Source organism: Pelophylax lessonae, assembly GCF_965119305.1.
Source record: "Pelophylax lessonae genome assembly, chromosome: 2".
In the NCBI taxonomy this organism is placed as follows: domain Eukaryota; kingdom Metazoa; phylum Chordata; class Amphibia; order Anura; family Ranidae; genus Pelophylax; species Pelophylax lessonae.
The window spans coordinates 41,871,365-42,015,543 of NC_138769.1; the positions used below are offsets into that span (position 1 = coordinate 41,871,365).

Sequence of the window (144,179 nt, forward strand, 5' to 3'; positions counted from 1 at the left end):
AGAGTGAGAGAAATACAGTAATTCTAGCCCTAGACCTCCTCTGTAACTCTAAATTGGTAACCTGTAGAAATGTTTAAAGCGTCGCCTATGGAGATTTTTAAGTACCAATGTTTGTCACCATTCCACGAGCGTGCAGAATTTTGAAGCATGACACGTTGGGTATCTATTTACTTGGCATAACATTCAGTGGTGTATTTAGGTTTTGTGCTGCCCTAGGCCTGACTAATCTCGTGCACCCCCTAATTTAACTATGACCCACCCCTTCCTGTCAAGACCACACCCCTTCCTGTTTAAGACCCGCCCTGTCGTCTGTAAACCACGCCCATTCCTGTATGTAAAATAAAATTCACCAAAAAAGAACTGGCTCTTTAACTGGAATTTCAGTAGCGCAGGGATGGTGATGACCTCCCACTATAACACACTGCCAAGTGCCAATACAATGTGATTACTCAAAATAACTGGATCTGATAAGATGCATAAATATGAGATAAATAAAATCCCATCCATAAGAGTCCATAAAGTCCATTAATAAAGTGCATAGAGCATTTCAAGGTGCATTCATGAGGAGTCCAAAGTGCAATCATGCAGGATCATTGGTGTGAATTATAGGACCACCCTTGCTTGCCACCACCTTCAGTGCCAGGACAGGTGGTGGCAAGCAAGGGTGGTCCTATAATTCACACCATTGATCATGCATGATTGCACTTTGGACTCCTCATGAATGCACCTTGAAATGCTCTATGCACTTTATTAATGGACTTTATGGACTCTTATGGATGTGATTTTATGTGATTTTATTTATCTCATATTTATGCATCTTATCAGATCCAGTTATTTTGAGTAATGTGGAGCTTGTGGCGGTGGGAGGCAGCATGGGACAGGTCAGGGAGGGGCTTTTTTGTGTGGGGGGGCTGCAAAAAATCCCTAGAACAGCCATCGGCCTGGGCCTTGTCGGCCTAGGCCAAGATACAGGCAGCGTAGTAATAGTTAGAGCATACTTTGAAGTACATTTTTTTTTTTTTTTTTTTTAGTTTTATTTTTTTTTTACATTTTTTTTACAGTACTTTCACAGAATGTAAACTGTTTAATGATTTTTCATTGATTTCAGCATGCATGAAACACTTGATGAAATCACAATGCAACATCATTAAACAGTTCACATTCTGTTAAAATGTACTGCAATCAATGCACAGCTGCAGCACAGTTAAGTTATTTTTACAGTACCTGCTGCTCCGCTCCTGGCTCCTGCTGTCCTGGCCTGGGGGTTCCCGGGTTCTCCTCTGCTCTGTGGACTCCATCCCCTGCTGTCTCTCTCCTCTCGTCCAAAACTGTGTGCAGGGCAGCCCAGGGCAGGGATGTGCAGGGATGGCGGCCGCGCGGAGGAGGGTGGGCGGAGAATTTACCGGCAGCATCTATGGGGGTGGCACTGTCCCTCCCCTCCCCTCCCTCCCCCCTGGCAAAGTACGCCGCCGTTGCCGCCGTCGCCACCCTTCAGCAGCTGAAGTGAAAGGCGAGCCGCAAGTGAAAAGTCTGTTTTTTTCTTCAAGCCGCCGGCCGCCTGGGGCTTGTGTGCGACGGGCGGCGGAGGGCGGAAGGATACAGAACGTTGCCGGTACCCGGCCGGGACTCGGGAGGACGGGTTGGGGGGGGTTTCGTCCGGGGGGGGGCGGCTTTTTTGCCGCCCCCCCGCAAAGTGCCGCCCTAGGCCTGGGCCTTGTCGGCCTAGGCCTAGATACAGCACTGATAACATTATCTTTCACATTATAAAAAGAAAATTGGGCTAATTTTTACTGTTTTCTTATTTTTTAATTTAAAAAGTATATTTTTTCCCAAATAGGGTGTGACTTAAAGTATTGCAATAATCTCCATTTTATTCTCTAGGGTCTCTGTTAAAAAAAATATATAATGTTTGGGGGTTCTAAGCAATTTTCTAGCAAAAAATAAGAATTTTAACTTTAAACAACAAGTGCCAGAAATAGGCCTGGTCCTTAAGTGGTTAAGGCGTAATGTAATTTAAATCTACAGACGTGCCCTAATGTTAAGTGAATTTTGACATGTGCCCTTATGTTAAGTGAATATTTATGATAAAACTATTTTAATTGCTTGGTGCCATGCCAGCGTCTGTCTGTGGGAAACTGTCCGGACAGAAAAGAGCAAATACATTGTGGACCTTATGTTGCAAATGCTTCAAGTCCAACTCCAGCCAAAAATGCTTGGACAGAGTGGGAAGGAATAGAACCTGTCAGTTTGCATTCATATGGAGAACATTTTCTCTTACTTCCTGTTGGGACACAAAGTGATTGGAATTCCCTCCATTGACAGATTAAATACGTTTTTATTTTAGGAAAATTGTGAAACATTAGAAACTTGGTTGGGTTATTTATTAGTCCTGGGTCCCTGCCTAGGGGACAACTACTGCCCTCACTTTTTCTTCCACTGTCACAGGTTGTCAAAGGGACAGAAAGTGAGGTCATATCTCTCCAACTCCATTAGGGTCATAGACAGCAAAAATTTTGCCATGTCTACTCAAAGCTTAAAAAAAAGAGGTTTATCTGGAGTTAGGCTTTACATGGGACCTCTTGACAGACATGGGAGTAAGTCACACATGTGCAAGTCACAAGCAAGTCTTAAGTCTTAACCTTCAAGTCTCAAGAAAGTCCCAAGTTACTGTGGCGAAAAGCAAGCAAGTCAAGTCGAGTCCCTGCTAGAAGTCAAGCAAGTCATTTATTTTGGTCAAGTCACAAATCAAGTCAAAATGCTGATCTAGCCCAATTTTCACCTTTAAATCAGTTAAAAGTCAGTGGTCAGCAAAGGTTTTGTTTTATTTTCAACATTAACAAAACTGCTTAGTGCTTTTTTCTTGGCATATTAAAGAAACACTTTGATTGCCCAAACAGCTCAAAATCCTTCGTCCGGTCATGTTTCAACACCACAGTCACTAAAAACATGTGTAGCAAGGTTTCCAGGCCTGTGGCCTGATGTGGGTCTGCCATTAGTACTGGAATCCTCTCCAGCCCATGTGAGCTGTGACCCTGGGTGCGACAACTGAAGCAGTGACAACTCCGGCATCTTTGTTTGTGGTTTTTATTGGAATAAAGGGGATGGGAGAAGGGAATGAGTGGGATACTCCTTGAGGCTTAAACTAATTACAATTGGGACTTTACTTCTGAAATGCTCGTTGGCGCTTCCTTGACGCCAGCCGGCGCCAACCAACGCTCACTGACACTGAGAGCACTCTGTAGAACAGAAGAAGTGCTGAATCCTCGACTTATAGTCTAAAGATCCAAGACTGAGAACTGCAGAACTCTTGACACGGTTGTACTGTGAAAGTCACTGAATACATTCCCCCGCCTGGCACAGCTTGAGGTAATATATAGTAGAACTCTAGCTTACACTTTAACTGGCATGCTCTGTGCAATTCAGGGCCCAAACTGCATGTGCCCCCTTTGACCTTGAACTCTTCAGGGTCCACTGACTATGTACCCCTCTGTAGCTTCAGGGTCCTCAACCTATAGGTACTCCCTTTACAACTAGCTGACACTGGATCCCAGAACCTCTTCCGCAGTGGTCCCCTCTAACACTTCTGGCGAACCCCAGGGGCAATCCTCAGTACTCACGACCTGTGTAGGCTTTTCTGGGACTGGACCCCTCTCTCTCTCTCTGCAGGCTCTCGGCACACCGGATCCCCTCAGCTCAACTCAGCACTCTTTGGACACTCAAGCGACACCCCGAGACATCCGCCTCCCTCAGACAGGAGGAGAGACAGCCGCACTCTCCTTGCTGGGACTCTGCTCCCGCCAAAGACACCGTGCCACGCACTTCCCCCCCAAACTTATACCCACTCCCAGAATCCTTTGCAGCATAATCTGCCTTCTGGGGTAGTTACAAGCTTGGATGTGTCCCCTGATTGGGCTTCCCACACTGTCCTATGAGAATCCTCTCACAGGAGCCAGTGGGGATACTTCACCCCTCAGCAGGCACATCTGGAAGCCCTGACAACCTAGCTAAATAAATCACAGCCCTGCTGTTAGGCAGACAAGGCACACTATACATTTACCTAGCACCTACCTGTAGGGTGCTACAAATGTTAAGTATTTCCATTGTTAAACAGCCAGTGACCTAAAAATCAGAACACACTGAGGTGTTTTAAGTGACTGTGGTGTCAGAAACATAACAGGCACATTCATTTTGCTTTGGCACATCTTGAGAAAATGCAAATATTTAATAACTTAAAAAAGTAAAGTCATTTCGAGTCATATGTCTAAAGTCAAAGTCAAGTCTCAAGTCATGAATACCAAGTCAAAGTCAAGTCGAGTCTTTTATTAATTTTAGTTAAGCAAGTCTCAAGTCCTCAAACTGGTGACTTAAGTCAAGTCATGTAACTCAAGTCCCCCACCTCTGCCTCTTGATGCACAAACTTGCTCTGTGTCAAAGCACTACAGCTAGAGGGTCAACATGACAATCAGGCAGGTATCTTCTTCAGAAAGGGAACAGCAATGGCACCGCTTATATTAATCTTGGGACTAAGTTCTTTCAGGGGGCTTACACAAACCACGAAGCTTGGAGGTAGTGGGGATGTCAAGCACAATGTGACTGCAATGCAGAGACAGCCTAGTTACCAGTGTATATAAACACTTAAGGTTAACTACCCATAAAGGCATAGCCTCCCTGCTTGGGTCCAGACTGGCCAAGCCACATTCCGCCTCTCAAAAGAGACTCTGTCAGCACCTCCCAGCCCTGCAGCACTAAACAATGCAGTCATATCCTATGAGTATCCCCAGTTGGGTTTCTGCCCACTGGGCTTGTTGTATATTGCTGAACACTACATCTTCAATACATGTTCTGTTCCTGCAAGTAGACTGTGTGTGTTTACTGCTGCCGCACTGTGCTGTACCCACCTACAAGTTTTTGGACCTGGATGGACCCACGTGATTTACAGCTTTTCATGGACAGCGGGCCGAAATCCCACACTTGTCCCACTGGTTCCAAAGTACAGACACCTTACAGGTCCCACATAATAATCCACAGGCATAGATAGGAATATCCAGTTCTTCTACTACAGAAGAGGCCTCCAGGTACTGTGCTTACAGGTCTAATTCTCCTGATGTCACCACCCGTATCTGAGGCCAATGTAACACGGGTGCCCAGTTTATGGCTGGTGCACAGGAGTAACCATTCTGATCACCAACTCGCCACAACTGACCACAACTCCCCCCCCCCCCCCCAGTATTCAAAAAGAAGGGGATAGAAAAAAGTGGGGGTTTGCGGGCCGGTGGGAGGAGAAGGATCACATCAAAACCAACATATTCAAAAAATAAACATTTTATTTAATTTATGTTCAAGTTAAAAAAACATGAGCTATCATGCACATGTGAATACAATACATATATCAAGAATTAAAAACAATTCATCAGAGTCATTGAATAGAAATACAACCCATAAGGGAAAACCAAAGCCTGTATGGGTAAGATGGTAGGTCTCAGGTGGAGGGCGGTCAATGTAGGTCCCCAGCAAGCCCTAGGCTCAGGTGGAGGGCGGTCAATGTAGGTCCCCAGCAAGCCCTAGGCTCAGGTGGAGGGCGGTCAATGTAGGTCCCCAGCAAGCCCTAGACTCAGGTGGAGGGTGGTCAGTGTAGGTCCCCAGCACGCCCTAGGCTCAGGTGGAGGGCGGTCAATGTAGGTCCCCAGCAAGCCCTAGGCTCAGGTGGAGGGCGGTCAATGTAGGTCCCCAGCAAGCCCTAGGCTCAGGTGGCGGGCGGTCAATGTAGGTCCCCAGCAAGCCCTAGGCTCAGGTGGAGGGCGGTCAATGTAGGTCCCCAGAAAGCCCTAGGCTCAGGTGGAGGGCGGTCAATGTAGGTCCCCAGCAAGCCCTAGGCTCAGGTGGAGGGCGGTCAATGTAGGTACCCAGCAAGCCCTAGGCTCAGGTGGAGGGCGGTCAATGTAGGTCCCCAGCAAGCCCTAGGCTCAGGTGGAGGGCGGTCAATGTAGGTCCCCAGCAAGCCCTAGGCTTGCTGGGGACCTACATTGACCGCCCTCCACCTGAGCCTAGGGCTTGCTGGGGACCTACATTGACCGCCCTCCACATGAGACCTACCATCTTTCCCATAGAGGCTTTGGTTTTCCCTTATGGGTTGTATTTCTATTCAATGACTCTGATGAATTGTTTTTAATTCTTGATATATGTATTGTATTCACATGTGCATGATAGCTCATGTTTTTTAACTTGAACATAAATTAAATAAAAAAAGTTTATTTTTTGAATATGTTGGTTTTGATGTGATCCTTCTCCTCCCACCGGCCCGCAAAGCCCCACATTTTTCTATCCCCTTCTTTTTGTCTACTATCCAGGGGTATGGACCTTACTACACGGTACCTTTTTTTGCCCCCCCCCCCCCCCCCGGTATTGGCTGAGCTTTGGTGTAAAATCATTTCTGTTATAGTCCAGCACATTGTAGGACATTACTGTGGTGCCTGACTGCTTGCAACCTTTAATCAATTGCTTCCAGCTCACAGGCGGCCAACTTACACTGAACTTTAGATAAAGGCGAAAGTTGCAAGAACATTGGTACAATACTCCCTAGCACAATCCATATACAGTAGATGGTACATTGGCATTTCAAATAATTGGTAGTATGAAGTTCCCGAAAAGGGTTATTATGCAAACCCAGCTCAAGAACTCACAGTTCATTTGTATTTTGTTCACAGTGTAGTACCCTCCTAGGTAGGTGCTAGTGAGAGAGTATAGTTTTTGGCTCTGTCTGCCTGTCAGAGGAGCAGTAGGCAAATCTATATTGCTTTATGTCTAGCAGAGAGCAGGATCTGTGAGTGAGGTCTGCTCAGTGTGCTCAGTATGTGATTCATTGAGTCTAGAGGAGTGTTTCACACTGGTCCAATAGGGAGGCATGTTGGATAGTGGGAGGAAACCTGACCAATGGATACATGTAGGCTTTGATACAGTCCTTGTGATTGGAAGAGACAGGCTGTCTCGGTGCATTATGGGATAATGTAAAAAGCAAGGAGCACATGTGCTGCGGGGTCTTTGGCTGGTGAGCAGAGTCCCAAAGGGAGGGTGGCGGCTGCCTCCTCCTCTGTAGAAGTGACATGTGGCATCAGGAGGTCGTTCTGAGGACCAGAGGAACGGAGCTGAACCCAGAGGTCCAGGAAAGCTGACTGAGGGGGGGACACTGGAGACCCTAGAATACTGTATCATGAGTACAGGGGATGGTGTCTAGGGGCCTGACCTGAGGGGGACCACCCTGGAGTAGGATAGTCAGAGGACGGGTGTCAGTGGTCAAGAAAGAGGATACTAGGAGAGTGCCCTGAAGAGAATTTAGTTCATCAATCATCTAGATCAGGGGTGGGGAACCTCCGGCCCGCGGGCCGCATGCGGCCTGCACCATCCTTCTGGCCGGCCCGCACAATCGTTGCGATCCGCCCCCCCTGTGCCGCTGTGTCAGAAGGAGCCGATGGCTCCGTTCTGACACTGTGAATCTCCGAAAAGGGTGGACCCGAGGTGCAGAGCAGTGCGCCTCGAGCCCGCCCATTTGTGTGACAATAGCGAATGAAAATTCGCTACTGTCTCACGGATACGCCTCCTCCTCGGCCAATGTCATTGGCCAAGGAGGAGGCGGGAGGCGGGACGCGGGAGGACTCGAAGAGACGAAGAGAGGAAGCCGCCCGCCGCTACAACAGGTAAGTCAAGTGCACTGGGGCTTGGCACGCTGTTCACTCTGCATTGTGGTCAATCCCTCCGCATTGAAAGGGAGCATGCTCTGGTCACTCCGCATTGAAAGGGGGCACGCTGTGGTCACTCCGCATTGAAAGGGGGGCACGCTGTGGTCACTCTGCATTGAAAGGGGGGCACACTGTGGTCACTCCGCATTGAAAGGGGGCACGCTGTGGTCACTCCGCATTGAAAGGGGGCACGCTGTGGTCACTCCGCATTGAAAGGGGGCACGCTGTGGTCACTCCGCATTGAAAGGGGGCACGCTCTGGGCACTCCGCATTGAAAAGGGGCACACTGTGGGCACTCCGCATTGAAAGGGGGCACGCTCTGGACACTCCACATTGAAAGGGGGCACGCTCTGGGCACTCCGCATTGAAAAGGGGCACGCTCTGGGCACTCCGCATTGAAAAGGGGGCAAGCTCTGGGCACTCCGCATTAAAAGGGGGCACGCTCTGGCAACTCCGCATTGAAAGGGGGCACGCTCTGGGCACTCCGCATTGAAAGGGAGCACTCCGCATTGAAAGGGGGCACGCTCTGGGCACTCCGCATTGAAAAGGGGCACGCTCTGGGCACTCCGCATTGAAAGGGGGCACGCTCTGGGCACTCCGCATTGAAAGGGGGCACGCTCTGGGCACTCCGCATTGAAAGGGGGCACGCTGTGGGCACTCTGCATTGAAAGGGGGCACGCTGTGGTCACTCCGCATTGAAAGGGGGCACGATGTGGTCACTCCGCATTGAAAGGGGGCACGCTGTGGTCACTCTGCATTGAAAGGGGGGCACGCTGTGGTCAGTCTGCATTGAAAGGGGGCATGCTGTGGTCACTCTGCATTGAAAGGGGGGCACGCTGTGGTCAGTCTGCATTGAAAGGGGGCACACTATACCTTGATTACTGAAGGCCCCTTTCACACTTTTGTGACCTCAAAGTCACCCAATTTTTGACAGCGTTTTTTGCCGCAAAGCGGCAATTACATTACATTTTGCCTATTACATTTATGCATACATTTTGTACGGCCCCCGAATGATGTTACAAAAATCCAAATGGCCCTTGGCAGAAAAAAGGTTCCCCACCCCTGATCTAGATAGAGACTTAACCCAAATTCACCTAGTGGCAGGGTGAATCGGCAGCCTGGCTGCATCATCAGACACATCTTGTGAATAGTTAATCTGGAGTATCCCCTTCTCCCATCCCTATTTAAAATAAAATACCAAAAACAACTACAAACCCCTGGACTAATCACTGTGTGTATTAAAATGTGAATACCAGAGTTGCTAACTGTAACCCAGGGGCACCAGAAAGTGTGTTATCCAGAAGTCCTCAAGGGGGCAGTGCTAAACCAGCAACAGGTGTCAAGAGGGGGCTGAGGTGCTCAATCATACCATGTCATAGCTGCTTCCGTGCAAAAAAGGCCTCAGGTCCCTGCTATGAGGATTCTTCGGAGGTGCTCTCCCTGTTGCTACACCTCTACATGTTGTTCATTCTCTTCTATGTAAAACCCTTTCTCTTCCCCTAAGTCCCTACACCTCTACATCTTCGTTCTTTCCTCTGCAAAAACCCTCTCTCTTCCCCTGCTATCTCGGTTTCATTTTACTTTTTCCCAATTGGGCAGGAGAAACCCGAAGGTAATCTCCTGTTACCTGTTGTATGGATCTAGTGTCACAGAAAAAAGATTTGTGAAGATTAGAACAGACCCTGTGGGTTTAGCCAACAGTTTACCTAATAAAGTGGGAGTAAACCCCCTTGGTTGATTTTTTACCTACAGGCAAGCCCTTTTATAGGTACAGTAAATATCTACTGAATGTGTGCTGTTTAGGAGATATTTACTTCTGAAGCTGCCGGTGACATCACCGGCGCATGTGCTCTGAAGAAACGGCATACCCATGGGGTTCCTTCAGAGCCCTGTGCCGTGAACAGCGGCTCCTAAGAGCATGCGCGCGAGTGACATCATCGTGGGTCTTCCAATGAAAGGGCCGGAGCCCGCCAACCCGGTAGGAAGACCGGGTGAAGATGAAAGCACTGTTAGCCGTGACAGCGTGCCACTGGAGGCTTTGTTTTAAGATAGGTTTCACATAATGTGCTAGTAGGCAATGCATACTAGCACTTTTATAACTTTGCACTGCTACTGCTTTAATTCTTCAAGTTCCACCTAACTGAGGGCATGGCAGGGATTGGTCCTTTGCCTACATACATTGTGCTACAAAGTATCCCTCTTTCTCATCTTACAAAGTTGGGAATAGATACAAAGTGTTCAGCAAAACAGGTGCACAGCAAAAATATGGAAATACATATAGGAAATGTTTAATAATAAACAGCGTCCGAAATCTAAGGCTAATATGGATGTATTTGGACTGATGTCAGACTTGGATAGCGTTCTGACACGCCGAGCACCTGTTCTTTTTTTTTTTCCAGCATGGACATCTGCTCTATGACTGCGAATGAACTATTGTACCTTGACGTGTCGATACAAAGCACACACCAGAAACGCCAACCACTCACTTTCCGATTAATAGCCCAGTCAGTGCTAAGTGCATGCTCTGGTGAATTGAAGTGTATCTAAAGTCATAAAGTTCTCTTTTCATTTTGGATAGAGAACTGAAAAGTTTAAATCCCCTTCACATTTCCATCTGTGTCTAAATGGAGAGACTTCTTTTCACTTCTTGTCCTGTGTACAGGCCTAGAAAGGGGGATAGGCAGAAGATGCGGCAGCCTTGGGTTCCTTTTTAGAAGGAGCACAGAAAAAGCAGGACCTGCACCCCATGCCACTGAAGTAGTTCACAGCTCACAGGGGGGAACACTTTGGCCTTTAAAGAGGAGCTCTAGGCTCCTTCAGAAAAAAATGTAAACTCAGCAGCTACAAATAATGTACCTGCTGGCTTTTAATATTAGGGCATTTATCTGTCCACAAATCCAGCAGTGTCCACAACCGAGCTGATTTTTCATTCGGCTCTCGGGTGCTCTAAGGGAAAGCAGCAATGAAGCTGGTTCCCCGCTGTGCATGGGTGAAATGCGCTGCACTTTGTGAATGGCCCGGCTGTGGGGGAAGGAGGAGGGGGGCTGAACTCAGCTGAAAGTGGTACCTGTCAAGTACCCGCTTCCCCCCCACCCCTGAAAGGTGCCAAAGGTGGCAGCAGAAGACGGGGGGGGGGGGAGGCAGACAAGCAGAGCTTCCCCTTTTGGATAGAGCTCTACTTTGTAAGGTTCTGGCACTCTCAGTGCCTCCTATCACATCATTTCCGGGTGCTTTCCATCTACCTAGATAGATGAAGCACATATAGGTGTGTTTCCCTTTAAGAGTGCTGACATCATCACTGAGCGCCGGACTGAACAGCTATTTAAATCACCAGCTCTCACTCACATGTGTTCATTCAACCTGCTGTGTGCTTAGATGTGCCTTGATGCTAACCTGTCTTGAAGCTCTCATGCTTGCAAGCATACCTCGCTGTCGGAACCACGCTGCGCTGATCCCTGTATCCCGCTACCGGATCATCCGCTCTTGTCGAACCTCTCCTCTGCTACATTGCTACTAGTGATAAGTACCCCACAGGGGAAACCTCAATAACCTTCATACTAAAGCTTACACTGTCTAGCTCTGCATACTAAGGACTGTTACTACATCTGCACTATCTAGATTGCTAGCTCTTGAGCCTACTATCATCTGCTCTTGCACTGGGTTAGTCTCTTCTGTATGTCATCTGCTATCCTATCATCAGGGAGAAAACAGGCGCCACACTGAGTGTAGTATATCAGGATCATACGTTTAATAGACACAGTGAACAGGTACTCACAAGCGGTGTAATAAAAACAACATGGCAGTATTGCAAAGTGGAATGATGATCCCAATGTCCGGATTCAGGATGGCACAAGCGGTCTCGAAGCCCTGGGCAGTAGCGAATGGAAGATCGATACTTCCCATACACTAGGGACACAGCACCGGCCGTTCTGACGTCACTTCCGGGATGCGTACTGGCGCCGGCGACGCGTTGTCGGAGCATGCGCTCCTTCCTCAGGCCGATAAAGCGCCATTTTGGACAAGGGCTTAAATGGGCAGAGCGGCAGAGCCAGCTGGGTCCTAAAGGTGCCATAATTCTTGCTCAAAAGAAACCCTCTATAACACTGGACTGGGGCTAGATGCATTAGGAACATACAACCAAAGCAGTAGTCAACAAAAATGCAATGATCAACCTTGGTCAAATTACACTTACATAAGAATATATTTAAATTAATTCAGAAAAAAATTCAGAAAAAAATTCAGAAAAAAATTAAATTAATTCAGAAAAAAATTAAAAAAATTAATTCAGAAAAAAAATTAAAAAAAAAAAAAAAAAAAAATTATTAATTCAGAAAAAAATTAAAAAAATTATTAATTCAGAAAAAAATTAAAAAAATTAAAAAAAAAAAAAAAAAAAACATATATATAAAATTATATCGCTATTCATTTTATAACGCTATTCATTTTATAAAAACCACCATATTTAAAACCACCGTAAATGTCTGAAAATTATCTAAAAAATTGTTTAAAAAATTGTTAAAAAGCCATCAGCCAATATGACCATCCACTGATATATCCCATTAAATTATTCTGACTCCATATGTGACTATTAGGAAAGGGACTATCAAAAAGGAGTGTTATAAATGTACAAGAGTATTATGGATAAGATGAAGGGGCATATCTTTCAGATGTCTAATCCAAAAAAATATATTTTTATATATTTTTATATATCCAATTGGATAGGGTCAAATGAGAGAATTGGTCTCAACTTCCTCATTCAAACCCCCCGGCACTAAAGTATCCAGGGTATAAATCCAGTAGGCCTCTCTTTGACATAGTCTCTTAAAACGTTCTGCTGACGACAAAGTAGCAGGTATAGACTCAATAATCCACACCCTGAGGCCGACCGACAGGTGTTCATGGTGCAGCAGGAAGTGGCGTGGGACACTGTGCTTGTCATCACCAGCCTCCACAAACCTGCGATGTTCACCGAATCTCTTCCTCAGGGTGCGGATTGTCCTTCCTACATAAAAGAGCCCACATGGGCATGTAAGGCAATAAACAACAAATTCAGTGGAACAGTTGTAGAACTGTGTCAATGAATACGTTTTTCCCTTTACCTGAAACATTTTTTGTCCATGGGTGACATGTTTACAAGTCAAACACAACTTCTTGCGGCATTGGAACATCCCAATAAGTGGGATCAAGCAAGGTCTCTCTAAAGATGATATAAGAGGATACTTCAACTTGCTGGGTGCCACCATGCTCTTGATGTTCCTGGCTCTTCTATAAGTAACCTTTGGTTTGGGGGGTAAATTCTCCCTCAGATTGGGGTCCTCCAGTAGAATTGGCCAATGTTTGACCAGAATTTTCTCCATTTTTTTAAACTTAGTGTGAAATTGAGTCACAAATCTGGGGATGGCAACCTCTGCGTCAGATTTTTCCTTTTTAATACTTTCATGGCCGGCCAGATAGATGTTATGGGCATGGTTCAGAAGGGGTTCCGGAAAGGCCTTATCAGTAAATTTTTTCTTTAGTTGGGCACTCTGTTCTAAGTAGTCATTATTATTGGTGCAGTTTCTCCTCAATCTGCAGAACTGGCTCTTGGGGATGTTGTTTATCCACCTTGGGTGGTGGCAACTCTTAAAATGTAGGAAGGAGTTTCCCGCTGTGGGCTTCGTGTAATTTTTTGCTTCTATCCTTCCTTCACGATGGTATAAGAGTAAATCCAAGAAGGCCAGCTCTGCAGAATGGTGAACTGAAGTAAAGGATAAATTAAACACATTGCTATTACAGTGACTGACAAATTCAAGTAGTAGGGACTCAGAGCCATCCCAGACGACAATAATGTCGTCTATATATCTACCGTAAAAGACAACGTGAGAGGCATACGGATTGTTTTTCCAAATGTGTTTGTCCTCCCACATCCCCATGGTTAGATTGGCATAGCTGGGGGCAAAATTAGCCCCCATAGCAGTGCCATTTATTTGTACATAAAAGTCTCCATCGAACAAAAAATAATTGTGGGTAAGGCAAAATCTGGTTGCCTCCACAATGAACCGAGCCTGAGACGAGTTGATGGTAGGATGATCCATAAGGTACTGGGTGACTGCTTGTAGGCCTACAGAGTGTGGAATGGACGTATACAGAGAATCCACATCAAGGGAAACCCACATATATGTGGATTCCCAACTATACGGTGCCAATAGCTCCAACAAATGGACCCCATCCCGAATATACGATGGAAGATTCTGAGCCAAAGGCTGCAGAAACTGATCTACATATTGGGAAAAAGGGTTGGTGACGCTGTCCATTGCTGCAACTATCGGCCTGCCGGGCGGATTCTGTAGATTCTTATGTACTTTTGCTATCCTATCATCTACTACCATACATGATTGCTAACCTATCTGCATCCCATCTGTTACTATCTCATTCTCAAGAACATTTCTCTCAAGTGTCTGTCACCTATCGTCTCTACTCAACCTGTCTCTTCAGCCTATCACCTCTATACTTCTATATACATAGATCACTCCAGGAACTTCTTATTGAGTGTGTGTATTTACTTGCTGAATTGAGATCATCCACACATGATGAGTCTTTGGGAGTTGGGATTGGTGTCTCAGCGTTTCTCTACATGACTACTGAAGTGGAATATTTCTGCAGCTGTAAATCCACATCATACATAAAACGCAGGAGCGTTACACACTTTAACCTTGGGTGCTAAAGGACCTTGTCCCGTCAATGTCCCATCAATGCTTGGAGACATAACAAGATGTGAGAGGCAATCCCTCCAGAGTAAGAACCAGAAGAAGTGTCTCCATTGGAATATTTCCCTTCTATTCTTATTCTGATGAGAACTCAAATTTTTGGATTCTCCCCAACTTTCAATCCCCCTGACACCCGCAGCTTCCACCAAAGCTGATATTTTATTTTTGCATGGCTATTTGTAAGCAGGTTAAAATAGGCAGTTAGGAGCTGTCCAGCTGCTCCTGCCTTTTCCAGTTCTTTGGTCTTTTGGTGGGTTCTTCTCTGGGTCCGACCCACTAATCCTGTGATATATAAATATTTGACAGTGGTCCGGGACAGAAGGTTCCCCCAAGAGGTTTCCCCCAGAGAAGATGTTCGCCCCTGAGAGAGATCCCGTGAAGAGGCTACAATGAATCAAAAGAAGAGAACCGAGAGGTTCAGGGCCCACATTAGGTCTGATGGCCATAAGGGAATGAGACAGAGAACATTACACTTGAGGAGCAGAAGGATGTCGCTCATCTCTGCCTGGATGTAAAGTCATCAGAACCTGGCACCTCGAAGACACCAGCTTTAGAAGAATGCCTCTGTTGGACCCTATATTAAACAACCACTACCTTTGCAGGTATGCCGAGGCAGCGCACAGCCTGTACTTAGAGTTAGGGAATGAGGAAAGAATTATGTAATAAAAAATAGGGTAAATCGGCGCTGCCAAAAATTGTATGCCAATCGATAGACTAAATATGTTGCTATTTGAAACCAAATAAATATGGGCAATTGCACTAGACCAATAAATAATTAATACAATAAAAACACACAATAATGTAAATACCAATAATATAAATAGAATTGCAAGTGATATGGTGCAGATCAAAGTGACTAGGTGCTGATTAGAAATACATTAAATATAAGAATAAGAAATAAAATATAGTGCTCCCATATAAATAATTAATGCTTTAAAAATTACCAAGTGAATAATAAAAATATATATATATATATACTTCAATTAAATAGAGGTGTCTAATGTGACTCTCAGAAATTCTAATAGAGTGATCTGGAAAACCAGATATACTAATTCAATAACTTAGGTGATCTATGGTGAGCCGAAAAAAAGAAAAAAAATATATATGTGTATAAATAAATTGATATAAGTGATCCAGTAAAAAAGTCCATATAAATCAATTAATTTCCAAAAAAAGTCTATAAGTGAGGTTATTATGAAAAACTAAATATATAGGTGAAAAAGTTCTTCTTAAAGAAAAGGGTGGGTCCCAGAAGTGGCTCCAAAACGTGGGTGCTGGGTGAGGAAATCAGTGCTCCCCTCTAAATAATTCCCGCACTCACCAGAGGGCGGCACCCCTACAGGGGTAACCAGCGTATAAAACCTTGGGGTGAATCACTCAGCCAAACCGGTTTCAATCTCCACTCCTTTTGGGGTTACTCCTAATTCCACTTTTCCATAGATATGATTACAGGCGATATCTCATCCTATAGGCAATCCCTCCATAGATGGTAAACACAGATGTCCGATGGTATAAGGAAGAAAAACTCTATATAGTGATGTACCGTTTAACACTATTGAGTTTATTTACATAAATTAGAAGTACTCACATTTAAAAGCAATGTACAGTGACCGTAGGTGAGTAGGGACTGCAAACCCCTCGTTTAGCGGTATTTCCGGAGGGAAGAATTATGTCTTTGAATGTTGGACTCCGTTATTGCCTTTGCACTTTTCTAAAGTAAAGCGTTTGAAACATTGTCCCTGCCTGGTCTGAAGTTACTGAAAGGGAGGTAATGCAAGTAACCGGCACACATAGTCCAACGCGTGGGTCTTAAACACATTGGTATATGAAGACATTGGCAGAGATGTATAGTAACTAAGTAGAACTACTTTACTACTGTACTTAAGTATGGAAAGGCGGTATCTGTACTTTCCTGGAGTAGATTTTTTTTCTCCTACTTCCACTTTTACTTCACTACATTTTTTCAATGATTTCAATACTTCTACTCCGATATATTTTTTTTTTGTGCTGCATAGTTACTCGTTACTATTATAAAAATTACCACTGCCAGAACAGTAGATGGCAGGTTTCATTAAGCTCAAAACATGTGTATTATCAGCGCATACAAAAATAAATGCTACTGTATGAATAAATAAAAGCTGCATTTGAAATAATAAAAAACAATATGATGTTCAAACTTTTGACTTCTTTCATTTGAAAGACCGCTGCGTAAATACCGTGTGACATAAAATATAGCAACGATCACCATTTTATTCTCTACTCCAGTGGCGGCTGGTGCTCCATGGGGGGGGGGGGGGGTCATCAGACAGACCACACCATACCCCCCTTGGACCACACCAGCTCACACACCATACCACCCCCCCCCCCCCGGCTCACTCACCCTGGACTGATGTGCAGGGCAGGCGGCGGCTTCCCCTACGTCTCCTCCCTCCTCCTCCTTGGCCAATAGCATGGCCTCTCCTTTCGGCCAATCGGGAAACAGGTTTCAGGACCCGCTTCCTGATTGGCTGGGAGAAAAATCAGTGTGATAATAGCGAATATTCATTCGTTATTGTCACACAACTGCACCCCGAGCCCACCCTTTTTTGAAGCCTATTAGAGCCTCTGGTTGTAATCACGTGCTTCAAAAAATAAAAAAAATCCCATTGGAATCCATGCGTCCGGCGCACTGCATGTAGATTAGGGGGCCGGACGCATGGATAGGGGGGGAGGCCCTGCTCCGCCAATGGACGGGCCGCCACTGCTTTAGTCTAGGGTCTCTGCTAAAAAAAAATATATATATGTATATATATATATATATATATATATATATATATATATATATATATATAACTTTTTTCTATATAGTTTTATATATATATATATATATATATATATATATATATAGTTTTATTTTTATATATATATATATATATATATATATATATATATATATATATATATATGTTTGGGGATCTAAGTAATTCTCTAGCTAAAGATATACAGATTTTAACTTGTAGGCAAAACATGTCAGGAAGAGGTTTAGGCAGGAAGGGGTTATTTTATATCAATGAAAGCTCACAGAAAATGGCGGCGCCGTAGACCGATTGGGAGACAAAACTAAAAAACTAGTCACGGGCTCTAGCGACCAGACCGGCGGAAAGCGGGAGTGCGCGGTGCATTCTGGGGGACGTGGTGCGCTCGATAGAACGAGTCTATTCTGAGGCGCTGTACGGAGCCGCTCGCAGGACTACACTTCCCACAATGCCCCAGAAGACGCCTTGAGCTCTCAGAGTCCATTGATTGGTACAGTGCGGTGACTGTGCAGTGTGAGTGTGCCGATCACCCAGCGGAAGCTCCCTGCGCAGGCTGGACTCCGGATGTAGGTTTGGGGGGAGAGGATTCCTTCTATTCATTCCCTTCCTGTGTTATGGCCCCCCTGTCCTTTTCCTTCTCTGTCCTGTCAGGATTTCAGAGTGACTGTCACTTCCCTTCTTACTATTTAGCTGGCCTTTGTCCCACTGGGGAGATTCCACTCCACTTCCTGTTCTGGAGACACCACAGGAAGTGAGAGGAAATCCCCTGTTAGTTGTCATGGCAACAGATGCCAAGATTTCACCTTCTGTCCCAGCGACGAGGCGTTTTTTAGGTTTTCCCCCTCTGTTTAGTCCCACTGACCGCAGTCATCAGGACAAAATGTGGGGACATGGACATCAGTAAACACCTGACAGGGGGAGTCTAACCCTTCTATCCAAACCTTATACAAAACGCCGGACTTTGGATAGAGTGGGGAGGGATTAGAACCCCTGTCCTTTTTTATTGCTGTCTGTGTCCCCGTTCGGGAGATTCACCCTCTCTATTTGTCCTGTTTTACCGTTATCACCGGGCGTGAAAGGAAACCCCAAATTTTAGCTTGTCACAAAAACAGGAAGAGAGCAGAAATCGTCCAATGGGGACACTAGTTCTGGCCTTCCCTCGCTATGGAGTGATTTCCTCTCACTTCCTGTTTTGGTGACAAGCTAAAATTTGGGGTTTCCTTTCACGCCCGGTGATCGCGGTAAAACAGGACAAATAGAGAGGGTGAATCTTCCATGGCGAACAGGAAGAGAGCAGAAATCGTCTAGTTCTGGCCTTCCCTCGCTATGGAGTGATTTCCTCTCACTTCCTGTTTTGGCTCTGGGACAGGAAGTGAAGGGAAATCTCCCCAGGGGGGACACAGATGGAAAATAAAAAAAGACTTACAGGAGTTATTATGTCCCCTAATGTATCTGCCTTAAAGTTGTAAAGCCTTCGGCCTCCTGTTTGAGCTTCTGCTTTTTCAGACCTTTTTCTTGTGCGTATTTACGTGTATTTTCACGTAATGTATTTGTGCGCACGCGTGCATTTTTTGCGTGAAAACGTATTATCGCGTTTTTTGTTCTGCACAATATGTAAACGGATATTCGTGCCCATGAGGTGTTTGCTTTTTACTGAAGAATGCACGGCACTTGTTTACGCGCCTTTGTGCAATTATTAGGCTGTATTTTAGCTCCGTAAAAAAAAAAAAAAAAAAAAGCTGTACTGAGATATTTCAAGCTGCACTGTGGACGAGGCCTTAAAGTGGTTGTAAAGGCACAAGGTTTTTTACCTTCTGTGTGCAGCACCCCCCTCTTATACTCACCCGAGCCCCCTCTTGATCCAGCAATGTCCATGAGAGCCTTGCCTCTACTGGAAAATCGCACTCCTGATTGGCTATTTGATGCAGCCATAGGTTCCCGCTGCTGTCAATCACAGGCAGTGAGCCCAATCAGGAGACAGAGGGAGGCGGGGCCAAATTTCAGCTCCGTGTGTGAATGGACACACACAGAGCTGCGGCTTGGGTGCCCCCATAGTAAGCTTCTTGCTGTGGGGACAACCGACAGGAGGGAGGAGCCAAGAGCACCGGTGTGCGACCCGAGAAGAGGAGGATCTGTGCAAAACCAACTACAGAGGAGGGAAGGATAACATGTTTGTTTATTTTAATTAAAAATAAATTAAAGCTTAAGACTCCATTCACACTATGTCGGATTCCGACTTCGGGGTGACCTGTGAAGTCGCGTGCAGAGCGACTTGCACGGACTTCATAAAATGAATGTCTATGCAAGTCGCTCAGAGGTCGCCCCGAAGTAGTACAGGACCCTTTTTCTAAGTCGGAGTGACTTGTGTCGCTCCTATTAGAACGGGTCCTGTGCTACACAATGGGAGCGCTACGGACCGCGACTTGTCAGGCTGACCAAGTCGCGGTCCAAGTCGGATCAGTGTGAATGGGCTGTTACAATCACTTGAAGGTTTTTCACTTTAATGTATTCTATGCATTAAGATAAAAAGTCTTCTGTGTGTAGCAGCCCCCCCCCCTAATACTTTCCTGAGCCCATCTCTATCCAGCGATGTCCCTTGGCTGTCCGGGACTCTCTCTACTGATTGGCTGAGACACAGCAGCGGGGCCATTGGCTTACATTGCTGTCAATCAGGAGAGAGAGGGGGCGGGGCAGAACGGCAGCTACATGTCTGAATGGGCACACAGAGCTGCAGCAAGGCTCGGGTGCCCCCATAGCAAGCTGCTTGCTATGGGGGGGGGGGGCACTCGAGAGTAGGGAGGTGCCAAGAGTGCCAGTGTGGGACCCGAGAAGAGGAGGATAGGGGTTACCAATCCTCCTTTCCTTACCTGAGCCCAAACCGATCCAGTGATGTGCAAGTCATTGGACAGATTGATATTAGCGGGAGCAATTGGCTCCCGCTGTTGTCAATCAAAGCCGCTGATGCGGTGGGCGGGGCCGAGTCCCGCTGTCTGTGTCAATGGATGCAACTCGGAAATGAGCACGCACGGGTGCGCCCAGGCAGATCGGCTTTCTGTGGGGGCACCCAATGAAGAGGAGGGGCCTGGAGTGCCGGCAGGAAACCGCCGAAGAGGAGGATCTGGGCTGCTCTGTGCAAAACCATTACACAGAGCAGGTAAGTGTGACATGTTTGTTATTTTTATTAAAAAAATTATAAAAAAAGAAAACACTTTAATCCTGTAGATGGAAACCATGAGATCTTTATTCTGAAGATGATTGCGTTCATAAGTGTCGGTTCACACTATGGGGATCCGACTTCGGTGCGACTTGCACGGACTTCACATAATGGAAGTCAATGCAAGTCGCTCCGATGTCGCCCCAAAGTAGTACAGGAACTATTTTCTAAGTCGGAGCGACTTGAGTTGCTCCTATTAGAACGGTTCCCATAGCACTGAATGGACCGCGACTTGTCAGGGTGACCAGTCGCGGTAGTGTGAACCGGGCCTAAAAGGGCAAAATAGCGCCAGATTCCCGGATCTTAGAGGGGATTTCTTCTCACTTCCTGTTTTGGCTGTCTGCAGGAAATAAAGGGAAATCTCTCCAATGGGACACAGACGGTGTTCTATCAGAATAGAGCTACCTATCAGACTCTGCTACAGGAAGGTGACGTACGGACGAGAACAACTTACTGCGCATGCGCCATGCGTTCCAACATGGCCGCTGTGCGTTCCAATAGGTTTCCTAATGTGACAGAACACGAAGCAGAGGCTGTTATCTTCTTACACCCACGCAAGTCCTGAATTTTATATTTATTTGATTTATTATTGTATTCTAGTAGGTATAGCAAGAAACCTGCAGGTAGAAGGTGGGGACGGCCATCTTGGTACACCCGCACTGCTCAGCGACAAACTGATTATATAGTGAAAAAGACTAATTTTATCGCGGTGAAATAGTCTATTTTAGTATATAAGATGAGTTTACTGCTAAAATAAAGTTAAACTCCAAGACTTGCGTGGGTGTAAGAAGATGTCCTCCGCTGCTCCGTGTTCTGTCACATTAGGAAACCTATTGGAACGCAAAGCGGCCATGTTGGAATGCATAGCGCATGCGCAGTAAGTTGTTCTAGTCCGTACGTCACTTCCGGTTGCAGAACCTGATAGGTAGCGCTATTCTGATAGATAGATAGATAAAACAAGGGCATGGAGATCGGAAGTGGCCCGAAGAGACTGGGGGAGATCAGCAGCACTGAGATGGGGAAGGAAATGGGGAAAGTGGTGTTTTATGAACACATGGAAAATGTTTATGATAACTAAATGTCATCCAGTATACGGTGTTTGGGCATTGAGTGACGGTCTTTTCTTTTCTTTCCTTTTCTGCTCTCTAGAGGCACAGGATGAGTGTATGGGTTCGTGCCGGACTCTTAGGATCCATCATGTATTGTCAGCACAGGAAGCGAAGCGCGTTAGCTGAGATGAAGGGGGACGTCACACAGATGAGCAAATTGAACTCGGATTATGAGCTGAAACTGGTGCAAGTGGTGTTTCGGCACGGGGCCCGGACCCCTCTCAAGCCCATTCCTCACAATCAGCAGGTAAGGAGTGGAGGCCGATTCATATTAACCACTTTACCACCGGAGGATTTTGCTGTCTTACGTCCAGGCCACTTTTTGCGATTAGGCGCCGTGCGACATTTAACTGACAATTGCGCGGTCATGCAACGCTGTACCCAAACGAAATTTACGTACTTTTTTTCCCACAAACAGAGCTTTCTTTTGGTGGTATTTGATCACCTCTGCGATTTTTACTTTTTGCGCTATAAACAAAAAAAGAGCGTAAATTTTGAAAAAATAATATTTTTCACATTTTTTTTTTATGAAATCCCCCCCCAAAATGTAAAAATCAAAATTTTTTATCATTTTTGGCCAATTTGTTTTCTGATACATATTTTTGGTAAAAAAAATCGCAATAAGCGTATTTTGATTGGTTTGCGCAAAAGTTATTGTGTTTACTAACTACGGAAAGATTTATGTCACTTTTTGGTGTTTTTTTTTTTTTAATGAGTAATGGCCGCGATCTGCGATTTTTTTTTTTTTTGCGGGACTGCGACATTGCGGCGGACAGATCGGACCCTTGACTGACATTTTTGACACTTTTGGGGTTACCAGTGACATTTCTACAGTAATCAGTGATATACATATGCACTGTTCTGGCACTTTTCCACTGCAAGTACCGGCTCGGCTCTACTCGGCCCGGTTTGCTTTTCCACTGCGGTACCGCATGGTATAGTGTCGGAACGGTTCGGTACGGTATAGGTTTGCTTTTCCACTAAAGTAGTACTAAGTTAAGTGGGTGGGATAACAACGGGGTGGGTGGGATTCTCTGACCAATCAGTGGCTAGTAGTGACTGCATGCAAAGGATTGTGGGATATGGTACCAGTTTGGTACCTGTTGGAACCACAATCGAGTAGGTACTGTTTTTTTCAGAGCCGTACCGTTCAGTTCCATGCAGTGGAAAAGCAAACCTATACCGTACCGAACCGTTCCGACCCTATACCATGCGGTACCAGCAGTGGAAAAGCACAAAAGCGAGCCGAACCGGTACGGTTCCATGCAGTGGAAAAGCGCCATTACTGTAAAAATGACACTGGCAGGGAAGGGGTTAATTTTATTGGAGAGGGAGGGGTTAATGTATGCCTGGTGCTTACTGACATGTGTGGGGGGAGGGGACTGTGTGACACAGGGACAGATCGCATGTTCAGCTATGCTGAATCCTGTAATCTGTCCCTGTCTCACTTAGGAGATCCGCCCGCTTTGTTTACACAAGCGGGCGAATCTCCAAACTCGATCCCCGGCGATCGGGGGAAGAGCAGCGGCGATCGCCACCGCTCCTCCCCTGGCCCGACTCCCGCTGTGACTGAAAACAGCGGGAGCGAGCCTCCGGCGGCGCGCGAGCGCCGCCCACAAGGGGAGGAGTCCAGCGACGTAGGTCTACGTCGCTGGATGGGAACTAACCACTTTGCCGCAGTACAGTCCCAGTGACTGGTCGGCAAGTGGTTAAAGAGAACCTGTCAGGATATAAATACAGAACCCGGCTGTCTTGTTTTTAAAGGTGTGATGTCAGAGTGATGTCATCTTCACTGTTCTGTTCTTACTGCTGAAGCATTAGCAACCTGACTTCCGGAAGGTTCTACCCCTTAATGATCGGGCCATTTTGTGCTCTTCAGCACTGCGTTATTTTAAATGACTATTGCAACATTTTACCCAAACAAAATTTTTATAAGGGCTCTTTCACACAGTCCGTCCTTCAGGCGGACTCAGTTTATCTCAGCGGGGGATCGATCCGCCGATCCCCCGCTGAGCAGGAGGATGACAGCTGTTCTCCATGCTGTGTGCATGGAGAACAGCTGTCCGTTCTCATCCGATCCGCTGGACGGATGGAGAATAGGGTTTCCATCCATCAAGATTTGACGGATCGGATGCCAGCGGACATGTCTCCTCTGACATCCGATGCCCCATAGAGATGCATTCGGTGACCGTTCAGATCTGCCAAAAAAAACTGACAGGTGGATCTGAACGGTCCGCCTGTTTGAAAAGGGCCTAACTGTTTTCACACAGAGCTTTCTTTTGGTGGTATTTAGGCTCTGTTTCCGCTATTGCGGCTGCGAAGTCGTGCTACTTCTAGCGCGACTTTGTAGTGTAAGTTGTTTGCGGCTTTCAGTGCGACTTGTCCCTCATTATAGAAGGAAGTCGCAGTGAAGTCGGCCCTAAGGTAGTGCACAAACTATTTTTCAAGTCACTGCGACTTGAGTTAGAACGGGCCAAATTGAAATCAATGGCTTTTGACTTGCTGTGCGACTTGACATGTGTCAAGTCGCACAACAAGTCGCAATAGTGGAAACGGAGCCTTGATCACCACTGGGTTTTTATTTATTTATTTATTTATTTATTTTTTGCTATATTATACAAAAAGAAATACGGAAAATTTTGAAAAAAAAATGTGTTTTTCTTCATAAATTTAGGACAAAATGTATTCTGCTACATTTATTTGGTAAAAATAACCCAAATCAGTGTATATTATTTAGTCTGTGTGAAAGTTATATGTATATACAAACTATGTATATACTATACTTATATATACAAACTATTGTCTATGTGTCTGAAGATTGATCAGTCCTGATGTACTGACGCCCCATCTCATTTCTTGAGGCCCTAAAAAGCCAGGACAGTACAAATACCCCCCAAATGACCCCTTTTTGGAAAGTAGACAGTCGCAGGGATCCTCAAACTACGGCCCTCCAGCTGTTGCAGAACTACACATCCCATGAGGCATTGTAAAACTCTGACATTCACAGACATGACTAGGCATGATGGGAATTGTAGTTCCTGAACAACTGGAGGGCCATAGTTTGAAGACCCCCTGGTCCAAAGTATTAAGTAAGAGGAATGGTGAGCTTTTTGAAGTTGTAATTTTATTGTCACAATTTTATTTTAAAAATGAAGAAATTAAATAATTGTTTTTTTTTTTTTTTTTACATACTGTCACCAGTGCAGTACAGCTTCATCATATGACTGGTGTGTTGGTGATCAGGGATACTGACTGGTGACAGTATGGAGAAAATAAATAAAATAATTATTAATTTTTTTTTTTTTTTACAGGAGTAGTATAGTTTCACCATAGGGAATTTTTTTTTTTACACTGTTAATGCTTATGACAGTGATGATCACTGTTATAAGCAATAGTTTTAACTGTCATGTCATGTTAGTTTTACAGCTAATCACATGGTTCAGGGTGCCAGGTACCATGTGATAGCTGCAGGCCAATCACAGCATCACAATAGTAGGCAAGCTTTCATGAATTGAAGCCATTCATGACAGTTTTGCTTACATGTAATCATGTGATCACCATGATTGGTCATAGCAATCCGTGAGCGGCTGAGTACTGAGCCCCGTGATCCCCTGTGTCCACCGGACAGAGCAGTCACAGGATCGCACCAGTGCACATGTGCTGAGTAGAGATGAGCTCAGGCGTGTTCGAGTTGCTATGTGCCCGATCCCGCCAGGAAGCCGACACTGCACTCCACTAATCACAGGCAGTGAGACATTTCCTGGTCTGTGCAGCTGCGGATCGGGAAATGTCTCACTGCCTGTGATTAGCGGAGTGCAGTGTTGGCTTCCTGGTGGAATCGGGCACGTACCGAACACGTCCGAGCTCATCCCTGGTGCTGAGTGATGCACCACTACGTTGCTTAGCTTGGAGCTGCTGCCCACCCACAGTAAATGTACTGTGGGCGGCAAGTGGTTAAAGTCAAATTCTAACTAGTGTTTATATCGCTCCCTCCCCTATGCTGACTAACCTGTGTAAAGGTTTATATTCTTACCTATTTTGGCCGGTCATGTAAACCAGTTGCTCTGCTTCAGCCAGCGAAGGCTACAGGGGAGAGGAGAGAGCTCATGACAACGCCAGGAATGCCTGGCAGCGGTGGCATTACCTATAGGATCCTATGGCCCATCCATTGTCGTCTCTCCCTCCTTTTCCCTGCAGCTGCCACTGGCTGACACAGGGGGCCGGATCATGTAAGATCACCAGAGTGGAGCGGGCTGAAAATAGGTAACTATACACGGCACGTCTTTATTATACACTCAGCACAGGTGTTAGGAGAGGGGGGGAGCATTTTTACAAGTAGTTAGGCTAAAAAAATGAGGTTGAAGGATTATAAGAGGTTCATGAAAGTCAGCCAGCCCCCAGACTGATGTATTCACCCTCCAGTCTGTCACCAACCAAGTAGACCTGTCTCATGGTACAAAGAACAGGGGTTTAGTTGACACACATTTGCAAAGGCATGTGAAAGCTGCAGAGCCACTACACGGCACCCTGTTTTATCTGCATTCCTAACACTTCCTAATTTAGTGTCTCCACGCTGGGAGCACATGGCTGCTAATGGATGGATGGGGGAACAGGTGGGAGGGAGACAGCCCAACCTCCCCCAACCCACCCTCATCCATGACTGGTCTGTTGTCTCAAAACTCAAATAACTAAAGCCTCGTACACACGCAATGATTATCGGCCATCTTTTGTCCAGTGTTGTTGTGTTGGTTGAAATGTGCTCTAGACTGCACACGAATTTTCTCGGCCAACAAAAACCAACTGCAGAAGTGATGTCATGTGCTGGTTTACTTTCCGTGTGTTTTTTCTTCTCTGAGCATGCCCAGTCTTGCTCATCAGATTTTTGTCTGCCGAAATCTGTACTGACTGACGAACAATCAGCCGTTCTGTTGACGGCCAACAAAAATTTTATAGCATGCACACCAGATTTTATTCGGCCGAAAAGTCGGAGTCGGTTGTCGAAAGCATCATACTAACAAGACGAAAATTGGCCGATCGGGCGTTGGCCGAAAATTCACGGCCAACTATCGATGCGTGTGTACGAGGCATAAGTTGTAACGATGGTACAAAATGGAAAGGACCAGCTGAGAAGCATTACACCTCCATCCCCTTGTCGGATGCAGTATAAAGACAGATAGGGATTTTATATATGGGGCATGGCCTGTAAAGCACAATGCCTTTCAATCCCTAATTTCCTATTTGGGACTTTGTGTGAGACAAGCAGGTCATGCTATTGGTCTCCATCCCTGTGTACGGAAAAACTAAGGTCAAATCAGACTGCATCCACCAAAAATATATGGGGCATGGCCTGTAAATACAGGGATGGAGACGCCGGGCACTACTTGCTGGGGTCTCACTTAAAGTCCCATCTAGCCTATTGTGTACAAGTAGTTAGGCTTTACCTGAAATTCTATATTCCTACGTTTACACAGCCACATGGATGTGGAAGGCTTGCTGCATTCGGAGGCATTTAAACTGCACCTCTGGCTTTGGCCGCATACAAACTGGCTGAGTAGCTGTGGCCAGAATTCTGCAGTAACGCCAAACCTGGATGCACACTGTCTGCATCCAGTCCAGGTTTGGTCGCGGCCTCTATGCGCATCTCACCACTCAGTTGAGCATTTACATGCACAGGTTAGCAGTGCTGGCCATTGATCTGTACAGTGTGTGAAGGCAGTATTAAGAACCACAGGCAAGACTGATTCTGATCGGTGGCTGTCCCCATGTGGATGTAGCCTAACCTTTTAAAGTGGACCTGTGCTCAGTCTATGCAGGGCAAATCCACAGGTTCTCTTTCCTGAACCCCTTCCCTTTATTTACCCATCTTCCTTTTGCTCTGCTGCTCACCTATTGGCTGACCGGTACTTTCAGGTATTGGAGCCTGTGACTCCATGTGACAGAGCCTATGCTTGTTGATTGGCCCTATACTGTCACATGGGGGCGAGTGAGAGTACTCAACCCTCTGGTGAGCTTTAGGTGAGGCAAGAATGAGAATAACAGCAATGGTGCCTTTAAAATCAAGTCAAGCATGGCGGTAGAAATCTATACAGATCAAGGCTGTTCAGTTCCAATACAGTCCTCAGCCCATTTACTTCCACTGGAAAGTCAAAAAGCCAAGGGCTGTGCGATTCTAGGACAATATCCCCCCTGGACAATATCCCAATATCCCCCCTGGACAATATCCCCCCTGGACAATATCCCAATATCCCCCCTGGACAATATCCCCCCCTGGACGATATCCCCCCCGGGACGATATCCCCCCCTGGACGATATCCCCCCCCTGGACGATATCCCCCCCCTGGACGATATCCCCCCCCTGGACGATATCCCCCCCCTGGACGATATCCCCCCCCTGGACGATATCCCCCCCCTGGACAATATCCCCCCCCCCCTGGACAATATCCCCCCCCCTGGACAATATCCCCCCCCCCCTGGACGATATCCCCCCCCCCCCTGGACAATATCCCCCCCCCCCTGGACAATATCCCCCCCCCCTGGACAATATCCCCCCCCCCTGGACAATATCCCCCCCCCCTGGACAATACCCCCCCCCCTGGACAATATCCCCCCCCCCTGGACAGTATCCCCCCCCCTGGACAGTATCCCCCCCCCTGGACAGTATCCCCCCCCCCCCCTGGACAATATCCCCCCCCCTGGACAATATCCCCCCCCCCTGGACAATATCCCCCCCCCTGGACAATATCCCCCCCCTGGACAATATCCCCCCCCCCCCTGGACAATATCCCCCCCCCTGGACAATATACCCCCTCTAACCCTATGTTCCGGGGGTATGTTTTCCGGGGGGATATTGTCCTGATATTGGGCTGTGCATAGTCTGAGCCCTTACCCGACACCAGCCACGCTTGTTATTGGAGGAGATACCGCCGCCCACATTAACGAGGTGGCTGTAGCAGCACTTCCACTAAGAAGCTCAGCATGGCTGATTGCAGATAAGGGCTCAGACTACATACACCTCCTGGTTATTCTGTGATATTGCAGATGACAGGTTTTTGGCAATATTTGATTATATCACATATTCACGTCACATCAAAGTATTCTGCCTGCATATAATGCTTGATTTATACTTGAGAATCAATATTATCACAAATCACAATGCCTCTAAATAGCGGTTCTCAGACTTTTGTCTGTGTAGTACGGGGTATACAGTGCAAGGGACCTCACTGTCCTGGAATGGTGTAATTCCTGGAAATCGTAAAAGAGCAGCATCTATCTGAGGCTTCTCAGGGATTTTGCTCTCCGTTCCTTTTAATGTCCCTTTAATTGGCACCAATGTGCTTATGTGATCTTATAGCACCATCTAGTGGTTATAGAGGAGATTGTATTTTTCCTGCAAAAGTCTGAAAGTGTCCTACAAAAAGATACATATTACCAAAAGTATTGGGACGCCTGCCCTTACACGCACATGAACGTTAATGGCATCCCAGTCTTAGTCCGTAGGGTTCAATATTGAGTTGGGCCACCCTTTGCAGTTATAACAGCTTCAACTCTTCTGGGAAGGCTGTCCACAAGGTTTAGGAGTGTCTATGGGAATGTTTGACCATTCTTCCAGACGCGCATTTGTGAGGTCAGGCACTGATGTGGACGAGAAGGCCTGGCTCATAGTCTCCACTCAAATTCATCCCAAAGGTGTTCTATGGGGTTGAGGTCAGGACTCTGTGCAGGCCAGTCAAGTTCCTCCACCCCAAACTCACTCATTCATGTCTTTATGGACCTTGCTTTGTGCACTGGTGGGGAGTTATATTGGAACAGGAAGGGACCATCCCCAAACTCTTCCCACAAAGTTGGGAGCATGAAATTGTCCAAAATGTCTTGGTATGCTGACGCCTTAACAGTTCCCTTCACTGCAACTAAGGGGCAAAGTCCAACCCCTGAAAAACAACCCCACACCATAATCCCCCCTCCACCAAATGATTTGGAGTCCGATTTGTCTGCCGCAGTCCCACTAGAAGTTGCTGATCGACATCATTGCTGGTAAAAAAAAAAAAATATATATATATATATATATATATATATATATATATATATATATATATTATAAATTCTGTAAAAATGTCCCTTAGTTTGTAGACCCTACAACTTTTTGCGCAAATCAATCAATATACACTTATTGGGATTTTTTGTTTTTACCAAAAATATGTAGCAGAATACATATTGGCCTAAATTGATGAAGAAATTGTAATTTTTTACTTTTTTTTTTTTTTTTTTTTTTTTTTTTTTAGATTTGTTTTATAGCAGAAAGGCAGAAAGTAAAACATATATATATATATATATTTTTTTTTTTCAAAGTTATCACCTGTTTTTCCTTAACTCTAAAAAGTAAAAAACGCAGAGATGATTAAATACCACTAAAAGAAAGCTCTGTTTGTGGTAATAAAAATGATGGTTATGTGGTTATAGCGTCGCACGACTGTGCAATTTTCAGTTAAAGTAGCGCAGTGCCGTATCACAAAAAAATGGCCTGGTCGTGAAAGGGGGGGGTAAATCTCCTGGAGCTGAAGTGGTAATAATGAAAGAAATAGCGTTTGTTTTGTGGTGCTCAGATGCAGTTAGGTTCCTTTTTAAGAAAAATGAATTACTTATACTCGGTGTATAAGACAACCCCCCATTTTTGGGGGATTTTGAGGTTCAAAAGTAGTCTTATACGCCAGAAAATACAGTAGTTATTAGTTACAGAGCTGCATTAGTTTTGTGTATTTTTTGGAGTTCTGCTTTAATCTTTTATCAATAAACAGCCGACATCCCTCCCTAAAATCAATGGTTTCTGTGGCCGGTGCCAATGCCAACATTTGACTGAAAAGGCTTTTCTTATTGTTCTCTTTCTAGGTGGAGTGGTCGCCAACTCTCCTTGAGGCTCCCGCACACACTCAGTTTCTTTATACAGTCACAGATCTGGAAGGTGGACCCAAACCTCCTTCACCATTCGAAGAGCGATACCGATCTCACAAGCTCAAGGTAAAGCAATGCTGGGATTTGTAGTTTTTAAAGCTTCAGATAGAGCAGGATATTCCCATAAGTGAGAGGACGTCTCTTCCAACATAGGGAATGTCACTGCAACAGGTGTCTCTATTATTAGATCCCCCTCTATACTTGTTCTGATGACAACTGTGGAATTTTATATTTCCCCATCACCTTCTGCACTGGTGTGATCATCAAAACAAATCTCCCTATCCAAATACAGACCGCAGTAAAAATCTCATCAACACGTTCATACAATGTCTAAAGAAAACCTTTACTGTTCATTACATACATTATTTGAGGTCCAGTGATGTCATCATTGGGTCTCTATTAGACATGTGCGGTTCATTCATCTTTGGGTCTCTATTAGACATGTGCGGTTCATTCATCATTGGGTCTCTGTTAGACATGTGCGGTTCATTCATCATTGGGTCTCTATTAGACATGTGCGGTTCATTCATCATTGGGTCTCTATTAGACATGTGCGGTTCATTCATCATTGGGTCTGTATTAGACATGTGCGGTTCATTCATCATTGGGTCTCTGTTAGACATGTTCGGTTCATTCATCATTGGGTCTCTGTTAGACATGTGCAGTTCATTCATCATTGGGTCTCTATTAGACATGTGCGGTTCATTCATCATTGGGTCTCTATTAGACATGTGCGGTTCATTCATCATTGGGTCTGTATTAGACATGTGCGGTTCATTCATCATTGGGTCTCTGTTAGACATGTTCGGTTCATTCATCATTGGGTCTCTGTTAGACATGTGCGGTTCATTCATCATTGGGTCTCTATTAGACATGTGCGGTTCATTCATCATTGGGTCTCTATTAGACGTGCAGTTCATTCATCATTGGGTCTCTATTAGACATGTGCGGTTCATTCATCATTGGGTCTCTGTTAGACATGTGCGGTTCATTCATCATTGGGTCTCTATTAGACATGTGCGGTTCATTCATCATTGGGTCTCTGTTAGACATGTGCAGTTCATTTCATTCCAAATTGAAATTTGGACAAATTTTTCTTTATTCAGAAATTCAGATGTATGTAGAACTTATGAATTACAATAGTAACAAATTCAAACTAATCCTAAAATTATGAGAAAAAAAAAATTGGATGAAATTTGAACAGTTTTCTAAATCAATTTTTTTTTTTTTTTTAAAACCGTAACAATTTTTATTGAGAAATTGTATGAACAAGAAAAAGGTACAACTATATAATATAGCTTGCATCAAGCATATGGTTACAGTCAAGAACAAAATAAGTGATCAAACATCTTGAAGTACAATATAGCCTTCATACTGCCCAGAGCACAGATACATGTTCATTGAACAGGTAAAGAATTTTGAATCAAATTCTAATAGTTTTAGAATTTCGAATGGTTTTCAAATCAAATTCAAATTTCCGAAGAGAATAACATAGAATAGAACATAAAGGAATAGAATAGAAAATAAAGAATATAATAGAGTAAAACAGAATAGAAAATAAAAGAATAGGAAAAAAAAATAGAGTAGAAACGTGTATAGTAAAATAGAACAAAATAGAATTAAAACTAAAAGAACTAAATTGAATAGAAAATAAAGTAATAGAATTAAAAAATAAAAGAATATAATAGAGTAAAACAGAATAGCAAATAAAAAAAATAGAAAATAAAAGGGAAAGAATAGAAAATAAAAGAATAGAAAGGAATATAGTAAAACAGAACAAAAAAAATAGAAAATAAAGAACAGAATAAAAATAGAAGAGAATAAAATATAATATAATCATCTTCTAAAATTCAAACTTTAAATAAAATAAATTTGACTACAACAGGAAAAAAAATAATAGAATAGTAAAAAGCATAGAATAGAAAAAAAAAATAATAGAATAAAATAGAATATAACTTTCCTCCAAAATTCGAATTTCAAATAGAACAAATTCAAATTCGAACAGAAAAAAAATTATAAAAACTAATAGAATACAACCATTTCCCAAAATTAGAATAGACAATAAAAGAAAAGAATAGGCTAGAATAGAAAACAATAGAATAGAAAATATAACTATATTCTGAAATTCAAATTTCGAATAGAATAAACAATAGAAAAGTATATAACAATATAATTGTTTTCTGAAATCTGAATTTCGAATAGATTAAGTTTGAATAGAATAGAAAATTATGGAATATAATAGAAAAGAAAAGAATAGAACAGAAAATAAAAGAATAGAATGGAATAGAAATAAAATGACCATCTTCCAAAATTCGAATTTCGATTAGAATAAATTCGATTTTGAATGGCACTCGAATGCAGTTTGAATTGATTATAATTATCATAGAGTTGTCATGTGGTGAACTGTTTTTTTTTTTTTTTTTTTTTTTTTTTTTTTTTAGGGTTTGTGTTTTATGAAATAATGTTAAAAAATCTTGATCAGTACCTTTTATTTAATTGGTAGGGGTTAGAAATTCTGCCTGGGTTTTATGGTTATGTATGTCCCCTTTGCTGAAATCTATCTCAAAGAATATCTAAACCCAAGTACAAGCATGTAGTATATTGCACCTTACCACTCCTTAGGTGTGGCGGCTGCATTAGTTTTCTGAGTTTTTATTTTTTTTCTTCACTCCTTTTTCATTAAGTGATTTCTGCCAGTATTCAACTTCCTGTCCTAGAGTGACAACACTTTCTCAATGTATAGTATCTGTAGAGGAGCGGTGTTGTCATTCCAGGGCAGGACTACAGAGCAACCCCCCCCCCAATTATCTCCAGTTCTGAAGGTGAACTGAGTATGGCTGGTAAGACATGATACTGAAAATTGCATATGACAGTATTGGGTTTCAAGCAGGTAAAGTGCATGTGTGTGTACTAGGGCTGCACGATATTGGAAAAAAAGTACATTGCGATTATTTTTTTTCCAACTAATATATATATATATTAGTTGGAAAAAAAATAATCGCAATGTACTTTTTTTCACTATATATTATATATATATATATATATATATATATATATATATATATATATATATATATATATATATATATATATATATATATATATAGTGAGCCATATTGAGAGGAAATCATGGAAGTATTGCAGCAGGGCAGCCTACTTCTGATTGTAATTGCAGATTGCACCATACAGCCAGGGCAGGCCAGGGTTAATGTTATTGTAGGGATTGACAGTGACAGTCAGTGTGTATTAGGCACAGTCGGGACTCAGTGGTGGCAGGAGGTAGAAGAACACAGCCTGACATGACATCCGTCCAGTCCCACATGTACTGACTCGACTCTTCACTCTGAACTGTTACAATACAAGCTTGTATCCAGTTCTTCAGTGTCAGTGTGCTGATTGGTTAGAGGGAGGAGCTGAGCTCCTCACTCTAGGATCATATTACCATCAGCTGGAGAACTAGGCTAGCTGCTGGCAGGCAGACTGAACGTGTGGGACGGATGTTGGCTCTGTTCTGCTACAAAGACTGAGTCATCCCGACTTCCCCCTGCCTAATGCCTATGCCTTACATCGTTATCTTCGGCGATGTGACAATCGTCCACGCCCACAACACGATAGTCGATATCACATCGACTATCGTTCAGCCCTAGTGTGTACTCAGAACAACTGCAAAACTGCAGCTCTTGTGGGATGTTCCCAGTCTGTAGTGGTCAGGACCGACCAAAAGTGGTCCAAGTAAGGAAAGTCGGTAAACCAGCAACATGGCTGGGTGGCCAAGGTTCATTGATGAGCAAAGGCTGGCCTGTGTAGTGCGAGCCAATAGAAGAGCTACTGGAGCTCTTTTTGCTGAAAAAGTGAATGCTGGTTCCCATAGAATGGTGTCAGAACACAGAGCATCGCAGTTTGTTGTGTATGGGGGCTGTGTAGCCGCAGACCGATCGGTGCCAGTGCTTACCGGTGTCTACAGCCAAAAGGGCATGTGAGCATTAGAACTGGACCACAGAGAAGTGGAAGAAGGTGGTCTGATCTTATGAATCCTGTTTTCTTTACCATCATGTGGATGGCCAACGGCCGGGTGTGTGCGTCACTTACCCGGGGAAGAGATGGCAGCAGAATGCAGTATGAGAAGAAAGCAAGCAGTTGGAGGCAGTGTGATTCTTTATCTAGTGGTGTCCATGCCTCGATGGTTCAGGGCAAAATGGGGATCTATACAACATTAGATGGGTGGTCATAGTGTTTTTTTGCACTTATCAAGCATACACAACAAAACGCCTTCCAATAGTACATTTAACAGACCAAATAAGGGAAGTTCATTGTTAGAGTTTACATTAGGGCTGAACGATATTCGATGTAACATCGAATATCGTGCTGTGGGCGTGGGTGATAGTCACATCGCCGGATCAGCCGATATTGGGGACTCACAGTGGTGGTAGAAGAATACAGCCCAACCGTCCCACATGTTAAGTCCGTCCTGCAGCTCTCCTGACTGAGCGGTGAGCAGCGGCACAGGGAACCAATCACACGTGCCTGCACACCTGATTGGTTCGCTGTGCTGCTACTCACGACATGATTGGTTCGCTGTGCCGCGCTCACCACTCAGCCAGGAGAGCTGCAGGACGGACTTAACATGTGGGACGGATGTCGGGCTGTATTCTTCTACCTTCTACCACCACTGTGAGTCCCGATTTCTCTGCCTAAGTTCCACAGCACAGTCACACACTGTCATGATCATCTTATTAACCACTTAAGCCCCGGAAGAATTTACCCCCTTCCTGACCAGGGGGTATTTTGCGATTCGCCACTGCGTGACTTTAAAGCGGAGTTCCACCCAAAAGTGGAACTTCCGCTTTAGGGAGTCCTGACCCCCCGACATGCCACATTTGGCATGTCATTTTTTGGGGGGGGGAGCGGGTACCTAGTTTTGACAGGTACCCGCTCCCACTTCCGCTCGGAGCGCCGCGGCGCCCTGAGCGGAAGTTCTCCTCTCCCCCTCCCTCCCTGCAATCTTCTGGGACACGTCAGAGGTCCCAGAAGATTGCCGGCCAATCACGGCGCGCAGCGCGACTCGCGCATGCGCAGTGGGTACCCGGCTGTGAAGCCGCAAACTGTAACAGCCGGGTGCCCACAGCAGTGATGCCGGCGCCGAGGGAGAGGATCGAGGCTTCCGGCGGCCGCATCGCTGGACCGTTGGACAGGTGAGTAAATGGCTGGAACTCCGCTTTAACGGACAATTGCGCGGTCGTGCGACGCTGTACCTAAACTAATTTGATGTCCTTTTTCTCCCACAAACAGAGCTTTCTTTTGGTGGTATTTGATCACCTGTGCAATTTTTTTGATCATGCGCTATAAACAAAAAAAGAGCGTCAATTTTGCAAAAATAACAATATTTTTCTTTTTTTTTATAGAGACACAGGGTTAAAAAACAGTGGGTCTAACCATTGCCTACAATATCCAAAGCCTTGCCTAGAATTTCATGAAATCTGTCAAATAATGCCGGTACTTATAGGTAGTAGATACAAAGACACACATTAGACCAGCGGGTGGTTCTGGTTCTTGTAGATCTATGACCGCTGGACAGACACCGGCCTGTTTGACAGGGAATGCTGAGATCGTATTCCTTCCACAACTGAGGAGTTTGCAAGGAAAGTGGTGCAATAAGCAGCAGAGGTTAATCATCGTTATTCTGGAACAGATATCAGTGTTGATTGTTTTCCCCCATCTAGCGGTGACCAGAGATGTATAGTAACTAAGTAGAACTACTGTACTTAAGTACCGAAAGGCGGTATCTGTACTTTCCTGGAGTAGAATTTTTTTCTCCTACTTCCACTTTTACTTCACTACATTTTTTCGATGATTTCAATACTTCTACTCTGATATTTATTTATTTTTTTTGTGCTGCATAGTTACTCGTTACTATTATAAAAATTACCACTGCCAGAACAGTAGATGGCAGGTTTCATGAAGCTCAAAACATGTTTATTATCAGCGCATACAAAAATAAAAGCTACTGTATGTATAAATAAAAGCTGCATTTGAAATAATAAAAAACAATATGATGTTCAAACTTTTGACTTCTTTAATAACTACATAACACAGTACTTGTACTTTTACTTTCAGTACTTGAGTAGCAAAATTTTTAAAAAAACTACTTGCAATACTTAAGTACAAAAAATGTTGAATACTTTAGTACTTCTACTCAAGTCACTTTTTGATCGAGCACTTCCACTTCTACTCAAGTCACTTTTTGATCGAGCACTTGTACTTTTACTCAAGTATGGGTTTCGAGTACTTTATGCGGGAAAACGCAAGAAAAGAGGATGTAGAGGAGGGAGAAAGAAAACGAAAAAGGGACGGCTAGAACAAGGGATTTTTAACTTAGCAGGGGTGGAACTGACAACATCTGAAATGAACATACTACAAGAAGGTTTGAAATTTGCCCCTGCCAAATCTTTAGACCATTTTGAAACATTTATAGATCTAGAAAAATTTACACGCAAATTGAACATTAAAAAATTTTTTGCAGAACAACATAAAAAAGGGATAGGAGAAGAAGAAGAACTAGAATACCAACATACCCAACTCCGGAACAAATCAATATTCAACCCCAAATCTAGTACTTACCAATATATCCAAGTTTTTAGGAATATTGTCCAAAAAGAAGTACAAATGCTGAAAAGAAAACCTACTAGAAATACGAAAGAAATCTGGGAAGCTATTAGAAGTTTGGAAAAAAGGAAAAATATTATTATCAGATCAGCTGATAAAGGAGGGGGCTTGGTGATCCTCACCAAAGAGGACTATATCAAAGAATTAGACCGTATTGTAAATGACCAAGAAACATATGTGAAACTATCTGGAAACCCAACTAACAAGTTGAAAGCAAAAATGGTACAGTGGATCAACAAAGGACTAAAAAAAGGCCTCCTCAATAAAAAGGAAGGAAAATATCTGAATATAAAAGCCCCACGCATGCCGGTGATCTACCAAATTCCGAAGATCCATAAGAATCTACAACAGCCACCGGGAAGGCCAATAATTAGTGGCATTGAATCTTTATACGCCAGGATTGGTGAATATTTGGACACATTTTTTCAGCCGATAGCAGCGATTGGAAGATCCTTTTTAAAGGACACCAAGGAAACAATAGTGTCACTAGAAAGTATAAATATCACCGAAAAAACGATACTGGCATCAATTGATGTAGAATCACTTTATACGAATATTAAACAGAAGGATGCATTAAACGCTACAAAATGGGCTTTAGAAAATTACACAAATTTGAAAGACACACAAAGAGAATTCTTATTGGAAGGCCTAAATATGGCAATGTCAAACCATCATTTTTGGTATAAGAATGAGTATTACAACCAAATAAAAGGTGTAGCGATGGGAGCACGTTATGCTCCTAGCGTAGCGAATATATTCTTAGCCAAATGGGAAGAAGAAGAAATCTACTCAAAATTCCCACAACAACTGAGATACTATCGTCGGTATCTGGACGATATCTTGGTTGTGTGGGAAGGATCCCAAGAGTCTCTTGAACAATTTTTTAAAAAAATGAATAAAAATAAATACCAGATAAAATTCACAGGAAACACAGATAAGAATACAATACAATTTTTAGATCTGGAGATATACAAGCACAACGGCACTTTAAATACTAGAACCTTCTTTAAAAAGGTGGACACAAATGGATATATCTCCAAAAGGAGTTGCCACCATCCGGCATGGATACAGGCAATACCCAAGGGACAATTCACCCGGATAAGAAGGAACTGTACAGATCTGAAAGATTACAATATACAGACAGACAAACTAATAGAAAGATTTAAAGAAAAAGGCTATAAAGAGAAAGAATTGAAACAAACCCAGAAGAAAATATCCGAAGTAAAGAGAGAAGATCTTTTGAAGAAGAAAAAGAAGAAAAAAGGAAAATCGAACTTCGAACTGGCTTTCATTACGGGGTTTAATACACAATATAAAGAAGTTGAGAAGTGTATAAAGAGAAATTGGCACATATTATTAAGGGATGACACGTTGAAAACATTACTCCCCAAACACCCTAAATTTATCTACAAAAGGGCTCCGGGATTACGTAATATGCTAGCAAAAAATGTTCCGGATCCACCAAAAAGACAACAAATGTTCTTTGCAAAAAATGGTTTCTATAGATGCAGAAGATGTAAAGCCTGCAGGATAAGCAAATTTAAGAAGAGAATAGAACATAAGTTTTTCTCTTCAGACAACCGAGAGTTTGAGATAAAACAATTTATTACCTGCGACACCAAATTCGTTACATATATGTGCATTTGCCCCTGTGGACTTAAATACATTGGACGCACTACTCGCACTTTAGCAACAAGGATAGGAGAACATGTCGATAATATTAAAAAAGGTTTCAAAAAGCACAGCCTATCCAATCATTTCAGACTATACCACAACCAGGATCCTTCCCTCCTTTGGTTTTGTGGGATTGATAAAATATTCAATCATTGGAGAGGCGCAGACATGCGGAAGAAAATATCACAGAATGAAACCGTCTGGATACATCGGTTAAAAACATTAAAACCCTTGGGGCTAAATGCGGACATAGATCTAAATTGTTTTCTTAATAATTTTTAATAATAGAATTTTTTAGATATTCAGAAATAAATCCATCTCCTTTTATATATATATCCCTTGACATTTTAGCTATTTTAAATAAATTTTAATTTTTAATTAGTAATACTATCCAATACTTTGTACAACATGTTTATATTTATTTATATATTTTAAAACAATTTTAAAAATATTTTTAGAGCCGTCCTATTATAAATATTGGAAAAGATTCCTATATTAGAACCTAATTAATCTTGATTCCTAAAAATTTCCACTAGATGGCGCTATAAATATAAGAAACTAGTCCATACTATGGTTTTAAATAAAGCTAAAAACAAAAAGTTAATTTTAATAATTTTTTAATAAATTTTGATAACTAATAAAGTTTTATACTGTATGTTAATGGATTGTGAGAAATTTAATAGTTTTTTTATGAATTGTTATGAAAATTGTATGATATATGTGAGTGAGGGGAACGTATACGACGGATATGCAGCATAAATCCGAGTACATTGAAATAAAATTTAAAAAATCCCCATATAGACTGCCAGTATTAAAATAAAGGAATAATTGGCAAAAAGTGTTAGTTGAAAATGAACTGTAAACAAGATGTCGATAATATACTGAGTTATAGCCAATCAAAAGAAGGTCCGTGACACTTAAGGAAAGAGATCCCGGGGAACAGTAGCCGCCTGATGACGCACAGATGCGAAATGCATTGTGGTTACTGACAAACCCGGAAGCAAAACATACAGGCATTCGTAGCAGAGGCAGGGACGCTCGCCGACCGCCGCACACAGCACAGTGAGAGGAAAAACTAAGAGGAAGCTGCAGATCCTCGGATACGATTCCCCACTACTGAAAATTTTTTGTGTACTGCCGAATTGCCCAGTGCCAGGAGGGCACAACTAAGAGTAAGGGACCAACTGTATACCTTTTTATTTTCAAATAAAGCATACAATATTTCACTATTGGAGGCTTTCTTTTTATCTTTATGCGGACTTATGGTCCATACATGCCTAATGTAGGAGCAGATATCCATCCCAAAAGATATCGAGGAGAGGTCTGATCCACCCAATTAAAGGGATCACAGGCGTTGGGAGTCATTGTGACTCATTGGAAGCTGGAGCAGATATCCATCCCAAAAGATATCGAGGAGAGGTCTGATCCACCCAATTAAAGGGATCACAGGCGTTGGGAGTCATTGTGACTCATTGGAAGCTGGTAAGAGGCCACGTGTGTCACACCCCACCACCTGAAGCACTTTAAGGAGCATACTTTTTGCACGAATTACAGAGACACTTGTTATACAATTAATATTTTTTCACTGGAGAGCATGAATTTAGTTGCTTATATTTGATGAGTTTTTTATGCACGCACTATTAAGCACTTTTATTTGCTTGTTGCACGGAATATTATATATTTATATAAGTGATTCACTTGTTGCATGTACAATATATTTATTCATCTATTTATTTATATATAATTATTTATACATATATTTATTTATCAATAAGCAACAGAAATATTTTTTAAATTTGAGTTGTGCACTTTAAAATATATCTATTACCTTTAATTATAATAATTCACTAACAAGCACTTTTAATACATATTTAATACACTTGTTACCCTGAACTAGTTTTATTCCAGTAAATATAAAAGATCACCAGCGCCTTTTTCATCTACGTCCCATATTTCATATTGTTTTTACAATTAAAAGGGCAGCAGGTTCAGACATATCTTTAAAAAGGGCCAGGCGCCTTCCTATAATTTGCTATTGATTTATTGGGTACTTATTAAGCACCTATTGAATGGCAGCCGGCTCAAAATCAACTGGAACAATGGATGTTTTTAATCTATTAAAAGAGAGAACCTACAACTCCAGTGAGATCTTTCAACAAAGATCAATTAATGAAGTAAATATGTCACAACATTTTAAACAACTTCAATATAACCTAGAAAGGCAAATCAGGACCTGGTGGGACATTACCACCTTTGATAGGTATATTGAAGAGGATATCACTCCCAGACGATTAAGATGGGATGTGAATCCTAATGATGGAATAGAGGACAAAACCTCTATGGAGGAATGGTTTAAATTCTTTAATAGCAAAGAAAAACAACTAATGGAACTCTTAATAAAGAGAAGGAAAACCAAATTAACCATTATAGAATCAAAGATACAGAGTATTAAAGAAAAATTAGCTCCACTTAATGACACACAAGAGTATAAAGATAAAATTATAATGATGCAAAAACATATAGCACAATATGATATTGAAATAAAAAGGAAAAAAATTAAAAAATATCAGCGGGATATTGAGGACTATAAAAAAGGCTCAGTTTATAAATGGCAAGAGATGATTGGCGCCAATTCTAGGGAATCATCTCCAGAAAGAGAACAGACTAACACTGAAGTAAGATATAATCTTATGAAAGATTTTAGGGTAACACCCCATAGCAACTTACGGAGAGAGGAGATGACCCCCACTATTTGTGAGGATGATGAGGGAGACACTACAGTGAATACTATTCTGGTTCCCACCAGTAATAGATTTTCACCCCTAGGAGATAGAGAAGAATTTTCCACTCCCAGATATGTGGACTACCCAAAAGCAAGGGAAAACCATAATTATGAACGGAGAAATCCGAACTCTACACCTTACGCTCCGCAGCATACTTTCCAACCACCTCAATTCAAACCTGTGAGAGGTAGAGGTAGGGGGAGAGGAAGAGGACGCGGAAGAGGGAGAGGATACAGAAAAAATAATAACTACCAATATGATAACTATAACAATTATCAACAATCCAGAGGAGGAGAAAGACCACCATCTTATAGAAATGACCAAGAATACTACAACTACCCTCCAGAGGGATCAAGACAGGAATCTTCAGGAACATATAGAGAAAGAGAACGACTTCCCTCATATCAAGATTACAGGAATAATCAATATAATTATCCACACCCCTCCGATGGCCAAAAACCAGGACCCTCGGGACAGTATATATACCCACATCCTCAAGATGGACAAAAGCCAGGGCCCTCAGGACAACATAAGCAACAGGGGGAAGAGAGATCCTGGAAAGACAACTACTGGGCCAACATGCGGGAAAACGCAAGAAAAGAGGATGTAGAGGAGGGAGAAAGAAAACGAAAAAGGGACGGCTAGAACAAGGGATTTTTAACTTAGCAGGGGTGGAACTGACAACATCTGAAATGAACATACTACAAGAAGGTTTGAAATTTGCCCCTGCCAAATCTTTAGACCATTTTGAAACATTTATAGATCTAGAAAAATTTACACGCAAATTGAACATTAAAAAATTTTTTGCAGAACAACATAAAAAAGGGATAGGAGAAGAAGAAGAACTAGAATACCAACATACCCAACTCCGGAACAAATCAATATTCAACCCCAAATCTAGTACTTACCAATATATCCAAGTTTTTAGGAATATTGTCCAAAAAGAAGTACAAATGCTGAAAAGAAAACCTACTAGAAATACGAAAGAAATCTGGGAAGCTATTAGAAGTTTGGAAAAAAGGAAAAATATTATTATCAGATCAGCTGATAAAGGAGGGGGCTTGGTGATCCTCACCAAAGAGGACTATATCAAAGAATTAGACCGTATTGTAAATGACCAAGAAACATATGTGAAACTATCTGGAAACCCAACTAACAAGTTGAAAGCAAAAATGGTACAGTGGATCAACAAAGGACTAAAAAAAGGCCTCCTCAATAAAAAGGAAGGAAAATATCTGAATATAAAAGCCCCACGCATGCCGGTGATCTACCAAATTCCGAAGATCCATAAGAATCTACAACAGCCACCGGGAAGGCCAATAATTAGTGGCATTGAATCTTTATACGCCAGGATTGGTGAATATTTGGACACATTTTTTCAGCCGATAGCAGCGATTGGAAGATCCTTTTTAAAGGACACCAAGGAAACAATAGTGTCACTAGAAAGTATAAATATCACCGAAAAAACGATACTGGCATCAATTGATGTAGAATCACTTTATACGAATATTAAACAGAAGGATGCATTAAACGCTACAAAATGGGCTTTAGAAAATTACACAAATTTGAAAGACACACAAAGAGAATTCTTATTGGAAGGCCTAAATATGGCAATGTCAAACCATCATTTTTGGTATAAGAATGAGTATTACAACCAAATAAAAGGTGTAGCGATGGGAGCACGTTATGCTCCTAGCGTAGCGAATATATTCTTAGCCAAATGGGAAGAAGAAGAAATCTACTCAAAATTCCCACAACAACTGAGATACTATCGTCGGTATCTGGACGATATCTTGGTTGTGTGGGAAGGATCCCAAGAGTCTCTTGAACAATTTTTTAAAAAAATGAATAAAAATAAATACCAGATAAAATTCACAGGAAACACAGATAAGAATACAATACAATTTTTAGATCTGGAGATATACAAGCACAACGGCACTTTAAATACTAGAACCTTCTTTAAAAAGGTGGACACAAATGGATATATCTCCAAAAGGAGTTGCCACCATCCGGCATGGATACAGGCAATACCCAAGGGACAATTCACCCGGATAAGAAGGAACTGTACAGATCTGAAAGATTACAATATACAGACAGACAAACTAATAGAAAGATTTAAAGAAAAAGGCTATAAAGAGAAAGAATTGAAACAAACCCAGAAGAAAATATCCGAAGTAAAGAGAGAAGATCTTTTGAAGAAGAAAAAGAAGAAAAAAGGAAAATCGAACTTCGAACTGGCTTTCATTACGGGGTTTAATACACAATATAAAGAAGTTGAGAAGTGTATAAAGAGAAATTGGCACATATTATTAAGGGATGACACGTTGAAAACATTACTCCCCAAACACCCTAAATTTATCTACAAAAGGGCTCCGGGATTACGTAATATGCTAGCAAAAAATGTTCCGGATCCACCAAAAAGACAACAAATGTTCTTTGCAAAAAATGGTTTCTATAGATGCAGAAGATGTAAAGCCTGCAGGATAAGCAAATTTAAGAAGAGAATAGAACATAAGTTTTTCTCTTCAGACAACCGAGAGTTTGAGATAAAACAATTTATTACCTGCGACACCAAATTCGTTACATATATGTGCATTTGCCCCTGTGGACTTAAATACATTGGACGCACTACTCGCACTTTAGCAACAAGGATAGGAGAACATGTCGATAATATTAAAAAAGGTTTCAAAAAGCACAGCCTATCCAATCATTTCAGACTATACCACAACCAGGATCCTTCCCTCCTTTGGTTTTGTGGGATTGATAAAATATTCAATCATTGGAGAGGCGCAGACATGCGGAAGAAAATATCACAGAATGAAACCGTCTGGATACATCGGTTAAAAACATTAAAACCCTTGGGGCTAAATGCGGACATAGATCTAAATTGTTTTCTTAATAATTTTTAATAATAGAATTTTTTAGATATTCAGAAATAAATCCATCTCCTTTTATATATATATCCCTTGACATTTTAGCTATTTTAAATAAATTTTAATTTTTAATTAGTAATACTATCCAATACTTTGTACAACATGTTTATATTTATTTATATATTTTAAAACAATTTTAAAAATATTTTTAGAGCCGTCCTATTATAAATATTGGAAAAGATTCCTATATTAGAACCTAATTAATCTTGATTCCTAAAAATTTCCACTAGATGGCGCTATAAATATAAGAAACTAGTCCATACTATGGTTTTAAATAAAGCTAAAAACAAAAAGTTAATTTTAATAATTTTTTAATAAATTTTGATAACTAATAAAGTTTTATACTGTATGTTAATGGATTGTGAGAAATTTAATAGTTTTTTTATGAATTGTTATGAAAATTGTATGATATATGTGAGTGAGGGGAACGTATACGACGGATATGCAGCATAAATCCGAGTACATTGAAATAAAATTTAAAAAATCCCCATATAGACTGCCAGTATTAAAATAAAGGAATAATTGGCAAAAAGTGTTAGTTGAAAATGAACTGTAAACAAGATGTCGATAATATACTGAGTTATAGCCAATCAAAAGAAGGTCCGTGACACTTAAGGAAAGAGATCCCGGGGAACAGTAGCCGCCTGATGACGCACAGATGCGAAATGCATTGTGGTTACTGACAAACCCGGAAGCAAAACATACAGGCATTCGTAGCAGAGGCAGGGACGCTCGCCGACCGCCGCACACAGCACAGTGAGAGGAAAAACTAAGAGGAAGCTGCAGATCCTCGGATACGATTCCCCACTACTGAAAATTTTTTGTGTACTGCCGAATTGCCCAGTGCCAGGAGGGCACAACTAAGAGTAAGGGACCAACTGTATACCTTTTTATTTTCAAATAAAGCATACAATATTTCACTATTGGAGGCTTTCTTTTTATCTTTATGCGGACTTATGGTCCATACATGCCTAATGTAGGAGCAGATATCCATCCCAAAAGATATCGAGGAGAGGTCTGATCCACCCAATTAAAGGGATCACAGGCGTTGGGAGTCATTGTGACTCATTGGAAGCTGGAGCAGATATCCATCCCAAAAGATATCGAGGAGAGGTCTGATCCACCCAATTAAAGGGATCACAGGCGTTGGGAGTCATTGTGACTCATTGGAAGCTGGTAAGAGGCCACGTGTGTCACACCCCACCACCTGAAGCACTTTAAGGAGCATACTTTTTGCACGAATTACAGAGACACTTGTTATACAATTAATATTTTTTCACTGGAGAGCATGAATTTAGTTGCTTATATTTGATGAGTTTTTTATGCACGCACTATTAAGCACTTTTATTTGCTTGTTGCACGGAATATTATATATTTATATAAGTGATTCACTTGTTGCATGTACAATATATTTATTCATCTATTTATTTATATATAATTATTTATACATATATTTATTTATCAATAAGCAACAGAAATATTTTTTAAATTTGAGTTGTGCACTTTAAAATATATCTATTACCTTTAATTATAATAATTCACTAACAAGCACTTTTAATACATATTTAATACACTTGTTACCCTGAACTAGTTTTATTCCAGTAAATATAAAAGATCACCAGCGCCTTTTTCATCTACGTCCCATATATGCAAAAATAACAATATTTTTCACATTTTTTATATGAAATTCCCAAAAACAAAATATAAAAATCAAAATTTTTTAACATTTTTGGCCAATTTGTTTTATGCTACATATGTTTGGTAAAAAAAATCGCAAAAAGCGTATTTAGATTGGTATGCGCAAAAGTTATCGCGTTTACTAACTAAGATAAAGATTTTTGTCATTTTTGTTGTTTTTTTTTTTTAAACGCGTAATGGCGGTGATCTGCGATTTTTGTTTGCGGGACTGCGACATTGCGGCGGACAGATCGGACCCTTGACTGACATTTTTTACACTTTTGGGGTTACCAGTGACATTACTACAGTAATCAGTGCTATACATATGCACTGTTACTGTAAAATGACACTGGTAGAGCAGGGGTTAACTTTTTTTTGAGAGGGAGGGGTTATGTGTGTCCCTAGGGGCGTGATTCTAACTGTGATTGGCTGTGGCTTGAGCTGTAGCAAAAGTGATCAACGGTCCTACATAGTAGAACCATATGATCACTATTCCTACACAGGGGAGAATGACAGGCGGCTTATTTACATCAGCCGCCTGCCTTTCTCCCGCTGTCACGGATAATCGTGAGTGCCTGGCGGACATCGGGTCCGCGGGGCACACGCGCGGGGGGGTCCGTGACCGCGCAGGAGCGCGCCCGCTCCCCAGAGCCTCACAGGCTAGTGACGTACCGGTACGTCACTTTGCCTGTGAGGGGCTGACCACCGCAGTATATGTACTTGCGGCGGTCGGCAAGTGGTTAACCTGCAGTTCCCTGGAGAGTCCACCCAGTTCCCTACATTACCATTAACCCTGGCCTGCCCTGTATGGTGCAACTGCAATGACATTTAGACATTAACCCTGGCTGGCCCTGTAGTACAATCAGAAGAAGGCTGCTGCACTGAATCCCTACAGTAACATTAACCCTGTATTTTGCCTGGATTGATGGCTCTCTCAATATCGCAATATATATATCGTTGGGAAAAAAAATATTGCAATGTACTTTTTTTTCCAATATCGTGCAGCCCTAGTTTACATACATTTTAGCTACCTGTCCTACTGCCCAATGTCACTGGGACAGGAAGTGAGAGGACATTTTTTCTTCTTTTTTTTTTATAGAGACACAGGGTTAAAAAACAGTGGGTCTAACCATTGCCTACAATATCCAAAGCCTTGCCTAGAATTTCATGAAATCTGTCAAATAATGCCGGTACTTATAGGTAGTAGATACAAAGACACACATTAGACCAGCGGGTGGTTCTGGTTCTTGTAGATCTATGACCGCTGGACAGACACCGGCCTGTTTGACAGGGAATGCTGAGATCGTATTCCTTCCACAACTGAGGAGTTTGCAAGGAAAGTGGTGCAATAAGCAGCAGAGGTTAATCATCGTTATTCTGGAACAGATATCAGTGTTGATTGTTTTCCCCCATCTAGCGGTGACCAGAGATGTATAGTAACTAAGTAGAACTACTGTACTTAAGTACCGAAAGGCGGTATCTGTACTTTCCTGGAGTAGAATTTTTTTCTCCTACTTCCACTTTTACTTCACTACATTTTTTCGATGATTTCAATACTTCTACTCTGATATTTATTTATTTTTTTTGTGCTGCATAGTTACTCGTTACTATTATAAAAATTACCACTGCCAGAACAGTAGATGGCAGGTTTCATGAAGCTCAAAACATGTTTATTATCAGCGCATACAAAAATAAAAGCTACTGTATGTATAAATAAAAGCTGCATTTGAAATAATAAAAAACAATATGATGTTCAAACTTTTGACTTCTTTAATAACTACATAACACAGTACTTGTACTTTTACTTTCAGTACTTGAGTAGCAAAATTTTTAAAAAAACTACTTGCAATACTTAAGTACAAAAAATGTTGAATACTTTAGTACTTCTACTCAAGTCACTTTTTGATCGAGCACTTCCACTTCTACTCAAGTCACTTTTTGATCGAGCACTTGTACTTTTACTCAAGTATGGGTTTCGAGTACTTTATACAACTCTGGTAGTGACCATATTATTATTCATGTTATACATGTGTATCTATTGTTTGTATTACAGGGTGGCACCTTCCCAGGACAACTCACCACAATAGGGATGCAGCAGATGTTCAGCCTTGGCGTCAGGCTCCGTAAGGCCTACATGGAAGATCAAAGTTTCCTGTCGCCGGTATTTAAGCCATCAGAGGTCTAGTGAGTGCTTAAAAAAATATAAACATAAACACCGCATTTATATTATGAATATTCAGATTATCTAATAGGTACTGTTACTATATGAAGATGTTCAGAAAACCACCAATACTATGTGGGGGATTTACTAAAGGCAAATAGATTGTGGACTTTGCAAGATCAGTTGCTCCAGAGCTTAGTAAATGAGGTAAACCATCACTTTGCAAGAATACCTAATCAGGTGCAAAGAACTTAAAAAAAAAAAAAACACTGAATTTTTGCTTGCACATGATTGGATGCTTTTTGTCTCACTCATTGGTAGAACATCTATGACTAAGCCCCAATAGGTGGGACGAAACACGTCAGGGGTGTGATTTATGTAGATGTATAGGCTAAGGCCACTATACTAGATGGGTTGACTGGGAGAGCGGCGTCCACTCTATTTACATGCGTGTCACTTTTCAGATGAACAAATTAAGATCCCCGTCTCCTGAGGATCAAAGGAAGAGTCTCCTCTGCAGCTTAGAGTGGCGCTCCAAGCTCTTCACATAGGTCCCAATCCATATACTTGAATATTCCCCACTGCTGTCTGTCAAGAGGCTGGGAAATTTCCACTCAAAACATGCAGTCTAACCAGAAGCTCTTTTAAATATTCATAATTACCACTACTTGTTATAATACTACACTGTGCAGTTATGTGTGTTGTGATAAATCCTATGTAAAATGATGTCTTGATCATTCAGGGCACCGATAGGGGACCCGGGCACACAGGGCCCGAATAGCAGAATCCATGCGGAGGGACAAACACAGAACAATGTACTGTGTTCCACCTTTTACAACAGCTGAAATATAGGAGAAGGTCACTTCCCAGTGTGGAGGCTCGGATAATCCGAGAATCCCCAGACACTGACCCCCCCACCACCCCCCCCCCCCCAGGGATTATCGGATTGTGGATTATCCGAGCCTCCACGCTGGGAAGTGACCTCCTCCTATATTTCAGCTGTTGTAAAAGGTGGAACTGATTTGAACATAACCACTGAAAATTTTCTGTCCAGTTCTAATACCTATGATTATCAAGTGGGTGGCTATCCTGTTACAAGGTGGCCGAGTGAGACTTTCCAAGCTGCTTTAGTAATTAATATTTCCAGTACCAACGCTATGCTGACTTAGTACTACAGTATCTGAGTCCAGTAGATCTGGTAAGCGTAACACCCATCCTTGGTGGTGGATGTACACATATTGGTGTTTATAAGGACTGGCATTATTACCATCTATAACTACTCTGATCACATTGGAACTAATTACAAACTCTTTGAATTCTTCTGAAAAATATGAACTATACAATTCCCTTTTATTTTTATTTTCCTTTTTTTTGGCATTTTTGCACTGTGCACTTTATATCCATTTGCTATATAGTCTTGTGAGATTACTATTCACTTATTTATTGAGTCTTTGTACTGTGCACTATATACCCATATAGTATACGTTTTTTTTTTTTTTTATATATATATATAATATATGTATGTGTGTGTATTATATATTTTATTTATATATATATAATATATATATATTACACAGTGGGTACGGAAAGTATTCAGACCCCCTTAAATTTTTCACTCTTTGTTATATTGCAGCCATTTGCTAAAATCATTTAAGTTCATTCTTCTTCCTCATGAATGTACACATAGCACCCCATACTGACAGAAAAACACAGAATTGTTGACATTGTTGCAGATTTATTAAAAAAGAAAAACTGAAATATCACATGGTCCTAAGTATTCAGACCCTTTGCTCAGTATTTAGTAGAAGCCCCCTTTGGATCTAATACAGCCAGGAGTCTTTTTGGGAAAGATGCAACAAGTCTTTCACACCTGGATTTGGGGATCCTCTGCCATTCCTCCTTGCAGATCCTCTCCAGTTCTGTCAGGTTGGATGGTAAACGTTGGTGGACAGCCATTTTTAGGTCTCTCCAGAGATGCTCAATTGGGTTTAAGTCAGGGCTCTGGCTGGGCCATTCAAGAACAGTCACGGAGTTGTTGTGAAGCCACTCCTTCGTTATTTTAGCTGTGTGCTTAGGGTCATTGTCTTGTTGGAAGGTAAACCTTCGGCCCAGTCTGAGGTCCAGAGCACTCTGGAGAAGGTTTTTGTCCAGGATATCCCTGTACTTGGCCGCATTCTTCTTTCCCTCGATTGCAACCAGTCGTCCTGTCCCTGCAGCTGAAAAACACCCCCACAGCATGATGCTGCCACCACCATGCTTCACTGTTGGGACTGTATTGGACAAGTGATGAGCAGTGCCTGGTTTTCTCCACACATACCGCTTAGAATTAAGGCCAAAAAGTTCTATTTTGGTCTCATCAGACTAGAGAATCTTATTTCTCACCATCTTGGAGTCCTTCAGGTGTTTTTTAGCAAACTCCATGCGGGCTTTCATGTGTCTTACACTGAGGAGAGGCTTCCGTCGGGCCACTCTGCCATAAAGCCCCGACTGGTGGAGGGCTGCAGTGATGGTTGACTTTCTACAACTTTCTCCCATCTCCCGACTGCATCTCTGGAGCTCAGCCACAGTGATCTTTGGGTTCTTCTTTACCTCTCTCACCAAGGCTCTTCTCCCCCGATAGCTCAGTTTGGCCGGACGGCAAGCTCTAGGAAGGGTTCTGGTCGTCCCAAACGTCTTCCATTTGAGGATTATGGAGGCCACTGTGCTCTTAGGAACCTTAAGTGCAGCAGAAATCTTTTTGTAACCTTGGCCAGATCTGTGCCTTGCCACAATTCTGTCTCTGAGCTCTTCAGGCAGTTCCTTTGACCTCATGATTCTCATTTGCTCTGACATGCATTGTGATCTGGAAGGTCTTATATAGACAGGTGTGTGGCTTTCCTAATCAAGTCCAATCAGTATAATCAAACACAGCTGGACTCAAATGAAGGTGTAGAACCATCTCAAGGATGATCAGAAGAAATGGAAAGAGTTAAATATATGAGTGTCACAGCAAAGGGTCTGAATACTTAGGACCATGTGATATTTCAGTTTTTCTTTTTTAATAAATCTGCAACAATGTCAACAATTCTGTGTTTTTCTGTCAGTATGGGGAGCTATGTGTACATTCATGAGGAAGAAGAATGAACTTAAATGATTTTAGCAAATGGCTGCAATATAACAAAGAGTGAAAAATTTAAGGGGGTCTGAATACTTTCCGTACCCACTGTATATAATATATATGTGTGTGTATGTGTATATATGTGTGTTAGTATACATTATATATATATATATATATATATATATATATATATATATATATATATATAATGTATACTATATGGGTATAAAATGCACAGTACAAAGACTCAATAAATAAATAAGTGAATAGTAATCTCACAAGACTATATAGCAAATGGATATAAAGTGCACAGTGCAAAAATGCCCAAAAAAAGGAAAATAAAATGAAATGTATAGTTCATATATCTCAGAAGAATTCAAAGAGGTTGTAAGAAGTTCCGTTGTGATCAGAGTAGTTATAGATGGTAATGATGCCAGTCCATATAAAACCAATATGTGTACATCCACCACCAAGGACAGGTGTTACGCTTACCAGCTATATATACAAAAAAGGGGGAATTTTGGAATGACTATGACTTCAAAACAAAGTGTCTACTACTTTTATACTCCATGGAATGTTTATATGTTGGTTTTTATTAACCTGGACTTGGGTACCACCTGCCAGCTCTTATGTCTATGGAGTTATTTTATTTTGTAACATAATACGTCTTTACCAATTTGTACAACAATAAATGTTAATGTATATCCCTGCCAGCTTTGTCCTGCCTCTCATTCAAAGTCCCAAACCCTCTTTCATTTTTCCACTTTATATATATATATATATATATATATATATATATATATATATATATATATATATATATATATTTCACATCTGATTTCCCCGTGTGCCCGGGCCCCCCTTGACCCCGCCACAGCGCTGCCCGCTTCCCTCGCCCGCCGGCTACTATGGGTACACAGGGTGATAGAGTGGGGAAGGGGCCAGTAAATATGTAATTTACTGGCCCCTTCGTCTTCTGAATTCTACACAGTGAGCGATTGGTACCAAATGCTCCTGTGTCCATTCAAAATTGAAGCAGAGTAAACTGTGCTTACTCTGCTTCAGTTTATGAATGGACAGAAACCTCTGTTTTCTGTTCATTCATCTTCAATGCTGAGGCTACAGAGAAAGGAATTTCTCTCTGTCTGAAAGGTGAGATCAGCAGATGTGGGTGTTAACATGCCGTGCCCGCGATGCTTCGCCGACGCGGCAAATGTGATCTGACTTGTAGCAATTGGTGGGTGGTAAGCCTGCCAAACACTACACATACAGTCAATGGAGAAACTCTACAAACGGCCAATAACCATGTGCAGTGCACACAGCTGCGACGTGTTTGTAGCCAAAAATGGGGTTAAACAGGCGGTAAGGAGCTATTGCATCGCTTCTTCACTGCTGTCAGCAGCCTCTAGAGTCCGATCTGAGTGTGGATCAGAAGCAAGGGAGATTTAGATACACATTTAAATATACCCTTGGGGTTCCTTTCACACGAACGATCCGATTAGATCCACCTGTCAGTTTTTTAGGCGGATCTGATCGGATCCTCCATGCATCCCTCTGGGGCAGCGAATGTCAGCGGAGACCCGCTGCCATCCGCATCCGATCCTGTCTACGAAATCCGGATGGCTGGAAACCCTGTTTTCCATCCGTCCAGGGGATCGGATTAGAGCGGACAGGCGGTCCATTCTCATCCAATTCCCCATAGAGAGCAGCGGGGCTCTGACTTCTCCCTCTCCACACACAGAGCAGAGAGGAAGCTATCACCTGCCTGCTCAGCGGGGATCAGTGTATCGATCCCCCGCTGAACAGCACGGAGTACGCCGACTGAGCGGACCGTGTGAAAGGAATCTTGTACTTCAGTCAGTGATTTTGATTATGCTGAGATAATGTCATCAGTCTGCTGCAGGCAGGAGGAAGCTTTTGCTCAGTCTCCTTCCCCGCAGTGATTAAACTGCAACATTGTAACTTTATTAGCAAGTCACAAGGGAAGAGGCTGCAGCAGGGCTGATCTGTGCCAGTCAATTGTGAACACAGCCAAGAACTGCACAGATACCAGGACTTACATGATTGTGTCATCTCTGAGCTGGCATCTCAGTCCAGAAAATAGATAGTGACCCTGGGTGATGCCTGACCAAAGATGTCTCTTACCTTTTGGAGAGAAACGCAGATGAAGGCATTGTCAGGAGTGTATTGTGATCTCTGTAAGAGGTAATAACCACCTGGACTCTTTACACTTACACATTACTTATCATTCATGTACTAACAGGAAAAAATATTTCTGATGCTAGGTCCACTTTAACAATTTTAACATTGTCACATGTGGCTGTATTGTGCACTCGAGGGCTGAGCACTAACTTGACCTCTGGTGCCCAACCTTTGGCCCGAGGGCCATATGTGGCCCTTTGATGATTGAAGTGCGGCCCTTGGGCCCCAGCAGTCAGTAGATTGAGAATTGATTTCTAAAGGGTACCTTAATTCTAGTAAATTCCAGTGGTTTAATGCAACATGGTCCCTAGCCTCTGATGGTCTCCTATAGCATGACTTTAGTCTCCAACATTCTAGTAGAATAATCTCTGATCATTTCCTCCAATAAGTCTTCAGTCTGTTACAGTTTTCTGTAGTGTTACATGTAATAAATAATATATGCGGCCCTTTGGAGACATTACGCGTTTGAGGCCCCTTTCCCTTTGCAAGTTGTTAACCACTGAACTAGACTTCTTTCTCCTTCTGTTTCAGTGTCCGGTCCACCAACATAGTGCGTAATCTGGAGTCCACGCGGTGTTTACTAGCCGGTCTCTACCAGCAAAAACAAGAAGGTCAGTACTTTATCACTAGTAGTAATTATTCACATTCAGCTGAAAGTTTTCTGTAATGTTCAAAACATTTCACAGCTTTTCCAATCCACTTCAGTTCTAATGAGTGTTCAGTCGGCTTTACTGGAGTACAAACAGTCCTGGCTGCTATACAGTGTGTAAAAACAACACATGGCTGCAGATCGATTAAAGATCTTAATCCCCAGCAAGTGGCTGGGGATTCAAATTTTACTGCCCCCCTGTATTGGCCCCCTAGGGCAGCTGCCTGAGCTGGCCTATGGCTGTGCCGGTCCTGAGTCCACTCCTGGGAAGACTGTTGCGTTTTCACCTTGATGGTCTTTTTCATGCCTCTTGCAAACCAGTTTTCCCCTCTGTCCAACATGTGCACCTCCCTGTCCTTCTAGTAATGTCTCTTTTGTGTTCTGACCTGTAGAATTTTCCCTCCTATGTTGGTAAATTCACTTCTTGAGAGGTTGTCCTGTCTGCACAATGTGAAGGTCTCTGCATTCCATTCCTTATTACACTGCACATAACAACCTCCACACAAACAAGTGTAGGCCCACAGGATCTCAAGGACTTTTTTTTTATACCTTTTAACCACTGCAATAATGCTGTGCGTATGTCGATAGATGGATATAGAATATAAATATATAAATATATATAATATATATATATATATATATATATATATATATATATATATATATATATATATATATATATATAAATTAGGGATCGACCGATATCGGTTTTTCGTGGCCGATACCGATATTTTGGCCATTGCATATCGGTATGGACCAATATTAGCCGATATTTTCGTACATGTAAAAAAACATTTTTTTTTTTTTCTTGTCAGGTACTGTTGTGGAGGGACCCCAAACCCCTCTTCTGCACTTAAAAGCATTCAAAACGCCAAGTTTGGCTGTTTTGAATGCTGTCTTTTTTTTTTTTTTAAATCTGGCGCCAGTACATGTCATGACCTCACTTCCGGGTTTTTGCATGGAGACCCGATCAGAGCCGAATGCGGCTTTGATCGGGCCTTTGGCAGCCGTGCAGGCTGGTTGCCCGGGTCTCCTCCCGCTCCTTGTAATGATAGCCGAGCAGCTTCTCAGCCACATCGGTTGTCATTACAAGACAGCCGACCGTCGACTATGGATACCGGTACCGGGGTGATGCCTCGAGCTGCAGGCATCACTCCGGTAAAAGCACTTTCCGAAATATCGATAATATCGGCCTCCTTTGTGTATATCGATAATCGGTCGATCAGATATATATATATATATATATATATACAGTCAGGTCCATAAATATTGGGACATCGACACAATTCTTATCTTTTTGGCTATATACACCACCACAATGGATTTGAAATGAAACAAACAATATGTGCTTTAACTGCAGACTTTCAGCTTTAATTTGAGGGTATTTACATCCAAATCAGGTGAAAGGTGTAGGAATTACAACAGTTTGTATATGTGCCTCCCACTTTTTAAGGGACCAAAAGTAATGGGACAATTGGCTGCTCAGCTGTTCCATGGCCAGGTGTGTGTTATTCCCTCATTATCCCATTTACAAGGAGCAGATAACAGGTCCAGAGTTCATTTCAAGTGTGCTATTTGCATTTGAAATCTGTTGCTGTCAACTCTCAATATGAGATCCAAAGAGCTGTCACTATCCGAGAGATAACAAAAACATTAGGTGTGGCCAAATCAACTGTTTGGAACATCCTTAAAAAGAAAGAACGCACCGGTGAGCTCAGCAACACCGGAAGACCACGGAAAACAACTGTGGTGGATGACCGAAGAATTCTTTCCCTGGTGAAGAAAGCACCCTTCACAACAGTTGGCCAGATCAAGAACACTCTCCAGGAGGTAGGTGTATGTGTGTCAAAGTCAACAATCAAGAGAAGACTTCACCAGAGTGAATGCAGAGGGTTCACCACAAGATGTAAACCATTGGTGAGCCTCAAAAACAGGAAGGCCAGATTAGAGTTTGCCAAACAACATCTAAAAAAGCCTTCACAGTTCTGGAACAACATCCTATGGACAGATGAGACCAAGATCAACTTGTACCAGAGTGATGGGAAGAGAAGAGTATGGAGAAGGAAAGGAACTGCTCATGATCCAAAGCATACCACCTCATCAGTGAAGCATGGTGGTGGTAGTGTCATGGCGTGGGCATGTATGGCTGCCAATGGAACTGGTTCTCTTGTATTTATTGATGATGTGACTGCTGACAAAAGCAGCAGGATAAATTCTGAAGTGTTTCGGGCAATATTATCTGCTCATATTCAGCCAAATGCTTCAGAACTCATTGGACGGCGCTTCACAGTGCAGATGGGCAATGACCGAAAGCAACCAAAGAGTTTAAGAAAAGAAGTGGAATCTTATGCAATGGCGAAGTCAGTCATCTGACCTGAATCCGATTGAGCATGCATTTCACTTGCTGAAGACAAAACTGAAGGGAAAATGCCCCAAGAACAAGCTGGAACTGAAGACAGTTGCAGTAGAGGCCTGGCAGAGCATCCCCAGGGATGAAACCCAGCGTCTGGTGATGTCTATGCATTCCAGACTTCAGGCTGTAATTGACTGCAAAGGATTTGCAACCGAGTATTAAAAAGTGGAAGTTTGATTTATGATTGTTAATCTGTCCCATTACTTTTGGTCCCTTAAAAAGTGGGAGGCACATATACAAACTGTTGTAATTACTACACCGTTTACCTGATTTGGATGTAAATACCCTCAAATTTAAAGCTGAAAATCCGCAGTTTCAAATCCATTGTGGTGGTGTATAGAGCCAAAAACATTAGAATTGTCGATGTCCCAATATTTATGGACCTCACTGTGTGTGTGTGTGTGTGTGTGTGTGTGTATATGTATGTATGTATGTATGTATGTGTGTGTGTATATATATATATATATATATATATATAATATAGCCTTGTATTTAAGTGGTTTTGCTAGGATCAAGGTTCTACATCCATGGTCCTGGTATTGTTTTTACAGCAGACAATTCTGTTTGCTGGATTACTTTTACAGACAGTGGAAGGGAGTCGTCATCCCCCCTCCTACCGCCGGCTTTACCGGGCTCACCCATCCGTTTGGGGTGCCTGGTAAGAATGTGACCAGCGGCTTCTGGGCACACAGTGAGAGGAACTGATGATGTTCCTCCAACTGGGACATTAGAAACTAAAAGTGACAATTTTTTTTTTAATCACTTCTGGTTTTGGTTTATTTGTTTACAAGCCATTTCTGGCTTGTGAAGCAACAGATCTAACCGATCTTGGTTTGATCTTTTGCTTTGGAGGACCCCAGATCTCTCCATAAAGAGGTTCTGTCATGGCCCATGCATCACAGGGGATGTTATTCCCTTAGAACCAGTTTCTAAGTGAATAACAAGGAAAATGGATGTTCCTAAGAGGACAGCGAGAACGATTGGTTTGCAAGAGAGGTGAAAGAGGCTATCTATGCCAAAATAGCAAAAGCAGTGCCAGATTTTCAGACTGCAGGGAAGACCTTGGTGAGTTTCAAGCCTTGCCCACCAAAAACACAGGTTCTTGCTGGTAACTGCATAGTTTTTGTTTGTTAGTGGTAGAGTCAGCGTGAAAGAATAATGGCACGCCTACAGCACAACTGGCACTTTTTGGAGAAAGGATTGTTCGTGACAGCACTTTATATTTATATGGACTTTTCTTCACAACTATATGGACTTTATTCACTGCACAATATAGTCATTCAGGCATTTTTAAATGTAATATAGATGTATGGTCTTACATTTGTTTTTTAGTGCATATTCATACATTGGAGGTTTACGTATATTTCAAGCACTTTATTGCACAGTTAAAATATAGCCAATATTTATTGCACGGCATTATTTGGGATTATTAGCATGAAAAAAATGTTACTTTTTTGCACAGGACCCGTCACAATCGTCACGGATGAGGCCAGCAGTGAAATCCTCTACCCAAATTACCAAGGCTGCCATGAGCTCAAACATCGGACAAGGTGCGTTTTGGACAATTTCCTTATTAGCAGGGGGACCATATTGGTGGAATTGCAGGCAAAATGTACTAACATTTATTCAGTTTGTATTTGAGAAATTGCACAAAGTCTTTCTAAACTGTTCTGGGTTTATTATCTGCAACTCCTATGTTATATTACATTTCTACAGCGGTGCTAAAAGCTTCAACAGTCTAGACAGAGGTATTAAAAGGAAACCCCTCATATCTCAGGTAGAAACAATGAAAGAGTCAGTCCACATAAAAATTATAAATTGGTTATAGGTGGTATAAAATATGGGCAGTTTTGGGACTTTAAATGAGACACCGGCAGGTATTGCTCTGCGTCTCCATCCCTGTATATGACACAACTGAAGAAAAAGGGGGACTAAAAAAGGTGTGTGGAAAACAGCCGGCCCCTAGCTTGATATACTCACCTACCAGTCTGCTAACAAACCAAATAAACCTGTCTAACAATGTAGGTTAAAAACAGGGGTTTGGTTAACACACATTTGCAAACACATGTGTAAGCTGCAAGGCCTCTCCACGGCACCCTGTGTATCTTGCAGTCCTAACACTACTCAACCTGAGTGTCTCCACAATGGAAGCACATGAATGCTGATGGATGGGAAACAGGTGGGCTTGGAGATGGCCCGATCCTCCCCCCCAACCTGCTCCCATCCATGACTGGTATTGAAAAACTAAAGGCTGTGTAATAGCCATGGGGTGCAAACTAAAAAATGACCATCTGGGAAGCACACACCTCCATCTCTTTAGTATAGGTAGTAAAGAGTTCAGTTGGTTATAGGTGGTGTCTAGTGGGCTGAGGTACCTGCCAGTTTATTACCACTGGACAGGGACTGACCCTGCGAGTTAAACGTCTCGCCTGGACGCCAATGACCAACAGAGTCACGGCATCCATATTGGTCGACAGCCCCCCCACCCCGGTGGAGAGGGGTTCTTTCAGGAGTTGGCGCCCGCCTGGTTCCGGTATGGTAAGTAGTATGTTCCCCCTCTCCCCCTGTCGGGTTTGTGGTGGACGCGGGCCCTTCTCTGGGATGGTAGGATGGATCTCCCCTCTATCCTATAATAAGTCACAGATCCCCCAATTTGAGTGTGATTTTTGTGAAAAATAACCAGGAGGCTTGGTTTGGGAGCTGACGATCTAAAGTCATTGTAAGACTGTAAGGATGACTGAAGTCAGTGGCAGCACTAAAAGGGCGTTACTATTGAGGTAAAAAGTATCCTACCTGTCAGAGGTACACAGGCTGATGCCTATGCCTGAGTACTGCAGTCCAGATCGCCATTCCTCCAGCTTCCACGGGCTGCACAGCACTGTTTTGTGGCATCTCCCGACGACCCACGGACCGCATGCGGCCCGCCAGGGTCCTGTACCGCCGGCCAGGCTTATCACCATTCAGGGTGAAGTTTGTGGGGCTGATGCACTCCCGCAGGCCGCTAGGCCGAATACAGACATCCCGCAGGCCGCTGCTAGCCGCCGCTATCCTAACAGGCCGCCGCCATTGTCTTGCAGATCGCACGAGGCCGCCATATTGGCGTAGCCTTGTGTCTCCAGCATGGGGGCGGCCATGTTTGAGGTGACCAAACACCTCGTGGAGCCAGGGGGAGGCGCCGGAAGGCGTGTTAAGGGGCGGAGCCACCTCCTTTACCCAGGAAAAAGGGCCAAAGACTTCCTGTCTGTAACAGGACAGCACTGAGCAGGCTGATAGAAAACTTCTGTGCATCAGGGATGAGCCTTGGGGTCTCTCTCTCTCTGTGGGGTCCAAAAAGGCAGGTTACACTGAGGGGCGCTGTTGCGCTGGGGGATTACAAAAAAAAAAAAAAAAAAGTTTTTTACTTTGTCTTTTTTTTTTTTTTTTGTCGCTGGCAAATGTCTTGTATAATCATTGACCCTGCCGCATATGTATCCCCACCTGATCCCCTCAAGGTGGCCGCAGGACCCTCCAGTACCCCACTTGTTTTTAATGCATTATCGGCAGTTTTGGAGTCTTTGGTATCCCGGGTGGAGGTGGCCTGTCAGGACGGGGGTCAAGAAGCGACCCCCGCCTACCCCTATTTTTCATCTGATACTTCAGATACGGATTCGGAGCTGGTCAATGCAGCTGCAGGTCCCTCTTATGGGGCTGTTGTCTCAGGTAATGTCTCCTCAGCAGTGAGGAGAACGTTTCTGCCTCCGCCATAGCACAAGAGTGGTGGATGCACTAGTTGTGTCCGTCCGGGAAACCTTTAGTCTTGAGGTTACACCGGCAGAGGTAGCTGAGACTGAAATTCCTTTTTGGTACTTGTTAGCCTACCAAAAGAGCGAAGGATTTTCCTTTTCCCAAATGGGGTCGTTTGAAACGAACCCCTGCTATTTCCAAACGCATGGCTAGGCGCTATCCCTCTTTAAAGGATAGACGGTACCACCAGTAGTGGACTCACCAATTTCCAAATAAAGCCACCGTTATCCCGTTGGAGGACGCTGCGTCCTTTAGGGATCCGGTGGATCGAAAGAGTGGAAGCGGAATCCCGCGTCATTTTTTCCCCTGATAGGGTCAACCCTTAGGCCAGTGGTTGCCATTTAGTTTGGTTTCAAGAATGGGTTGGCTAAACTCCCCTTTCAAGGGGATCGCTTGTTTGGTTGAGATTATAAAGGATCTCACTGGGGGAGAGAGCACTGTCTCGCCACAGACTGCTAGGATAAAGGACCTCGTAACTAATGAGGACCTTCCTTTTCTGCTCATAAAGAGTTTGTTCGTTCCGCGAGGGCGGGCGATAAGGCGAAACCCTCCAAAGCCCCTTCAGAGGGTTTTCAAAGGGCGCTGGTCGGCTAAACAAAAAGTCCGGCTCAGCCAAGCCTGAAGAATACAGCCTGATGCGCCCCTACCCATCTCTGGGGTGGGGGGGGGGGATGTCTTCACCGGTTTCCGGATCCATGGCTTGCCAGAACCCCGGACTAAGGGGTTGGCGAGGTGATACAGTCAGGATACAGGATCGAGTTTCGATCACTTCCACCGGTGCGATTCTTCCCTTCTAACATTGAACGGTTTCAGGGGTTCTATTCGAACCTGTTCACAATGCCCAGGAAAGAGGGCAAGGTGTGTCCAATTTCTGGACTTGGGGAAAAATGGAGTCCATCCGAACAGTGGTGGCCTCTCTGCATCAGGGGGATTTCCTGGCGTCCATAGACATTTAGGATGCCTATCTTTATATCCCCATCATCGCAGGACATCAGCGTTTTCTTCGCTTTCCCAAAGATCATCCATGGTTCCCACCAGGAGACTGAACTATCTGGGCCTAATGTTGGATACATCCTGGGCAAGAGGGTTTCTCCTTGCAGAGAAACTCCAGAAGGTTCAGTCAACGATTCAGATGTTGCTGTCCGTATATTGGCTGGGACTGATGGTGGCCTTCTTAGAGGCAGTAACGTATACCCAGTCTCATACCCGAATTCTCCTGAAGGAGATTCTTTTCTATGGAATCAGAATTCCGATTCCCTGGACAATCGGATCCGGTTGAGCGAGCGGACCAGGGAGTCTCCGATGCTCAACCAGGGGAAGTCATTCCTTCCGATAGTATCCAGGTTACCAAGAAGGGTATCGGAACTGAGAGCGATCAGATTTTGTCTGATTTACTGGACCGAGCAGCTCTAGAGCAGCTCGATTCGGATCCAATCGCACAATGCCACGGTCGTGACTTATGTCGAGAAAGGGGCACTTAGAGTGTCCTGGTGGCCATCGAAACGACTAGCATCTTTCGTTGGATGGAACGGTTTGTTCCGGATCTCCCCGCAGTGTTCACTCCGGGGGTGGGAAATCGGCAGGCAGATTATTTCAGCCGTCAGATTCTGGATCAAGGGGTATGGCCTCTTCATCCAGAGGTATTTCACTAGCTGTCCCTTCATTGGGGCACCCCGGATGTGGATCTGTTGGCACCTTGGCTCAACAGGAAGGTGCGGAGGTTTGTAGCTCGCACCCGCGATCCTCTAGCGGACGCAGCAGAAACGCTGATCGCCCCGTGGGGGCAGTATCAGCTACGGCATGCCTTCCATCCTCTCAAGTTACTGCGGGAACTTCTTCGCAGGATAGAGGTGGAGGGAATTCCAGTTATTCTGGAAATTCCGGACTGACCTCGTCGAGCCTGGTAAGCCGACTTGGTGAGGCTAGTCGCGGATGCTCCTTGGAGACTTCCTCTCAGGGAGGATTTGCGGTCTCAGGGACTGATCTTCCATCTTGCTTTACAATCGCTGGCTTAATGGCCTGGCCATTGAGACTCAGGTACTGAAGGACAAGGGAGTGTCAGCTTCAGTTATTCCTACCTCTAGTTAAAGCAAGGAAAGCGACTTCCAGCACATGGAAGTCTTATATTGCGTGGTGTGAATCTCTTGGATTTCCCCCACATACCTATTTGGTGACCCGAATCTTGGTCTTTCTGCAACAAGGGGTTGAGCAGAAACTGTCCTTGAGCACTATCAAGGGTCAGGTTTCAGCGTTAGCAATCTTCTTTCAGTAACCTTTGGCTAATCATTCCTTGGTGCGGAATTTCATCCAGGGGGTGCGACATCTGGCTCCGCCAGTGCGCGCACCCTTACCGCCTGGGATCTTAATTTAGTGTTGTCGGTTCTTCAGAAACTTCTCTTTGAAGATATTAGGGAGATTCCCTTGCTTACATTATCCCAGAAGGTGGCCTTCTTGGTAGCCATTACTTCTGCACGCAGGGTGTCAGAACTGGCCGCATTATCTTGTCGTTCCCCATATCTGGTGGTTCATAGGGATAAGGTGGTTCTTCTTCCGAATCCATCCTTCCTTCCTAAAGTGGTTTTCAGAGTTTTCATCTGAATAAAAATATTGTGTTACCTTCCCCGTGTCCTAAGACTAGCCATCCTTGGGAGTTTGCATTACACTCCTTGGATGGGGTTCAGACAATCAGGGTACACTTGACTACTACGAACTTGTTTCGTAAGACGGACTCACTTTTTGTGACCACGGATAGCCCTAGAAGGGGGTTGCCTGTGTCTGCCGCGACCATCTCTAGATGGACCAGTCAGACGGTGGTACAGGCTTATTCTATTAAGGGTCGGAATCCTCCGTTCCCTGTTAAGGCGCACTCTCTACTCGGCGCCTAGTGTTTCCTGGGTCTTCCGCCACCAGGCGTCAGCGATCCAGGTTTTCAAGGCGATGACTTGATCGTCGGTTCATACCTTTACATCATTTTATAAAGTTGAGGTGATGGCATCGTCAGATGCCTCTTTTGGCCGCAAGGTTCTGCAGGCCACAATCTGAGGAAACTGTTGGTCTACCTCAAGGGTTTGTTGGGTTTTTCACTTAGGTCTCATCTTTTTGCTCGATGAGTCCTTGATGCTTCTGGTTGGCTCCGGTTGGGCCTTCTGGATTTTGATTTCTGTTATCCCACCCCTCATTTGTGGTACTGCTTTGGGACGTCCCGAGTTGTTATTAATCAACGAGGACTACGTCTGTCAATGAGCGACAGAGAAAAATGGATTTTTGTAAAATCTTACCGTAAAATCCTTTTCTCTTAAGCTCATTGACAGACGTAGTACCCGCCCCTCTGTTTTTGAGTTGGGTTGGGTTAAATTCTCTAAACACTGCTTTGTGACATAACTGATTTGCTGTAGCAGGAAGTGAGAGGATATACCCTCTGGGACTGCCCCTAGGGTGTGGCCAGAACGTTTTCTTTCCTGTCTAGTCCTACTCCTGTAGAGGGCAGTATAACCCGAGTTGTTATTAATCAACGAGGACTACGTCTGTCAATGAGCTTAAAGAGGAAGTAAAGTCAAAAAAAAAAACCGAGAAAAAAAAAAAGCCCTGTAAAGAGAAAGGCATAATGAGCTAGTATGTATCGCATACTAGCTCATTATGTAGTACTTACCTTAAAACTAAGCCCCCGCCGTGCCGCCACCTCAGCGACAGGACGGCGACATGTCCTGCCGTCCCGCTTCCGGGTTCGCGTCCTCCGGGCATCTGATTGGCCGGAGGCGCGATTACATCACTCCCGCGCATGCGCGCGGGAGCCGCCGTTCACGGCACTGAGCTCTGAAGGAACGGCACGGGTGGCCGTTCCCTCAGAGCGCCTGCGCCGATGACGTCATCGGCAGTTTGCGCTGTAAATATCTCCTAAACGGTGCAAGTTTGGGAGATATTTATAGCACCTATAGGTAAGCCTTAATATAGGCTTACCTATAGGTAAAAGTTATACAAGAGGGTTTACAACCTCTTTAAGAGAAAAGGATTTTACGGTAAGATTTTACAAAAATCCATTTTTTTCATTTTTTTATATGAAATTCCCCAAAAACAATGTAAAAATCAAAATTTTTTAACATTTTAGGCCAATTTGTTTTGTGCTACATATGTTTGGTAAAAAAAATCGCAAAAAACGTATTTTGATTGGTTTGCGCAAAAGTTATTGCGTTTACTAACTAAGGGAAAAATTTTTGTCATTTTTATTGTTGTTTTTTTTTTTTTTTTTTTTTTTTTTTTTTTTGCGGGACTGCGACATTGCGCCGGACAGATCGGACCCTTGACTGACATTTTTGACACTTTTGGGGTTACCAGTGGCATTACTGCAGTAATCAGTGCTATACATATGCGCTGTTACTGTAAAAATTACACTGGCAGGGAAGGGGTTAACTTTATTGGAGAAGGAGGGGTTAAGTGTGTCCCTAGGGGCGTGCTTCTAACTGTGATTGGATGTGGCTTTTCATGTAACAGCAGAGATCAACGGTCCTACATAGCAGGACCGTATGATCAGTGCTTTTACACAGGGGAGAATGACAGGCAGCTTTGTTTACATTAACCGCCTGCCTTTCTCCCGGTGTAACCGACGATCGCGAATGACCGGCGGACATCGGATCCGCCGGTCACTCGCGCGGGGGGGTCCGTCCGTCCGTCCGTCCGTCCGTCCGTGAGCGAGCAGGAGCGCACCTCCAGCGGTGCGGGCTCGCTCCCTAGAGCCTCACAGGCTAGCGACGTAGATCTACGTCACTTTGCCTGTGAGGGGCTGACTGCCGACGTAAATCGTTGTTAGGCAGTCGGCAAGTGGTTAACTGAATTACTGATTTGTGTTGTAACGTTAAAATTACTCAGGGATGATTGCTGTATACCGGGAAAAAATTATTATTTTTTTTTTATTTTGTAAGGGTATTTGTTATGTTTTGTCTGTATATGTGTATACGTTTTTAACTTGGTGTTTAATTTACATTATCGCTTCTATTTCTGCATATGGATAATGGCACTGTAAATATTTTAATTTAAAAAAACGCCTTTTTCCTAATCAATATACAGCTGTCACATGACCTAGCTCTCTCCCAGCCAGTCTGCAGGGTAACATAAGCAATAGGTAAATGTATCAAGTCTGACCCAGCAGATGAGACAAGTGGGGATTTTAAAAATTTGTGCCAAAAAACATCAGCAAAAATAGCTAAAAATTATATACATTTTATTAAGTAATACACAAAAAAATTATGTTTAAAAACAACCACTTATGTGTGACATTTCATAAGTGTTGCTCATGGGAATACACATCATACACTTGGATGGATCGACACATTATAATAGGTGTTGCACTGACATATGTCGGTGCCTAACTGCGGCACTGCTTGATACAACTCAAGTTTAGCTTGTAACGCTGCTCAGTTTCGGCTGAGCACCACGGGGTCGGATGTGACGTAACTGGAAGTGATGCCGCTGTAACCAACCTCCAATGCATTTCCCAAGTTGCGTTATCAGGAACTGATGATGCAAATTGCAAAATGCATTGAGGTTGGTTACAGCGGCATCACTTCCGGTTACGTCACATCCGACCCGGTGGAGCGCAGTCGGAACGCACGCCGGAACTGAGCGGCGTTACAAGCTAAACTTGAGCTGTATCAAGCAGTGCCGCTGTTAGGCACCGGCATATGTCAGTGCAACACCTATTTATTTTTTAATTTCACACAGTAAAGACGATATTGCATAATTATTCGTATATTTTATATTTTTGGGGAATTCCTGGCATCTCTCAATTCCTGCTGGGAAACGAGCATACAACTTCCTTACCATAGCCCAGGGGGGCAATACCACAGGTGTAATTATCAGCAGGAGGCTTTCAAGGTGATCCCAAGAGTGAAAGGTTCAAATTTTAAGTGTAGCACCCTACAGGTAGGTGCTAGGTAAATGCATAGTGGGCCTTGTCTGCCTAACAGCAGGGCCATGATTTGTTTTTGGTCAGGGTCATGGCTTCCAGGTGTGTCTGCTGAGTGGGGAGTCTCCCCACTGGCTCTGTGAGAGGTTTCTCATAGGGCAGTGGAGGAAACCCAATCAGGGACACATTCAGGCTTGTAACTACCCTAAAAGGCAGATTCTGCCGCAGAGTATTCTGGGAGTGGGTATAAGTTTGAGGGGAGTGCATGACTCAGTGTCTTTGGTGGGAGCAGAGTCCCAGGAGGGAGAGAACGGCTGTCTCTCCTCCTGTCTGAGGAAGGTGGATGTCTCTGGGTGCTGCCTGGGAATCCAGAGAGTGCTGAGTTGAGCTGAGGGGATCCGGTGTGCCAAGAACCTGCGGAGAGTGAGAGGGATCCAGTCCCAGGAAAGCCTACACAGGTCGTGAGTACTGAGGACTGCCCCGGGGGTCTGCCTAGTGTCAGTGGGGGACCACTCCGGAGAAGGTTCTGGGATCCAAGTGTCAGCTAGCTGAAAAGGGGGTACCTGGTTAGAGGGCCCTGAAGTGATAGAGGGGGTACCTAGGTTGAGGACCCTGAAGAGTTAAAGGGGGCGCCTGCAGTTTGGGCCCTGGAGAGTCAGAGCACAGTGAGAGTGCATCAGTTGAGAGTTGCAGCAGTACAGGAATTTACAAGAGCTAGCGCAAGGCTGGAGGGAGCTGTTTAGTGACTTTTAAGCAAAGCAGTGTCAGAAGTCAAGTATTCTTCAGTCCTGGATCTTCTGAGCTAAAGTTGAGGTTCCAGCACAGTTTTCAGCACTAAAATATATTCAAGAGTCAGGAAGCGTCGGCTGGCGTCAAGACAGTGCTTACAAGCATTTTTGTTAGAAGAGTCCCAAAATTGTGCCTAGTTGAGTCAAAGGAGTATCCCACTCATTCCCTTCTCCCATCCCCTAAATACAATAAAAACAACAAACCAAAGATGCCGGAATTGTCAGTTCTCACACCTGGGGCCACAGCTCACATGGGCTGGAGAGGTAACCGGTAACAATGGCAGACCCACCTCAGGCTCAATGCCTGGAAAACCTGCTACATAGGTGAGCTTGGTCCTGGAGGCCCTCAGCCTTCTGGTGAGTGGCCTGGTTGTACACGGGTGGAGGAGCATTGTATACAAGCACTTTACTTAAGGAAGATATTGAACACTTATCACTATTGGTGAGAATTTGTTTGATATGGACATTTCAATTATCTAATTTTTATTAATTCATTACTATATGTGTGTATTTTTTCTTAATTTGACTATTATTTCTTAATTTCACTGTATTATTTCACAGTTTTTGAACTTAACAGCGCCTCAAATATAAACACTTTCATAACATGTTTATTTAGTGCCGGTTCACACTGAAGCGGCACGACTTCAGGGGCGACCTGTGAAGTCGCGTGCAGCGCGACTTGCACGGACTTCATAAAATGAATGTCTATGCAAGACGCTCCGAGGTCGCCCCGAAGTAGTACAGAACCCTTTTTCTAAGTCGGAGCAACTTGTGTCGCTCCTATTAGAACCATTCCTGTACTTCACAATGGACCGCGACGGACCGCGACTTGTCAGACTGACCAAGTCGCCTGACAAGTCGTACTAGTGTGAACCGGCACTTATAAAACATTCCTTTCGCATCACTTGAAGTTTCCTCCCCTGTCTGTGACACAACCAACCAAACATATTTTCAATAAGTACAGGCAAAGCTGAAAAATAATACTTGCTGCGATGTCCCCTTTCTTCTGCAAACATTTCATCCAGCTCGGTGAGGTTCCCTATGTCCCATCACCCAAGCGAAGTGGGTGGGTTTTGTGGGTGTTGCTTTGTGGCACAACCCACTGGAAGCAGGTGAGATTCACATGTCATTGAATTCTGAATGATCTCAGAAGCATCTCAAATGGCTCACAAGCCCAGAGTCTGGGCCCTACATCAGCCACATAACATGAGGGTGAGGAACTTTTCTGAGTGGAGCTGTTTTGAAGGCAATTGGGCAGGAGGGGACATTATCTGCTCCTACCTGGTGTGACAATCTGAGCTAACTGGGCATTTCAGGGCTAACATAGGGGGCAGTAGTGAGCAATTCTGACATGCTGCTTGAGAAGAGGGAAATGGTAGAGGGCGCTGTTGGCTCTTCCTTCAGTCTCAAGACACAAAGCAAGAACTGTACCATTGTTGGGCAATAAACAGATGTCACCTGACATGCAAACACATTGTTGTCGTCCTATTGTAAAAATGCTGGCCTACATTATTGTCCCAAGTCAGTGTCTCAGATTACGAATACCAATGAGTTTGCATAGCAGCCAGGCAACCCAGATTGTCTGAAGGTACTCAGCAGTGACTATCCCCATATCTTTCCATCTCTCTTGTTTACATTAAAGTGAGTTGATAGGATGAAAACCTGAAAGTAGGAGTTTTTGTGAAGACGCCCCATGCTGAGTCAGAGCTGTTCAATCTGCTGATTGCAGAGCTATTGGTCTGACTCAACAGGAGGTGACCTCTGCAGAGAGACCACTGCTTCCCGACCATAGGCTGACCATACATGTTCAATCATCTTGTACAGTTTTCGTTTAGATTTTCCAAAAAAAACCATATATGAGGTCAAAACTAAACCACTTTTAATTGTATCCAGTTAGGCAGGCCCTTGCACTACGTAGTTTAGGGTAAATCTAAAGGAAAATCGTACAAGGTAAGTGAACATGTATGGTCAGCCTAAGGGTCAGTAAGGAATTTCCAAAGCAGCAGTTCAGCTGCGATTTTTAGATGCTGTTCAGGTGTGAATTCTAGAGCCAGTGGCCACCAGCGTCTTTAATATTAGCTGGTTGTTAACCACTTAAGCCCCGGAGGATTTGGCTGCTAAAAGACCAGGGGGTATTTTGCGATTCGGCACTGCGTGAATTTTAACGGACAATTGCGCGGTCGTGCGACGCTGTACCTAAACGAATTTGACGTTCTTTTTTTCCCACAAACAGAGCTTTCTTTTGGTGGTATTTGATCACCTGTGCGATTTTTTTTTTTTTTTTTTTTTTTTTTTTTTTTTTTTTGATCACGCGCTATAACCAAAAAGAGCGTAATTTTGCAAAAATAACAATATTTTTCACATTTTTTTATATGAAATTCCCACAAAAAAAAGTAAAAATCAAAATTTTTTAACATTTTCGGCCAATTTGTTTTATGCTACATATGTTTGGTAAAAAAAATCGCAAAAAGCGTATTTTGATTGGTTTGCGCAAAAGTTATCACGTTTACTAACAAAGGGAAAGATTTTTGTCATTTTTGTTGTTTTTTTTTAACGCGTAATGGCGGCAATCTGCGTGTTTTTTTTTTTTTTTTGCGGTACTGCAACATTGGGGCGGACAGATCGGACCCTTGACTGACATTTTTGACACTTTTGGGGTTACCAGTGACATTACTACAGTATTCAGTGCTATATATAATGCACTGTTACTGTAAAATTGCACTGGCAGTGAAGGGGTTAACTTTATTTGAGAGGGAGGGGCTGTGTGTGTCCCTAGGGGCGTGACTCTAACTGTGATTGGCTGTGGCTTGAGCTGTAGGAACACTGATAAACGGTCCTACATAGTAGAACCGTATGATCAGTGTTTCTACACAGGGGAGAATGACAGGCGGCTTGTTTACATTAGCTGCCTGACTTTCTCCCTCTCCCCCGACGATCGCAGAGTGAGCGGCGGACATCGGGTCCGCCGGTCACACGCGCGGGGGGGGCGGGTCCGTGCGCTCGCTCCCCAGAGCCTCACAAGCTAGTGACGTACCGATACGTCACTCTGCCTGTGAGGGGCTGACCGCCGCAGTATATGTACTTGCGGCGGTCGGCAAGCGGTTAAAGAGCTGGCTGGGAAAAAAACCATTGCTGGAAATGAAAATAGGGAAATAGTGAAAAAAAAATGGTCCCCCCCCCCCCCTAAATCCATACCAGACCCTTAGGTGAGATCCTGACACCCCTCACCCCCCCCCCACCCCCACCCCCATTGTAACCCTACTCCTTCCCCAAAAAAGTGTCAAAAACAAATAAATACACAGAGACAGTTTTTGACAATTCCTTTATTAAAAAATCAAAAACAGTGTCCCTCGATGTAGATCCATCATCAGTCACGCTCACGCTGAAGGCTCCTGCCATCTGCCTACTCTGCCAGCTGATAGTTCTTATATAGCTAAGAGACAGGGCCACCCAGCGATGTCCCCTATGGCACTTCCCCCTGTGATGTCACTGATCCAGCATTCTGTTTTTGGGTGCAGCGGGCATCATGATTGACAGAAGATCTAAAACGGGGGGGGGACATTGTTTTATTAATAAAGGGATTGTTAAAAACGGTCTCTGTGTTATTTCTTTTTGACACTTTTTTTTTGGTGAATGAGTAGGTGTATAATGTACCCCACACTCATTCACATAGGGAGGGGCCAGGATCTGGGAGGCACCTTGTTATAGGAGGGTTCCAGATTCCAAAAAAAGCCCCCTACCCACAGACCCCCACAACCACCAGCCAGGGTTGTGGGGAAGAGGCCCTTGTCCTCATCAACATGGGGACAAGGTGCTTGGGGGTCCACCCCCAATCACCTCCCCCCCCCCCCCCCCCATGATGAGGGCATGTGGCCTGGTATGGTTTAGGAGGGGAGGCACTTGCTCACCCCTCCCCACCCCCTTCTGGCCTGCCAGGCTGCATGCTTGGATAAGGGTCTGGTATGGATTGGAGAGGGGCCCACACTGTTTTTTTTTTTTTTTAAAGATTTGGCATGGGGTATGGACTGGGGGTGGAGGGGCCGACTTTGTGTTCAATTCATGTACATGTGCGATTCAGATGCATTCCCATAGAAAGCAATAGCCGGGAATTTTGCATCTGAACCGCACCACAGTGCTCAGAAAACGCACAGGACTCTTTTTCAGTTCGCAGTGAATTTGCACTGCCGCTGCACCACATATATATGAACTGGCTCCATAGAGAAGGCTGCCGGTTCACTTCATACAAATCAGATGCGGTTCAAAACGTATACAATTCGCATATATGTGAACTAAGCCTTATACTTTTGCACATATTTTGTTTTGATGCACCTAGGAATGTATTTAACCAAATTAAACTGAGGGTTCAGTTGGGCTTTAAAGCTGAAGATTAGGTATGGCAATTTTTACATAGTTACATTGGTCCAGCTTGGAATTATATCGGTATGTATGCGCCATACCTGTGGGATCCCATGGAGGCTGGAAACCACTGTAGGAATCACTGCTACTCCAGTGATCTCCACTAGCTTCCGGGTCCTTTGCTGAGCGGCTGCATTGCTGCCTACTGAACGCAGATGTCGCCCGCTCAGTATGGGCACCATTCAGACAGTAAAGTGTTCTCTGATTGGACGAGGTGTAGATCACCACCGTGCCTCTCCACTTTGTACAATCAGAGAACACTTTGCATTCAATGAAATAATGCAAAGTGTTCCCTAAATGGTGCCCATGCCAAGCGAGAGACCTGCTGTGCTCAGTAAGTAGCAGGGCAGTCGCTCAGCACAGGACACAGAAGCTAGTGAAGATCACTGGAGTCGTGATTCCTATTAAAGTGATTTTTAGCTTCCATGAGGATCCCACAGGTACGGTACGTACATACAAGCTGGATCAATCTAACTTTGTAAAAATTGCCATACCTGGAATTCAGCTTTAGGTTTACCAGTAAAAGATATCACTGAAACGCCAAACTTTTTTCACACTACACTCCATCATGGCAGATCTTTGGCCTTCTGTGCAGATAAGTGAAGGAGGAAATCGTTGTATAGCTGGACCCAGACTGTGGTGAAGGGTGTGATATAGATAGGTTGTGGGTAATACAGTAATCAGTATAACCACAGGCCTGTGTGTATAGTCTAGATGAAACCACAATACCTCTTCTTCCTTCCGCTTGCTGAGGATGAAGACGGTGCCCAGACTGGACATGACTCGTGATGTCTGTAATATAACATAAGCCACATTTATTTTCAGATCACTAAGAAGCTCTTATAGTTCTCGGCTGCTTAGTCTTCAGAACATCCAACAGAACAAGCTGCAGCTAATGCCCCGTACACACGTTCCGATAATCGTACGATAAAACTCGCTTTCGACCTGATCGCATGATAATCTGATTGTTAGTACACAGCTTGCGACAGCCGATCACGACAGTTGGTCCAACAAAATCCAAAGGGACAAACAGGAAAACTTCTGTTGTACGATAGCCCCGCGAACGACAATCGTTTCATCAGTACACTATGCGTCCGCTAAAAATCGATCGACAAAGACCGCGCATGATCAGAAACACTAAAATAGCACGGAAAAAGCCTGGCTGCCATTGTTTTTGTTTTGCACCATCTGATACGTAGCTAAGCAACCTTGAAGCTTTTCCTGAATCGTACGACAAAAATCATATGCTTAGTACGCATTGTTAAATTCGATGTTAGTATCATGCAACAAAATGCGAAAGATAAGTTGTCCGATTATCTGAACATGTGTACGGGGCTTAAAGCTGATACCCTCCCTCCTAGATTGTAAGCTCTAACAGGATCTGTGTAACAGGCAGAATCACCAGGTAAATATAAAGTGGGAAAAAAAAGAAAACTAAGGCCCCTTTTCACACAGGTGAACCGTTCTGATCCACCTGTCAGTTTTTCAGGTGGATCTGAACGGATGCCACATGCATCTCTATGGGGCATCGGATGTAAGCGGAGACATGTCCGCTGACATCCGATCTGTCAAATCTGGAAGAATGGAAACCCTATTTTCCATCCGTCTAGCGGATCGGATGAGAACGGACAGACGGTCCGTTCCCATCCGATTCCCCCATAGAGAACAGCAGGACCCGACAGCTATGTCTTCGACACGCAGAGCAGAGACAGAGCTGCCATCGGCCTGCTCAGCGGGGGATCGGCGGATCGATCACCCGCTGAGAAAAACGAGTCCGCCTGACGGACTCCCTGTGTGAAAGGGGCCTAAGGCTACATTCACACTGGCAATTTAGGCCGGAGCAATTGTAGTGGCAGCAGCAATCGCTGCAGGTAATCACTGGCTGTGTAGAGAGGCACAAATAGCTGCGGCTGCCATTGACCTGTCATTATAGTAAATGGGGCTGATGGCTGCACCTAGCCGTTCAGAGCTGCAGCAGGGAATATTCCTGCTGCTACAATTCCACTGGCCTAAATCGCCAAAGTGAATGTAGCACAGTGCGGCCACCACATCTAAGGACAGGTAAGCTGCAGTGTATTACATTTATGTTTGATTTGGATACTGTTTTTAGCTGACATTTTGATGTTGCAGTGGCCGGATGTCTGACGCCTCCAACCAGCCGGGAATGAAAGACGAGCTGAAAACGCTCCAGCGGGACTTGAATATTGATAACAAAGAGGAAGTGGATTTCTTTCTACTGCTTGACAACCTGCTGGCCGAACAGGTGAGACAGGAAGACCTCCGATGCTGATCATGGACAAATATGTGGGTTGCTTGAACCAACTGATTAGATTTTAGCTGCTGCTTTTTTGGCATACATGAAAAAAAAAATTAAAGCGGGCTTCTGATTGGCTGTTGTGAGCAACACTGTTGTCCTTTCTTTACCTGGGTGATTATAAATGTGTCCCAGTGTACCCACTTCGAGCAATGTAACGCGTTTCCTTCCCCAGGTGATACATACACCTCCCCGCTTTCCACTGGTACTTGCTGGAACCAAGACAAATAGCCGGTGCTTTTATGTTCAGAGAGCATACGATTCTCTCCCTTCCCTTTCACAATGGTGCAATCAGCATGTGAGCAGACAGTCGTCAGGTCTGAGCAGTATCATGTGCAATAGGGGGAGAGTCCTTATCCCAGTGTAAGCTCCAGCTAGACCACCCACCATTTTCTTCTTCGCCTCTCTAGTTAACCACTAGTTTTTAATTAATTAAAGGGATTGTTAAGGCAGAAGTTTTTTTTTTTTTTTTTTTTATCTTAATGCTTTGTATGCATTAGTATAAATAAACCATCTGTGTGCAGCAGCCCCCCTAATACTTACCTGAGCCCGTTTTTATCCAGCGATGTTGCAGGAGCTGCTTGGGACTCCCCTCCTCATTGGCTGAGACAGCAGCGCAGCACGTTTGGCTCCCACTGCTGTCAAGCAAAATCATTCAGCCAATCAGCAGAGAGAGGGGGGAGGGCCAAGTCGTAACTCCTTGTCTGATTGGACACAGGGAGCTGTGACCCGGCTCGGGTGCCCCCATAGCTTGCTGTGGGGGCACTCAACAGGAAAGAGGGGCCAGGAGTGCTGAAGAGGGACCAGAGAAGGGGAGGATCCGGGCTGCTCTGTGCAAGACCAACTGCACAGGGCCAGTAAGTATATGTTTGTTGTTAAAAAAACAAAAATAACTTTACAAACACTTTAAAATGAAAATAAAAGCCACACTTTTTTAAAAGCCACCGTGATCACATGACGGGCCGGGTCCCGGGTCTTCTTTCTTCTCATCTGTAGAATGGAAGGGACTTTTCTCCTGGTGACATGAACACTTCTCATTGGCTGAGAAGAATGAACGTCCTCACCGGGTTCTGTAGTGGTAAAGCTGAGGTTTAATTTGATCAGAATTTGCCTTTCTCAGTTCCTCCTTCACCCACTTAAAAACATACTAATGACCTTTTTAAAGAACACCTTTTTGTTTTCATTACATACCTTATTTTAGTCCCAGTGATGTCATCATTGGGTCTCTGCGCTTCTCTTTGCAGCGCAGGCAGATCATAACTTGCAGGAGGGGCCAGTAGGGTTCTGTATATAGCTTCCAGGAACCATCTGAGCACTCTGCTTCAGTACTCATCTCAAGGGCCTTCACCCTGATCAAAGCCCTGAAATCCAACAAATGAAAAGGGCAGGCTTTTTTCATGCGATCGTTGTTGGCGACTACAGTTCCCGCAGTGATCATTGTATTCTGACAGTGGGGAAATCTCCCGCTGTCAGACTACAATAGCACAGTGGGAGGGATTTCCTCATCAATATTGACTGCATTGATGGGGAAATCGAGCAATTTTCTTTCTTCAACATGTGATTGAAGGAAAGACAATTGCATAATCCAATTGTTCAGCCAGCATACAGTTTCCCACATCTATACAAATGAGGTGGGTGGAGGAATACCCCCCCACCTGCTGGGACATTGAATTCTGACAACGGCTCCCGCTGCTGTCAGATTACACTGATCAGCGGCTGCAGCTGCTGATCAATAAAAGTTTTCCAACATTCTAATGATCAACTTCTGTCGGGCAGGGATGGCCATACCCAGATTGAAATTGGACCGGTTTCTGCTGAACCGGCCAAACTTTGATCCGTCTATGCCCAGCTTAAGCAATGTCCATACAAAAGAGGAGCCTGTACAACTGCAAGACTGAATAGAAGGCTGGAGGTCAGCTTTTATTAAAGTGGTTGTAAAGCCTAAAAATGTTTTACCTTAATGCATTCCTTGCATTAAAGAGGAAGTAAACCCTCCTCTGACACTTTTACCTATAGGTAAGCCTATGATAAGACTTACCTATAGGTACTGTAAATATTTCCTAAACATGTACCGTTTAGGAGATATTTACCTTACATGCAGCCAGTGACGTCACTGGCGCATGCGCTCTGAAGGAACGGCCGCTGGTGCCGTTTCTTCAGAGCCCCGTGCCGTGACTGTCTGCTCCCGCGCGCGTGCGCGGGAATGACGTCACCGCGGCTCCGGCCAATCAGATGGCCGGATGCCGCGATCCAAGAAGATGGGCGACTGGACATGTCGCCCGTCATACAGGTGAGTGGGCGGAACGCCAGGGGCTCGTTCTAAGGTAAGTATTTCATAATGAGCTAGTATGCGATTGCGATGCATACTAGCTCATTATGTGTTTCTCTTACAGGTTGCAAAAAATATAATATGGGTTTACAACCTCTTTAAGGTATAAAAATGTTTAGGTGTCGGCATCCACCCTTACTCCACCTCCCCCCTTCCTACCTGAGCCCTTATTAGATCCAGCACTGTGCAGGTCTGCAACTCTTCTCTCCCCTCACTTCTGGGTTTTGCTGGGGCACCGGGAGCAATTGGCTCCAAGTGCTGCCAATCCAAACCAGTGACGAGGAAGGTGGGGGATGGGGCAGAGTCAATGGACACAGAAGTGGGGCTCGGCTGGTAGCACGCACAAGGACCCCTATGGGAAGTGGCTTCCCATGAAGGGACTCAACAGAGGGGAGGGGCCAAGAGCATTGACGGGGGAACTGAAAAGAGGAAGTTCGCAGCCACTCTGTACACCACATCCAGCCCAGGTGGGGGCACTCAGCAGGTAGTGTGCTCAAAGTTTCCATTTCTAGTCTTTGCGCGTGGGACTTCATAGAGTATAGAATAGATACAGTCCTCCAGTATGGAACTCTGGTACATTTATTGTGCAATCATTTTTAACGGTTTTCTCTCTTTAGGTTCATGGATTTCCCTTCTCTATGAAATATAAAAGCCATCTGCAGAAGTCGGAGCAAAGAGCCCTCAACATTGTCTCCTATATAGTGGGGCCTAATAACAGGTGAGATAAACTTTGTTCATAGATGTTGGGTGAATTGTTGCTTTGGTAATGCAAATAAATGATTAGGTCTTGTGCAGAGTATAAGATTCTGACTTTTATATAGTGCCTTGAAAAAGTATTCATACCCCTTGAAATTTTCCACATTTTGTCATGTTACAACCAAAAATGTAAATGTATTTTATTGGGATTTTATGTGATAGACCAACACAAAGTGGCGCATAATTGTGAAGTGGAAGGAAAATGATAAATGGTTTTCACTTTTTTTTTACAAATGTGACAAGTGTGGTGTGCATTTGTATTCAGCCTATGAGTCAGTACTTTATAGAACCGCCTTTCACTGCAATTACAACTGCAAATCTTTTTGTGGATGTCTCTACCAGCTTTGCACATCTAGAGAGTGACATTTTTGCCTATTTTTTGCAAAATAGCTCAAACTCTGTCAGATTGGATGGAGAGCGTCTGTGAACAGCAATTTTCAAGTCTTGCCACAGATTCTCAATTGGATTTAGGTCTAGACTTTGACTGGGCCATTCTAACACATGAATATGCTTTGATCTAAACCATTCCCTTGTAGCTCTGGCTGTATGTTTAGGGTCGTTGTCCTTCTGGAAGGTGAACATCCGCCCCAGTCTCAAGTCTTTTGCAGTCTCTAACAGGTTTTCTTCTAAGATTGCCCTGTATTTGGCTCCATCCATCTTCTCATCAACTGATCAGTTTCCCTGTCCCTGCTAAAGAAAAAATAACCCTACAACATGATGCTGCCACCACCATGTTTCACGGTGGGGATGGTGTGTTCAGGGGGATGTGCAGTGTTAGATTCCCACCACACATAGCGTTTTGCCTTTAGGCCAAAAAGTTCAATATTGGTCTCATCTGATCAGAGCCCCTTCTTCCACATGTTTGCTGTGTCCCCCACATGGCTTCTCACAAACTGCAAACAGGACTTCTTATGGCTTTCTTTCAACAATGGCTTTCTTCTTGCCAATCTTCCATAAAGGGCAGATTTGTGGACGCACGACTAATAGTTGTCCTGTGGACAGATTCTCCCACCTGAGCTGTGGATCTCTGCAGATCCTCCAGAGTTCCCATGGGCCTCTTGGCTGCTTCTCTGATGAATGCTCTCCTTGCCCGGCCTGTCAGTTTAGGTGGACGGCCATGTCTTGGTAGGTTGGCAGTTGTGCCATACTCTTTCCATTTTCAGATGATGGATTGAACAGCACCCGTGAGATGCTCAAAGCTTGGAATATTTTATTATAACCTAACCCTGCTGTAAACTTCTCAACTTTATCCCTGACTTGTCTGGTGTGTTCCTTGCCCTTCATAATACTGTTTGTTCACTAAGATTCTCTAACAAACCTGTGAGGGCTTCACAGAACATCGGCATCTATATTGAGATTAAATTACACACAAGTGGACTCTCTTTACTAATTAGGTGACTTCTGAAGGCAATTGGTTCCACTAGATTTTAGTTAGGGGTATCAGAGTAAAGGGGGCTAAATACAAATGCACGACACACTTTTCACATATTTATTTGTAAAACATTTTGAAAACCATTTATTATTTTCTTTTCACTTCACAATTATGTGCCACTTTGCGTTGGTCTATTACATAAAATCCCAATAAAATACATTTTACGTTTTTGGATGTAACATGACAAAATGTGGAAAATATCAAGGGGTATGAAAACTTTCAAGGCAATGTATGTGCAGTGTGGGCTAGAGGAGAAAAACATGTACAGGCGGTCCCTGGGTTACAAACAAAATAGGGGCTGTAGGTTTGATCTTGGATATGGAATTGGCTAAAAGGGCGTGTCCAAAGGGTGGTAATAAACAGCGCATACTCAGACTGGTCTGAGGTGGTAAGTGGGGTCCCCCAAGGCTCATTCCTGGGACCAACCTTGTTCAATTTATTCATAAACCGCATTGAGGTCGGGATCAGTAGTTCGATATCAGTTTTTGCAGATGACACAAAATTGGGCAGGGCAATAACTGCACAGCATGAAGCAGATATCCTACAGAATGACCTGGACAAAATAACGGAGTGGGCAACGACATGGCAAATGAGGTTTAATGTGGAGAAGTGTAAGGTTTTGCACTTGTGGACTAATAACATAAAAGCACAATACACTTTAGGGGGGAACCCTTGGGGGAATCAAAAATGGAGAAGGATCTGGGAGTCTTGGTAGATGATAGACTAGGCAATAGCATGCAATGTCAAGCGGCAGCTGCCAAAGCCAGCAGAATATTAGCATGCATAAAGAAAGGGATGTATTCCAGAGATAAGACTATAATCCTTCCACTTTATAAAACTCTGGTCCGACCGCATCTGGAGTATTCTGTCCAGTTCTGGTTACCAGTCCTCAGAAGGGATGTGTTGGAGCTGGAGAGAGTCCAGAGAAGGGCAACTAAACTGATTAGGGGATTGGAGGATCTTCATTCTGAAGAGCGTCTGCAATCTCTTCATTTATTCTCCCTGGAGAAGAGACGCCTGGGAGGGGACATGATAGCAATTTATAAATATCTCAATGGTGATCTCGGCATAGAAAAAAAGCTATTCAGTTGAAGGGATTGCATGAGGACTCGAGGGCATACATTGCGATTAGAGGAGAAGCGTTTTAACCTCAGGCAACGCGGGGGGTTCTTTACTGTTAGGGCTACAAGATTGTGGAATTCTCTACCACAAGAGGTGGTTTCTGCGGGTAGTATGGTGGCTTTCAAAAGTCTCTTAGACGTACATCTCAAGGATCAGAACATTCAGGGGTATGCGAGATGATTACGGCCACGCACACCTACAGAGGATGAACTGGATGGACTATTGTCTTTATTCAACCTCACCTACTATGTAACTATGAATTTGTTTGCAAGTTGGAACAGGTAATTTTTTTTTAACTCCAGCTCAAAAAATTAATTTTTACATTTTTTGGATAGCATAGGGAAGGGTTAACACCCCTGTAACACTTGTTTTGCTGTTTGTACCCCTGTTCAGAAGATTTCACCTCATTTTCTGTCCCTATGAAAAGTGGATTTTGAAAATTTTGGGTTGTTGTGGGAACAAGGATTGGCAATACAGCTCCAGTGAGACACCTTTTTCCCATGATAACTCCTTCAGGAGTGAAGTTCCCTTCCTAGGGGGAGATTTCCTCTCACTTCCTGTTGTCTCCCTCCGTTTTGTAAGTAGGATGTTTGTAACCCGGGGACCACCTGTATACTGACGGTTACACACTGTGCTTTCTTTTAGTAGTTATTGGTGAGGCTCAGGGTCTGTGCATACAGACTGTACACTTTGCAAGTGCAGTTACTCCAGAGCTTGGAAATGAGGGAAAGCTCTGCTGACTTCCAATGAAAGTGATGGGGTTCCTATGCACAACCGTAAAATAAAAAACTCTGTGTGCAGCAGCTGCTTACATCAAATAAATGTGTCTCCATACTTCTTCAGTACAGTCGAATACTCATTTGTGTTAATGCAAGTGTAAACCCTAATGGAATGACAATTGGGTTACCAAAGCGGCTCTCTTGCCCTGACGGGTGGAGAATACAAGTAAATACCATTTCTCTATCGCTCATTGACAGACGTAGTCTTCTTGATTCTCAAGAGCTGGGTTATGTTGTCTCCGCAGGAGTAGGACTAGGCAGAAAGACAAAACGTTCTGGCTCCACCTTAGGGGCAGTCCCAGGGGGTATATCCTCCCTCTCTCTGCTACAGGGAATCAGTTTTTTTCTGTCTAGTCAGGAGTAAGGACCTAAGTTCCTTGCTGGGATCTTTTGGTCCTGGCAAGATTTTTTTTCTTTAGAAAGAACATTTTTTTTTAGGTAGTTTTTCTCCAGTGTTTTTTTCCTGTGAGATCTTCAAGCAAAAACGCCGGACTGGGCGACACTTGTGGTCACCCCAGCCGGCCTACGAGCGCGCGCAGACCATTGCATTGCGCTTGGTCGGCCGCGACACATTCAAGTAAGTATGCGGGGCCGGGCGACGGGCTGGATGTTGAGATCCAGTGGTCACCCCGGTTTCTGCCTACGAGCGCGTGCAGACCAGAGCTCCGCGCTGGGTCGGCCGCGACGGAGTCCCAGTGGAGGGACTGACCTTGCGAGTTAAAAGTCTCGCTTGGACGCCAGGAACCAGAGAGTCGAGGCGTCCGGAGTGGTCCACAACCCCCCACCCCGGTGGAGAGGGTATTGTGAAGAGAGGGTGCCTGTCGGTTTGGTATGGTGAGTAAACGTTCCCTTTTTTTCTTTCCTCGTTATGAGGCAGTATGAATTATGGGCCCCTCCATACATGGTCAGTATATATCTGACACTAAAAAGTCCCCCTTGTAAATACAGCATGTGTTTGTGGGAAGTGGACTTGGTTTGAGAGCTAACACTCTACCCAGCAGACTGTAATATTACAGCAGACATAGGAGGTATAATCCTACCTTATTTGTAGTGTATCTCCTGTAGATCAATATATCGCCACTTAGCAGAGATGCAGGTGGATGTGCTGGGAAAACGATTTTGGCGGTCCGCCGCCATTTTGCCGTAGACCAAGTGCATGTATGTCCTCAGGTCACGCCGGCCGCCATGTTTTTGGAGTCTTATGTCTCTTGTATGGGGGCGGCCATGTTTCATGAGCCCAGCTACCTCGTGGAGAGCTGGGAACGCCGGAAGGCGTACACAGGGGGCGGAGCCACGTCCTTCTACCCGGGGAAAAAGCAACAGCTCCTTCCAGTCTGTAAAAGACAGACGCTGACTGCAGTTGGTTGGAAACTTCACTGCATCGGTTGGTGAGCCTTGGGGGTCCCTCTCTCTCTCTGTGGGGATCGAGAAGCAGGTACTCTGAGGGGCGCTATTGCGCTAGGGGGAGACACATAAAAAAAAAAAAAAAAAAAAAAGTTTTTTTGTTTTTTCTGGCAAAGGTGTCCTGAATTAACATGGACCCTGCCACTCATGTATCTCCTCCGGATCCCCTCGAGGGGTCTGCAGGATCCTCCAGCACCCCACTGACGATTGAATCATTGTCAGCTATTATGGAAACTTTTGTGTCCCGGGTGGAAGTGGCTTGTCAGGGACAGGGCGCAAGAAAGCGACCCCCGCCTAACCCCTTATTATCTGAAACCTCGGATTCAGACTCTGAGCCTATTTCTGCAGTTACAGGTACTTCATCTGGGATTGGTGTCTCGGGTACTGTCTCTTCAGACAGTGAGGAGGATGTTTCGGCATCAGCCATAGCCAGAGAGGAAGCGTTGGTAAACGCACTCATTGTATCTGTTCAAGAAACCTTAAGATTACAGGGTATTCCGTCGGAAATAGCTGAAACTGAAATCCCTTTTGGGACTAAAAAACGCATCAAAGTGGCGAAGGTTTTTCCATTGCCCAAATGTTTTGGCAATCCAATCGAAGAAGAATGGCGTCTGCCAAAACGCACTTTTACTATTTCTAAACGCATTAACAGGCGTTATCCGTTTGAGGAAACCCTCATTAAGAAATGGACAGAACCACCTGTGGTGGATTCACCAATTGCTAGATTGAATAAAGCCACGGTTATTCCTCTAGAAGACGCTCCGTCTTTTTAAGATCCAGTGGATCGCAAGATAGAAGCTATGTCTCGCACCATGTTTTCCTTGATTGGATCAGCTTTCAGACCTATAATAGCTATTGGTCTGGTTTCGCAGGCTGTAACTGAATGGACCAAGTGGTTACGCCGGGACTTAGAAGAGGTCCCTCAGGCGGTATCAGATTTGTTGGAACAAATGATACAGGGGTTACAGTTTGTGTGTGATGCGGCGTTAGACGCCACTCCATTATTGGCGCGAGCATCAGTCTCAGCAGTGGTTCTCAGGCGTACACTGTGGCTAAAAGGTTGGTTAGCCGACCAAGGTTCCAAAAAAGCATTGGCTAATATCCCCTTTTTAGCAGAGCGTCTATTTGGAGCCAACTTAGATGAGATCATTAAGGATCTCACGGGTGGAAAGAGCACCTTTTTACCGCAAAATTTGAAAGGTAAAGGAACTCGTCAAAGACGAGGGCCTTCTTTTTCTGCTCACAAGAGGTTTTTTCGTCCCGCGGGTGAAAAAATTAAGTCCTCCAAAGCTCCTTCAGGAGGCGTCAGGGGTTGTTGGTCGGGCAAGCAAAAGCCCGCCCCCTCCAGACCTGAAGATAAATCGTCCAAAGCCTGAAGGTGCGCCCCCACCCATAACTGGGGTGGGGGGACGTCTTCGCCGGTTCCCGGATCCATGGCTTTCCAGAATCCCGGACAAGTGGGTTTGCGAAGTCATAAAGTCAGGGCATCAAGGACGCATATCTTCACATTCCCATTTTCGCAGGACATCAGCGGTTTCTACGCTTTTCCGTAGAAGAGAACCACTATCAGTTTGTGGCGTTACCTTTCGGTCTCGCCACGGCTCCTCGGGTCTTCACGAAGGTGTTGGCCCCAATGTTGGCACTACTGCGCCAAAGAGGCATATCGATTCTTGGTTACCTAGACGATCTTCTGCTTCATGCAGAGTCTCCTCAGACCTTGCTACAAAACATAGAAATTACTATGATTTCTTTACAGGAATTCGGGTGGCTGGTGAACCAGCAAAAGTCATTTCTGGTTCCCACCCAGAGGCTCGAATATCTGGGTCTAATTCTAGACACAGTCAGGACAAGAGTTTTCCTTCCGGTAGGGAAACTCCGAAAGATTCAATCAGCAGTCCAGTTGTTACTATCCAACAGCTGGTCTTCCCTTCGGACTTGCATGAGGGTTCTGGGGTTGATGGTGGCTTCCTTCGAAGCAGTCCCATTTGCCCAGTCCCATACCCGAATTCTTCAGCAAGAGATTCTTCTCAGATGGAATCGGAATCCGGAATCCCTGGACAATCAGATCCGATTGAGCAAACAGACCAGAGAGTCTCTGGTCTGGTGGCTTCGGTCTCCGATGCTCAGCCAGGGAAAGTCATTTCTGCCAATATATTGGACGATAGTGACCACGGATGCCAGTCTATCCGGATGGGGAGGAATTCTCGGTCAGTTATCTGTCCAGGGACTTTGGTCCCCGGAAGAATCCAGGTTACCGATAAATGTATTGGAACTAGAGCGATCAGACTTTGTCTGATTCACTGGACCGAGCAGCTCCAGGGCAGCCCGGTTCGGATCCAGTCGGACAATGCCACGGCCGTGGCTTATGTCAATCACCAGGGGGGCACCAAGAGTGTCCGAGCGGCCAAAGAAGTGGCTTGCATTCTTCGCTGGGCGGAACGATTTGTTCCAGCTATCTCTGCGGTGTTCATTCCGGGGGTGGAGAATTGGCAGGCAGATTATCTCAGCCGTCAGACTCTGGATCAGGGGGAATGGTCCCTCCATCCAGACGTTTCCACCAGTTGTGCCTACGGTGGGGCACCCCGGATGTGGATCTGTTGGCATCACGATTCAACAGGAAAGTACAGAGATTCGTGGCTCGCTCCCGCGATCCTCTAGCAGAGACCGCAGACGCACTGATCGCCCCGTGGGGGCAATACCAGCTAATGTATGCCTTCCCTCCTCTCGCGTTACTGCCAAGACTTCTTCGCAGGATAGAGGAGGAAGGAATTCCAGTAATTCTGGTAGCTCCGGACTGGCCTCGTCGAGCTTGGTACGCCGACGTTGTCAGACTGATGGCGGACGTCCCGTGGAGACTTCCTCTCAGGGAGGACCTACTGTCTAAGGGACCGATCTTCCATCCTGCTTTACGATCGCTGGCTTTAACGGCCTGGCTATTGAGACCCAGGTGCTGAAGGACAAGGGATTGTCAGCTTCAGTTATTCCTACTCTAGTTGAAGCAAGGAAAGCGACTTCCAGAAAGATTTATCATCGCACATGGAAGTCCTACATTGCATGGTGTGAACCTTTGGGGTTCCGTCCACGGTCTTATTCGGTTAGTCGAATATTAGCTTTTCTGCAACAAGGGGTTGAGCAGAAACTGGCCTTGAGCACTATCAAGGGTCAGGTCTCAGCTTTAGCTATCTTCTTTCAGAAGCCTTTGGCTACTCATTCCTTGGTGCGGAATTTCATCCAGGGGGTGCGACATCTGGCTCCGCCAGTGCGCGCGCCGTTACCACCCTGGGATCTTAATTTAGTATTGTCGGTTCTTCAGAAACCTCCCTTTGAAGATATTAGGGAGATTCCTCTACCTAAGTTGTCCCAGAAGGTGGCCTTCTTGGTGGCTATCACTTCTGCACGCAGAGTGTCAGAACTGGCCGCTTTATCTTGTCGTTCCCCATATCTGGTGGTTCATAGAGATAAGGTGGTTCTTCGTCCGAATCCATCCTTTCTACCAAAAGTGGTTTCAGAATTTCATCTAAATTAAGAAATTGTATTACCTTCCCTGTGTCCTAAGCCCAGTCATCCTCGGGAGTTTGCTTTACACTCCTTGGATGTGGTCCGGGCGATCAGGGTATACTTAAAAACGACAGACTCGTTTCGCAAGACGGATTCACTTTTTGTGATCCCGGATGGACCCAAAAAGTGGTTGCCTGCATCTGCCGCGACCATTTCCAAATGGATCAGACAGACGGTGGTACAGGCTTATTCTATTAAGGGTCGGGAGCCCCCGTTCCTGTTAAGGCGCACTCCACTCGGGCACTTAGTGCGTCATGGGCCTTTCGCCATCAGGCGTCAGTGGTCCAGGTGAGCAAGGCGGCTACCTGGTCGTCGGTGCATACCTTTACAAAACATTATAAAGTTGATGTAATGGCATCATCTGATGCTGTGTTTGGCCGCAAGGTTTTGCAGGCCGCCATTTGAGGAGACCAGTGGTCTGCCTCGAGGGTTTTTTCCGTTGGAAATTTTTCTTTTGAGTCTCATTCTTTGTTTATAATGAGCCTTTAAAACTTCTAGTTTGGCACCGGTTGGGCCTTCTAGATTGGATTTTGATTTTTGTCAATCCCACCCCTCATTTGTGGCACTGCTTCTGGATGTCCCAGCTCTTGAGAATCAAGAAGACTACGTCTGTCAATGAGCGATAGAGAAAAATGTATTTTTGTAAGATCTTACCGTAAAATCCTTTTCTCTTAAGCTCATTGACAGACGTAGTACCCGCCCCTCTATCATTGAGTTGGGTTGGGTTAAATTCTCTGTTACTGCTTTAGAACAGAACTGATTCCCTGTAGCAGAGAGAGGGAGGATATACCCTCAGGGACTGCCCCTAAGGTGGAGCCAGAACGTTTTGTCTTTCTGCCTAGTCCTACTCCTGCGGAGACAACATAACCCAGCTCTTGAGAATCAAGAAGACTACGTCTGTCAATGAGCTTAAGAGAAAAGGATTTTACGGTAAGATCTTACAAAAATCCATTTATTTATCGGCGTATAACACGCGGCGGCGTATAACATGCGGCGGCGTATAACACGCACCTAAATTTTAGGGCAGAAATTTCAGGAAAAAAGCTGAAATTTAAATTAAACAGCTTTAAAAACTCAGAACATTTTTTTTTTAAATTAAATGTAGTCTTACCAGTGCCCACAAATGTAGCCTCATCAGCGCAGTGTGCTTAAATGCAGCCTCGTCACTGCAGTACCCATACATGCAGCCTTGCCAGTGCTCATACATGCAGCCTCGCCAGCGCCCATAATTGCAGCCTCGCCATCGCCAGTGCCCATACATGCAGCCTTCGCCAGTGCCCATACATGCAGCCTTCGCCAGTGCCCATACATGCAGCCTTCGCCAGTGCCCATACATGCAGCCTTCGCCAGTGCCCATACATGCAGCCTTCGCCAGTGCCCATACATGCAGCCTTCGCCAGTGCCCATAATTGCAGCCTCGCCAGTGCCCATACATGCAGCCTTCGCCAGTGCCCATACATGCAGCCTTCGCCAGTGCCCATACATGCAGCCTTCGCCAGTGCCCATACATGCAGCCTTCGCCAGTGCCCATAATTGCAGCCTCGCCAGTGCCCATACATTCAGCCTCGCCTTCACCAGTGCCCATACATGCAGCCTTCGCCAGTGCCCATACATGCAGCCTTTGCCAGTGTCCATACATGCAGCCTTTGCCAGTGCCCATACATGCAGCCTTTGCCAGTGCCCATACATGCAGCCTTTGCCAGTGCCCATACATGCAGCCTTTGCCAGTGCCCATACATGCAGCCTTTGCCAGCGCCACTATACACAATCACATCGCTTTTAAAAATGTCCAGAAAGCAGCGCCGAGAGGTAGAGGGGGGCGGGCGGCGCCGAGGAGAAGGAAGGACGCGCTCTCATCGGAAGTCCCGGAGCCTATGATTGATGTCGGCATAGGAGGCGGGACTTCCGATGACAGCGCGTCCTTCCTTCTCCTCGGCGCCGCCCACCCCCTTCTACCTCTCGACACTGCTTTCTAGACATTTTTATATCGGCGTAGAACACGCACAGCTGTTATTACAGTTCCAGAGGGGAGACTTAGCCAAGTACAAATGTCCACTGCTGAGTGGTTCTCTTTGGAGTGAACACAAGTTGTTTTTAAAGGCTTGGTCTGTTTTAGACCATGTTTAATATTACTTCCATATTTAGGGTGTGACATGCTGCATGGCCACATACGTAAAGCTCAAACCTCTCTCTTCTGGTGGCAGAACACCACACTTTCTCCATCAGGTCTATTCCTCCATATGTTCTGAGGCTGAGAAAAGCCATTATATCAGTGATTCATTGATCAGTCGGTCTGCAGGCTCCATTCCAAAAAAAATAAAGTGTAAATGCACATTAATCATTAGATAAATGTTGCTGCATTTACAATTTTTTTTGCAAAAGGCAGATTATGGGGTTGATTTACTAAAGGCAACTAGACTGGGCATTTTGCAAAGTGCAGTTGCTCCAGAGCTTAGTAAATTGGATTAATCTTCACTTAGAAAAGATTACCCAATCACTTGCAAGGAGAATGGGGGGAAACAAAATGCATTTTGCTTGCACATTAATGGATGATGGAAGTCAGCAGAACTGCTCATTAACTAAGCTCTGGAGCAACTGAAGTGCAACTGCACTTTGCAAAGTGCACAGTGTATTTGCCTTTAGTGAATCAACCCTTATGTCAATGTAAATGTATAGGTCAGTATAGTATATACCAGTGATGGCGAACCTTGGCACCATAGATGTTTTGGAACTACATTTCCCATGATGCCCAACTACACTGAAGAGTGCATGAGCATCATGGGAAATGTAGTTCCAAAACATCTGGGGTGCCAAGGTTCGCCATCACTGGTATATACTAATATAAATGCTCAATTCTTTTTTTTTTTTATTAACAATGAGGTCATTCATGCAATGGTTTTGCACAGAGCAGCGCTGTTCCTCCTCTTCTTGGGTCCTCTGCTGGTGCTCCTGGCTCCTCCTTGGTTCTGATCAAATCTTATCAGCATTATTCCAGGACTTCAGAGCTGTTGGTGGGCATAGATTAGATGTATGATGGGGGTGTTAAAGAAGCACTACCCCCAACAGGAATTTTCCATTTTATAACCTGACATTTTGCCTCTTGTTTTTTTTTTTTTTTTTCCCAAATTGGTTGGTTGTTGAAAATGATGACATTTTGTTTATACCATAGGGACGTCTTGAAGCTGATGGTGGGGCCGTTCCTGTACACCCTACAGAGGAACATGCTGGCAGTAACAAGGAATACGCCTGCCGCTTTACCTTCCAGGTACATATCAATATTTAACCAGCAATGTCTGTATAACTGCTGCTCAGAGCTGGCAATCCCAAATTCTGAGTTGCTGTTGGTATACCTATTATTATATGGATTTTCAAAATCTCTTTTGGCAGCTGCAGGCTTTCTATGCTTTCAAATAAAGCCGACTATAAATGGGCACAGTTGTTTGTTATCGTCACAATCTGGCACGAATCTGACCATGATATGTGGCGTCTAAATCCGAAGTCCCATGTATTGCCTTTGATGAACATTGCATGGATCAAATTTAGTTGTTTAAGACACATAAACACATACAGAATTAGGCTGGGTTGTCCTCGCTTCGGCAGGACATATACTAAAATTGGAACAATAAAGAATAAGGCTGGGTTTACACTTATTCAAATTGGATGTGGGTTTCCCCGCATCCAATTCGCATGACAAGAGACTGTGACTGGCTCTCAATGGAGCCAGTTCACACATCTCCAGGGCGGCTGCGGAGCGAATTACACCAGGTCCTGTGCGTCTTTGGCTCTGTTTCAGGTCCGAATTCAGGCAAAAGGTCAGGCCTGATTCGTCCCTGAAATGGAGCACGGGGAAGCACCACATAGTTACATAGTTAGTGAGGTTGAAAAAAGACATGAGTCCATCCAGTTCAACCTATGATGTGTGTGTGTGTTTGCTTTTAACCATACATTGTATACCCCTGTATGTTGTGGTCTTTAAGGTGTCCATCCAATAGTTTTTTGAAACTATCAATGCTCCCCACTGATACGACTGCTTGTGGAAGAGAATTCCACATCCTTACCGCTCTTACAGTGAAGAACCCCTTACGCACTTTAAGGTTAAACCGCCTTTCCTCAAGTTTTAGTGAGTGGCCACGTGTCTTATTGTATCTCCTTTCTCTGAATAGACCCCTTCTGTGAGCCGCACGTGAATCAAGTGTGAGCCCAGCCTTACCTGTGCTCATTCAGGTTTAAGGATGGTTGTGGCTTGGGTATGAGCACCTTAGTGTTACTTTAAAACTAGTACAAGTTGTCCTTTTGAAAACCATTTCCTAGTGCACTGATCCTAACTTGTCCTTACTGATTTGTGATTGGCTGCCTCCGCCTTTGAAGTTAATGTTGATAGTCATACACTTAGCAAAGGATGTGTACGTAGATAACAACATGGTCGCTACTTATTTTCAGCTCAGATTCAAATTTGTTACTCCTAAAGTATATGTCTCTGCAAAATAACTAATATCACTTAGTACGTCTCTCCAATACATGCACATTCCCCATGTTGATTTAGCCAGAAAACTAGTGAGCTCCCAACAGCCTGTGCTCCCCTTTCCTCATATTATGGAGAGGGGGAGGTGTTCCGAAATTCTAGCACACTTCCTGTCCTAAAATGACAATGCTACTCCTACATAGATACAATACATTGAGCGTTGTCCCCTTAGGAAATGAAGTGTGTTACTGGTAGGATCACCAAGTTAGCATTAAGGGAAAAAAATAAAAGGAACGCAGCCACTACATGTATGGACTTGTAAGTGCAATATATTACATTTGTGTTGGGTTTAGATACATTTTAAATGACAAGCCCTAAGCTACTGTTCAGCTTACAACATTGGAAATCAGATAAAAAAGTTAGTTAGTTAGGTTTGTGCTATAAAGCTAGGCAAATGAAAAAGGTTCTGTCAGCCTGTCGCTAGCTCAGAAAACATTTTAATAAAATACAATTAGTTGCATATTTAGGTTAAAAAAAGAAACTAAGTCCCATTTAGTTCAACCAATAAAAAACTGGTTTCTACCATTCCCGACAGGTCCTCTTAAAGGCTCTTCTCTTCTGTTCCCTTTTGCAGGAAGCTTTTCCTTTACGCTTCTCACGATGTGACTCTTATTCCTCTCCTTATGGCTTTGGGGATCTTTGACCAGAAGTGGCCTCCATACGCTGCTGATCTGACACTGGAACTCTACCAGCACCGTCCGTCCAAGGCGTGGTTTGCCCGACTCAACTACAATGGGGAGGTAGGTCATGGTCGGTCCCTCTCTCCCTCCCCTTACACTCTCTTCTGTCCCCTCTCTCTGGAATGTAGAGAAGAGATTAGTAGAGTGACTCATCGAAATATTGCAGGTGCAAATTATTTCCTTCCTGTCTCGTTTTTCTCACGGTCGCTCTTTTCTCTCTCTCCTGTCTCTTTCTTTCTCTCTTTTCTCTTTTTTTTTTCTCTCCTTTTCTCTTTCTTTCTCTCTTTCCTAAATTTCCTTTTTCTTGACTTTTAAAAAGGCTTTGACTGATCTTCCTTTTGAAGGAGATCACCTGTTTGTAGCTACCCTGGATGACATCATTAAGGGTCTCACGGGGGGGGGGGGGTGGGGAGTACCTTTCTTCCACAGGCTAGTAAGGGCAAGGACTCTCGTCGTAGACATGGGCCATCTTTCTCAGCTCATAAGAAGTTTTTTCGTCAACCTGGGGCGACTGACAAGGGATCAAAGCCTTACAGGGTGAATTTGGTCCGGCAAGTCAATAGCGGGCTTCTCCAGACCCGCAGACAAGGCTTCTTCAGCCTGAAGGTGCGCCCTCACCTGTATCTGAGGTGGTGGCTTCGTTCTGACGCTTCGGCTGGGCAAATTCTTCCTCCCCTTGTATTGGACAGTGGTTACCACGGATGCCAGCCTGTCTGGGTGGGGAGGCGTCCTCTGCAAAAATTCTTCTCAGGGGTCTGGTCACTGGAAGAGTCCAGAATACTGATCAGTCATCATGAACTCCAAGCGATCACTGTGCCTGGAACAGTGCACGGATCGTCTTCAGGGATGTCCAGTGCGCATTCAATTGGACAATGCCACGGCCGCGGCTTACGTCAATCACCAGGGGGGCACAAGAAGTGTCCTGGTGGCTCTGGAGGTAACCGGCATTCTAAGGTGGGCAGAACATTTCGTTTCATTCCCGGGGTGGAAAACTGGCAGGCTAATTACCTCGGTCGCCAGAAGTTGGACCAAGGGGTGTGGTCCTTTCGTCCGGAGGTGTTTCATCAGTTGTCTCTGATGGGGCACCCCCGAGGTGGATCTCTTGGCTCAACAGAAAGGTGCAGAGGTTTGTGGCACCTCACTGGATCCTCTGGTGGATGCCACAGACAAGTTGGTGGCCCAGTGGGGGTCAGTATCGTCTGATTTTTGCCTTTCCTCCTTTCAAGCTTCTGCCAAGACTTCTTTGCAGGATCGAGGCAGAAGGGATTCTGGTCATCTTAGTGGTGCTGGGCTTAGTATGCCGATTTGGTGTGGCTGGTCTCCGACCTTCCTTGGAAGCTTCCTCTCGGGGAGGATCTGCTGTCCTAAGGGCCAATCTTCCATCCTGCTTTACAGGTGCTGGCTTTGATGGCTTGGCTTTTGAACGGCAGATGCTGAAGGATAGAGGTTTGTCTGAGTCGATGATTCCAACGCTGTTAAAAGCTAAGAAATCTACTTCTTGGAAGGTCTTCCATCGTACTTGGAAGATGTACATTGCGTGGTGTGAGTCTCTTGGGGTTCATCCTCACTGTTTTTCGGTGGCTGGGGTCTTTTTTTTTTTCCAAAACATTTTATTGATATTAAGCACAGTACATAACAATCAAAACAGGCGTAAAGACCGTAATGTGTACAAACCTGTGTCAGAACAGATATCTCAAACATATGCAATAAACAAAATGGTATGAGACCGTGTAACTGTAAACGTTATGGAGGGGTAGGACATTATGGAGATTCTATCATGAAGTTTATCGTCATCATAGGGTCATATAGTAGGAAGTATCCGTGTAGCTATAGAGAACTGGGGTACGTGAGCTGTAGTCGTGTTTCGGCGAGGCCCCCTGAACTCCGACACCCCCTATGGGGAACTTGCTGTGTCGGGGGACAGGGAGCCCACACCATATTTGAGCAAATCCCAGTCATGAGTATTGCGAAGTAGGGATACGTGGCGAGGCAGACAGTAGGAGGTAGTGACCATTAAATGACAGTTGGGGAGCCAGGAGGGGGGGAGAAAGGGGGAAGGAGGGGGAAAGGGCAGGAAGGGAAGGGGGAAGACTTAGGGGACCGCTCCTTATCCCCCCGCCCCTCCCGTACCTCCTAAGTGTTGGATAGATGGAGTACACCCACCTGTGGTGACGTATATTCGGTTGGGGAGATTAGTGGTTAAGTGCTCAATGTTTGAAAGTCGGGCAGTCGGTGGCTCGGATCTTGACCTTCCACAGAGGGTTGAACAGAAACTGGCCCTGAGTACCATCAAGGGCCAGTTGTTGGCCTTGGCGGTCTTTTTTCAACGACCATTGGCCACACACTCCCTGGTGCTTACTTTTCTTCAGGGAGTTCGGCAATTGGATCCTCCAGTGCGGTCTCGGTTGCCACCTTGGGACCTCAATTTGGTGCTCTCAGTCCTCCAGAAGCCTCCTTTTGATAATCTCCAGGAGATTCCCCTGTTACGGTGTCTTAGAAGGTGGCCTTTTTGGTGGCTATCACCTCTGCGCACAGGGTGTTGGAATTGGCGGCGTTATCCTGTCGTTCACCTTACTTGGTGGTTCACAGAGATAAGATGGTTCTTCACAACTGTCCGTTGTTCCTTCCAAAGGTTGTATTTGATTTTCATTTGAATGAAGATATGCTGTTGCTTTCCCTGTGTCCCAGGCCGAAACATCCGAAGGAAATTGCTTTGCATGCCTTGGATGTGTGGTGCATGATTAGGGTATACATGCCAGCTACGGAGTCTTTTAGGAAGTCAGACTCTCTATTTATGCTCACGGATGGGCTTCGGAAAGGGTTGTTCACTTCCTCTGCGACCATTTCCAGATGGATCAGACATATGGTGATTTAGGCCTTTTCCAGCAAGGGTCAGGTTCCTCCTTTCCCTGTCAAGGCGCACTCTACTCGGGTGCTCAGTGCCTCCTGGGCCTTCCGTCATCAGAAGTCAGTGATGCAGGTTTGCAAGGCGGCCACCTGGTCGTCGGTGCACACATTCACAAAGCTCTATAAGGTGGATATGTTAGCATCTGTGGATGTTTTTTTATGGCCCCAAGGTTTTGCAGGCTGCTGTTTAGAGGATCTGGTCCTCTTTAAGGGTGTATTGTTTTTTCATGTGGGCTCCAGTTGTTTTGGTTGAGCTTCTGTTTTCCTGGTTGGCTGTAATTTAGCCTTGGGAATTTCTTTTTCACTGTTCCCACCCCTAATTTTTAACATTGCTTTTGGACGTTCCAATGGTTAAGAAGATCAGGAGCTGTGTCCTTCAATGAACGAAAGAGAAAATGGGATTTTTGACTTGCCATAAAATCCATTTCTCTGATGTTCATTGACAGACACAGCACCCACCCCTCTGTGGAGTTGTAATTCTTCTGACGCTGCTTGTAACAAAACTGAGTACCTATAGCAGAGAGAGGGAGTATACCCCCTGGGACTGCCCATAGGCAAAGCCAGATATTTTTTCTGCCTAGTGTCCTACTCCTGTAGGGGGCAGCATAACCCAATGGTTAAGAACATCAGAAGCTGTGTTCGTCAATGAACATCAGAGAAATGGATTTTACGGTAAATCAAAAATCCCATTTTTTTTTCTTACAAATAAACACACGACACTTTTCAAACCATGCTGGACTATGAAAAAAAAAAATCCCAGGATATTCTGCATACTTGTTGGTCAACATACTTGTTGACCTTTGCTAAAGGGGAGGGAGTGGGGGTGTCCTTTCTCATTGGGTAGCCTAATCTCTTTTGGTTTATTTCACAAAATACCGTGTTTCCCCGAATGTAAGCCCTACCCCGAAAATAAGCCCTAGTTGAAATCCTTGTAAAATCATATAATCTGTGCTGTAAAAGTATTATATAACATCCAGTCCTCCTCCTGGCTGTATGTAACATAATACCTTATTAACAGCGCCGCTGGGCGCTCATGTGACCTGCCGGAGCTCTCCTCCTCCTCCTGGCTGTCATCAATGGCCCCTCCCCCTGCAGTGCTCAAAGCAGGGCTGACGTCAGCCGGGATCCTGGCATCTCCCTCGGCAGTGTTCGGAGCAGGAAAGAAGAACTCCGGCGGGTAAAGCGAGCTCCCAGCAACGCTGTAAATAAGGTATTTTCTATAACATTACATAAAGATACCCACTGAACATTATATAATCCATTTACAAAGCAAATTCAATCATTTTACATGGACTTTACTTAGAGTTTATTTTGGAGATTACAGGGATGTTGACTCCTTTGCTGACAGGGAGGGAGAGGGGGAGAGAAGACGGGACAAATAGGACAGCACCCGAAAATAAGCCCTAACGCATTTTTTGTGCCTAAAATTAATATAAGACCCGGCTTATTTTTGGGGAAACGTGGTATATACTTTCACTCGCAGCAAAACCTCGCTGCTGTATCCATTCCCTCCCCCCGTGCCTCTTCTGCGCCACCTTTCTGAAAGTTCCAACACTTGCGCAGATAACCTGCCAGTCTTTGCCAGACCCCACATACCATTGCACATGCTCGCAGTGCTCATATATGGGCCCCATTTTTTTTTTGCCGGTGACATTTTGGGCACATGTGTCGATGTACAGTACAATGCCCCCTGGGATAGCTGTGACTTAGCAATCCCAGGAGGCAGTGGGGCCTGGCCTAGGCTGAAATGCATAAGTTGCAGCATAAAAAATACCCTAAGGTACATATTTTAATAATTTTGTTTTTCACATTTTTCTTAGAGGGAGGGAGGAGGACAAAAAAATGTTATAAGGAGTTAAATACCACTTTAAACTGCTGGCATCTCAGTACCAAATATCCAGAGTAGATGGGGGGGGGATAGTTGCAGCAACAAATATACAGTGCAATAGTTGGTTCAAATACTGCTGCTGGACATCTTGGTCTGCTTAGAAGCTCCTTTTTTTTTTTTGTAATAATGTAGAAATTTGTAGGTTGCCCACTAGACAAAAAGTGGAGTAACCAGAGCCTCAATAAAACATGTAAACCAGGCATGTCCAACCTGCAGCCCGGGGGGCCACATGCGGCCCAGAACCCCAGGCAATGCGGCCCACTGCCCCCTGACAATTTTTTTTTTTTTTTGCTGGGGAGGAAGAAATTCGGGTCGGGGGCATGGCCACAGCGGCTTCCAACTAACGGTAGCCTCGGAGGGGGGGGGGGGGTGAGCATGTGCAGTGTTTCTGACTCTTACCACCATGACCACTTCAAATCTAGGACAGTTGAGGTGGAAATAGGAAACTCCTTCATAAAATTTCTTTGACCATTAATAAAATTGGTTTAATGGTATATAGGTGAAGGAAACTATACATACAATTATAAACTCATTGGGGGCGGAGCCAGGTCTGGTTGATTCCATCATTCGAAAAGAAGAGGGGAAGGAAGTTGGGGTACCGCTAAATAGTAGAATAGAGAAAAATTAGAAAAGACGAGGGGAAGGAAGTTGGGGTACCGCTAAACGGTTTAGTAGTATGGGAAAAGCGGGGACAACACATTTTTCTCATAGGGGTTTAGATATACTTTAAAGCTGAAATTTATTCTACTTATTTTTCTTTTCCCAGTTCCTTTCTCCCTCCTCATTAACTTTCACAATGAATTAATAAAATAAAAACTTTCATTGCATACCAATTTTACACCCTGGGTTTCCATGGTTCTCTATGCGTGGAAGGCAGATGATGTCTGGTGGGAAGGGCTGGCAGTATGCTGTACATAGCTTCTTAAAAAAAAAATAAAAATCACTGCACCCTGATTCCTCTCAAGAGCCCTTAGGCTGGCCATACATTATACAATTTTCTTGTACAGTTTTCTTTTAGATTTGCCAAAACCATAATAATATAGGGGTGCACCAAAATGAAAATTTCAGTACCGAAAACTCAGGATGCATTTGGCCAAAACTGAAATTGACAGCTTTAAAAAAATACAATTATTTTTTTAAAAACTGTTGATTTCAGATGAAAAATTTCGGCAGCCGAAATTTCGGTGCATCACTAATATAATATGAGGTCAAACTTAAATAGTTTCAATTTGTATGCAGTCAGGCAGTAGCGGTGCGCATCAATTCGATTCGATTACGATTATTATGTCAACAATTCGATTTGATTCAGCGATGCATCACGATTACTGCCCATGGTTTGAATAAAAAAAAAATTCAAGCAATCAGTACACCATTTTTTATTGTTCTCTGTTAAAAAAAAAAAAAAAAACACTCCCTGATGGTATCAAAGTTTAAACACCGCAGACAACTTAAAGAGGAGCTCCGGTCTCCCCATAATACTGGAGGAGATGGTCAGAGCCTGTAGACCTACTACAAGAGAGGGTCAGAGAATGCAGACATGATAAAAGAGAGGGTCAGAGACTGCAGACCTACTACAGGAGATGGTCTGACAATGCAGACATGATACAAGAGAAGGCCAGAAACTGCAGACATGATACAAGAGAGGGTCAGAGACTGCACAAATACTTAATTGAAACCTTTTTTGTATAATTTATGGTTAATTAACCTTTTTGAAGCCAATCCCGTCCGATCCCTAGCTGCGCTGTCAGCTATGGCTTCGCTGTGGAGGAGGTTGCAGAGGACACAGGTGGGTGCAGTTCCTCTGACTGCGTTGCCCAGCTCTCCTGGTTCACTTGGCTTACTTAGCCTTTGGTTGCAGCACCCTGCTGTATGGCCTACTCATTGCTTTTGGATAGGGGTTCTTCTGACACCTCCATAGAAGCCCACCTGACTCCTAGGAAGAGATCTTCTGGCTACTGGCTGGGGTAGCTCTCACCCCTGGTTGAAACCACCTGTAGCAATATTGGCTAGTTTTCACGTGCATTCTTGTTCACTAATTTTCTCTTACGTCCTCCGACAGTCGCTGCCTCCTCTAAGTCATCACTATTGGGTATTGACTTCCGCTCCGCAGGAGTAGCTAGGCATAAGACTTAGTCAAAATAACAAAAGCATTTGCATAGACACACCCATGGGGGCTGTCCCACTGGTCAATACCCCCCTGCAGTGAACACTCCCAACTCAGTTTGTTTCTGCCTAGCGTCAGGAGTACTTAGGCTTTCCCTGTGCTGGGGCTACAGTCTCAGCCTTTCTAATCTCTTTTATTTGATTTTCTTTAAAAATGTCAGTTTTTTCTTGTTATACTAGCTGTTTATTTTGTCAGCTTTAGTTTTTAGTCAACTCTTCGGATGAAGATGGATTCTTGCGGAGCTGGGAATCGGACTGACCGCCCTGGTTCTCCAGGGCAGAGGTTAGATGGACCCCCAGCCCGCCATCGAGCGTTCAGCCATGTGTTCATCCTGGCATTATGAACGACCCATCCCTGCTCGCAGCAGGGATGCAGCCTGTGAGGTGGCTACCTCACTGGACACATCTGCGGTGCTGCAGTGTCCTGTCCTTGGCTAACAGCATTCCCTGTCAGATGAGGACAGTGGCTTTCCGTTCATAGAGGCACCCCACGCCATCTGGTACAAGCAAGTACTTCTGTGTGGGGCCTCTGTCGGGGGTGGCAGTCCTGTGTTGCTGTGTGTCCCCCATGTCTGTGCCTGTGTGGGGCTCCCTGTGGCGATCCCTGCGGGGGTCTTTTGTACATGCGCTGCAGTGCTGTGTATTGTTGGGGGCCCCTTCCCCTGTGTCAATTCGGTGTTTTTCTGGGGGTGCAGACGATGTGTGTGGCGGCCGCAGCGGGGAAAAACCGCGCGGTCCGCCATTTTTAATATGGGCATGCATGTCTGGCTTCACTGTGGGCTACATTACATGCTGTTTTGGTGCCATCCGGCGCCATCTTGCGTGTGGCAGGCCGATCGTTCCGAGCACATGTTCGGCGGCCATTTTCCCGAAGCCTCCCATTCAGTTCTATAGGCAGCCATTTTCCCTGGGTTATTGCAGCTTAGCCTCTTATGACTTCCTTTTCCTCTGAAGCAGCGATCAATGTGGTAACACTCTGTGGGGCTCTGCAGACTGTCTCTTCCATAACTTTCTGTTTTGTCATTCCTGGCTCAGTTTCTTCTCCTTTTGGTGGTCTTTAGTCACTGTACATATAGCGGTGGGCTGCGCACTCCGCAGCGGTATTAAAGTGCCAGTACCTTTTATTGCACTGTTGTTTTCTAACTTGGGCAATGGATTCTCAGGACAGCAAATTTCCTCCAGCTCTGGTGGGGGACCCCAGTCCGGCTGGGGCCCCTGTTATACCTGACTTGGCCGCTGTAATGGCGTCTTTAGTGTCCAAAATGGAGGTACTGATGGCTGAACGTGCTGCTAGGAAAAGACCCAGATTATCTATCTCCTCTGATTCAGATGGTGATGTGGCTGCTGCGGCGGGCGTGCCCTTTTCAGGGTCTCGCTCATCCTTGGACCCTCTGGGGTCTGAGGGGGAGGCAGAGGTGGAGGGGGTTGATGTTTCTCCCTCAGGGTAGCCTGCAGAACGCGCGACCATGGATGAGTTGATTGTTTCTGTAAAAGAAACACTACACTTTGAGGATGAGCCCAGTCCTCCGGGCATTGTGTCCTCTTTTGGTACACATAGGACCCGCAAGTCGGCGCAGGTTTTTCCCTGCCCCGCTGAGTTTCATTACACTGTGAATGAACTGTGGCGCACTTTAAAACGTCCATTCATGGTTCCTAGTCGGTTTAAACTACTTTATCCCTTTGCGCCGGCTACGGAATCGCGATGGTGTGTGCCTCCACAAGTGGATCACACTGTGGCCGTCTTAAACAAGGCTACCTTGATTCCTACTGAGGAGACCCCGGTTTTTCGGGATCCCACGGACAGAAGGTTGGAGTCTCTAGCCCGCCATTCCTACACGGTGGCGGGTTCCTTGCTCAAACCTGTTTTCGCGTCCGTTCTGGTGGCTCAGGCGGTGGCTGATTGGACTAAGGTGCTTAGATGCAACCTCGCGTCTGATTCTGCCCCCCCTGCCACGCTGGCTATGGTGGATCAAATTCACAAGGAGTCATGTATTTGTGCGATGCGGCCTTAAATGAGGCCACTTTGGTAGCACGCCTACCTAGTGTTGCGGTGCTTAACTGTCGACTGATCTGGCTGAAGAGCTGGTCGGCTGACCAGACATCACGGAAAACGGTTGCTGATTTTCCTTATGCAGGTTCTCGCCTTTTTGGCGAGGCCTTGGATACCTTGGTAAAAGGTGTCACGGGGGGTAAGAGCACCATGCTGCCCCAGAACCCCAAGAACAAGTCCTTTCGTGGCAAGCAGGGTTCCACCTCTCGACCCAATCAAGGGTCCTTTCGTGCCTTTCGGAATCAAACCAAAGGCAAGCCCTTCAAGAGCCAAGGTAGACAGAAGAAGCCCTGGGCAGGCAAGCAAAAGTCCGGCAATGCCGGTACGGCGGGTCAATCCGCCTCTGCCTGAAGAGGCGCCCTCACACGTTTCAGGGGTGGGGGGACGTTTGCGCGGTTTCCTCCAACCTTGGCTGCTCCGAATTCCGGACAGGTGGGTTCAGGAAATCATTGATCAGGATACAAGATCGAATCCCTTTCCCGGCGGACAGATTTTTTCCCTCAAATCTTCATTTGACCCCGGGGCGCCTGCAGGACCTGCATCAAGCGGTGCAGGACCTCCTTGCCCAGGGGGTGATTGTCCCGATGCCTCATCGGGACAGGTTTCGGGGGTTTTATTCCAATCTGTTCACTGTGCCCAGAAAGGAGGGCAAGGTACGTCCTATTCTGGACCTAAAAGCGCTGAACCGCTTCGTGCGCGTTCAGAAGTTCCGTATGGAATCTCTCCGTTTGGTGGTGGCCTCCCTGAGCCCAGGGGAATTCCTGGTCTCTATAGACCTGAAGGATGTGTACCTGCACGTCCCCATTTTCGAGGGTCACCAGAGGTACCTTCGTTTCGCAATCGCGGAGGACCACTATCAGTTTGTGGCGTTACCTTTCGGTCTCGCTTCGGCTCCAAGGGTCTTTACCAAAGTGTTGGCGCCTGTTCTGGGCCTGCTAAGGGCACAGGGCATTGCGGTCTTGGGGTATCTGGACGATCTCCTCTTAAGATCAAGTGTCAGCCAGAACCTACTGCGCGATCTGTCCACCACGGTACAGATGCTCCAGGAGTTCGGATGGACCATCAACGTACAGAAGTCGACCTTGTCTCCTTCGGTTCGTCTTCCCTATCTGGGAATGATCCTGGACTCTGCCCAGGCAAAGGTAATCTTGCCGGAGGACAAGCCCCGGACCCTGCAGGATGAGATCAGGTCCCTCAGGGACAATCCGTCTTCGTCGCTCAGGACCAGCATGTGGCCCCTGGGGTTGATGGTATCAGCCTTCGAGGCGATACTCTTTGCTCAGTTTCACACACGGTCTCTTCAGGCGGAGATCCTGGCCAGGTGGGACAGACTACCTCAGTCCTTGGATCTGAGTGGCTCATTGAGTCGCCGGACCAGAATGGATCTTCTGTTATGGCTCCAGTCCCCGGCAGTGTCGGAAGGCAAATCTTTCCGTCCGTTACTGTGGACAGTGATCACCACGGATGCCAGCCTGTCGGAGGCTGGGGTGGAGTCCTGGGCAACCTGTCTGCCCAGGGCACTTGGTCAGGGGAGGAATCCTCCCTTCCGATCAATGTGTTGGAATTGAGAGCGATAAAACTCTGTCTCTTCCAGTGGTCGGAAGGACTTCGGGGCTGTCCTGTTCGGGTACAGACGAACAATGCTACCGCGGTGGCTTACATCAACCACCAAGGGGGCACCAGGAGTCGGGCCGAGACTCATGTCCCGCCGATTTCAGCAGTTCACATTCCGGGTGTGGAGAATGGGCAGGCCGACTAGCTGAGCCGCCAGACCCTGGACCAGGGGGAATGGTCCCTGCACCCGGAGGTTTTCCAAATGCTGTGTGCGAAGTGGGGATCCCCGGACGTGGATCTGTTTGCGTCTCAGCTAAACCACAAGGTGGAAAGGTTCGTGGCAAGAACGCGCAATCCTCTGGCAGACGCCTCAGATGCGTTGGTGGCCCCTTGGCATCAGTATCGTCTGATGTATGCCTTTCCTCCGATTCAGTTGTTGTCCAGGTTCCTTCGCAGGCTAGCCTCGGAACCGCACCTGGTGATTCTGGTAGCGCCGGACTAGCCACGCCGGTCCTGGTACGCCAACATTGTTCACCTGGCAGTGGCACCTCCTTGGCGGCTGCCAATGCGGGAAGATCTACTGTCTCAGGGACCGATCTTCCATCCTGCTTTACAGTCGCTGGCTTTAATGGCCTGGCTGTTGAGACCCAGGTCCTGAGAGACAGGGGTCTCTCCCCTGAGGTCATTCCTACTCTGATCAAGGCTAGGAAAACCTCATCTGGTAAAATCTATTACCGTACCTGAAAAGCTTATTTTGCCTGGTGTGAGTCCAGGGGGTTCTCCCCTCGCTCATACTCGGTGTCAAGAGTGTTGGCTTTCCTCCAGTCTGGGGTGGACCAGCGCTTGGCGCTGGCCACGATAAAGGGCCAGGTGTCTGCACTGGCTATTCTTTTCCAACGCCCTGTGGCGTCTCATTCCTTAATTCGCACCTTCATTCAAGGTGTGCGACATTTGGCTCCTCCCAGGGGGGAGCATTTACCTCCATGGGACTTGAACTTGGTTCTGTCTGTGTTACAGTGTGCTCCCTTTGAAAACACCCGGGAGATATCGTTGCCTCTGCTGTCTAAGAAGGTTGCCTTTTTAGTGGCGATCACTTCGGCTCGCTGAGTATCGGAACTGGCGGCGTTGTCTTACTTGGTAATTCACAAGGATAAGGTGGTCTTGCGACCACATTCGTCTTTTCTTCCTAAGGTGGTCTCTGAGTTCCACCTTAATGAGGACATTGTCCTGCCTTCGCTTTGTATGAAGTCTAAGCATCCTAAGGAGGTTGCTTTGCATTCCTTGGATGTTGTCAGGGCGATCGGGGTTTACCTGTCGTCTATGGAGTCCTTTCGGAAGACGGATTCCCTCTTTGTCCTTCCTGAGGGACCTCGGAAGGGCATGGCTGCGTCTGCAGCGACCATTGCCAAATGGATCAGACAGACCATTGAACAGGCTTATGCTTTGAAGGAACGGGTTCCACCCTTCCCTGTTAAGGCGCACTCTACCAGATCTTTGAGTGCCTCCTGGGCCTATTGGCATCGTGCCTCGGTGGCCCAGGTGTGCAAGGCTGCGACTTGGTTGTCGGTGCACACCTTTTCCAAATTCTATAAGGTGGATGTTCTGGCATCAGCTGATGCCTCCTTTGGCCGCAAAGTTCTCAGTGCGGCAGTGCCATAAAGGACCCTTGTGTTTTTTAAAGGACCCTTGTGTTTTTTGTGAGTCCCTGGCTGTTGGGGTGTTATCCCCTGGGTTATTTGCTTTCCTGTGCTGTTGCTCCTGTTGAGCCTTGTTTTCTGTTGCCCAGAAGGTTCTCTTACTGTGCGGGTAAGGTTCCTTTCTCTGATGTGGGTACTGCGTTGCCTTTTCTAAGGTTGTCTCCCACCCCTCATGTCTACACTGCTTTGGGACATCCCAATAGTGATGACTTGGAGGAGGCGGCGACTGTCGGAGGACGTAAGAGAAAACGGAATTTTTGTAAAATCTTACCTGTAAAATTCCTTTCTCTGAGTCCTCCAGCAGTCGCCGCCCCCGCCCCCCTTTTGGGGTTGTTTTCTTGTTTACCTACTGCTATTCTACCAAACTGAGTTGGGAGTGTTCACTGCAGGGGGGTATTGACCAGTGGGACAGCCCCCATGGGTGTGTCTATGCAAATGCTTTTGTTCTTTTGACTAAGTCTTATGCCTAGCTACTCCTGCGGAGCGGAAGTCCATACCCAATAGTGATGACTTAGAGGAGGCGGCGACTGTCGGAGGACTCAGAAAAAGGAATTTTACAGGTAAGATTTTACAAAAATTCAGTTTTTCCATTTGTTTACCAATTGGTTTATTTATTATTCACCTTTTTGGTCACATTTTCCATACTAGTAGTTACTTACCTATACCTATAAGGTCACTGTCACTAATTTGCACTTATTCATTACTGCATAATTATTTATTAATAATATTTATTATTGGTTATTTGTGCATTGTACCATATATTGGCTTTCGGAATATTGGTTTATTCTATTTATAGGATATACTTTATTTATAAGGTCACTGCCACCACATTTGCACCTATTCACTATATTAATTCACAATTTTATTTATTTATTAATATTTATTTTTGGGCATTTTGTGCATTGCACCAATACTAGTTTTAAATATTGGTTCATTATATTTATATGACATACTACACCCTATTTATTTCCCTTTATTTATTGTGCAGCGCCAAATTACCTCCCCATTCACCTTAATCATGGGAAATGTAGTTCTAAAACATCTGGGGTGCCAAGGTTCGCTGTCACTGGACTAGGTAATGCTGAATGTCCTCCAGGCAGAAAATGAGGCGGGCTCCCTCTGACTTGCTACAGCTCCTAATGCACACTATGAGAAGCTCGCAGTGTGCAGGGAAATCAGAGTAAGCAATTTCTGTATGCGCTAAGCCTGTACATCTGTGCAAGACTGAAGAGAAAGCTGGAGTTCAGCTTTAAGGAACATCTGTGCACCTCGAACAGCCTGGATAAATTAACGGTTCCAGAGCAATCACAAAGTTTTAACTGACCATTAACCTCCTGCGATTATCGCTGCAGCTGCCGGCTGATTAATCTGTCAGCACTTAGCGAGCACACCTTCTCATATGTACCGTGTGCATGAAATGACTTTGGGATCCCATAATGAGTGTCGGAATCAGTTTTCTGCCTTGCGCTTGCAGGATTGTATGAAATCCTGCAGTCAGTCTTGGGAGATTCGGGTATGGATTAAACACAGAACACAGCTTCTTTGCGTCTCTTGTTATTGATTTTTACATTGAATTAAATGGTCTGCCCTTCCCTGTGGCTTATTAGGACTCATTGTACTGTTCCGCCTATAAATAAAGTCAGTGCAGCTTCCCAGTGACCGCCAGGCCTGTACTGAGTGCACTGCATTATGGCCAGACATCCAGATCATTTGCAGCAAATTAAGCAAGTTTGCGAGTACACTTTCATCTTTTACTCCATTTTTCTTTTTGTTCTATTGGAGTTCTGCTGCCATCCTAAATGCTCCTGTTGTTTTAGTATGTTCTTTCTTTACATCCTCTGCATATAGACTGTACATATCCTTGCATAAGGTGCTAGATCAAAGAGGGAATCCCAGGACATCCCTTTATTTATTATTTATTTATTTTAGGTACTTATATAGCGTCGTCAATTTACGTACGCAGCGCTTTACATATACATTGTACAATCGCATCAGTCCCTACCCTTGAGGAGCTTACAATCTAAGGTCCCTAACTCACATTCATACATACTAGGGATCGACCAATTATCGGCAACACCGATATATCGGGGGCTGATATGCACTTTCCCCGATATATCGGAATTGGCCCCCTGAGGTTACCGATATTGACGATATTTAGGGAAAGTGCATGTCCTAGGGGGATGCCTGCAGCTAGAGGTATCACCCCGGTACCGGCGTCCATAGCCGGCGGTCGGCTGTCTTTTAATATCAGCCGATGTGGCTCAGAAGCCGCTCGGCTGTCATTACAAGGAACGGGGACGTCTACCCCCCCCCCCCCTCCCTCTTGCTGCCTTCCACGGCTCGCCCGGGTCTCCCGATCCACCAGGAGACCCGGGCAACCAGCCTGCACGGCCGCCGAACAGAAGACCTGATCAAAGCCGCATTAGATTCGGGTCTCCATGTCATGACATCACTTTCGGGTACTCATTCCGGGCCAAATTCAAAAACATGACAGCATTCAAAACTTGGCGTTTTGGATGCTTTTAAGTTCAGAGCCCCCAGATCCCTCCACAACAGTACCTGTGAAGAAAATTTTTTTTTTCTATAAATGTCCGAAAATATCGGCCAATACCGATATCCGATGACCAAAATATCAGTATCGGCATTAAAAAAAAACTATATTGGTCGATCACTAATACATACACATACTAGGGCCAATTTAGAGAGGAGCCAATTAACCTACTAGCATGCTTTTGGAGTGTGGGAGGAAACCGGAGTACCCACGCAGGCACAGGGAGAACATGCAAACTCCAGGCAGGTAGTGTCGTGATTGGGATTCAAACCAGCGACCCTTTTGCTGCTAGGCAAAAGTGCTAACCACTACCTAAAACATTGCAATGGGGTTCCCCAGAACACTTTCAGGCTAGCCACACAAATTTAATTGAACGACTCTGGTTAAACACTGACTTTTTTGTTACATACACTTGCAGATACATGGCCATAGGCACACTGCTATGTCAGGGCACCTCTGAGAAGTGTGGTCCTATACTCTACCAATAAACATATACAGTGATGTGAACAAAAATAAACTGACCCACCACCAAACTGGTCATGCTGAGCGATGTTACAGGCAGCATTACATTGTCCACTTCTGTCACATGTGCTCAGGGTAAACCTGCTCTCATCTGTAAAATGCACAGAGTGCCAGTGGCGGACCTGCCAATTCTGGTGTACAATGGCAAATGCCAATCATGCTCCACATTGCCAGGCATCCAGCTCTGCGAACTGCTGCAGGAGTCAATATAAAGTTAACAAACCCCCAAATTGCTTTGCAGAACGCAGTGCGAATTGTGGAATTGGATCGAATGGGTCTGAACACCCATGCCATCCGATTGCAGTGCAGACCAAAAAAGGGTCCTGCACCATTTTGATGCGAATGCAATGTGATTTCAGCCATAAAACTGTATAGCTGAATTTGCATTGCACAGACATTGCATGTAATGCGCAAAAGAATGCGGCACGAATCACATGCAATGTCTGCATGTTTCTTGCCTGACCCTCCTTTTCCTCCCCTCCAGTGTGTTTGTTTTTTTTTTTAATGCTATTTCTGAACACATATAAGGTGTTGAAAGATAGCGACAGGCAGCAGTGCTGGATCAGCAATATAGAGTAATAGTGCATACTGTGCCAGATAGTGGAAGAGAAAGCAATGCTAGATCAATAAAATAGAGTGACAGTGTATTCCTTTTTTTTTTTTTCTTTTTATTGGGCTTTTTGTCATAAAGGTACAAAAAGTTCACCAACAAGGTGCTAAAAATTTAAAGTGAGATACAAAGATATTCGAAAATCAAAAAGAAAAACATAACATCAAAAACATCCCCATCCCCCAACTGTTACTCTTCACTGTGATAGCATAGCATATGTGAGTGGCCATACCTGAGTATACGGTTCCAGTATGTACAAAAAGGACAACAGTACCAGCCCCCAGACAGAGGACCTACCCAAAGTGACACTGTCCATGTCATTAATTCAAGTAGTTCCAGGATTATATAACGAACATCAGAGAACATCAAGGGGTACAAGACAGTGAATACCTTGTCAGATAGTGGAGGAGGAAGCAGTGCTGGATCAGTAATATAGGGTGACAGTGTATACCTTGTCAGATAGTGGAGGAGGAAGCAGTGCTGGATCAGTAATACAGAATGACAGTGTATACCTGGTCAGATCATGGAGGAGGAAGCAGTGCTGGATCAGTAATATAGGACGACAGTGTATACCTGGTCAGATCATGGAGGAGGAAGCAGTGCTGGATAATTAATATATTGTGACAGTGTATACCTTTTCAGATAGTGGAGGAGGAAGCAGTGCTGGATCAGTAATATAGGGTGACAGTGTATACCTTGTCAGATAGTGGAGGAGGAAGCAGTGCTGGATCAGTAATATAGGGTGACAGTGAATACCTGGTCAGAAAGTGGAGGAGGAAGCAGTGCTGGATCAGTAATATAGGATGACAGTGAATACCTGGTCAGAAAGTGGAGGAGGAAGCAGTGCTGGATCAGTAATATAGGGTGACAGTTTATACCTGGTCAGATAGTGGAGGAGGAAGCAATGCTGGATCAGTAATATAGGGTGACAGTTTATGCCTTTTCAGATAGTGGAGGAGGAAGCAGTGCTGGATCACTAATATAGGGTGACAGTGTATACCTGGTCAGATCGTGGAGGAGGAAGCGGTGCTGGATCAGTAATATAGGATGACAGTGTATACCTTGTCAGATAGTGGAGGAGGAAGCAGTGCTGGATCAGTAATATAGGGTGACAGTGAATACCTTGTCAGAAAGTGGAGGAGGAAGCAGTGCTGGATCCAGTAATAAAGGGTGACATATAACCTGTCAGATAGTGGAGGAGGAAGCAGTGCTGGATCAGTAATATAAGGTGACAGTGAATACCTTGTCCGAAAGTGGAGGAGGAAGCAGTGCTGGATCAGTAATATAGGGTGACAGTGAATACCTGGTCAGATCATGGAGGAGGAAGCAGTGCTGGATCATTAATATATTGTGACAGTGTATAACTTTTCAGATAGTGTAGGGGAAGCAGTGCTGGATCAGTAATATAGGGTGACAGTTTATACCTGGTCAGATCGTGGAGGAGGAAGCAGTGCTGGATCAGTAATAAAGGGTGACATATAACCGCTCAGATAGTGGAGGAGGAAGCTGTGCTGGATCAGTAGGGTGACAATGTACAGTATATAGCAACGCACAAACAGAGATAAGGCTGCCCTTTTCTTCTTAAAGGTACAATCTTTCGTAAAACATCAGCATGTTTCTTGCATGTCCCTCTTTCTTTTGCTCCCTTTTAGTATGTTTTCTTTTGTGAAAATTTCTGAACACATTATATAAGTTGATGAAGACTAGGGAGGAGGAAGCAGTACTGGATCAGCTATTCAGAGTAACTGTGTATACCTTGGCAGATAGTGGAGGAGGAAGCAGTACTGGATCAGCTATTTAGAGTAACTGTGTATACCTTGGCAGATAGTGGAGGAGGAAGCAGCTGGAGATCTGTAATATATGGTGACAGTGTATACTGTATTTTTTTTTTTTTGTTATCTGTGTCCCATAGCCAAAATAAGAAGTGAGAGGAAATTCTTCCAAAGTAAGCGAATCCCTGGTTGTCACCAGAACTAGTTTCCTTCTATTACTGTTCTGGGGACAACCCAAAATATAGGCTTTTCTTTAACAGGTAAACGGGACAATTGGAGAGAGTGAATCTCTCTAATGGGGGCACAGGCAGCAATAAAAACCTGACGGGTTCCAGTCTGTCTCTACTCTGTTTCACCTAGAAGACTCTGGTTCAGCCGTATCTTGAGTATGCCATCCAGTTCTGGGCACCGGTCCTCAGAATGTGCTTGAACTGGAAAGAGTTCAGAGAAGGGCGACAAAGCTAATAAAGGGACAGAAGACCCTCAATTATGGGGAAAGACTACAAGCATTAAACTTATTTAAAACTTTTCAGTGAAAGGGAGTTTAAAAAGACACGCGTCCATTCATTGTAATTGGAATAGAAGCGGTTTAACCTTAAACTGCATAGAGGGTTCTTTACTGTCAGAGCGGTAAGGATGTGGAATTCTCTTCCACAAACAGTGGTATCAGCAGGGAGTGTCGATACTTTCAAAAACTATTAAATGGTAGAGCTGCACGAGTCTGGATAAAATGAGAATCACAATTTATTTGCTTAGAATAAAGACCACGATTCTCGGCATAACCTCTTTCATGGTATACAAAAAAATTGAGCTAACTTTGTTTAGTTTTTTTTTTTTTTTTTTAAGTAATTGAAGTGTATTTTTTCCCCAAAAAGCTCGCCAGGGATAAACAGGTATGGTAATCAAATGAGGCTTGTCCACTGCAGTTCCTAAAATCCACTTGGTGTCAAATGTAGATCTCCGAAAAGAACAATAAAAGCTCCATAGTGTAAAACCATATGATTATCTTTATTTAAAAAATGGTAAATATTGCACTTACATCAATAAAACTTAAATCGGGCAAGAGATATAAAAAAAACAGCCGGCCGGCTCAATGCTGCACCCGTACTTCAGGGATCTCCGTAGCTATCAGTGATGTCAGCACGTTACGACCCGGGACGTTTTCGTCACAAATGACGTCGCCATTTGTGACGAAACGTTTTAGGTACCGACGTGCTGACATTACCAATAGCTACGGAGATCCCTGAAGTACGGGTGCAGCCGGCTTTATTTTATATCTTTTGCCCAAATTAAGTTTTATTGATGTAAGTGTAAAACCATAGGATTATCTTTATTTAAAAAATGGTGAATATTGCACATCAATAAAACTTCAATCGGGCAAGAGATTCAAAATAAAGCCGGCCAGCTCAACGCTGCACCCGTACTTCCGGTATCTCCGTAGCTATCGGTGATGTCAGCACGTCGGGACCCAAAACGTTTCGTCACAAATGGCGACGTCATTTGTGACGAAAATGTGCCGGGTCGTGACGTGCTGACATCACTGATAGATACGGAGATCCCTGAAGTACGGGTGCAGCGTTTAGCCGGCCGGCTGTATTTTTATATCTCTTGCCCGATTCAAGTTTTGTTGATGTAAGTGCAAAATTTACCATTTTTTAAATAAAGATAATCATATGGTTTTACACTATGGAGCTTTTATTGTTCTTTTCAGAGCTCTACATTTGACTTCAAGTGGATTTTAGGAACTGCAGTGGACAAGCCTCATTTGGTTACCATACCTGTTTATCCCTGGCAAGCTTTTTGGGTAAAAAATACACTTAAATGAATTAAAAAAAAAAAAACTAAACAAAGCTAGCTCAATTTTTTTTGTATACCATGAAAGATGTTATGCCGAGAATCGTGGTCTTTATTCTAAGCAAATAAATTGTGATTCTCATTTTATCCAGACTCGTGCAACTCTACCATTTAATAGTTTTTGAAAGTATCGACACTCCCTGCTGATACCACTGTTTGTGGAAGAGAATGCCACATCCTTACTGCTCTGACAGTAAAGAACCCTCTATGCAGTTTAAGGTCCCTGGCGAGCTGACCCTTAGTGGTCTTTTATTTCTGGTAAGCAGGTTTTTCATGCGGTGGTGGACGCATATTGTTGGTGGTGGAATTTCAGTATTTATCTCACATGTTGGTGTTATTATGGAAAGAATCTACATTTATCACTGACTTTGGACTTTCATAATTCACTCAATTGATTATTGCTTTATATTTATTTGATATATATTGATTCAACTTATTTATTTATTTATTCTTTATCACTCATTACAGCGCAACTTTTTGTTTTTGATATGCAATTATAAGCTCATCCCTTTTAACGGCAGATGAATAAACCGAGTATATGCAAAAGTAACAATGTTACTTTGTATCTCTCTATGGCCTCTTTCACACGGTCCGCCTCCGTAGGCGGATCCGTGTTGCTCAGCGGGGATCGATCCGCGATCCCCGCTGAGCCGGCGGATGACAGAGAGGGAGGTTTGCAGAGCGGAGAGGGAGGTGTCTCAGCCCTCGCTGCCCTCTATGGGCGGTCCGCTCTCATCCGATCTGATCACTGAACGGATGGAAAAATAGGGTTTCCATCCGTCCAGATTTCACGGACAGGATCGGATACGGGTGTCAGCGGAGGTGTCTCCGCTGACATCCGCTGCCCCATAGAGCTGCATGGAGGATCCAATCGGATCCGCCTAAAAAACTGACAGGCAGATCTGATCGGATCGCCCGTGTGAAAGGGCCCTATCTCCTGTCTGAATGGTGTTCATAAACCGAGTATAAGTTTTGTGTGAGACTTTTTTTATTTTTTGTTAGAAACAACTGTTACAGCTACGTCATTCACACAGCAACTCCCGGCTGTCCAAATGACAGCCGGAAGTTGCTGTGTAAATGCAGCAGCTGTAACAGCTGGCAAGTGTGTGTGTGTGTGTGTGTGTGTGTGTGTCGAAGGGGTTGGCGTTGGTGGAGAAGGAGAGACCATACTGCACATGCCTTGTGTACTTTGCAACGTTCTTTTTTTTCTGTGTGTATTACACTCGGAGTCCACAACTGGTTAATGTATTTTTTATAGAACCACACAGATGGATGCGGTTGAATCCACCCAATAATATGATCTTTCTCTTCATTTTCAGGAACAGGTTGTAAAAGGTTGTAGGGCCGGCCTCTGCCCGCTGGAAGATTTCCTGAACGCGCTCTCTGCCTATGCTCTGAGTCCAGAAGACTACAAGGAGCTCTGCTGCCTAACGGAAACAAGGAGTAGGACCAAGAAATAGTGCGACTATCTCCAGGATATAGCAAAGTATAGCTGAAACAAATGGACTGACCTAAAACGGACCTAAAGCTTTTCCTCCAACCTTTTTTTTTTTTATTAACCCCCCCCCCCCCCTCCCTTTCCAGGTCTGGAGTTGTTGGCACTGTGATTTGGCACTGGTACTCCTTGGTGATTGGTGCATACGAAAAGCATCAGCCTTATAGTATAGGGCAGTGGTCCTCAACCCTGGTCCTCAGGGCCCACTAACAGGCCAGGTTTGCAAGATAACTGAAATACATCCCAGGTGATATAATTTGCTGCTCAGTGATTGCAGTACTCTAGTCTGCATCTCCCCAAGGTAATACTTAAAATCTGGCCTGTTAGTGGGCCCTGAGGACCGGAGTTGAGGACCACTGGTATAGGGGATGGTGGGGAATGGGGTGAAATCCTTGCCGGTAAGAGCACAGAAAAATCGAGTATTTGAAATGCGGATCAATACCCGCATCCTCCACAAAAAAAAAAAGTATTTGAAATTCTTACTTGGAGCATTTTTCTTTCCATTAAAAAAAAATCTCGTGATTGCAGTCACTTGCAATGTGCCTTTGAACTTGCTAGATAAATTGACTACACTAGCACATCCCCCCCCCCCCCCTCCCTCATAGTCCTCTCCCTTCTGGGAGTATCTATATTGACCCAGCTCCTCCACCCCACCCCTTATTTCCCTATGTAACGTATTATGTAGCTGCAGGGGAGGAGTGAAGGGGAACATTATAGAGTGTCACTTGAGTCTGCTGGAGCGGCTGACATCACATCCAAGATGGCAGCACCCAGCAGCAGTCTCAGGGCTTTTCGGATATCTACACAAGGGAGGCTTTTATAGGTAAATAACATGCATATAATATGTCACACACACATATAATCCTAAAGTCTTGTCACCCCTCCTTCACCAAGGAGCCATTACCTTATCAGAAGCCCAAGATCTACTAGCAGATAAGTATTCAGATTAGGTTAAAGGGTAGCAAGATCAGGGCTTTAAAATTGGTTGGAGTACAATTTAAAAATATCTAAAGATAATATCTACAAAAATCATTATAATAATAAAGCTATGTTTAATTTATTAGCTCCTGATAGAGCAATGAGAGCTTAGAACCCCTGTCAGGTTATCATTGCTGTCTGTGTCCCTGCTGGGATGCTCCACCCTTTATATTTGTCACCAGAACTTAGAGTGAGGGAAAATCTTGAGTTGAAGCCAAAAAACAGGAATAGAGAGCAAATTTTCGAATGGGGACACTCTGGGCTGGGCCAAGGAGTAGGAAGAAAAGGTGGCCACTGTGGGCGTTTTGGCAGGAAGGGACACGAAATGAGCAGGAACTGCAACCTATGATACTAAAGTAGTTCACAGCTCTTGGTGGTGGGTCGCACTTTGGCTATTTGGCTTTTTGACTGGTGACAACTAAGATAGGATTTCCCTCGCTTTGGAGAAATTTCCTCTCACTTGCTGTTCTGAATACCGGACAGGAAATGAAGGGACGTTTCCCCAATGGGACACAAATTGCAAAACAAAAACCTGGAGTTTAATCATTCCTCACTTCATACAAAATGAAAAAAATGTTTGGGCTTTAGAGACTCTTTAAGCATTAGGTTCACTTTAAGATTTATGATGATGATGATGGACAAAGGGCGGAGACCTATAACAGCCAATCACATTTCAGTTGCAGTCAGACGACTGATTATTTACTGCAGTTTCTTTGCCTTAGTGAATCCTGATCCTTCAGAAGCCTGTCAGAACACCTAGTCAGACCTAGTTGACATGAGCAGGTCAGTAGCTGCTGTCATTGGGTGGAGTTGACATGGGCGGGTCTGTAGCTGCTGTCATGGGGCGGAGTTGACATGGGCGGGTGAATAGCTGCTGTCATGGGGCAGAGTTGACATGGACGGGTGAGTTGCTGCTGTCATGGGGTACGGTTGACATGTCAGTAGCTGCTGTCATGGGGTTGAGTTGACATGGGCGAATCAGTAGCTGCTGTCAAGAAGTTGAGTTTACTTTCTCATGGGGCAAAGTTTACATGGGCGGGTCAGTAGCTGCTCTCATGGGGTGGAGTTGACATGGGCGGGAGAGTTGCTGCTGTCATGGGGTACGGTTGACATGTCAGTAGCTGCTGTCATGGGGTTGAGTTGACATGGGCGAATCAGTAGCTGCTGTCAAGAAGTTGAGTTTACTTTCTCATGGGGCAAAGTTTACATGGGCGGGTCAGTAGCTGCTCTCATGGGGTGGAGTTGACATGGGCTAATCAGTAGCTGCTGTCAAGGGGTTGAGTTTACTTTCTCATGAGGCAGAGTTTACATTGGCGGATCGGTAGCTGCTGTCAGCGGGTGGAGTTGACCTGGATTGGTTGGTTGCTGCTCTCTTGATGGCAGAGTTGACATGGGCGGGTCAGTAGCTTCTCTAATGGGGTTAAGTTGACATGGGCAGGTCAGTAGCTTCTCTCGTGGAGCAGAGTTGACTTTGTCGGGTCAGTAGCTGCTCTCATAGGGCGGAGTTGACATGGGCGAGTCAGTAGCTGCTCTCATGGGGTGGTGTTGACATGGGAGAGTCAGTAGCTGCTCTCATGGGGTGGAGTTGACATGGGCGAATCAGTAGCTGCTGTCAAGGGGTTGAGTTTACTTTCTCATGAGGCAGAGTTTACATTTGGCGGGTCGGTAGCTGCTCTCAGCGGGTGGAGTTGACCTGGATTGGTTTCTGCTCTCTTGATGGCAGAGTTGACATGGGTGGGTCAGTAGCTTCTCTAATGGGGTTAAGTTGACATTGGCGGGTCAGTTGCTGCTCTCAGCGGGTGGAGTTGACCTGGATTGATTGGTTTCTGCTCTCTTGATGGCAGAGTTGACATGGGCAGGTCAGCAGCTTCTCTCGTGGAGCGGAGTTGACATGGGCGGGTCAGCAGCTTCTCTCGTGGGGCGGAGTTGACATGGGCGGGTCAGTAGCTGCTCTCATGGGGCGGAGTTGACATTGGCGGGTCAGTAGCTGCTCTCATGGGGCGGAGTTGACATTGGCGGGTCAGTAGCTGCTCTCAAGGGGCGGAGTTGACATGGGCGGGTCATTAGCTGCTCTCGTGGGGCGAAGTTGACATGTGCGGGTCAGTAGCTGCTATCATGGTGTTGAGTTGACTTTGGTGTATCAGTAGCTGCTCTCATCGGACAGAGTTGAGATAGGCGAGTCAGTAGCTGCTCTCATGGGATGGGGCTTGTAGATGTAAGCAGCGACACAACTGCCAGTGCTGTGAGTACCAAATTAATTTGCTCTTTTAGCTGTTGTCATATTGTCTCTTGTCCTATTGATTTACTACACATTTCTGCTATTTTTGTTATGTAATTCATACCACCAAAGTGTACCTGTCACTTGTGCATAATGGAGATCACCATCTTGTGGGTTCGTCTTAATGCAGCCAACTCAACTATGTAGAAACCTGTGACCTCACCAAGAAGGGTCCAGTGAGGTCAGATGCCCCTGTATAGGTCAGCTACATCGCTGTAATAGAGAGGAATGTCTGCCTGAATACTCATAGGAAACCAGTGGTTCCTGTCACCAAAACCATTGTGTCCTATAGTGAAGTGGCGGTTGGGGGAGTCAGGAAATCTACACCTCTGGAAGTACTTACTTTCTATCATTTTTTACCAAAATGTAAAATAGGCAAACCGGTATAAAGAGCGGTGGGATAATTACCCTTTCCACTGCCCACACTGCCAGAACCCTGATCCGTCCACAAGAAATTCCTGGCTGAAATTTGAAATTAAAACCGACACTTCTGGGAAACCCAAAGTTATCAGTGGTTCCGTCCCCTGGTCTACAATTACCAGATTTTCAAAATGCAATCTAGGGACACATACTTTTACTATCACCCACAAAATCATACCTGCACTTGTAGCTACTCCCACAAAATCATGCCCCCATTTATAACACCCTGAACCAATTGGTCACAGACTTTTGCAATGTGAGGCTGACACTGAAAATGTATAAAGATGAAATGCCTTGGACACTATGAGTGGAGAAATCATGTGGTTCACGTTCACAGGAGTCAGGAGTATGTAACGCAGGACAAAAGAGTCAGGAGTGCATGGTGTAGAGCAGTGGTCCTCAACCCTGGCCTACAGGGCCCACTAACAGGCCAGATTTTCAAGATAACTGAAATACATCCCAGGTGATATAATTTGCTGTTCAGTGATTGCAGTACTCTAGTCTGCATCTCCCCAAGGTAATACCTAAAATCTGGCCTGTTAGTGGGCCCTGTAGGCCAGGGTTGAGGACCACTGGTGTAGAGTGCAGGAATTAGAAGTATGTAAAGCACTGAGTGCAGGGGTCAGGGGTGTGTAGCACGCAGCATACAAGGTTCAAGGGTGTGTAACGCATGGAGTGCAGGGGGTCATAAGTGCGTAATGCATTGAGTGCAGGGGGTCATAAGTGTGTAATGCATTGAGTGCAGGGGTCATGAGTGGGTAATGCATTGAGTTCAGGGGTCACAAGAGTGTAAGGCACAGAGTGCAGCGGTCATTAGTGTGCAGGGATCAGGAGAGTGTAACACACAGAGTGCAGGGATAAGGAGTGTGTAATACAGGAATCAGGACAGTGTAACACAGAGTGCAGGGATTAGGAGTGTATTACACACTTAGGGGTTGATTTACTAAAGGCAAAATATACTGTGCAGTTTCCCTAGATCTGAGTGAAAGCTCTGCTGGTTTCTGTTATCCAATCCAAGCAAAAATACTGTTTTTTTTTTTGTCCTTGCACGTTTCCCTCATATCTATAGCAATTGCAGTGCACAGACTATTTGCCTTTAGTAAATAAACCCCATAGTGTAGGGATCAGAAGTGCATTGTGCAAAGTATAGTTGCCAGCAACATGTAATGCACAGGCCTGTGTAAATAGTAGAACCAAAAATGACTCCCTCCAAATAGAGAGATCTCTTCCCCTAAATCACCCCTAGTGCAAATCTCCCCCCTCCCCCAAACTACACACCACAAACCCCCTAAAGTCTACTTACTGTTTTTCAGATACAATAGCTATGTACAGCTGCTGTTGGTCACAGCTTGGGGACCTGCGGCACCCTGCACTCCCAGGCAGCTGGGAGTAACTCCAGGGGCACTTGTTTCCTGGCAACAGACCCCTCAAAATGGAGGGGAGACGAATGGTAATCATACTCTGGTCTCCACATCACCACTGAGTCCTGTAATGACTGGCATCAACTCACATACTTAGCGTTTTTGGAGATGAAGGCCTAGTGCCCAACTTGTGGTCCAAGGGCCCCATGTAGCCATTTGGTTGCCTTCAATGTGGCCCTTGGACCCCAGCAGTCAGCAGTGGGTTAGTTGATTTTGGAAATGATTTGTAATGACAGTGGTCTCAAACAGTCTGATGTCCCCAGTCTTTGACTGTCTCCTGCACCATGTCTTCAACCACATCTCTGGCATGTCTGCAGTTTCTGACTGGTCCCTCTAGTAAGTCTTTAGACTCTTACAGTCTATTTTAGCATTACATATACTTAATAATATGTACAGTCCATTAGGGAATACTTTTGAGGCTTCCTATACCTCACAAGTTGACAACCACTGCCTTAGAACCTCTCGGAACTTTAACATCTAGCATGATATATGGCCATAGTAAAACATAATGGTCTTTCTGGAGTTTTTTCCTGATTATTCTGGCCCCAGAAAGGATGTGATGGTGACAGGTACTCTTTGAAGTATAAGACTTGTGCAGCCTCCAGTACTTCAGCTGTGGCTGAGCTCTGGTTGCCGGGAGCATTACGGCAGCCAAGGTTCATCCATAAGTGTTAGGCTTGGTATTGGACAGTCCTGCACTGGAACCTCAGGTAAGCCTGCCTATTGGCAGAGCCAGTGAGCTTTGTTATTGCTACTGTATATTTTTTTTGTCTATAGGAACACAGGGAAAGCCGGGAACAGCTTTATTTAAACCAATGTCTACCTTACGTCAAGCTGTTTAAGATTTTATGGTTGCCCCTTTTTTTTTTTTTTTGATGAAAGTGAATAAAATTCTTCTGTCTTCCTATATGTGTGTGGAATTGTAACTGTTACTGTAGCAGTGCCAACCACTATTGTGATGGTTGGTTTCCCCAGCAGCTCATCAGGTATAGGATATGTATACTTACAATGTGCCAAGCTGGACCGATGGAAGTATGCAATACAGATAATTCCTGAAGTTCAGCTTTCAAGAGGACGACGTGCCCAAGGAAAAGGCAGGCCGGGGGAAAAGGACTATTAACCACTTAAGCCCCGGAAGATTTTACCCCCTTCCTGACTTGGCCCTATTTTGCAATTTGGCACTGCGTGATTTTAACGGACAATTGCATGGTCGTGCGACGCTGTACCCAAATGAAATTTGACGTCCTTTTTTTCCCCACAAACAGAGCTTTCTTTTGGTGGTATTTGATCACCTGTGCGATTTTTACTTGTTGCGCTATAAACAAAAAAAGAGCGACAATTTTGAAAAAAAATATTTTTCAAATTTTTTTTTATATGAAATTCCCCAAAAAAATGTAAAAATCAAAATTTTTTAACATTTTAGGCCAATTTGTTTTCTGCTACATGTTTGGTAAAAAAAAATCACAATAAGCGTATTTTGATTGGTTTGTGCAAAAGTTATTGCGTTTACTAACTACGGGAAAGATTTTTGTCATTTTTATTGTTTGGTTTTTTTAACGAGTAATGGCGGCGATCTGCGTTTTTTTTTTTTTTTTTTTGCGGGACTGCGACATTGCGGCGGACAGATCTGACCCTTGACTGACATTTTTGACACTTTTGGGGGTACCAGTGACATTACTACAGTAATCAGTGCTATACATATGCATTGTTACTGCAAAATGACACTGGCAGGGAAGGGGTTAACTTTATTGGGGAAGGAGGGGTTAAGTGTGTCCCTAGGGGCGTGCTTTTTACTGTGATTGGACATGGCTACTAGTGTAGGAACAGTGATCAACGGTCCTACATAGTAGAACCGTATGATCACCATTCCTACACAGGGGAGAATGACAGGCGGCTTGTTTACATTAGCCGCCTGCCTTTCTCCCTTCATGGAGGACGATCGCGAGTGACCGGCGGACATCGGGTCCGCCAGTCACACGCACTGGCTTCCCAGGGAACGAGCCGGGGCCCGCTATTGGCTCACAAGGAAGTGACAGGCTAGTGACGTATATATACGTCACTTTGCCTGGCCGGGGCTGACTGCCGACGTATATGGTCGTGCGGCGGTCGGCAACCGGTTAACAAGTATAGTCTTTGTTCTCCCTGCAGCTGATCCTTTCCTATTAGGGAACTTCTTAATGGCCCGCTGATTGATGATGATTATTTACCTACCACCTTGAAGCCTACCTAGGAGGGTTCCACCATAGCTCCCAACTGTCCCTGATTTCGAGGGACTATACCTGATTTGCAACAAAGTCCCTCTGTCCCATTTTCCTTCTCATTTGTCCCTTATTTTGGTCTTATCTATATAGTTGTATATAAAATTCACTATTTATCTTTCAAAAAGTGTTTCCCGGTGCTAAACCTTTCATCCAATTCCTAAATTGATGCATTTATAAATTTCAAAAGCCAATATAAAGTAATAGTAGTGGTAAAAAAGCATTTGTGGGTGTAAAGTGGTTGTTAAAGCGGAGTTCCACCTAAAACCAAAAAAAATACATAAAAATACCCCCGGGACAGTCAGGGCTAGTGCATTCCACAATGGATAGCCTCTGATCTGTCCCGGGTTGCACTTACCTGCAAGAAGAAATACTTGAAAATGTATTGTCCAGCGCTGCCATCTCAGGTGTGGGCAGCTTGAAGCGCGATCCTCTTCTGCGTCCTCTTCGGGCCCACGATGCACTGCACCGGCCCCGCCGTCACTTCTGGGTCTGCAGCGTCATCCCTGTACAGCTTCTGGGCATGCCCAGAAGCTGTTTAGCAAGGTATGACGCGCCTGCACCGGAACTGACGTCGGGGCCGGTGCAGGCGCATTGATTCCTGGGAGCGATGACGTTCAGCTCCCAGGAATCATTGCAAGCCAGGAAGTGACGACTCGCCATGGCCGCCGAGGGGAGGAAGAGGAAGTAAGGTAAGTATATCATCTTCTAAACACAAGCGGTAGAAAAAAAAATTGCGATTATCCATTTGTTTTTCAGGTGACCCGGAGCAAGAAGATGGACGGAACTTTCGTTTTAGGGTGGAACTCCGCTTTAAGCCACTATAGTATTTCATGTCATGCCCTCAGTGTCTGTGCTATATAAAAAAAGATGCCAATTTCTACCTGATATCACCCTCAAATGTCCTGCACTGAACCCCCAACACCAAAATGTCATATACATTATACCACCAGTACCAGAAATAACACTTCTGAAGGGACTACCATGTAAATTTCTGTACTTTGTGCATGTACATGTTGCAACCAGCAGATGTCACTGTTGCAATTGCAAACATTTATTTTATTTTTTTACTTTTTAATTGCGCACAAGCTTCTGCATCTCCCAGGGACTTAGGTCAGAACATCCACCTAGCTACCATCCTTGTTTTTTTTTAGTTTGTTTGTTTTTTTACAGAGATTACAGGAGGAAGACTGAGAATCATCTTGCTGCAACCATAGAAGTGAAACTGGATGATTAAGGAAGGGGCCACCTTAGGTAAAAATCCATATCCCACAAAAGCCAAAATAAAATCAGGAGTGGAATAACCCTTCTGTGCCTGCTCTCCAGTCATATGAAGAGACCAGATTTCTAACTGAGACAGGATCAGAGTGTTTATACCGGCCTCTCTGCCTTGGCATGATGCTGACTTTATCAGTGGATTCAGAGAAAAACAATCTTAAGCATTAAAAAATAAATAAATCATTCTCATTTGTTGCAGCAAAAAAAGGTTTTCTCTGTCGCTCATTGACAGACGTAGTCTTCCTTGATTAATATCAACTCGGGTTATACTGCCCTCTACAGGAGTAAGACTAGACGGGAAAGAAAATGTTCTGGCCACACCCTAGGGGCAGTCCCAGAGGGTATATCCTCTCACTTCCTGCTACAGCAAATCAGTTTTTTTTCTGTCTAGTTAGGAGTAAGGACCTAGATTCCTTGCTAGGATCTTCGGTCCTGGCAGGATTTTTTTAGAAATACTTTTTTTAGACAGCTTTTTTTCTCCAGTGTTCCTGTGATATCTTCAAGCAAGTACGCTGAAACTGGGAGACGGGCTGGATGTTGAGATCCAGTGGTCACCCCAGTTCAGCCTACGAGCGCGTGCAGGCCATAGCTCCGCGCTGGGTCGGCCGCGACATAGTCCCACTGGACGGGGACTGACCCTGCGAGTTAAACGTCTCGCCTGGACGCCAATGACCAACAGAGTCACGGCGTCCATATTGGTCGACAACCCCCCCACCCCGGTGGAGAGGGGTTCTGTCAGGAGTTGGCGCCCGCCTGGTTCCGGTATGGTGAGTAGAATGTTCCCCCTCTCCCCCTGTCGGGTTTGTTGGTGGACGCGGGCCCCTCTCTGGGATGGTCGGACACTCAGTTTCTGGGTCTCCCCTCTATCCTATAACAGGTCACAGATCCCCCAATTTGAGTGTGATTTTTTTTGTGAATAGAAACCAGGAGGCTTGGTTTAGGAGCTGACTATCTAAAGTCACTATATGACTGTAAGGGTGACTGAAGTCAGTGGCAGACTACTAAAAGGCATTACTATTGAGGTATAGAGGTATCCTACCTGTCTAGTGTGTACACAGGCCGATGCCTATGCCTGAGTTACTGCAGCCACAGATCGCCATCCCTCCAGAAAGCCGGTCACTTTCACAGGCCGCACATCCTCCCGCAGGCTGAGGACACCTCCCGCAGGCCGAGGCACTTCCGCAGGCCGCACAGGCCGAATGCACACATCCCGCAGGCTGCTGCTAACTTGCAAGCCGCCGCTATCCTACACAGGCCGCCGCCATTTTCCTGCAGATCGCACGAGGCCGCCATATTGGCGTAGCCTCGTGTCTCCAGCATGGGGGCGGCCACGTTTGAGGTGACCAAACACCTCGTGGAGTAATTGGGAGGCGCCGGAAGGCGTGTAAAGGGGCGGAGCCGCCTCCTTGGCCCAGGGAAAGCAAGCCAAAGACTTCCTGTCTGTAACAGACAGTGCTGGAAGCAAGTTGATAAGAAACTTCTGTGCATCAGGTGAGCCTTGGGGTCTCTCTCTCTCTCTCTCTCTCTGTCTCTTTCTGAGGGGTCCAAGCAGGTAGACTGAGGGGCGCTACTGCGCTGAGGGACTAAGTTAAAAAAAAAAAAAAAAAAGATGTTTTTTTCTTGCAATTAATTTTTTTGTGTTTGCTGGCAAGTGTCTTGTTACATGAACCTTGCCACACATGTATCCCCACCTGATCCCCTCAGGGTGGCCGCAGGACCCTCCAGTACCCCACTTGTGATGATGCATTATCAGCAGTTTTGGAGTCTTTGGTATCCCGGGTGGAGGTAGCCTGTCAGGGACGGGGGTCAAGAAGAGCGACCCCCCGCGTACCCCTATGTCATCTGATACCTCAGATACGGATTCTGAGCTGGTCATTGCAGTCCCCTTTCTGGGGTTGTTGTCTCAGGTACAGTCTCCTCAGACAGTAAGGAGGACGCTTCTGCCTCCGCCATAGCACAAGAAGCGTTGGTGGAAGCACTAGTTGTGTCTGTCCGGGAAACCTTAAATCTTGAGGTTACACCGGCAGAGGTAGCTGAGACTCATATTCCTTTTTTGGTACTAGCAAGCCTACCAAAATGGTGAAGGGTTTCCCTTGCCCAAATAGGGTCGTCCGTAAATGAGCCCTGCTATTTCCAAACGCATTGCTAGGCGCTATCATTTTGAGGAATCCCTCATTACAAAGATGGACGGTACCACCAATAGTGGACTCACTGATTTCCAGACTAAATTAAGCCACTGTTATCCCGTTGGATTGACAGAATGGGCCCCACCCATCTCTAGGGTGGGGGGACATCTTCACCGGTTTCCGGATCCAGGGCTTTCCAGAATCCCGGATAAAGGGGTTTGCAAGGTCATATGGTCGGGATACAAGATCGAGTTTCAATCACTTCCACCGGTGCGATTCTTCCCTTCCAATAGTCGACATCCCCGGGTCGCTTAAAAGCTTTGCGGGGGACAGCTTGATACAACAAGCAGTGGTGGTTCCCATTCCTTGGAGGAGTTCTAGTCGAACTTGTTCACAATGCCCAGGAAAAAGGGCTAGGTGCGTCCAATTCTGGTCTTGGAAGAGATGGAGTTCATCCATACAGTGGTGGCCTCCCTGCATCAGGGGGATTTCCTGGCGTCCATAGACATTTAGGATGCCTATCCTTATATCCCCATCTTCGCAGAACATCAGCGTTTTCGTTGCTTTTCCCAAAGATCATCCCTGGTTCCCACCAGGAGACTGAACTATCTGGGCCTAATTTTGGATACATCCTTGGCAAGAGTGTTTCTCCATGCGGAGAAACTCCAGAAGATTCAGTCAATGATTCGGATGTTGCTGTCCGTCAACTGGCTGGGATTGATGGTCGCCTCCTTAGAGGCAGTACCGTTTGCCCAGTCTCATACCCGAATTCTCCAAAGAGGAGATTCTTCTCATATGGAATCGGAATCCCGATTCCCTGGACAATCGGATCCGATTGAGTGAGCGGACCAGGGAGGCTCTGGTCTGGTGGCTTCGGTCTCCGATGCTCAGCCAGGGGAAGTCATTTCTTCTTATAAATTCCAGGTTACCGATAAATGTGTTGGAACTGAGAGCGATCAGACTTTGTCTGATTTACTGGACCGAGCAGCTCCAGGGCAGCCCGGTTCGGATCCAATCGGACTATGCCACGGTCATGACTTAGGTCGATCACCAAGGGGCACCAAGAGTGCCCTGGCGGCCATAGAAGTGGCCAACATTCTTATTGGGGGAACAGTTGTTCCAGTTCTCTCCGCGATATTTATCACGGGGGTTGACAGGCAGATTATTTCAGCCGTCAGATTCTGGATCAAGAGGAATAGTCTCTTCATCCAGAGGTATTTCACCAGCTGTCCCTTCATTGGGGCACCCCGGATATGGATCTGTTGGTAGGTTGGCTCAACAGGGCTCGCACCCGCGATCCTCTAGCGGACGCAGCAGACGCGCTGAACGGCCTGTAAAGGCAGTATCAGCTACTATATGTCTTCCCCCCTCTCAAATTGCTGCTGAGATTTCTCCGCAGGATAGAGGTGGAGGGAACTCCAGTTATCCTGGAAATTCCGAGCTGGCCTCGTCAAGCTGGGTACGCCGACTTGGACAGACTAGTCACGGACGCTCCTTGGAGACTTCCTCTCAGGGAGGATCTGCGGTCTCAAGGACCGATCTTCCATCGTGCTTTACAGTTGCTGGTTTTAATGGCCTGGCTATTGAGACCCAGGTACTGAAGGACAGGGGGTTGTCAGCTTCAGTTATTCCTACTCTAATTAAAGCAAGGAAAGCGACTTCCAGCAAAGTCTATTATCGAACATGGAAGACTTATATCGCGTGGTGTGAATCTTTGGAATTTCCCCCACGTACCTATTCGGTGACCCGAATCTTGGCTTTTCTGCAAAAGGGGGTTGAGCAGAAACTATCCTTGAGCACTATCAAGGGTCAGGTTTCAGCATTAGCAATCTTCTTTCAGAAGCCTTGGGCTACTCATTCCTTGGTGTCCAGGGGGTGCGGCACTTGGCTCCGCCAGTGCGCGCGCCCTTACCGCCCTGGGATCTTAATTTGGTGTTTGTTGGTTCTTCAGAAACCTCCCTTTGAAAATATCAGGGAAATTCCCTTGCTTACATTATCCCAGAAGGTGGCCTTCTTGGTGGCTATCACTTCTGAACGCAGGGTGTCAGAACTGGCTGCATTATCATGCCATTCCCCATATCTAGTGGTTCATAGGGATAAGGTAGTTCTTCATCCGAAGCCATCCTTTCTTCCTAAGGTGGTTTCAGATTTTCATGTGAATGAAGATATTGTGCTACCTTCCTTGTGTCCTAAGCCCAGTCATCCTCAGGAATATGCGTTGCATTCCTTGGATGTGGTTCGGGCAATCAGGGTATACCTGAAGACTATGGAATCGTTCCGTAAGACGGATTCACTTTTTGTGATCACGGATGGCCCCAGAAAGGGGTTGCCTGCATCTGCGGCGACTATCTCCAAATGGATTAGACAGACGGTGGTACAGGCTTATTCTATTAAGGGTCGGAATCCTCCGTTCCCTGTTAAGGCGCACTCCACTCGAGCGCTCAGTACTTCCTGGGCCTACCGCCATCAGGCGTCAGTGGTCCAGGTGTGCAAGGCGGCTACCTGGTCGTCGCTTCATACCTTTACAAAATTTTATAAAGTTGATGTGATGGCATCGGCGGATGCCTCATTTGGCCGCAAGGTTTTGCAGGCCGCAATTTGAAGAGACCGGTGGTCTACCTCAAGGGTTTTTTTCCGTTGGAATTTCAGTTGAGTCTCATTGTGTGATTGATGAGCCTTTAAAACTTCTAGTTGGCACCGGTTGGGCCTTCTAGATTGGATTTTGATTTCCATTTTCCCACCCCTCATTTGTGGCACTGCTTTGGGACGTCCTGAGTTGATATTAATCAAGGAGGACTACGTCTGTCAATGAGCGACAGAGAAAAATGGATTTTTGTAAAATCTTACCGTAAAATCCTTTTCTCTTAAGCTCATTGACAGACGTAGTACCCGCCCCTCTGTTTTTGAGTTGGGTTGGGTTAAATTCTCTAAACACTGCTTTGTGACATAACTGATTTGCTGTAGCAGGAAGTGAGAGGATATACCCTCTGGGACTGCCCCTAGGGTGTGGCCAGAACGTTTTCTTTCCTGTCTAGTCCTACTCCTGTAGAGGGCAGTATAACCCGAGTTGATATTAATCAAGGAGGATTACGTCTGTCAATGAGCTTAAGAGAAAAGGATTTTACGGTAAGATTTTACAAAAATCCATTTATCAGCACCAGGGTGGATTAGGTTTAAATCACTAGTAAAAAGTCTTGATTTATATCAACTCAAAACATCAACTTTAAAAGAGCAACTTCACTTTAATGGGACGGCTGGTGATGCGGCAGTGACACAAGGTGAGGGATGTGGCGGCAGCAGGTGAGTAGATGCCCACTAACAGGGGCTGCCATAATAGATCCTAAATGACAGGTGCTCTTTAAATGTAAGGACCCATTCTTGCTGGTAGTTAGAATCTTTAATATGTGCAAACAAAAAAAGGTTTCCCATTTAGAATAATAAGCTGTCAGGTTAGTAAAACAGCGATATCAGAACCGATTCAATCATACAGTTTGTAGTGTACATAGATTTGCAAATCAAAACTAAATTATTAATGTATCTAAAATAGAAAACTCTTTAGATAGATTTTCACCCCAAAATAATTTTATTAAAATAGGTTTGGTAAAAAAAAAAAAATCAGATTTAAATTTTGAAAAAAATCAGATTTATTTTTTTAAATCATTGATTTTTTTCCACCCTGATCTGCACACCTGCTCCTTTCTTGACATGCCAGAGCCAGAGCACTGACAAGGCAACTTAGGACCCTATGGATGTCCAGGGCTCCCAGCTACAACCATTTTATGCTTTTTCTGTAAACCCGGGTCTAGCTTTCTATCTAAAGTCCCTATGCATACCTACACATACTAGGGCCAAATGATACAGGAGCAAATTATGCTGTTCTCTTTGGAGTGTGGGAGGTAACCTATACAAGCACAGGGAGCACAGGGAGGACATGGAAACTCCACGCAGATGGTGTCCTGGCCAGCATTTGAAGTGAGGACTCTGGTGTTGCAGGGTAGATGTGCTAACCACTCATCCATTGGTGACTACTGCAGTCCTTATCAATGTCAAGTAATGGAAGCAGGGGAGAAAAACTGTTCACTTACCTAAGCCCCCTGGTCCATCTCTGGCTATGTTCCCTATATGCGACAGTTCTCAACTGTGATAAAGGAAGACTGTAATTTTTTTTGGCGGAATAGACTTTGCATGTCTCTTCTGCTAGAAAAAAACCCTTTCACCCCTTTCCTAACAATTCATGTAGCATGCACAGTGCAGCATACACCCCCGCCTCATCCCCTGATCCCTAAGGCCCCTTTCACATGATCGGACCGATCGGGTCCACCTGTCCGTTTTTCAGGTGGACCACATCAGCTTGTTATATAGCCATTGTGGGCGTGGCCGCTCGGTGATGTCATCGGGAAACCCCACCCCCTTATGTCACAGATGACGTCATCTGTGACATAAGGGGGCGGGGTCTCCCGATGACGTCATCGGGGGCCACGCCCACAATGGCTATATAACAAGCTGCAGAGACCGGAGACCGGCATAATCATCGGAGACATCGTCGGAGGAGGACCGGAGGAAGAAGAAGAAGAAGAGAAGAGCCGAGGGCAAAAGAGCAGAAGAACGGACAGCAAAAGAGCAGAAGACCAGGAGAGGGAGAAGACCAGGAGAGGGAGAAAACCAGAGAAGAACAGATGAAGGTTTTTAATAAACTTTCCAAAACGTCTCCTGTCATTATTTACATACACTGCCTTTTATGGGGTGAATGGGTAGGGGTACAGTGTACCCCATTCACATAGGGAGGGGGTCCGGGATCTGGGGGCCTCCTTGTTAAAGGGGGCTTCCGGATTCCGATGAGCCCCCTGCCCGCAGACCCCCACAACCACCGGCCAGGGTTGTGGGGATGAGGCCCTTGTCCTCATCAACATGGGGGCAAGGTGCTTTGAGGTGGGGGGTGCAGAGCCCCCCCTGCCCCAAAGCACCAACACCCCCCCCATGTTGAGGGCATGTGGCCTGGTGTGGTCCAGAGGGGATGGGGCCGCTCGCTCATCCCCTCCCCTTTCCTGGCCTGCCGGGCTGCATGCTCGGATAAGGGTCTGGTATGGATCTTGGGGGAGACCCCACGCCGTTTTTTTGGCGTGGGGCTACCCTCAAATTCCATACCAGACCCGAAGGGCCTGGTTTGGAACTTGGGGGGGACCCCACGCCGTTTTTTTCCCATTTTGGCGTGGAGTTCCCCTTTAAGATTCTCACAGTGCAGGTCGCGCCGCAAGTCGGATCCGACTTGCGGTGCGACTTCCATTCAAATCAATAGGCTCCCATAGGGAACCATTGATTTTGAATGGAGACAGAAAAAAACGCTGCTAAAAGCAACGTGGCAAAACGTGCAATAACGCCAATGGAAAAAGCTACTGAAAGCACGTTTTTACAGCTGCTTTTTCCGGCGTCAGAACTAACTTTGATGCACGTTTTTTCTAACGCCCTGTGTGCATGGGGCCTCAGTGTTTTACACTTTTTGCGGGGCCCCCCTGGTGATTCATAGTCTTTGGAGCACATCTCCCCACCTGATCCCCTCTTTGAGGCTGGGGGGCCCTCCGGGTCCCAATCATCCATCTGTGCGCTGACGGCAGTCCTGGAGTGCTTTGTGTCCCGGGTGGAGATGGCTAGGAAAAAGCGTCCCCCTCCCCCGCCTTCCCCTGCCAGTCTGTGGAATCCTCAGTGAGGAGGATTCCTCCACATCGGCAACCGCCTACAAAAAGGCACTGGTGGATGCACTGATTGTATCTGTGCGTGAGATCTTGAAGATGGAGGACCCAGCTGCGACAGAGGCGCAGGTTCCCTTTGGCACTCACTAGCTATCTAGAGCAGCAAAGGTGTTTCCTTTCCCCGCCTATTTTGACAGAATTGTCACTAAAGAGTGGGGGCGACCAAAGCGTCCCCTTGGGGTCTCTAAGCAATTTCCTAGGCGTTACCCCTATGCGGAATCCCTTATTAAGAAATGGACTGTTCCACCGGTGGTGGACCCTCCGGTTTCCAGATTGAACAAGGCAACCACGATTCCGGTTGAAGAGTCCCTGGCCTTTAAGGATCGGGCTGACAGGAAGGCGGAGTCTGTGGCCCGCAATGCGTACACTATGGCTAAATTGTAAAACAAGTTGCGCTAAAACAATAAGAATGGAACAAATAAAGTCCATATAAAGTCCATAAATAAATGGTGTAATCCGTGATTCTCAAACAAGGCTCCTCATGGATGTATGCTTACCAGAAAGGTCAAAGATTAATGCAGGTTCTTTAATGCCAGAATCCTATCCACTTGATGGAAGGCAGGAACCAGAAGACTCGTGATGAATGTGATCATTGGGTCATGAAAAATTATGAAAAAAGAGACGCAATAGCGTAAAACCCAACAAATTATGGTAAATTGTGACTATTAACACCAATGTGATTTTCAGTGATTGAAACAGAAAAAGTGCACAAAAATGGTGAAAAAGATGTAACCTATACCAATCTTTTTCACTGCTTGCAAAACAGGATAGATGGGCGTGCACAAAAACCAGAAGAAAAATGAAGATCCCATATAGAAAGACACCTTAAGGTACTCCTTACCAAAGTGAAAAATGGCAATCGCATGAACACCCAATAACAGTGCTATCCTTCACCAGATAAATTGGCCTCTTACCAAACAAAAGTAGTAAAACGCTTGCAGGTAACTCAAACTCCAAAGATGAAACACTTGCATCTAGAACTTCTTATTAAGGCAGGTTCCAACCCAGATAACTCCAAGGAATGACCCCAAGATGATCACCGCCATAAAGAAAAAAGAGGTGCCATAGTGAAAAACCGCTACAATTTACAAATGTAAAACTGATTGCAGACCAGTCTAGTGAAAGGAACAACTATTTCTTCCCAACAAAAGCAGGAGTCCTCCCCTGACCTCTGGGCTCCTTGCCTTGTAAACATGACAAATGTGAAATGTGAAAATTCCAGCAAGTTATGGGGTCTGTATTACACATTAGAGTGGAGTGGAGGACGACGGCGGCCATCTTTCTGGTTGGAAACAAGCTACATGTGGAGACACTAAACGCTGCTGGCACTCTGCCTAAATGCGAGTGTGATTAACATGTTTTTAAGCAAAATAAAGGAATATCTTGGACGTTTTACGCTATGAGAGGCTCCCTTTGTGTCTTTTGAGTTAAGATTCACAGGGAACATCAGCGTTTGGGATACGTTTGACTACGGATATCCGCTGGGAGAATGTCTTATGCCTGTTGATATCTATTGATACACACTGCCTTAAGATTTTGAGATCTGGTAAGGGTATTTAAGATGTCTCTTTTGGTGGCGGTTTTATCTCACTTGGTCTTCCGTGGGAGAGTCGGTGAATGCCATTGCTAATCTACACGTGGGATATTTGCTGTTATACTGATTTTAAAGGACATTTCCTTTTTTATGTGGACTTTTTTAGTATTATAAGCGCTAAAATTCTTAAACCTTTATGTTGATAGTTGAGCTCAGAGTTACCTGGTTGGCTATGTTTAGCCTTGAGGAAGTTTTTTCCCGCTGTTTCCACTCTCATGTTTGACACTGCTTTGGGACGACCCAATGGTCATAAAGATGAGGAGCTGTCTCCGTCAATGAACCAAAGAGAAAATGGGACTTACCGTAAAATTAATTTCTCTGATGTTTATTGACGGACACAGCACCCGCCCCTCTTTGGAGTTGGGTTTTTTCTTCTGACACTGCTTTTACAAAACTGAATACCTATAGCAGAGAGTTGGGGTATACCCCCAGGGACTGCCCCATAGGTGTAGTCAAGTTTTTTTCATCTGCCTAGTGTCCTACTCCTGTAGGGGGCAGTATAACCAAATGGTCATGAAGATGAGGAGCTGCCTCCATCAATGAACATCAGAGAAATGGATTTTATGGTAAGTCAAAAATCCCATTTTTTTTTTTTTTTCCTTGAAAGGCCCCTCATATCTACAGCGAGTGCACTTCCAATTGCATTTGCCTTTAGTAAATAAACCCCATTATATCTTCCTCTTTTTGCAGGACAGGAATTGTAAACAAACCTAAGTGTGCAAAAAAAATTAAAAATCAAATACAAATGAAATATAAAGAATAAAAATTAAATGAAAAAAATAACAAGATCAAGGTTGCTAGGATTAGTTGTTAGGGTCAAAGATCACAGTTAGCATACTTTGGGTAAAATAAAAAATAAAACAGGTATCAGTGTCAGTGTGTTTTAGGAAGGATTATAAGGATTATATATATATATATATATATATATATATATATATATATATATATATATATATATATATATATATATATATATATATATATATACAGTGGGTACGGAAAGTATTCAGACCCCCTTTAAATTTTTCACTCTTTGTTATATTGCAGCCATTTGCTAAAATCATTTAAGTTCATTCTTCTTCCTCATGAATGTACACATAGCACCCCATATTGACGGAAAAACACAGAATTGTTGACATTGTTGCAGATTTATTAAAAAAGAAAAACTGAAATATCACATGGTCCTAAGTATTCAGACCCTTTGCTGTGACACTCATATATTTAACTCAGGTGCTTTCCATTTCTTCTGATCATCCTTGAGATGGTTCTACACCTTCATTTGAGTCCAGCTGTATTTGATTATACTGATTGGACTTGATTAGGAAAGCCACACACCTGTCTATATAAGACCTTCCAGATCACAATGCATGTCAGAGCAAATGAGAATCATGAGGTCAAAGGAACTGCCTGAAGAGCTCAGAGACAGAATTGTGGCAAGGCACAGATCTGGCCAAGGTTACAAAAAGATTTCTGCTGCACTTAAGGTTCCTAAGAGCACAGTGGCCTCCATAATCCTCAAATGGAAGACGTTTGGGACGACCAGAACCCTTCCTAGAGCTGGCCGTCCGGCCAAACTGAGCTATCGGGGGAGAAGGGCCTTGGTGAGAGAGGTAAAGAAGAACCCAAAGATCACTGTGGCTGAGCTCCAGAGATGCAGTCAGGAGATGGGAGAAAGTTGTAGAAAGTCAACCATCACTGCAGCCCTCCACCAGTCGGGGCTTTATGGCAGAGTGGCCCGACGGAAGCCTCTCCTCAGTGTAAGACACATGAAAGCCCGCATGGAGTTTGCTAAAAAAACACCTGAAGGACTCCAAGATGGTGAGAAATAAGATTCTATGGTCTGATGAGACCAAAATAGAACTTTTTGGCCTTAATTCTAAGCGGTATGTGTGGAGAAAACCAGGCACTGCTCATCACCTGTCCAATACAATCCCAACAGTGAAGCATGGTGGTGGCAGCATCATGCTGTGGGGGTGTTTTTCAGCTGCAGGGACAGGACGACTGGTTGCAATCGAGGGAAAGATGAATGCGGCCAAGTACAGGGATATCCTGGACAAAAACCTTCTCCAGAGTGCTCTGGACCTCAGACTGGGCCGAAGGTTTACCTTCCAACAAGACAATGACCCTAAACACACAGCTAAAATAACGAAGGAGTGGCTTCACAACAACTCCGTGACTGTTCTTGAATGGCCCAGCCAGAGCCCTAACTTAAACCCAATTGAGCATCTCTGGAGAGACCTAAAAATGGCTGTCCACCAACGTTTACCATCCAACCTGACAGAACTGGAGAGGATCTGCAAGGAGGAATGGCAGAGGATCCCCAAATCCAGGTGTGAAAGACTTGTTGCATCTTTCCCAAAAAGACTCCTGGCTGTATTAGATCAAAAGGGGGCTTCTACTAAATACTGAGCAAAGGGTCTGAATACTTAGGACCATGTGATATTTCAGTTTTTCTTTTTTAATAAATCTGCAACAATGTCAACAATTCTGTGTTTTTCTGTCAGTATGGGGTGCTATGTGTACATTCATGAGGAAGAAGAATGAACTTAAATGATTTTAGCAAATGGCTGCAATATAACAAAGAGTGAAAAATTTAAGGGGGTCTGAATACTTTCCGTACCCACTGTATATATATATATATATATATATATATATATATATATATATATATATATTTAAATTTTTTTTTTTACTATTTTGGGACAGTTTTTCTTTAATAATAAATAAAAGAAAAAAAATGTACCACCAAAAGAAAGCCAATTTGTCCTGAAAAAAAAACAAAAAAAAAACGGTATAATCCACCCGGATGCACTAAGTAGTTGTGACGAAATGTAGTTTTACATGTCAAAGTTGCAAAATTGTGCTTGGGTATTTAGATTTGTTTTACCCTTAGGTGTGAAGGGGTTAATATTCAAAGAAAATTCCCCCATCCATCCATGTGTCCATGCTTGTAGAAAAGGTTAAATGTTATGAATACTCTTTCAAGGCACTGTACTTGTATGAGAAAGTCTCATGTTCTTTGTATTCCTTCCTTTGTGTGAAATCCCTGGTGATCCTGCCAGTCCCTCTGCTTTCCTATTAAAAACTGACCACACTAAGCAGGAGAACCCGCGGTGGTCAGTTCTCTAGCGGTGTTGGGATCTCAGCCTGCTCTCCTCCAATTATCAGATTTGTGCTGACATCCCCCTCCCCCACAGACATTCACTGGGGAGATTCAGTGTGCTGTTGCTCCTCCACCAGCTCTTATGCACCTGAGAATGTGATCACTTCTAAAAATCAGAAAAAGTTTTTATTTTTTTTTAATATCTATTCAAAAATGTTTTGCCTTTCATTTCTATTTTAAACTGAATGTTTTTTTTTTACAAGGTGATAATTTACAATCACTTTTGTACCATTTGTGTTCTTTAAAGCTAAACTCCAGCCAACTTTGTTTTTTTTTCAGGGTTCAGCAAAGTGGGGAAAGGGGATCAGTTGAATCCATTCAGTAGACTTGATTTTTGTAGTGAAATTAGCAGTTTTATATTTGGTAAAATTTGCCATGTAGAGTTAGCATAAAATACACTGCTCATAAAAATGAAAGGAACACTTTTTATTCAGAGTATAGAATCAAGTCAACTAAACTCCTGGGATATTGATCTAATTCGTTAAGTAACAGAGGGGGTTGTTAATCAGTTTCAACTGCTTTGGTTAATGAAATTAACCGGTTGCCGACCGCCGCAAGTACATATACTGCGGCGGTCAGCCCCGGCCAGGCAAAGTGACGTATGGGTACGTCACTAGCCTGTCACTTGCTTGTGAGCCAATAGCAGGCGAGCGTGCACCCACGGAGGCGCGCGCCCGCCCCAGCTCGTTCCCTGGGAAGTCCGTGCGTGTGACCGGCGGACCCAATGTCCGCCGGTCACTCACGATCGTCCGCCGTGAAGGGAGAAAGGCAGGCGGCTAATGTAAACAAGCCGCCTGTCATTCTCCCCTGTGTATGAATAGTGATCATACGGTTCTACTATGTAGGACCGTTGATCTCTGTTCCTACACCAGTAGCCATGTCCAATCACAGTTAGAAGCATGCCCCTAGGGACACACTTAACCCCTCCTTCCCCAATAAAGTTAACCCCTTCCCTGCCAGTGTCATTTTGCAGTAACAATGCATATGTATAGCACTGATTACTGTAGTAATGTCACTGGTAACCCCAAAAGTGTCAAAAATGTCAGTCAAGGGTCCGATCTGTCCGCCGCAATGTCGCAGTACCGCAAAAAAAATTTCAGATCGCCGCCATTACGCGTTAAAAAAACCACCAAAAATGACAGAAATCTTTCCCTTAGTTAGTAAACGCAATAACTTTTGCGCAAACTAATCAAAATATGCTTTTTGCAATTTATTTTTTACCAAACCTATGTAGCATAAAACAAATTGGCCTAAAATGTTAAAAAATTTTGATTTTTTTTTTTACATTTTTTTTTTTAAATTTCATATAAAAAAATTTGAAAAATATTGTTATTTTTTCAAAATCGTCGCTATTTTTTTGTTTATAGTGCAAAAAGTAAAAATCGCAGAGGTGATCAAATACCACCAAAAGAAAGCTCTGTTTGTGGGGAAAAAAGAACATCAATTTTATTTGGGTACAGCGTCGCACGACCGCGCAATTGTCCGTTACAGTCACACAGTGCCGAATCGCAAAATAGGGCCTGGTCTTTGAGCAGCCAAATCCTCCGGGGCTTAAGTGGTTAATGTGATAGACACGGAAGGAAATCTTTTTATATAAGATTAATATTTGTGCACCAGATGAGAGTGAATATAACACCGATAAGTTTTGAGGTTCTGGTTTAGCAACTCCTGAAGCGCAGTACAACCCCCTTTATAATGTGGGAATGACAGCATCATATATACCCCCTGTTCTTATATGCTTAAAGCCAGCAACAGACCTAGGATGGTACAGGGAGCTTGGTTACAGCAGGTCTGGCTTGTTTGGCAGAGACCAGGGGTTGTCTCCTAGAAGTATGCCTGTGTGCCAGGTTCTTCTAAGCCAATCTTGTGCAATGAGAATGACCATTTTCTTCTCTTCCTCTATCTTGGGAAGCAAGAAGGCATATATATTGACCTGAATGGAGTCCACGGTATTACCAGAGCATTCAATCCCAGTCCTCCTAGAGGATCCTCGATCCTATACCAAAAATAGGGGCAATTTAGAGGCCAGGATGTCCACATCTGGAGGTCCCCCATTTCTTACATAAGAGATTGAAGATGTCGGGGTGGAGAGACGATTCCTCCTGGTTCAGGTGTTTATGGCTGAGGAAATCTGCCTTCTAATTGTACAAACCCATGATGTGAACAGCAGAGATTGCTAGACAGTGCTTCTCATTCCAAGAGATGATACTCACTCGTGGTTTCACTCCTCATGATTGATACAGGCCACCGTTGTGGCGTTGTCTGATTGCATCAATTGAGTGCAGTAGTGCAGACTTAACTTTTTACTCTGAGCTCCAAGGTGTTGATGGGGAGCTTTCCTGGTTGACCAGGTTTCCTGAATTTAAGAGACTGAAACTCCTCCTGACAGGGCCAGATTAACGTAGGGGCTATTGGAGCTGCAGCTCCAGGCCCCTACCTTTTATATAGGCCCCGGGTTGGCCATATTCATTGTTACCGCTCTTCTGTCACTTGTAAACACAGAAGTCTGGCTTCTATGCTCGCTTCCCCAGGCAGCACCCTCAGAACCTCCCCACACAGCGCGAAGGCCGGACAAGGAGGGACAGTTGCCGATGCATGGATGTGTTTATGGGCTTCAGAGACAGCATCCCATGTTGAATTAGGCATGCATGGCTGCACCCTTCCTCCTCTGGGTGCATGCCAAGGCACGGCCCTTAAGGCCCTTCAAAATCCTCAGCACCAAGCCCATGATGCTCTTAATCCGGCCCTGCCTCCTGAGGCTGGCATCTGTTATCACCCTTCATGAAGATGGGATAAAAGACTTTCCCATTTCCAATGCTGGATTGCTAAACCACCCAGCTAGAAACATCCTTGACTAGAGAGAAGCATAAGGAAGTCAAGAGATGGAGAGTGTTTGTTTCAGGCCAACTGGATGTTGTGTTGGAGGGGCCCTAATTGGAACTGAGAAAAAAATAAAGAAGTTTGAATGAGGCAACCATGGGGCCTAGAACTCTCATGAAGAATCTTACAGAGAGATACCCTTTCGATCTTAAGGTCCAAGAATGAGATCTTAAAGAAAGAAGTTTGGCACAAGAAAAACCTTTGCCTGGGCCATGTTTAGCGTAAGTAGAGGCGTCTGTAATGTGGTGGGCAAATGGAGCAGCTGCCCCAGCCCCTGGAACCTGCTCTGCCTGCACATTGGGGGCTGCCCCGAGCCCCATGATGGCACTGTCGAGCGACCAGGTACACTGAGGCAATGGTATTCCGCAGGTAGGGGGAGAGGCCAGGAGCGCCACTAACGCGCATAACCTGCCCCGATGCAATCTGTATGGTCGGAAGAAGGCAGGTGGAGCCGGGTAACGGATTTGGAGTGGGAGAGCGGCAGGGCTGAGAGCCCCAGAGCACAGATCAGGTGTGGAGTGAGATGGCTGGCAGGTGGGCTCTTCTCCCCAATTCGATGACTTGTTAGACTGTACAATAGGCTGGACAGGAACTAGGTAAATGTTGCTGATGTGCAATAGATCTAAATGTGGGAGCATTCCAAATGGCAGGCAAAATATTTCACTGCAGAGCAGTGTTCCTATCTGTTGTCATCTCTTAGATGTGGATGTCCAAGGCTTTGTTTACCTGAAGGCTTAAAGTGGCAGTAAAGGCTAAAGATTTTTTACCTTCTTGCATTTTTAGCACCCTCTAGCTAGTGTGTTAGTGTAAAAAGGTTTAGTTTTTAGTGTAAGCTAATTGGCTTGGCTGAAAGCCAGGCCTGGGTTATGAATCTGGGTCAGAGTTTAGTGACTCAGGGAGACTTTGTGACTCATCCTGACAGTTCTTCTGGTGCCTCCCCCATTCTCTGGAATATTGGAGAATGTTCTAGACATAGTGGGTGGAAGCTAGGAGGGGCTGTCATGCATATTTATGAGGACCTCAGCCAATCCCCAGTAAAAAGGCTGGCAGGGGGCAGGCCTCCTTGTAAATAGAATTGAGTCATGCCAGCAGGTGGAAGATAGAGATGAAGTGTTGAGGAGGCTGTCGGAGGCCCTTGAGGGCGCCTCCTTGTCTGGAGGGGGTGACTTCGGACCTGGGGCTCGGGGGCTGGAATGATCCCCCAAAAAACACAGAGGAAGCCCTTCCTGGAGGCATGGGAGCAAGTGTGAGGACAGCAGGAGCAGGTCAGCACCTGCAGGAGATCTCACGAGTCAGTGAGGTGGGACGAGAGTCAGCCAGGTGGGTTAGTGTCAGTCTGGAGGATTGTGGGGAGAAGTTAGCTTAGAGGGCTAATGAAAGGGGCAGCTGCAGCCAGGCGGGGGCAGTGCCTGAAGAGGTGGTACTGGGTTCCTGCCTATAACAGGCTATTGCTCTAATCTGACTGAGTGCCTTGTCCGATCTTTACAGTGTGCCAGCTGAGTGCTGCAAGCGAGTGCTGGAGGAAGAAGTGGAGTGTATGTAGACACTGTATATAGGTCTGTATATAGGAAGAAGTTGATCTGAAGTCAAGTGGGCATCCCATCATTTCCAATCCCTATCCAAGTTATTATCCCTCAATAAGCGCTACACATTCTATGCATGAAGGTAAAAAAAAACAAAAAAAAAACGTTCAATGTGCAGCTACCTCGCCCCCCCCCCCCAACTTACCTGAGCCTGATCGAGATCTAGCGATATGCATGAGAGCCTCTGCTCTCCCTTCCTATTGGCTCCAGTAAGGCCCAGTATAAGGTCCAGTCAATATTACAAAAAATGGCCCTGTGGGTGAGTCCTAGATATTCCAGGCACAGAGGACAGATTTTTGGAAGGTTTGGAAGTTAAATCAGGGTTGTCCTATGGATATTTGCAGACAGTTGTGGGGGAGATGAATCCTTCTTAGGTACCCAGTAACCTGGATGCCCTGAGTTCTCAAGAGGGCGAGATGGGGGTGTAAGCACTCTTGTGAATACTCTGTGTGCAGATAAAAGGCCGAATGGCAGTGCAACAAATTGGAAGTCTTTGATTCCTACTGCGAAGTGCAGAAGACGCTTATGTGGTGGGCAAATGGGAATATGGAGGTAGGCATCTTGAATGTCTGATGCCAGGTATTCTCCTGGTCTCAGAGAAGTAATAACTGACATTGTGAATTCCATGAGAATCCTGTGCACACAAAGGTACTTGCTTTGGGATTTTAAGTCCAGGATAGGATGAATATCCCTGTTCAGTTTTGTTACCTTGAACAGGTTTTAATTGAATCCTTTGAACCTTTCCTCGAGGTGGGAGCACTCCCTGGGACAAGATGATTCCGGGCAGTTTGTAAATCTGAATGACCTTGTACGAATTTTGGCTGGTTTGAGAGAAGAAAATAAGGGCATAGTTGTAGGAAAAGCAATTTAGTCCCCCTTTAATATCATCTATTGAACCCACAGGTCTAGGACATCTGTGACCCAGAGGAATACAAGGTGTAACAGACATTCCTCCACTCATAAGAGTGAGGGCACACCTTCTTTGTGGAAATTTCTTTGTGTTCCAGTTTTTGTACCAAAAGGAAGGGCTGAATTTTGGCATTGAAAATTAAGCCTGAGCTTAACCTTTCTCGCTGATGGGTTGGACGAGCCACAGATTACAACATGCCACTGACCCAATGGCCACCCAGAAGTCCAGACTTAAAACCTTGTGACTTTTTCCTGTGGGGGTACATAAAGGACAAGGTATTCACCCCCTCCCCCTCCCCTTCCTGTTGCTCTAGCCAAGCTGAAAAAGTGTATTACAACCTCTATCACTGCACTTGATTCAGATATCTTAACTTGCGTTTGGGTGGAAATGGATTACCGGCGCGATGTGTGTTGTGTGATTAAGGGTGCACACATAGAACATCTGGGACGGTCTCTAAAAAAAAAAAAAAAACTTGAAACATTCCCCTACAATTCTGTTACAGGTAACATAAAATATGTTACATTGTTCTTGATTTAGCAGTGGCGGCCGGTGTGTTGGGGGCGCAGGGGCGCCGCCCCCCCCATCCATGCGTCCGGCCCCCTAATCTACATGCGGGGCGCCGGAGTTCAATTGGCTTTTTTTTTTTTTTGCATCGCCTGATTTGAGCCAGAGACTCTAATAGGCTTCAGCAAAGGGTGGACCCGGGGCGCAGAGCAGTGTGCCCGAGCCCACCCATTGTGTGACAATAGTGAATGAAAATTCGCTATTGTCACACGGATCCTCCTGGGCAATCAGGAAGCGGGTCCAATACGCGCTTCCTGATTGGCAGAAAGGCAAACCCCATGCCATTGGCTAGGGAGGAGGCGGGAGCCGGGAGGACTGAGGACTTGAGAAGGCGCCGCCACGCCAGGGAACTGAAGCCGCGAGCGGCCACTGGTCGGGTGTGACACAGCGGCGGGGAGGGAGCCATTGTGAGCATGGACTGACAGAGCCCAGCTGGGATTGACGACTGGATCGGAACCGCCAGAGGAAGAGATCGGCTGGAGGAGAGCGGACCCAGCCAGGTAAGGAGGATGGGGGGCATACCGGCCCATGTGTCCACTTGATGGAGAGAACCCTCCGGGAGAGGGGCTGGGGAGAGCCTGGGATGGGAGCTCAGGATCAGGATGGGGTATGTTCTGAGCTGGTAGAAGCGAAGTCCTGGTCTGGGGGAGACTGGAGGACATGGTTGTGTTCCTGGCTAGGTTCTGATTTGGTGTAGACAGGCAAAGGTTCTGATCTGATGGAAGAGGCAGGGGTTAGGAGCTTCCTGAGGTTTGGGGACTTTCTGGCCTGGTGGATAAGGCAGGAGTCCTGATCCTGTCGAGGTTGGGACCTTGTGATCTGGTGGAAGCAAAGCCCTGGTCTGATGGACGCTTTGGTAGGTTCTGATCTAATGTAAACAGGAAAAAGGTTCTGATTTGGTGGAAGAAGGCCAGGGTTCTGAGCTGGCTTTGGTTTGGGGGACTTTCTGAGCTGGTGGGGTATGACAAGAGTTCTGTTCTGGTTGGGGTTTGGGAGGTTGGGAACATTCTAATGTGGTGGAAGCGAAGTCCTGGTCTGGGGGAGGTTTGAGGACATGGTGGAGTTCCTGGGTAGGTTCTGATTTAGTGTAGACAGGAAGAGGTTCTGATCTGCTAGCAGAAGGCAAGTGTTCTCAGCTAGCTGAGGTTTGGGGACTTCCTGAGCTTGTGGATAAGGCAAGAATTCTGATCTGGTGGAGGCAAAGTCCTGGTATGATGGAGACTTTAGTAGGAGCGCTGCAGAGCTTGTCAGGCTGTCCGGGTTACTCCAGAGAACTGTGCTCCATCCACACCATCCCGCCAGGGCAGCCAGGACACAAATCGGAGCAAGGGGAAGAAAACACGGAGAGGAGAACATGGGTAAGTCAGTCACACTTTCCGACCCCCCCACTCCATTTCATGCCTTTCTCTGCAGAGCCGCCTATGCTGGCTGCACTGAGGCTGAAGGGGGTCCTAAACTTAGCAAACTTTGTCTGTTAATGATGCTGTGGGCTTCTGCTGCAGTACACAAGCTAGCGGATCGTGAGCAGTATATATATATATATATATATATATATATATATATATATATATATATATATATATAGCACCTGCAGCTACATAGAGCTGAGGTAAGCGCACTGGTCTCGCGCGGAGGGGGACACGCTTACGCTGGCATCTCTGCATTAAAAGGGGGCACGCTGGTCTCTGTGCATTGAAAGGGGGCACGCTGGTCTCTGTGCATTGAAAGGGGGCACGCTGGTCACTGTGCATTGAAAGGGGGCACGCTGGCATCTCTGCATTGAAAGGGGGCACAATGATCTCTGCATTGAAGTGGGCACGATGATCTCTGCATTGAAAGGGGGCACACTATACCTTGATTACTGAAGGCCCCTTTCACACTTTTGTGACCTCAAAGTCACGCAATTTTTTTACAGCGTTTTTTGCCGCAAAGCAATGCCTATTACATTTTTCTGTTTGCGCCCCCCAAAAATTTTTGAGCACCAGCCACCACTGTTTTATAGTTTGTTGAAACTGTATACTTCTTTATGAATCAAACTGTATTAATGGTAGTATGATCAGCCACTGTCTCTGCTATCCATTCAGACAGAACTTGCTTAACCATAAACTGATGGGTTATACCACAACTGCTATAGTGAATACCACTATTATAGTAAAACCAATTAATATTCCAACATAATATTCTAAAATTGACAGATGAAGTGACATAGTGCAACCAAAAAAAGTATTTCTGTGCAATATAAAGTGCTTTGTTCCCAAGTCGTTCCGTGTGTCCACCACGTAAGAGGATATATTCACACCGCACTCCCCAGATGTTGGTGACTCCCTTCCTGTATAGTAAGCAAAGTCAACTAGGCTTATAGGTCTTGATGGGGGACCTATCCCATTGTGATGTCCTCTTGGTGACTCCCACAGGTCCAGACTCGCTCCTGTTGCGGTCCCATAGGTCCAAAACGTTTTTATGCAAGCAGAAGATAAATGGAGAGGAAGCCTCCCATATAGTGTAAAATCCTTTTTGTATTTATTTTTACAAGGTAAATACTGATAAAAAGAGGGCCACTGTACAATTAAAAGCACCCCTCCGTGTGCTTGGGGAGATGGACGCTGCCTGTTACCTTGTGTGCGTTCCACTCTCTGGGCCGTAACTGACGCATGGGAGCATCATCTTGACACATTTCATCATCAATAGGCAACATTATTAAAAGCTTTTTACTGTAATAGTGGTATTCACTACAGCAGTAGAGGTATAACCCATCAGTTTAAGGTTAAGAAAGCGCTGTCTGAATATTTACCTAGGTAAGTAGGATTATTTGAGAAAAAAAAAAAATTATATATATATATATATATATACACACACAACCTTTAGAATCACTTTAACTGCTTTGTGCCTAAGGGTAAAACAAATCCTAATGCGGAAGCACAACTTTGCAACTTTGAAATGTGTTGGTAAAACTGTACATATCACAACTACTTTGTGCATCTAGGTGGATAATAGTGCGTTTTTTGTCAAACCTTAATCTAGGTATTTTGATGTATTTTTTATTTTTTTCCTCAGCAGAGAAAGATATGATGTATCGCTCTCCTCCATTCACAGAGAGAGAACATGGGGGTGGGCTTTACAGTGACTGATCACTCTGATAGCCAATCAGAGGCTAACACAGCTATCATGTGACCTGGATTTAGAATTTCTGGGTCCCGATCGTTAGTACAGAGTCGGGGGTTCTCAGTGAGAACCAGGTCTCTGCACAGAGGGAAATACGCAATTACGCAGCCCCAGGGAAATAAGGTCAGCTCAGTGGGGCTGCATATGTGCGTCAAGGGGTTAAAGCCCTAAATTCGTAGCTGATCGGCACCAAATTCTTACAATTTCCCTACTGTAAGCCTGATTTCAGCTATCACCTGGTCACTCTACACACAGATTTCAGATAAATATACCAGCTAACTTGCAAAAACCATTTACATCAAATCATAAAGGGAACCAAAGCAAGCTTTTACATACTCACCTGATGTTCCTAATCACCCATATGGTGCCATTCATGTACTTGATGAACAATTAAATCACCCCATTAATAAAAGCAATTTGAAGTGTTCAGGGAGTAAACAGCATACTGTTGCAGTTTCTGGTGATCTTATCTGGTTGTCCGTCTGTTGACAGATGATGGATGGTTTGCCTGGAAAAAACGGCTCCATGCGGCACAGAGTACCTCCCCTCTGTCAGGGAACGCCGGCACACCACGGGGAGAACCGTTTTACAGGAATAACGTTTAATGGGTAACTAAAACAGAGCACACTGCTTTAATGTGTGTGCTGAATGTGATAAATGGCCATTCTGCAGGGGCTGCTAGAGCTGTAAAAAATCTCTAGTGGCACAGAGCCATTCTGTTTAGTGACAACTTCCTCCAAGCTTCCCTCATACCCAAACCACAGCTTGGGTAGTTGGTTGGGTCACTGCCCCTCCTGTCAGCTTCTTGATTACTGGTGAACATCCCACAGTAGTTTGGACACCCGAACTGAGCTCTCCGCTCTTTTTTTTTTTTTACAGCACCTCTAAAGCAAAAACATTTGTTTTCGGATAGTTTTGCTATTTGGGTCCCTAGGGGAGATTTTCCTTTAGATCTAGTAGTTCATTGAAACATCAAAAGTGATAGGAAATCTCTCCAAAGAGAAAAACTGTTCCTTGGACAGTTGACACCCCAACAAATGTCCCAACTGAAAGATTTCCCCTCCATTCCTGTTCTGACAACAACCTAAAAATTGGATTTTTGACTTACCGTAAAATCCATTTCTCTGATGTTTATGGACGAACACATTAGAATCTGGCTACACCTATGGGCAGTCCCAGGGGGTATATGCCCTCTCTGCTATAGGTACTCAGTTTTGTTACAAGCAGTGTCAGAAGAATTGCAACTCCACAGAGGGGTGGGTGCTGTGTCCGTCAATGAACATCAGAGAAATGGATTTTACGGTAAGTCAAAAATCCCATTTTCTCTTTCGTTCACGGACAGACACAGCTTCTGATCTTCATAACCACATAACCATTGGAACATCCCAAAGCAGTGTTAAACATGAGGGGTGGGAACAGTAAAAAAAAATCCCAAGGCTGAACAGTAGCCAACCAAGCAAAAAAAGATCAACCAAAACAACTGGAGCTCACCTGAATAAAAAAAACAATACACTTTCAAAGAGCATCAAGTCCTCTAAAATGCAGCCTGCAAAACCTTGCGGCCACTAGAAGCATCCGCAGATGCAACACATCCACTTTATAGAACTTTGTGAAAGTGTACACCGACGACCAGGTGGCTGCCTTGCAAACCTGCGTCCCTGGCGCCTGATGACGGAAGGCCAAGGATGCACTAAGTGCCTGACTAGAGTGCGCCTTGACAGGGAAATGAGGAACCTGACCCCTGATGGAATAAGCCTGAATTAACCATCTGTCTGATCCATCTGGAAATGGTCGCAGAGGAAGCAGACAACCCTTTCCGAGGCCCATCCACAATTACAAATATTGAGAGTCTGACTTCCTAAAAGACTCCGTAGCTGCCAGGTACACCCTAATTTCCCAGACCACATCCAAGGAATGCAAGGCAATTTCCTTTGGATGTTTCGGCCTGGGACACAGGGAAGGCAACACAATGTCTTCATTCAAATGAAAATCAGAGAAAACCTTTGGGAGGAACGATGGACAGAGGTGAATGACAGGATAACGCTGCCAGTTCCGACACCCTGCACGCAGAGGTGATAGCCACCTTCTGAGACAGCATAAGCAAGGGAAACTCCTGAAGGTTCTCAAAGGGAGGCTTCTGGAGGACCGAAAGCACCAAATTGAGGTCCCAAGGCAGC

General features: G+C 44.9%; 1 protein-coding gene across 1 annotated transcript; it reads left to right on the plus strand.

Annotated features, from left to right (window-relative positions):
* The first annotated feature begins 17,696 nt into the window (after positions 1-17,696).
* Positions 17,697-111,670, plus strand: ACP6 (acid phosphatase 6, lysophosphatidic). Its single transcript, XM_082245784.1, has 11 exons — positions 17,697-17,840; positions 21,638-21,844; positions 30,481-30,609; positions 48,327-48,457; positions 54,265-54,344; positions 58,258-58,345; positions 73,812-73,944; positions 76,942-77,042; positions 88,545-88,640; positions 90,472-90,637; positions 111,465-111,670. The coding sequence occupies exons 2-11, from the start codon at positions 21,647-21,649 to the stop codon at positions 111,603-111,605; spliced, it is 1,263 nt and encodes a 420-aa protein (XP_082101910.1). The 5' UTR covers positions 17,697-17,840; positions 21,638-21,646; the 3' UTR covers positions 111,606-111,670.
* The last annotated feature ends 32,509 nt before the right edge of the window (positions 111,671-144,179 follow it).

Excerpts from the sequence above, each read along its gene's own strand:
- ACP6 (XM_082245784.1), top strand. The coding sequence starts at position 21,647 with ATGAGTGTATGGGTTCGTGCCGGACTCTTAGGATCCATCATGTATTGT. Across the intron at positions 73,945-76,941 it reads ACAACCTGCTGGCCGAACAG|GTTCATGGATTTCCCTTCTC; the intron begins GTGAGACAGGAA and ends TTCTCTCTTTAG. Across the intron at positions 88,641-90,471 it reads CCTGCCGCTTTACCTTCCAG|GAAGCTTTTCCTTTACGCTT; the intron begins GTACATATCAAT and ends TCCCTTTTGCAG.